The 121,896-nt window shown below is 43.3% G+C and overlaps 1 protein-coding gene across 1 annotated transcript; it reads right to left on the minus strand.

Annotated features, from left to right (window-relative positions):
- Positions 1-60,051: 60,051 nt before the first annotated feature.
- On the minus strand, positions 60,052-120,213 carry esyt3 (extended synaptotagmin-like protein 3). The gene is made up of 23 exons (XM_041863424.2): positions 119,642-120,213; positions 115,086-115,127; positions 114,639-114,773; positions 110,547-110,623; positions 110,224-110,293; positions 109,762-109,851; positions 109,395-109,450; positions 109,115-109,235; positions 108,565-108,741; positions 108,291-108,373; positions 107,932-107,980; positions 107,283-107,372; positions 107,028-107,090; positions 103,235-103,294; positions 87,891-87,962; positions 85,891-85,977; positions 73,714-73,863; positions 72,578-72,915; positions 68,827-68,925; positions 67,476-67,607; positions 67,116-67,221; positions 64,458-64,507; positions 60,052-60,589 (listed from the first exon to the last, which is right to left on the minus strand). Exons 1-23 carry the CDS (start codon positions 120,038-120,040, stop codon positions 60,550-60,552), a joined length of 2,586 nt encoding a protein of 861 aa, XP_041719358.2. The 5' UTR covers positions 120,041-120,213; the 3' UTR covers positions 60,052-60,549.
- Between the last annotated feature and the right edge of the window lie 1,683 nt (positions 120,214-121,896).

The following is a 121,896-nucleotide window of genomic DNA, read 5'->3' on the forward strand; positions in this document are numbered from 1 at the left end:
GCACCACAGGCTTGGTGCGAGGGGCAGGAACAGGCCGGGCCAGGCTGGCGACGCGCACCACTGGCTTGGTGCGAGGGGCAGGAACGGATCAGGCCGGACTGGGAACACGCACCACTAACTTAGTACGGGGAACAGGAACGGGTTGGGCCGTACTGGGAACACGCACCACTAACTTAGTGCGGGGAGCAGGAACGGGTCGGGCCGTACTGGGAACACGCACCACTAACTTAGTGCGGGGAGCAGGAACGGGTCGGGCCGGACTGGGAACACGCACCACTAACTTAGTGCGGGGAGCAGGAACGGGTCGGACCGGACTGGTGACACACACCACTTGCTTAGTGCGAGGAGCGGGACTGGGTTTCCTCATAAACCTCCGCTCCCTCTGCTGCCTAACCAGTTCCTCTCGCCGTGCCTCTACACTCTCCTTCTCCCTTATCGCCTCCAGTAGCTCCTCCCTCTGACCAACTAACTCCTGCTCCCTCATGACCAATAGCCCCCGTAACCTGGTGGCCTCCTCTCCTATTCTACCGATACGTCCTGTAGCTGCCTCCAGCATCCCCGTCGTCCATGCCGTGTGCCCCCCCAACATTTTTTATTGGGGTTGCCTCTCGTCTGTCCGACGACGACCCGGTTGGCGCCACTTCTCCTCTCCTGCCTGGACATCCTCCCTCATCGCCCTCCGGTAGCGGACGGCCTCCTCCTCTGTGATCTTCCCCCAACCGAGGAGGACATCCACTAGCGTTACCTCCGGCGTTTGCTCCTGGACACGCTGCTTGGTCCTTAATTGGTGGAATCTTCTGTCACGATCGTCGTAAGAACCGGACCAAGGCGCAGCGTGATAGGCGTACATCTTTTAATGAGTACTTTAATATACTACAACAAAAACAACAAAACGATACGTGACGTCAAAAGGTTCACCAACACAAACCTATACAGATCAAGATCCCACAAATGACAAGTGCAAAACAGGCCACAACAAGCCACAGCTGCCTCTGATTGGGAACCACCCCGGCCAACATAGAAACACATGAACTAGAACATGAACATAGAACACTAAACATAGAAACTAACACCCTGGCTCAACATATAATAGTCCCCAGAGCCAGGGCGTGACACTGACTGCGATATCGCAGTCATTCCTATTCTACTAGCCACACCTCTGCTGTATCATATTCACTTAGGGATGAATTGTTACTTGTGATATGCTTGCGAAATTCAAACTTTAGTGCAAATTTAGCATTGACATTGCATGACATACACAAAAGTCCCAGTGTGTCTCAAGTTGGTATTCTGCAAATCCTCTCCATCCATATTTACAGCATCCATGTACCAAAACTCCATGTACCAAAACTCCAATATCCTCATTCAAGCCTCTAACCAAATCTAAAACTAGGATAAAAAAGGCTTGTCCTGAGGCCTACTATACTGTACAATTCAGGTCTGACTAATTTAGCATGTTGGCTCTAGACTTCCCTGGAAGGCCTAATCTTCCAAGGTTAGATGGGGAATGCATGAGCACGGCTCTGAGGGATACTATCATGCTGATATAATACGAGGAGCACTGAGATATAATGAGAGATAATACATGGAGAAACATAACTCATGGAATTAACCATTTCCTTGTAGAATATATCAATTTTACTGACAAGAAACTAAACCAATTTGTTGCAATCAACTGTGTGTGCTCTACCTTTCAGCAAAACATGTTGAGAAAAGATCTAAGCGATCGTGTAATACCAAAATAAATCTCAATCTCTATATCTCTGGGTATATTCAATTACAAATAAAGCAGACCAAACTACACTCAGTCTGCCCTACATCACACAATGAGAGAGCAAAAATAGTACAGTACAAGGAATCATATTGGAGCGTGAAATCGACATCATTCACATTGTAGACTGAAGGCTATAGAGATGACTCTAGTCTAGCCTTTTTGTAATCTATACATTAGTTGTACAGTACAGACCAATTCCAACAGAGATCATATTAATTGAGCTCTATACAGTGTTCTAGACAGTATGTAAAACTGTGGTGAAAAAAGGGCACAGAAGAGTGTGTTGTATTTGATCTAGTATCACATATTGTTCTAAGGGTTGTACTGGAGAAGTCTAAGTTCTTGAAGTAGGGAGGGGAGTTATCCTCTCTTTCTGTCCTCCCACAAGGTATAGAACCCACACAGCATCTAGAAAGAGATAATAATTGCATTTTTCCTCTTCCCCTGATTGCTATTGATTTCCTATTATCTGTGGTGACTGAAGTTGAGGCAGTGGCTGGAAATTGAACTTTAACAATGTCTTTCATACCAAAATAACATTTTTCTGAAAACGGACTCTAAAAACACGTAATAAAGAAGTGGTAATAAGCACCCCATCTCACTAAGCCTTCTATAAATCACCTTTTGTAACCATGAAAATGTGTCATTTGATTATCCTAATGGAAGAAAGGGGGGCTCCATTTTCTAAGATTAAATCCCTTTTTTTATTGGATTTTATGGGTGATAGTCTCCTTTCACAAGATGACATTATTAGCGACATTCCGGTTACTGTAACCAACTCACAATAAAGGCTAAATCAAATCATCAACCTCATTTGACGAGCAAAAATAAATTAACAGATAAGCTGATTTGATCAGTTTGAATGGGGTGATTGTGCTAACTTTTTCATTCCTTTTTCAGGCCAGATGACTTAGCCATTGTGTCATTCAGAAAAATGGCAGCTCTCACAATCAGACTCAGTTTTCTCGCATATCTTTTGGTATAATACAAGACTATAAAGGGGACGTTTCCATTCAGTCTGTGAACAGAAAGGCTTTGTGAGGTCGCTGAATGGTTGACATTGCCATAATGTATGTTTAACATGTCATTGTGGTCTTTAATGGCCAAACAGATGAAATCCTTCAACATGGGAGTTGAATTGACAAGGTCTGTTCACTACCAAGAGTTGTAGTACAGTAAGAGTATGTGGTACTGCTGACCTGAAACACTAAAAACATTGTATTGAATAACCTTGTCCCCCCCAACACACCACACACACACACAAACCCTCACCCGCACGTGTCTACACTCTCACTCTCTTATGCACGCACACAGTCCCACCCCTCACCTCCTTCTCAACATCCCCCATCTACACCTCCATTCCTCCATGTGTGACAGGTTAAAGGACATATTCATAGCCTGTTATACACTAAAAAGTATTAGTAAGTTCATGGTATGTAAGGATCTTAAAATATCTAAGGTTAAAAAAGATAATGCATCCAGTACTAGTTCATAGAGATTGATAAAATGCATAAATGTGTTTAAAATCCGTCAAGAGTCAAAGGGTTAATATTGTAAGAGGAATGTGTAAATGTTATATTGACTACTTTAGTTTGTGGTGCCTAATTTAAGGGTAAAAGTGTTCATCTGTGATCTACTTAATGCTCTTAATCTATGAGCCTGAGATCGATTGCTCTGGTCTCCACCCAACTTCCTGGGGGAATCGCGGTCTTTTTCTCATTACACTAAATTTGTCAGTGAGGAAACATAACTGCGTCACGTTCGTGATTATTTCTCCCCTTTTTCAGGTACGTTATTGATATGAAACGAGTTAATTTGAATGTAATAACTTGCTAACCTGTGAAGAGAGTTTAAGGTATGTGTTAGTAACATCTTGAGGAAGTTAGAGTTAAGTTGAAGAGAGTTATTAGGTGCGTGTGTGACTGTAATCTGCTTGGTTGCAGCGATAGCTTCTGTACTGAGAGTAGCTGCCATTTTATGCTAATTGTGAATGAATATGTGCGTTGTTAATATAATATTTGGGGTTATTTGTATAATGTGTTTCGAATACTTTGTTGACATGGTTGATAAATGTAGTTATGGGTTACTGAGCTAAAGCTACTTTGTGTTTGACAGTTATATTGAAACATTTGTATATGTTTTAGTGAATTACAGTTTATGCTGTTGTGACTTGAATAAGCTTTGTACCCTACAAAACTCTGGTTCCTGTAGATCTGTTGTTCTGTAAAATGTGGTATTTTTGTAAAATCATTACACTAAATTTGTCAGTGAGGAAACATAACTGCGTCACGTTCGTGATTATTTCTCCCCCTTTTTCAGGGGTGTAACATTTTGGAGGCTCCGCTGAGATTGCTGCTCAGATGTCCGGCTTCCACATCCTGGTCGCTGAATTCCGAGCCAGCTAAATCCCTACATAACAACCCAGGCAGGCTGCAGTGAGGAAAGTGTTGCTGTTCGAGGGGAGCTGGAAGTTGGGGGGTTAAGTACGTGTCAACTGAGGCCGTTGAGAGACCATCAGAGACAGTAAGGACCATCTAATTCAGAGTCAACTCCTGCACAGTAAAGGTTCCTCCTGTCCTGTCAACATGACAACCGCCTTGGAAGAACTACAGGAAGAGGTAGTAGGAGAATTGCACACCCTGACTAAAGACAAGTTACTAGACGTATGTGATTTCCTTGACATATCAGGCGAACAGAGAAGAGATGTTCAAGACAAATCCCGCATATCACTGATGACTCACATTATGATGTTCCTTGAAAGAGAGGAAGTTGCAGAGTTAGAAGATGGCGGCATGTCGGAATTATTGTTACTTAAAGACAAAATGACAGAGATGATCAGTGGCATAGATAGCAAGACAGGGCAAACTGACCATGATATTGAAACAGCCAGAACACATCACAGAATAGAGGGACTGAGAACTGTAACCCCACAACAAGGGGTGGGAACTGAGCAGAGTACTGCAGACCAAGCCAGTGATTCTCTGCGCCAGCCCCAACCCCTGCCCATCTTCAGAGGAGCATGCAGCTCTCACCCAGTGCACAGCCCGGCTCATACTGGCGCAAAGAGTTAAAAATTTCTGGTCAGATAGGTGAACCGGGCCAGAAAGATAAACTGACTTTTTCCAGCCTTGCCCATCAGATTGAGAATGGACTTAACAGAGGCTATCCTGAGGTAGAAATAGTAGACGCAGTAATCAGGGCTATTTCTCCAGGCTCACAGCTACGCAGCTACTTGGAAGGTAAACCCCAGCTAACTCTTCCCACACTTAGATGCATCCTGCGTTCCCACTTCCAAGAGAAGAGTGCAACAGAGCTTTACAAACAGCTAGCTTCAGAAGCACAGCATAGCAAGGAGACCCCTCAAAGCTTCCTGATGCGCGTCTTAGATTTGAGGCAGAAAGTACTATTTGCGTCCCAGGAGTCAGAATCAGGGCTTAAGTATGACCCTGCTCTAGTCCAGCGCATGTGTTTACACACAGTCCTTACAGGTCTCCAGAGTGACAGTATCAGGATAGACATGCAGCCTCTCCTGCTTGATAGCGAAACATCAGATGAGGTTTTGCTAGAGAAGCTTAACATTGCTTGTGCTAATGAGATAGAAAGACGAAACAAAAAGCGTTTTAATGCCCCACAGCCTGCTACAACTGTAAGTGTAGTTCAGTTAGAAGATACGCCATCTGCAAAGTGTCCTGTGAAGGAAGCCAAAGCTAAGATACCCGCAGAACTGTTAACAGAGTTAGCTGAACTTAAGACAGGTGTAGCTTCCTAAAAGGTCTCAGTGCAGAGATTGCTCAGATTAAGGAGACATTACAGCAGCCTATGTTTCAGTCATCGCCTTATGCCCATGCCCCACTTCCAGTTAGGAGGCCAGATAGGGACCCCCAGCCACCTGTTTCCCAGCAGCAGTATTACAGCAACTACAGTCAGCCCCAAGCACCTGACCCTGCGCAGTATCAATATGCACCTAACCTGTATACCAACCGCTCTGCTCAAGCTCCAAGGAGGTGTTTTGTCTGCCAGCAGGCCAGAACAGATGCACGCTGCACACACTGCTTCCGATGTGGGAGTGGGGAACATTTTCAAGCTGGATGTAAAATCCGGGGAGTCAGACCATCCAAAGAGGCCCCTTTAAACGGGGAAGGGTTACCGCTGAGGGACAAGTGTTAACCGTAGCTACCAAAAGTCCCAGAAATGTGCAAATTGTGCCAGAGAAGATTCATTTGAGAACCTGAAACAATGTTCATCATGTAAAGAGACACTGTACTGTTCCAAAGGATGTCAAAACCAACATTGGACTAAACATAAGGAAAAATGCACTCACCTGAAAATGGACTCTACCTGTGAAAAGCTTTCCTGTACAGAAGAAAATGCCCACTCTTTACCATCCCTAGCTCAAGGTTGCCACCCCCATAAGGTCACCTCGCTAGTCGGTAGACAGTGCCTTGTTGAGTGTCACCTGAATCGCCACCACCTCCAAGCTCTATGGGACACAGGCTCTCAGGTATCGGTCATTGATGAACGATGGAAAGCGGAATCTCTCCCAAACGCAAGGCTGAGGGATGTTTCAGAAATTCTGGACTCACCTGATGATCTAAGATTGACGGCAGCAAATGGGACTGAAATGCCGTACCTGGGATGGATTGAAACAACTTTTCGGTTAGCCTCTGAAACTGACCAAACGAAGGAACTGATCATCCCAGTGCTGGTAATGAAAGGCTGTCACCTATCTCATCCCATCATAGGTTTCAATGTTATTGAGCACATCCTGACAATGACCGAAAAGACTAAACGGTACAGTACAGTAAAAAAAGCTTTCCCAAGCCTCAAAAGAAATAAGGTGAGGGCTTTTATACAGGCTGTTAGCGCAGAACAGACAGATGAATACGCAGTGAAGACCAAGAAAGAGAAGGTTGCTGTACCAAAACACAGTAGCATTCAGATTGAGTGCCGGGTAGCTTCCCAGCCTTTCAAAGATGACATGACAATGCTTTTCCAGCCAGACCTGAACCCGCAGTGGCCAGATGAACTTGAGTTCTTTGACACACTAGTCAGAGTTAAGAAAGGTGTTTTTCCAGTTGTCATGCTTGATGTCTCTAACCCCACTGACCACGACATTGCCCTGCTAGGGACGCACCATAATCGGTACAGTACAAACCATTATGACTGTGTTACCTGCCCAAGTCTTTGAAAAAGCTGTCACCCCAGCCACAGTGAATCACACTAGTGTTCAAACTCCATGTACTGCTACTGAACAGTGGGATCCACCAGTAGGTTTAAGTCACCTAACCGAAGAACAGAGAGAGGTTGTTAGGAAAATGCTTAGAGAAGAGTGTCACTCCTTCTCCAGATCAGACAATGACATTGGCTGCATTGAACGATTGAAAATGACTATTTCTCTAAAGGACTCTGAACCAGTCAAGCGCACATACATGTCAGTGCCCAGGCCACTGTATCAGGAGATGAAGGGTTACCTTCATGACCTCATAGCCCAGGGTTGGGTTAGGAAGTCAAACTCTTCATATTCTTCACCTGTCGTGTGCGTTAGGAAGAAGGACGGGACCCTCCGGTTGTGTATAGATTACAGAGACCTGAACAGAAAGACACATCCCGACCGCCAGCCCATCCCTCGGGTCCAGGACATCATGGACAGTTTAGGTGGTAATTCCTGGTTCTCCCTTTTAGATCAGGGAAAAGCATATCACCAAGGGTTCATCTCGGAAGAAAGCAGATCACTGACAGCATTTGTGACCCCATGGGGACTCTATGAGTGGATACGTATGCCATTCGGCCTCATGAACGCTCCTGCAGCTTTTCAGCGTTGTATGGAGGAATGTTTGGAAGGGCTCCGGGACAACATCTGCATTCCTTATCTGGACGACACGCTAGTTTTCAGTAAAACTTTCGACAGCCATGTGAATGATGTGCAAAAGGTTTTGCAGCGTCTCAGAGAGTATGGCATCAAACTCAAGCCAAGTAAGTGTGATCTCTTTAAACCCCAGGTCCGTTATTTGGGCAGAATAGTGTCTGCAGACGGCAGCAAAGTTGACCCAGCCGATTTTGAAGCAGTAAGAGCATTGAAAGAGATCAGACCACAGACTGTGGGCCAGCTCAGAAAAATGCTTGGTTTACTCACTTACTACAGACAGTACATCAAAGACTTTTCTAGGAGGGCCAGCTGTCTGTATGACCTCCTGAAAGCAGATTCAGAGAAAATACCTGACCACCCACGGAAAGCAAAAACAAAGAAAGTAAGTCATGTGGTGCCCTCAAACAAGCCAATCCTGTGGACTGACCAGCATCAACAGGCACTTGAACAGCTGATTGAGTGTCTGCTTCACCCACCAGTCTTAGGTTTCCCTGACTTCACTCAGCCATTTGTTGTACACACTGATGCGTCACACCAAGGCTTGGGAGCAGTTCTTTATCAAGAGCAAGATGGGAAGCTTAGGGTCATTGCTTATGGCTCTCGAACCTTAACAGCAGCTGAGAAGAACTATCACTACCACTCTGGCAAGCTAGAATTTCTAGCTCTAAAATGGGCAATCACTGATAAGTTCCATGATTATTTGTACTATGCTCCGACCTTCACTGTATACAGTGATAACAACCCGCTCAGCTACATTCTGTCTACTGCAAACTGAACGCAACCACTTCCAGGTGGGTTGCAGAATTGGCTGATTTCCACTTTACAACAAAGTACAGGCCAGGCAGAGAGAACGGTGATGCAGATGCTTTGTCGAGGATGCCACTGGATGTAGAGTCACTGATGAGAGAATGTTCTGAGGAGCTTCCACCAGACACCATTGCCGCCACTATACAAGCAGTAGAGGTACAGAAAGAGCCTTTTGTGCCTTGGTCAATTTCAGCTGCATCTATGTCAGTATCAGCTGAAGGTGAGACAACTACAGCAACAATCAGCTCGATCCCAAAAGAGGGGATAAGAGAGGCACAAGAGTCTGATCCGGTCATCCGTCCTGTGCTCGATTTCAAGCTGTCTGGTTCCAAACCGCCAGTTAAAGAGCAAAAGGAATTCAGTCCAAAGACAAAATGCCTATTCAGAGAATGGGACAAATTGACAATCGACAGTGATGGTATTCTGTACAGAATCACTACAGCCCGCAAGCAGTTAGTTCTACCAGAGCAGTACAAAGGTAAAGTGATGGAAGAGTTGCACAATAACATGGGACACCAAGGTACTGACCGCACTGTATCACTAGTACGTGACCGCTTCTTCTGGCCTTATATGCAATCTGACATTGAGCACTATGTGACTAAAACTTGTAGCTGTGTCAAGCAGAAAAAGCCAGGCCATGAAACAAGAGCTCCTCTGACAAACATTGTGACAACACAGCCATTTGAACTGGTATGTATAGATTTCCTCCATCTCGACAGATGCAAAGGGGGGATATGAGTACATCCTCGTGATTGTTGATCATTTTACACGTTACACTCAAGCCTACGCCACCACATCAAAGTCAGGAAAAACTGCTGCAAATCTCATCTTCAATGACTTTGCCCTGAAGTTTGGGTTCCCCTCCCGCATCCACCATGACCAAGGGGGAGAATTCGAAAATCAGTTGTTCCATCAGTTAAAGAAACTCAGTGGCATGGCGGGGTCCAGAACAACACCCTACCACCCGATGGGGAACGGTCAAGTGGAACGAATGAACAGAACATTGTTGCAAATGCTAAAGACACTAACTGAGACACAAAAGTCAAACTGGAAGGAGTCTCTAAACAAACTGGTTTATGCCTATAACTGCACCCGTTGCGAAGTGACTGGCTATTCACCATTTTATCTTCTGTTTGGGAGATCACCCAGGCTTCCAGTTGATATGTTCTTTGGATTGTGCACAGAGGCAGGTTCCAGTAACCAGCGAGACTACGTGGAGAACTGGAAACGAGGAATGGAAGAAGCATACGCCATTGCAAATGAAAATGCTCAGAAAGCTGCTGAAAGAAGTAAAAGTACTATGACACTAAAGTTAGGAGTTCAGTGCTACAGCCTGGCGAGCGAGTTCTGATTAAAAACCTGACACCAAGAGGAGGACCAGGCAAACTCCGTAACTATTGGGAAGATCAAATTCACACAGTAGTGAGACAAATGGGTTCAGACCTGCCGATTTATGAGTTGAGACCAGAAAAGGGTAGGGGACGCTCCCGGGTCCTGCACAGAAACCTGCTCATGTCCTGTGACCACTTACCTTTTGAGAGACAACCAGAAATGACTAAAGATGACAAAAGTAAGAAAAAGAGACATCAGCCTGGATCACAGCCTCTAGATTCTGATGAAGACAGCGGGGATGAATATGACCTTCATCATGAGCCGCTACAGGTCCCCACATTTCCTACAGTACCTGAGAGGTATGCTGAACCAGCGAGAGAGTCGGAAAACAGGCCCCCACCAGTGAAACAAACAGTTGCGGTGCCAGTTCCTGATATGCTACCAGCACAGCCGCTTGTTGAAAATCAACTGGAGGAGAAAACAACAGTTAAAGAACTGCCTGCTGAGGAGATGAACTTGCCTGCTGAAAATGTGCCTGATGATCGTCCACTAAGTGCCTTTCCTTCATTAACTGCTGCTGCTGAACCTGAGGAACCAGCTTACCAGCTGCCACAAAGAGAGAGACACCCTCCAAGACGTATCACCTATGATCAGCTTGGTATCCCTTCCTGCTACAGTATACAGCCACAGCCACAGTTGTTCCCTGTCTACCCTGCACCAGGACTGGTTCCATGGCTGCCATCACTACAGCGATATTACCTTCAGCCACCCTACATGTATGGACTTCAGCAAACTTGAGGCCACAGACAGAGTTGACATGTTTGACCATGGACTACTGACTGATTTCACAGACTTTCACAAGACAATTAGCAGACTATGCATATAGATCATTAAAACTGATGGACTGTTGACAATAGTATGAGAAAAGACTGCTTATGGACTGTTTATACAGCTGGTCAACAGATATGGACTGTGAATATAACTTCTTGGTTCTATTTGAACTGTGAACTTTGACCTCTGCTCAAGGACTAGCTTACAGAAGAGGATTTTCTACGTCCAGTGCTTATAGACTGTTTAAGAAGATAATGTTGGTAATGTTGGGACAACATTTATTTTGTCGGGGAGAGTGTGACAGGTTAAAGGACATATTCATAGCCTGTTATACACTAAAAAGTATTAGTAAGTTCATGGTATGTAAGGATCTTAAAATATCTAAGGTTAAAAAGATAATGCATCCAGTACTAGTTCATAGAGATTGATAAAATGCATAAATGTGTTTAAAATCCGTCAAGAGTCAAAGGGTTAATATTGTAAGAGGAATGTGTAAATGTTATATTGACTACTTTAGTTTGTGGTGCCTAATTTAAGGGTAAAAGTGTTCATCTGTGATCTACTTAATGCTCTTAATCTATGAGCCTGAGATCGATTGCTCTGGTCTCCACCCAACTTCCTGGGGGAATCGCGGTCTTTTTCTCATTACACTAAATTTGTCAGTGAGGAAACATAACTGCGTCACGTTCGTGATTATTTCTCCCCTTTTTCAGGTACGTTATTGATATGAAACGAGTTAATTTGAATGTAATAACTTGCTAACCTGTGAAGAGAGTTTAAGGTATGTGTTAGTAACATCTTGAGGAAGTTAGAGTTAAGTTGAAGAGAGTTATTAGGTGCGTGTGTGACTGTAATCTGCTTGGTTGCAGCGATAGCTTCGTACTGAGAGTAGCTGCCATTTTATGCTAATTGTGAATGAATATGTGCGTTGTTAATATAATATTTGGGGTTATTTGTATAATGTGTTTCGAATACTTTGTTGACATGGTTGATAAATGTAGTTATGGGTTACTGAGCTAAAGCTACTTTGTGTTTGACAGTTATATTGAAACATTTGTATATGTTTTAGTGAATTACAGTTTATGCTGTTGTGACTTGAATAAGCTTTGTACCCTACAAAACTCTGGTTCCTGTAGATCTGTTGTTCTGTAAAATGTGGTATTTTTGTAAAATCATTACACTAAATTTGTCAGTGAGGAAACATAACTGCGTCACGTTCGTGATTATTTCTCCCCTTTTTCAGGGGTGTAACACATGCACATCTCCATTGTGCTGCTCTAATTAAAAACGTGTAGAGTCAAAGCATTTTACCTTGAGAAGGAAGGAAGGAGAGACAGGGGGGTGGAAGGAGGGGAGGAGGCTTCACAGACAGACACACTTTCTCTCTCTGCTCAGCATACCTGATAGCTCAATCATTATTTATTTTAGTACTGCACCCCGTCCCACCCCTAACTGGGAGAAACACTGACTGTGAAAACACACATGAAAGAAAAAATGAAAGATTTCCACTCCCATCTGCATCTGAGGGCAAGCTGGGCGTTTCTGAGGGTGAGGAGTGCAAGTGTAATTAAAAGGAAGCAGGTCCACAGAAGCATGTCTTTTCAATTAATTTGCAGAGGTGTCTATCTGTGATTTTGTTGACAGGAGAGGATAATTGACACATTAAAGTGGAGTGTAAATAATAACTGGGACACCTGAGATGTGCTGAGCAGGCTGTTGTAAGGTTTGTGGATCTTGAGCGCACTCCTGTGGTTGACTTTGGTTTCACGTCTTTGAAACATTGATTTGACCTCTGTCTACAGAAGTTTATACTCTAGTGTACTACCTTGTACAGTGACACAATCTTCTGGTATGATATAGGAATGGTAGAATGACAAACAGCACTTTCATGCACAGTGGGTTAACTCTGTTTATCAGGTATTAGTCAAATCTTGATTGAGACCTATGCACATAATCACAATACATTTTTTTTCTATACTTTTTTTAACCAGGGTCCATATATCAAGGGAGACACCAAAGGAGTGTGAAGCAAAAACATGTTTGCTGAGTAAACTGGCACAAACCAGAACATGTCATATTAATGTTGTTGACGCGTGATGCTGTCAGCCATTTATTTTATAAACGCACCTCCCTCATAAGTTGTTTGATTGCGCTCTTATGAGGTAAAACTTATATAGATGCTGGTATGATTGCTATTTTGACAAATTGCTCCTCTCTACTCTCCTGAGTGTAAGCAAATAGGCCTTGTTTCATCAACGGTCGTTTCTCTGAAAATCCCCCTTCCCTCTGTACACATGCAGTAACATCACACCACACAGTCCCACACATGTCACAAAGACATTGAGACAGTAGGCTCTCCCTTTGCAACCTCATTTTCTTTGTGACTCCACCCGGCCTGCTCCTTCCAGACAGAATCCATCATTTCTATTTGATGGTGCAGTCAGCCGGGTTTCTGGAGGACGTTGGGCTGATATTGATGCGTCTCATTTCAGGTCTACTGAGGACACCAATTACCCTTTGGAGAGTCTCTAGGGTAGGGCTACTGTTGTGACTGTGTGTGTGTGTGTGTGTGTGTGTGTGTGTGTGTGTGTGTGTGTGTGTGTGTGTGTGTGTGTGTGTGTGTGTGTGTGTGTGTGTGTGTGTGCGCGTGTGTCTCAGGGCAATAACAGGGGCCGGTGCTTATTATAACATAATAACCAGACTAGCCTCTCATCCATCACATAGCTCTAGGGTCGTCCACCTCAAAAAGCAAAAGAAAGAGGATTTTGACACCCCACCATCTCACATTGTTCTGACACTGTATAGCCTTAAAACATGGCTAAAACTATCATTTTTATATCATGGATGGTCAGTCCTTGCATCCATAGCTCTGTCTAGAAGTTTGACTGGTTACATTTCTCAAATCAAATCAAATCAAATTGTATTTGTCACATGCGCCGAATACAACAGGTGTAGACCTTACCGTGAAATGCTTACTTACAAGCCCTTAACCAACAATGCAGTTTTAAGAAAAATAGAGTTAAGAAAATATTTACCAAATAAGTAAAAAAAGTAACACAATAAAATAACAATAATGAGGCTATATACAGGGGGTACCGGAACCGAGTCAATGTGCGGGGGTACAGGTTAGTCGAGATAATTGAGGTAATATGTACATGTAGATAGGGTTAAAGTGACTATGTACCCCGTGTAGCTCAGTTGGTAGAGCATGGCGCTTGCAACGCCAGGGTTGTGGGTTCGATTCCCACGGGGGACCAGTATGAAAATGTATGAACTCACTAACTGTAAGTCGCTCTGGATAAGAGCATCTGCTAAATGACTAAAATGTAAATGTAAATAATAAACAGCAAGTAGCAGCAGTGTAAATAAAAGGGGAGGGGGGGTCAATGCAAATAGTCAGGGTAGCCATTTGATTCATTGTTCAGCAGTCTTATGGCTTGGGGGAAGAAGCTGTTAAGGAGCCTTTTGTACCTAGACCTGGTACTCCGGTACTGCTTGCCGTGCGGTAGCAGAGAGAACAGTCTATGACTTGGGTGACTGGAGTCTTTGACAATTGTTTGGGCCTTCTTCCAGGCCCATCCCTCAGCTTTGTTATTGTTTCAACTAAGGATTCTAGCTTTACTAACTGATGTATCAGTGTGTGTTTGCTTCATGGTTTGCCTCCAGGTCTTGTCTACGGCAGTGAAGCATCGTCCTTCCTCTGGCATTTGGGCCAGGATGTCTGGGAAGCTGAAGACGGGCTGCAGGTAGAGCAAGGTGGAGTGCACATTCAGCCAATCGTCCAGGATCTCCTGCAACAGCAGAAGCTTGCCTTCCCTGTCCCTGGGGATGGTCAGATGAATGGATGAACACATCAGGGTCATATCCATTTGTTTTTTCAACAGAAAACAAAAACAAGCAGTTCTTATTGGAGGTAGTCCCTCCATGTTTCAGTCCATTTTCTTCCATTGGGTGCCTAATGAATATGGTTAAAATGGCAATACATAAAGTACTGTGTAAGCCTATGTGTACAATTCAATTGGACAGTACTTTTTAACTGTAATTGGGCAAAATAAGATACTGTAGTTGTAGGGATAGAGTTGCAGTCAGCTGTACTCCTATGGATTCCAAACCAACACACAGATGAGAAAACATGAGTACACACACACAGCAATATAACATTTTACATTTACATTTTAGTCATTTAGCAGACGCTCTTATCCAGAGCGACTTACAGTTAGTGAACAATTTTTTTTTTTAATACTGGCCCCCCGTGGGAAACGAACCCACAACCCTGGCGTTGCAAACGCCATGCTCTATCAACTGAGCTACATCCCTGCCGGCCATTCCCTCCCCTACCCTGGACGACGCTGGGCCAATTGTGCGCCGCCCCATGGGTCTCCCGGTCGCGGCCGGCTGCGACAGAGCCTGGATTCGAACCAGGATCTCTAGTGGCACAGTTTGCACTGCGATGCAGTGCCTTAGACCACTGCGCCACTCAGGAGTTTATAAAATAACTGCGTGTGTGCAATGCAGAGCAAACTCCATGTCGCACCCGCCGAGTCCCAGTGGAGGTCACGCAGCCTCGGGTTACACAGCACCTTAGGTGGAGGGGATTGGCTTATTGTGTCATATACTGTGTTGCTGTTGTGTCATGAACTGTGCCTGCATCCCAAATCGGCAGGGCCCAAAGATAGTAGTGCTCTATATAGGGAATATGATGCCATTTGGGATGCTTCCATATGCAGTGTCTTGGCTAACTGTGGGGTCACTGAGACTTGGGTTACACAATACCTACGTAGAGGGATAGGTTTATTATCAGGCTGCTGTTGAGTCATATGCTGTATCCTCATTATAGTACTGGGAAATGCATTATGCTATTGTTAAACTGTTGCGCACTAGCTGTAAAGGATTAGTGTTGGGTGACATGAGTTATGACAAAATAATAAATAATTGCATAAATCATGAGGGTCTGTGCTGTGAAAGGGACTGGTCATTAGATAGCAATGTAGCTACAAGATAGCAACAAGACCCCGTTAGAAACAAGCAAAACAAAAATACTGGAAAAAATAAAGACTAATATCCTTTACAGACCGACTATACTCTACAGTGCATTCGGAAAGTATTTAGACCCCTTAACTTTTTCCACATTTTGTTGCGTTATAGCCTTATTCTAAAATTTATTCAATTGTTTTTTCCCCCTCATCAATCTACACACACTACCCCATAATGACAAAGCAAAAACAGGTTTTTTAAAATGTTGGCAAATTTATAAAAAATTTAATAACTGAAATATCACATTTACATAAGTATTCAGACCCTTTACTCAGTACTTTGTTGAAGCACCTTTGGCAGCGATTACAGCCTCGAGTCTTCTTAGGTATGACACTACAAGCTTGGCACATCTGTATTTGGGGAGCTTCTCCCATTCTTCTCTGCAGATCCTCTCAAGCTCTGTCAGGTTGGATGGGGAGCGTCACTGCACAGCTATTTTCAGGTCTCTCCAGAGATGTTAGATCGGGTTCAAGTCCAGGCTCTGGCTGGGCCACTCAAGGACATTCAGAGACTTGTCCCGAAGCCACTCCTGCGTTGTCTTGGCTGTGTGCTTAGGGTCGTTGTCCTGTTGGAAGGTGAACCTTCACCCTAGTCAGAGGTCCTGAGCGCTCTGGAGCAGGTTTTCATTAATGATCTCTCTGTACGTTCATCTTTCCCTCGATACTGACTAGTCTCCCAGTCCCTGCCACTGAAAAAGATCCCCACAGGATGATGCTGCCACCACCATGCTTCACCGTAGGGATGGTGCCAGGTTCCCTCAAAAGTTCAATCTTGGTTTCATCAGACCAGAGAATCTTGTTTCTCGTGGTCTGAGAGTCCTTTAGGTGCCTTTTGGCAAACTCCAAGCGGGCTGTCATGTGCCTTTTACTGAGGAGTGGCTTCCGCCTGGCCACTCTACCATAAAGACCTGATTGGTTGAGTGCTGCAAAGATGGTTGTCCTTCTGGAAGGTTCTCCCATCTCCACAGAGGAACTCTGGAGCTCTGTCAGAGTGACCATCGGGTTCTTGGCCACCTCCCTGAATTTTTCATTCGTAGTCCGACTTGTTTTAATCAATCCCAAGGAAACTGACTGAAGAACAGACTCAAAATAGAAAATGTAGGACTGTTGTATAAAACTCACTGAGCCGTAGGGAAAGCTGTGTCAGAAAGACAACCTCTCATGGAACTCATAATAACCATAGAGGAAATAGAATTCAACTCACACACACAGGACTCATAAAAATAAAGTAAAAACTTAATTTCATGACAAGGTTTGAAGAGGGACAGATTAGTCATGATACACACTGCAGAAGCTGCACCAGCGACTGTGATGGGGGACCCTACATTGAGCTCCACCAGTTCCTATGTGTTGGGAGGGGTGCTAAGTGCCTTCTCAGCGGTCTTCTCAAATTCATCACAGAGCCTGCACTCTCTCTCTCACACACACACACACACACACACACACACACACACACACACACACACACACACACACGGGATCTGTCAATTCATCACAGGAGCCTGCATTCAGAGCATATTAGAGCTAACTTAGTGTCGTCGGTGCACAGCCAAGGCAGAGAACAAAAGCCTGACGTGTTAATGAAAGCACTCTACAATGACCAATAAAGGGTATTGGGATTTCAAAGGTCAATAATGTAGTGCTCTATAAAAAAGTTAAATAAATATAAATTAAAATATTAAAATAAATAAATACATAGAGTGCATTCTTTCCACGGATCATTGAAGTTCTAAGGTCTTGCGCTCTATTTGGTATTGGTCTGCCATGCCTTCTCCCGCTCCGGAGCTCGACATAGCCGGTCTACTAACCACCGGCCCTGGCAACCCATATTACGCACACCTGCTTCATGACTCCCTGCGTATACGTTACAGAATACTGCCTCTAAAGATATGGAAGCAGCAGAAGTTAAGGATATCTCCCAGATGGTCGATGAACAGGAAAACCTACTCCGTCAACACCATGACCAGCTGGCTCAACTGGGTACGGTAATGGGAAAGTTCTCCGCATTTTCCACCACCTCGACAACACCCGAGAGGATTCATCTCCAATTAGCGGAGGATCCTCTACCGCAAGTCGTCCCAGTGAGCCAGTCCCCCAGCCCATCCCGCAGTCCGCCCAGGTCAGCAATGCCCTATTGTCCCTCCCAGACAAATATGACAGGACTCTATATCGCCCATCAGACAGTAGCCCCCACCACCGAGAGGTCCAAGGTTGCCACGGTCATTTCCCTGCTGACCGGACGGGCTTTGGTGTGGGCTACGGCCGTCTGGGAGAGAGGAGAGGAGGAGCTGGGTTCCAATGAGAGGTTCGTGGCTCTGTTCAGGGTTGTCTTCGATCATCCACCTGAGGGCAGAGAGGGAGGTGAGCGACTACTCCAATCCCGGCAGGGTGCCCAGACCACTGCGGAGTATGCCCTCAACCTTCCAGACTGTGGCAGCCTCCAGCGGATGGAATGAGCTGGCGCTCCGCACCTTATTCCGAAGAGGCCTGCACGAAGAGGTCCAGATGGAGTTGAAGTGTCGGGACGACAACCTTTCCTTGGACGTGCTCATAGCGATGGCCATTCGTCTGGATGCGCCGGCACCCCCCTCGTCTCTCACCTTCCTCCTTTGGCCGTCCTGAAACAGAGCCAGAACCCATGGAGGTAGGGGCCACACACCTCAGAGTGGCGTCGCCAGAGACAGCTCTGTTCCTATTGTGGTCAGGAGGGGCATCAGCTTCAGCGGTGTCCGGTGCAATCCAACCCGGAGTCCACGAGGGCAGAGGGGCGGCCCCGTGATTAACCATCTCCCGGGGTAGACGTAAGTATTCCCTCATAATCACTTTTCACTGGCTGGCTGTCCCTCATGTGTTTTCTCTACAGCTCTAGTGGACTCCGGCGCCGCTGGGAATTTCATCGGCCTCCTCCCTGAACATCACCTCATACCCGCTCTCCTCTCCTTTACCTGTCCAAGCACTGAATAGTCAACCATTGGGATTCGGCACAATAACGCACATCACAGCACCACTCACCCTCACAGTGGAACCCATGCATCAAGAAAGCCTTCCCTTCCTCATCCTCAATGCACCCGTACACAGAGTCAGGCCTCCTGTGGCTCCAACGTCATGAAAATCACCGACTGGGCACCCGAATGCAGGAGGACCTGCTTTCCCTTCCCCTGTGGTTCCACGTAGATGTGGCTGCGCGGATCTACCCTCTGTCGGTGGTTGAAACCAAGGCTATGGAGGAGTACATCCAGGAGGCTCTCCAACAGGGTTTCATCCACACGTCCACTCTCCTGCATCGGCAGGCTTCTTCTTCGTGGCCAAGAGGGATGGAGGTCTACGCCCGTGCATCGATTACACAGGGCCCGTCTTTTTACCAAATTGGACCTGCAGAGTGCCTACAATCTGATCCGCATCCGGGAGGGGGATGAATGGAAAATGGCATTCAGCATGGTGTCTGGCCACTATGAGTACTTGGTGATACCTTAGGGATTAGCCAATGCTCCGTTGGTGTCCAGGCATTCGTTAACGAGGTGTTCCGGGATATGCTCGGGTGCCAGGTAGTCATGTATATTGATGATATCCTGGTCTACTCGGCCACCTTGGAGGATCACATCCCCAACGTCAGAGTAGTCCTGGAACGCCTCCTGGAGAATCACCTGTATGTGAAAGTGCAGAAGTGCCAGTTCCATCAGTTCGCTGTCTCCTTCTTAGGATACCAGATCAGTCCACAGGGAGTGATGATGGAGCAGAGGAAGGTCAATGCAGTCAGGTCATGGCCATTCCCAAACACCATAAAGGGGCTACAACCATTTTGGGGGTTTGCCAACTTCTACTGCCGCTTCATTAGGAACTTCAGCTCCATCGCTTCTCCTCTCACCTCTCATCTCAAGAGTGGTCCCCGTAAATTGGTGTGGAGTCTTGCAGCTGATGAGGCCTTCCGTATATTTACAGTGAGGGAAAAAAGTATTTGATCCCCTGCTGATTTTGTATGTTTGCCCACTGACAAAGACATGATCAGTCTATAATTTTAATGGTAGGTTTATTTGAACAGTGAGAGACAGAATGACAACAACAAAATCCAGAAAAACTCATGTCAAAAATGTTATGAATTGATTTGCATTTTAATGAGGGAAATAAGTATTTGACCCCTCTGCAAAACATGACTTAGTACTTGGTGGGAAAACCCTTGTTGGCAATCACAGAGGTCAGACGTTTCTTGTAGTTGGCCACCAGGTTTGCACACATCTCAGGAGGGATTTTGTTACACTCCTCTTTGCAGATCTTCTCCAAGTCATTAAGGTTTCGAGGCTGACGTTTGGCAACTCGAACCTTCAGCTCCCTCCACAGATTTTCTATGGGATTAAGGTCTGGAGACTGGCTAGGCCACTCCAGGACCTTAATTTGCTTCTTCTTGAGCCTTCTTTTTTGCCTTGGCCGTGTGTTTAGGGTCATTGTCATACTGGAATACCCATCCACGACCCATTTTCAATGCCCTGGCTGAGGGAAGGTTCTCACCCATGTACCATCCATCGTCACTTTGATGTGGTGAAGTTGTCCTGTCCCCTTAGCAGAAAAACACCCCCAAAGCATAATGTTTCCACCTCCATGTTTGATGGTGGGGATGGTGTTCTTGGGGTCATAGGCAGCATTCCTCCTCCTCCAAACACGGCAAGTTGAGTTGATGCCAAAGAGCTCGATTTTGGTCTCATCTGACCACAACACTTTCACCCAGTTCTCCTCTGAATCATTCAGATGTTCATTGGCAAACTTCAGACGGCCCTGTATATGTGCTTACTTGAGCAGGGGGACCTTGCGAGCGCTGCAGGATTTCAGTCCTTCACAGAGTAGTGTGTTACCAATTGTTTTCTTGGTGACTATGGTCCCAGCCGCCTTGAGATCATTGACAAGATCCTCCCGTGTAGTTCTGGGCTGATTCCTCACCATTCTCATGATAATTGCAACTCCACGAGGTGAGATCTTGCATGGAGCCCCAGGCCGAGGGAGATTTTGTTTCTCTTCCATTTGCAAATAATTGCACCAACTGTTGTCACCTTCTCACCAAGCTGCTTGGCGATGGTCTTGTAGCCCATTCCAGCCATCTGTAGGTCTACAATCTTGTCCATGACATCCTTGGAGAGCTCTTTGGTCTTGGCCATGGTAGAGAGTTTGGAATCTGATTGATTGATTGCTTCTGTGGACAGGTCTCTTTTATATAGGTAACAAACTGAGATTAGGAGCAATCCCTTTAAGAGTGTGCTCCTAATCTCAGCTCGTTACCTGTATAAAAGACACCTGGGAGCCAGAAATCTTTCTGATTGAGAGGGGGTCAAATACTTATTTCCCTCATTAAAATGCAAATCAATTTATAACATTTTTGACAAGCGTTTTTTCTGGATTTTTTTGTTGTTATTCTGTCTCTCAGTGTTTAAATAAACCTACCAATAAAATTATAGACTGATCATTTCTTTGTCAGTGGGCAAACGTACAAAATCAGCAGGGGATCAAATACTTTTTTCGCTCACTGTAAGGGGTGTTTCACCTCCGCCCCGTTGCTGAAACACCCAGATCCTACGCTGCCCTTTGTGGTGGAGGTGGATGTTTTAGAAGTGGGTCTGGGGGCCGTCCTGTCCCAATGTCAAGGTAACCCACAGAAATTGTATCCATGTGCATACTATTCAAAAAAACTGTCTCTCGCAGAGAGGAACTATGACGTCGGCGACCGGGAGCTCTTGGTGGTAAAGTTGGAATTAGAGGAGAGGAGACACAGGCTGGAGGACGCCAAGGACCCATTTCTCATCCTCACCGACCATCTGAACCTGGAGTACAGATGGACAGCGAGGTGGCTGAACCTGCGTCAAGCAAGGTGGGCCCTTTTCTTCACTAGATTCGACTTCACCTTGTCATATCGCCCAGGTTCAAAGAACATCAAAGACGATGCCCTGTCCCATCTCTACGATTTGGGAAAGGTTCCTGTCCTGAATGCACCCATCATTCCGACCCCCCGAGTCGTTGCCCCCGTGCTTTGTGACGCAGATGTAGACAATCGCCAGGCTCTGGAGAGGGAACCCGTGCCTGCTACCTGTCCTCCAGAATGCGCCTATGTTCCCACGGGGATCGGCTGTTAACCTGGGCGCACATATCTTTCGTCGCTGGACACCCAGGTGTCACCCGCACTATCTCCGGAAAGTACTGGTGGCCCACCTTGGCGCAGGACGTCGCTCGCTGTCAACTCCTGCTCCGTATGTGCCTAAACTAAATCTCCACAGCACGCTCCAGCAGGGAAACTCCTTCCCCTTCCCGTGCCTCAGCAGCCTTGGTCTCATCTGTCCATTGATTTCCTCACTGATCTCCCCTCTTCTGATGGTTTCACTACTATTATGGTTGTTGTGGACAGATTCTCTAAATCCTGCCGTTTTATCCCTCGCTCTGGTCTCCCTACCGCTCTCCAGGTCGCTGAGACACTGTTCCAGCAGGTCTTCCGGCACTATGGCCTTCTGGAGGACATTGTCTCCGTGACCCCCAGCTTCATAGAGAAGCTGGGGGTCACGGTCAGCCTCACTTCCGGGTACCGGCCACAGTCCAATAGGCAAGTGGAGAGGATGAACCAGGAGCTGGGGAGGTTCCTTAGGAGTCACTGCCAGGCAGGGGGAGTTGGCCCGGTTCCTTCCCTGGGCGGAGTACACTCAGAATTCAATGTGTTACACCTCCACCGGGCTGACCCCCTTCCAGTGTGTCCTGGGGTATCAGCCAGCCCTGGCTCCATGGACCCCAAGCCAGACCGAAGCTCCTGCGGTCGACTAGTGGTTCAGGCCGACCACCACCGCAGTGAAGCTCCCGTGTTCCATCCTGGTGATCACGTCTGGCTCTCCACCAGGAACCTTCTGCTCCGCCTGCCCTGTAAGAAGCTGAGCCCCCGGTTTGTGGGGCCGTTCAAGGCCCCCTGGAGGGTCAACGAGGTAAACTATAGATTTCAGCTCCCCACTAACTACCGGATCTCACCCTCTTTTCATGTTTCCCTCCTCAGGCTGGTGGTTCCTTGTCCACTGGCTGGTGTCATCCCCCACGACACCCCTCCGCCTCCCCTGGACATCGATGGGAGCCCTGCCTATGCCGTCAGATCTGTCCTGGACTCCCTACGTCGTGGGGGTCGGCTCCAGTACCTGGTGGAGACTGGGAGGGGTACGGTCCAGAGGAGCGCTGTAGGGTCCCAGTGCATGACATCCTGGATCCCAACATCATCCAGGATTTACACCTCCGCCGTCTGGACCGGCCCGCTCCTCGCCCTCGGGCCGTCCACCTGTACGCCGTCGTCCTGCAGCTGGAGCTGCACGTCAGGAGGGAGTACTGTCACGCTTACTCCCGCTTCTCCCGCTCCAGCGCTCGACGTCGCCGGTCTACTAACCACCGGTCTTGTCAACTCACATTACGCACACCTGGCAACCATAATTACGCACACCTACTCCCCATCGTTATGCACACCTGGACTTCATCATTACCTTGATTACTTCCCCTTTATTTAGCCCTCAGTAGCCTCAGTCTTCAGGCAGTATTGGTTTTGTTTACGTTCAGTACACTACTGTTTTGATTATGTTCATGTTTCTTATTATTCAACTTACCTTCTGCACCTGCTTCCTGCCACCCTGTGTATACAGTACCAGTCAAAAGTTTTGACACACCTACTCATTCAAGGGTTTTCCTTTATTTTTACTTTGCAGAATAATAGTGAAGACATCAACACTATGAAATAACACATATGGAATCATGTAAAACCCCAAAAAGTGTATTTGAGATTCTTCAAATAGCCACCCTTTGCCTTGATGACAGCTTTGCACACTATTGGCATTCTCTCAACCAGCTTCACCGGGAATGCTTTTCCAACAGTCTTAAAGAAGTTCCAGTCCCTCTCTCTCTCTTTCTCTCCCTCCCTCGCCCTCTCTACCGCACCTGTTGTCTCGACCTCTGAATGCTTGGCTATAAAAAGCCAACTGACATTTACTCCTGAGGTGCTGACCTGTTGCACCCTCTAAAACCACTGCGATTATTATTTGACCCTGCTGGTCATCTATGAACGTTTGAAAATCTTGAAGAACGATCTGGCCTTAGTGGCCATTATGGTTATGTGGTATTAACATCATTACACATACCACCAGGTGCTGTAGCAATTGAGTACCTATTGGTATCATTATTAGAGTATTGGAATGCACCCCAATACACACATTGAGTGCAGCAGTGACTGCCTGCCTGTAACATCATGCTCCGGGTTAGTAATACAGTAATCAGTTTATAAAGAGCTACTCCCTCACTCCTTCCAAGGCATAAAGAGTTCCATGGGTTATTACAAGTGGCGCCGAGGTAAAAGGATGGCTGCCACGGGTAGGATCGGTATTTCCCTTTGATCATCAGACGAATACTGTGAAGTACTTGGTCATTTTTTAGAGGCAAACAAAATAGAAGATGATAAGAAAAGAGCCATTCTGTTGAGTTCAGGGGGAAGCCAAACCTACAGTCTTATGAGGATTCTGCTTAGTCCTGGTAAGCCTGGAGTTACTAAAAGCACATTTCAACCCGAAGCGGAGTGAGATTGTGCAACGGTTTACGTTTAATTCAAGGAAGAGAAATGCAGAGGAGAGTGTTCTGGACGTTGTAGCTGTGTTGCGTAAACTGGCACAAGATTGCAATTATGGGGACAATCTGAAGAGAATGCTGAGAGGTAGGCTAGTTTGCGGCATAAATAATGACCGTATCCAACTTCAATTATTTTCAGAGACTGGACTTACTTTTTTATAGAGCATTGGTCCTTGCTCAAGCAATTGAGACTGCCAACAAGGATGTAAATGAAATCCAGGGAAAATGTGTGGACAGTGCTAATGTGACTTGGAAACAAGGGACAGGCCAGGGAAGTGTGCACAAGCTAAGCATGCGTCAGAGAAAGAAACCAGCACGAGGTGAGCACGTGAAAGCATGTTACAGATGTAAAGGTGATCACATGGCAAGTGAGTGCCATTTTCAGGATGAAAAGTGCCAAAAGTGTGGCAAACAAATACACATAAAACGAGCATGTAGGGCTAAATCCCCTGCAGAGAGTTCCAATCCAAAAGGGGGAGGAAAGCAAAAGCAAGAAAAAGTTATAAAAAAGTATGGGACACATTACATCAGTGGGGAAGCTGAACAAAACAAAGAGGAAGAAGAAGATATGTTTACAATGTACAGCACATCAGAGAACATTCCAAAAGTGGCTCCTATCACATTGAAAGTCAGTTAATTAGATGTGAAGTTTGGAGTGGATACAGGGTGCAGTGTAACCATAATGAACAGATCCGAGTACTCAAAGTTGTGGGACAGTGCACAAGTTCCAGACTTAAAGACTTGTTCTCTGCATCTCAAAATGTACACAGGTGAGAGAGTAGACACATTAGGTGCAGCTAATGTAACTGTGCAGCACAGAGACACAGTGACTCAGCTACATGTGGTAGTCATATCAGGCACTGGACCAAACCTGCTAGGTCGGGGCTGGATAAAATAACTGAAATTAGACTGGGGAACAGTAAATCAGATTGATGAGGGTCAACAGTGGACATTGGAAGAGGTGTTGACAAAGCATGAGAATGTGTTCAAAGAGGAACAAGGAGGAGACACCAAGGTTTTACAAACCAAGAACTGTACCTTATGCCATGAAGTCAAAGGTTGAGGCAGAGATTGACCATATCTTGAAAGAGGACATTAAGGAACCAGTCAAATTCTCAGAATGGGCAGTTCCCACAGTGCCTGTTCTGAAAAGTGACAATCCTGTGAGAATCTATGGGGATTGCAAACTGACTGTTAACAGAGTATCCAAGTTAGAGCAGTATCCTATTCCAAAAACAGAAGATCTATTTGCAAATCTGGCACAGAATTTCACAAAGTAAGATATGAGCCATGGATATCAACAGATCACTCTGGATGAGGAATCTAAGAAGTATTGTACAGTAAACACACACAAGGGGTTGTTTATGTATAAACGTTTACCTTTTGATGTCTCCAGCAATCTTGCTATTTTTCAGAGGACCATCGAGGGCATACTTTAAGGGATTCCATATGTTGCCATTTACTTGGATGACATCTTGGTGACGGGGAGGAGTGCCCAGGAGCATCTGAGCACGCTGACTGAGGTACTACAGAGATTGGAGAGTGCAGGCTTACGTCTCAAGCAGAGTAAGTGTACCTTCATGGGGAACGAGGCAGTGTTCGTAGGACACAGAGTGGACGCCATGCATATCTATCTGCTCAATAACAAGGTACAAGGTACAATCCAGAACGCACCTGCTCCTACAAATGTGACTGAGTTTAAAGCTTACATGGGACTGATAAACTATTATAACAGGTTTTTGCAAAACTTGTCAACAGTGTTAGCGCCTCCTCACACACTACTGCGTAAAGAGACAAAGTGGCAGTGGGGGAAAGAGCAGGGGGCTTCGTTTGTAGAATCAAAGAAACTGATGCAGTCATCGGATGTGTTGGTTCACTACGATGGAGAGAATGACCTCATTCTCTCGTGTGATGCTTCAACCTATGGGATAGGGGCAGTTCTGTCACATCGTATGCAGGACGGAACTGAGAGACCAATAGGGTTTATGTCGAGAACTCTTAACCCAGCAGAAAATTACTATTCCAAATTAGACAAATAGGGGTTAGCAGTAATGTTTGGGGTTCAGAGATTCCACAAATACATATATGGCAGGAAGTTTACCATATGTACGGATCATAAACCTTTACTGTGTCTTTTCAATGAAATGAAGGCAGTTCCACGGATGTGCTCTCCAAGAATCCAGAGGTGGGCAGTGAAGTTAAGGGCAAATTAATATGTCATCATTTTTCAAGGCAGGAAAGTACGATGGGAATGTAGATGCCTTGAGCCGTCTTCCGCTGCCGTACACGCCCATCATAACAACTCAAGAGGACAGAGTGCTGATGTTTGTGGACACAGCACTCGTGACTGCAGAGCAAATGAGATCCTGGACAGGTAAAGATACAGTACTGCCTAGAGTTAGAGAATATGTGGTAAGGGGATAGCCACAACAAACAGAAGGGACTGAATTCACACCATACAGTGTCAGGAAAACAAAGTTGAGCATACAGGATGGTTGCGTTTTGTGGGGAGCACGAGTGATTATTCCACAGCCAGCATGCCAGGCTATCCTAGAGCAGCTACATCAGATCACCTGGGGTCTTGCGTATGAAAGTGTTGGCTTGGAGTTACTTATGGTGGCCAAAACTAGATCAGGAGATAGAGAATCTAGTCAAAACATGTAACACGTGTCAGTAACACAGAAAGGCACCAGCAGCAGCTCCACTCCACCATTGAGAGTTTCCAGAGAAACCTTGGAGAAGTTTGCACATAGATTACGCAGTGCCATTCATGGGGGAAATTTTCCTGATAATCACTGATGCACATTCAAAATGGATGGATGTGTATCTGGTTAGTTCTGCTTCATCCACCACTACTATAGATGGCCTACGACAGAGGTTTAGTATCCAAGGGAAACCTGAGATGGTGGTCAGCGACAATGCGACCTTTTTCGTGAGTACAGAAACACAAGAATTATTCAGAAACAATAGTATTGTGCATGTGACATCTGCTCCATATCATCCATCTTCAAATGGACTGGCGGAACGCAAAGTACATACATTAAAATAAATTATGAAGAAAAGTGCAGAAGGGAGCATAGCAGCAAAAGTGTCACGTGTTCTGTTCAGCTACAGAATAACAACTGAGTCCTTTCTCCTGCTGAGATGTTATTAGGTCATAGACTACGCTCCACACTGGGCAGTCTATCCAGACCTGAAAAGGAAAGTTGAACGCAAACAAAACAGACAGAAAGAGAACCATGACAAACGTACCAAGGGCCGAGGTTTTGGAGAGGGGGACTCTGTCCTTACCAGAAATGTCAGTCATGGGCCAAAATGGATTCATAGACATAGTGACTGGTCCTGTCTCCTACAAGGTAATGTTGGGAGATGGTAAAGTGGTTTGCAGACATGTTGATCAGATTCTTCCCAGACGGGACGGAACAAAAAGTGAGTTACCAGTTGTGATGGCAGAGGACAGGCTGTTCTCTAGCTATCCAAGTGCTTCTGTGGTGCACGTTCCACAGACAGAGACTGTAACAGAGGAAACAGTTCACCAAGAGGAGAACCCAGTTTCAGAGTCAGATACTCTAAACCCACCTCAGAAACAGCTGTTGGCTCTTCCACCGTTGAGAATGAACACTACCTCTAGTGTTCGTCGTTCACAGAGGCATGCAAAGCTTCCAAGCCACTTAAAAGACTTTGAACTCTGAACAAGAAAAAAAAAGAACTGTGACATACATTGTTTTTAAAAGACTAAAAGACTCACAGTAAAAGAGACTCAAGAGATAAGTACTTACAGTTACCCAAGCATGTGAAAATAAAATTATTGTGAACATGTGAAATGTCATGTTTTTTGTTTACATTGATTTGTTTAGATCAGTAGAGTACATAACAAGTTTTAAAAAATGATTTCAGAATTAGTTCATTAACACAATAGAAGAGCATAGGGAATGTCTTATGTTGTATATCCTAAACGATGCAACGTGGAGTGCCTGGATACAGCCCTTAGCCGTGGTATATTGGCAATATACCACAAACACCTGAGGTGCCTTATTGCTATATACTGGTTAACAACGTAACTAGAGCAGTAAAAATAAATGTTTTGTCATACCCATGGTACTCGGTCTGATATACCACGCCTTTCAGCCAATCACCATTCAGGGCTCGAACCACCCAGTTTATAATGTGGTATTAACGTCATTACACATACACACCACCAGGTGGTGTAGCACTTGAATACCTATTGGTATCATTGTTAGAGTATCGGAATGCACCCCAATACACATGTTGAGTGCAGCTGCGACTGCCTGCCTGTTACGCCATGCTCCGGGTTAGTAATAAAGTAATCAGTTTTGGAGAGATCACCTGACGTCATCAGAGTGTGCTGCTGAACACTGTATGCTGGAAACACTCGGTTTGTTATTTTAACTAAAACATAACCAATGTTAAACATAAATACCGAACATGTTTTTGCATGGATTCCGCATCTCTTGTCCCGGAATCTTGCTTAACTGAAGTTGATACCTGATGAGTTTTGCAATGGAGCCCTCTTTGTCTGGAGAACTAAATGAACGGTTCCAGCACTGTAGGAGCTGTATCTATTACGCTTTGTTTTGGGACAAACAGGATCACTCGGAGTTCCAATGCAGCAATTGTTTACTTGCCGAGGATTATAGGTTGAGGTGGCTTCCTTGATCACGCAGGTCGCCAGCCTACGTAAGAAACTGGGGAAAACGCAGAGTGGAATGTTTACATTTCCTACGCCGGTGGCTGGACGGCGTTTGCGCTTGTTGAATACATCTCCTCCTTGTCGTTTGTCATTATCCGACTGGCTGGTGTTGCCCGGAGCTCCACCATCTGATAGCGCCGTCGAAGGAGCACAGCATGAGGAGAAAGGCAATCAACAATGGTCGCATGTCACGAGCTGTGGAAGCCGAAGACAGTGACCTCCCGCAAAGCAGTCTACACTCCCAAAGAGAGGCCTGGAGCGGATACAAACAAGCAATAGTTTCACCGTACTGGAACCTGATCTTCCTGCACATTCGTCGCTGGGGGTGCCTGTATCTGCGGCCGCAGTGCCTACTACTACGATTTCGAAGTCGCTTCTCTATCTGTCGGAGGCCTGCATCCTGTGAAGCGTGGGAGTGGGCGTATTTCCTCGTCCTTCTCACAGCCGTGATTTTGGGCAGCTCCATGGTAAGAAATGTGACTGTTCCTGGTGCAAAAACAATGTCCTATCCCGGAGCTAGAGTAAATGACATTACTAAGCTGCTCCCGAATGTACTATGTCAGGACATGGAAATCGATTATATCGTAGTCCATGTGGGTTTTAATGACATTATGAAGGGCAGCTCTGAACAGTTGAAACTGGATTTTAAAGAGCTGATTGACTCTCTGCTAGACACTAACAAAAACAAACATAATATCTGGCCCTGTGCTCTTTCTGAATTGTGGCATTGAAAGCTTTAGCAGGATTCTTGCTCTTCACAACTGGCTACGTGATTATTGCAGCTCAATGGGTGTAACTTTTGTTGACAATTTCGATACCTTTTGGAAACAAAACACGATTTTTAAGGAGGATGGGATCCACCCAAATCATTTGGGTTCCTGGATCCTTTCACAGCATTATAAGGCTACGTTGAGAAGACCCTTAGCAATGACCCAAGCCCAGCTCAGCTAATCCCTACCATTGTGACGCAGAGTTGTCAAAATTCTTCAGCAAATGTACATTACATCAAGGGCGTCGGTAGTCACAATATAAGTAACCTAATTTCTGTCCCTCTAACTGCCCTGAATGCCACCGCTGATCCTATAGCTATTGTATGCAGTAATCATGTGCCTAAGAACCAGATTTATACTGTTAGCACTGAGCCGGTGTACCCGAGGAGGCAGTCCACTGTGTGCAGCTCACCATGCACTAACATAAATAACATGAGCACATCTACTGCTGCTAAGCTTCCCGGTAAAGCAATAAAAACAAGTAAGCATTCCAGAAGAAAAGTGCTCAAAATAGCCCACGTTAACATATGTAGCTTAAGAAACAAGGTTCATGAAATCAATAATTTGCAAGTAACAGATGACATTCATATTCTAACTATCTCAGAAACTCACTTATATAATACCTTTGATGATACAGTGGTAGCAATACAAGGTTATACCATTTATAGAAAATATAGAAATGCCAATGGTGGAGGTGTTGCTGTTTATATACAAAACCACATTCCTGTGAAGATTAGAGAGGATCTCATGTTAAATACTATTGAAGTAATATGGCTACAGGTTCATCTGCCTCACCTAAAGCCAATTCTGGTGGGAAGCTGCTATAGACCACGAAGTGCTAACAGTCAGTATCTGCATAACATGTGTGAAATGCTTGATAATGTCTGTGATATCAATAGAGGGTATACTTTCTGGGTGATTTAAATATTGACCGGCTGTCATCAGGCTGCCCACTCAAGAGAAAGCTTCAAACTGTAACTAGTGCCTGCAACCTGATTCAGGTTATCAGTCAACCTACCAGGGTGGTTACAAACAGTACAGGAATTAAATCATCAACATGTATTGATCATATCACTTTACTAATGCTGCAGAGATTTGTTTGAAAGCAGTATCCAAATCCATTGGATGTAGTGATCACAATATAGTAGGCATATCTAGGAAAACCAAAGTTCCAAAGGCTGGGCCTAATATTGTGTATAAGAGGTCATACAATAAGTTTTGTAGTGATTCCTATGTTGTTGATGTAAAGAATATATGTTGGTCCGTGTGTAATGAGGAGCAAACAGACACTGCACTTGACACATTTATGAAATTTCTGATTCCAGTTACTAACAAGCATGCACCCATTAAGAAAATGACTGTAAAAACTGTTAAATCCCCATGGATTGATGAGGAATTGAAAAATTGTATGGTTGAGAGGGATGAGGCAAAAGGAATGGGAAATAAGTATGACTGCACAACCGATTGGCAAACTTATTGCAAATTGAGAAATCATGTGACTAAACTTAATAAAAAGAAGAAGAAACAACAGTATGAAACAAGGATAAATGACATAAAGAATGATAGTAAAAAGCTTTGGAGCACCTCAGCTCCATCATTCATTGAATCAGATGGCTCATTCATTACAAAACCAACTGATATTGCCAACTACTTTAATACTTTTTTTCATTGGCAAGATTAGTAAACTTAGGCATGACATGCCAGCAACAATTGCTGACACTACATATCCAAGTATATCTGACCAAATTTGAAAGACAAGCATTGTAATTTTGAATTCCGTAAAGAGAGTGTGGAAGAGGTGAACAAATTATTGTTGACTATTAACAATGACAAGCCACCGGGATCTGACAACTTGGATGGAAAATTGCTGAGGATAATAGCGGACGATATTGCCACTCCTATTTGACATATTTTCAATTTAAGCCTACTAGAATGTGTGTGCCCCCAGGCTTGGAGGGAAGCAAAAGTCATTCCGCTACCTAAGAATAGTAAAGCCCCCTTTACTGGCTCAAACTGCCGACCAATTAGCCTGTTACCAACCCTTAGTAAACTATTGGAAAAAATTGACAAACTTTCAGCATGCTTATAGATAAGGACATTCAACAAGCCCAGCACTTACACAAATGACTGATGATTGGCTGAGAGAAATTAATGATAAAAAGATTGCGGGGCTGTTTTGTAAGACTTCAGTGCGGCTTTTGACATTATCGATCATAGTCTGCTGCTGTAAAAACGTATGTGTTATGGCTTTACACCCCCTGCTATAATGTGGATAAAGAGTTACTTGTCTAACAGAACACAGAGGGTGTTCTTTAATGGAAGCCTCTCAAACATAATCCAGGTAGAATCAGTAATTCCCCAGGGCAGCTGTCTAGGCCCCTTGCTTTTGTCCATCTTTACTAACAACATGCCACTGGTTTTGAGTAAAGCCAGTGTGTCTATGTATGCAGATGACTCAACACTATACACGTCAGCTACTACAGCAACTGAAATAACTGCAACACTTAACAAAGAGTTGCAATTCATTTCAGAATGGGTGGCAAGGAATAAGTTAGTCCAGAATATTTCCAAAACTAAATGCATTGTATTTGGGACAAATCATTCACTAAACCCTAAACCTCAACTACATCTCGTAATGAATAATGTGGAAATTGAGCAAGTTGAGGTAACTAAACTGCATGGAGTAACCCTGGATTGTAGACTGTCATGGTCAAAGCATATTGATGCAACAGTAACTAAGATGGGGAGAAGTATGTCCTTAAGTAAGCGCTGCTCTGCCTTCTTAACAACACTATCAACAAGGCAGGACCTACAGGCCCTAGTTTTGTCACTACTAGACTACTGGTCAGTAGTGTGGTCAGGTGCCACAAAGAGGGACTTGGGAAAATTGCAGTTGACTCAGAACAGGGCAGCACGGCTGGCCCTTAAAAGTACACAGAGAGCTAACATTGATGACATGCATGTCAGTCTCTCCTGGCTCAGAGTGGAGGTGATATTGACTTCATCACTGCTTGTTTTTGTGAGAGGTGTCGACAAGGTGAATGTACCGAGCTCTCTGTTTGGAGTACTAGCACACAGCTCGGACACCCATGCATACCCCAGAAGACATGCCACCAGAGGTCTCTTCACAGTCCCCAAGTCATGAACGGACTATGGGAGGCGCACAGTACTACATAGAGCCATAACTAGATGGAACTCTATTCCACATCAGGTAACTGATGCAAGCAATAGAATCAGATTTAAAAAAACAGGTAAAAATACACCTTGTGGAACAGCAGGGACTGTGAAGAGACACACACTCACAGGTACATACACACATACATATAAACACTCACTCTACACACACGCACACATGGATGTTGTATTGTAAATATGTGATAGTGGGGTAGTGGCCTGAGGGAACACACTAAATGTAATGGGTAAAGTGTGATGAAATATAATGTAATGTAATATTTTAAATTGTATATAACTGCCTTAATGTTGCAGGACCCCAGGAAGAGTAGCTGTTGCCTTGGCAGCAGCTAATGGGGATCCTTAATAAATTAAAAAATACAAATACTCCCTCACTCCTTCCAAGGCATAAAGAGTTCCATGGGTTATTACAGCCATGTACTCTTATACGCTCCCCCCGGCACAGGCAGAAGAGGACTGGCCACCCCTCAGAGCCTGGTTCCTCTCTAGGTTTCTTCCGAGGTTCCTGCCTTTCTAGGGAGTTTTTCTAGCCACCGTGCTTCTACATCTGCATTGTTTGCGCTTTGGGGTTTTAGGCTGGGTTCTGTATAAGCACTTTGTGATATCCACTGATATAAAAAGGGCTTTATAAATACATTTGATTTATTTGATTACCTTGTAAATAATAATGTTGTTGTGGGTTATTTTCCTGTAATATTTTTTAAAAAAGTAGCTAAAGTTAAGACGTTGTCAGATATATAATGGTCATTATCTGAACTGGCTAGCCAACGAACCAAAATTGCTTTTAGTTGCCTGGCTTACTAGGTTGACATTTACTGAATTAAGTTTTAAACAGATGGGTTTATTGGTGTTAAAATAGAGAAAGTATGCTATTTGGAGTACCGGCCTGCTGATGTCATGCAGAGACTGTCGTTTATACTTTGTCAGACAATAATAGAATGTTCATGATGTCGCTACGACAATTGTCTACAGACATGTCGACAGACGGACTGTAAACCAGCCTATAGAGATAGACAGAAACAGGAACTGTACCTACAGTATCTATGGTTACTGTGGTTCCCCATGTTGTCCATCATCATTCATTGTAGCCTGGTCCCAGATCTGTTTGTGTTGTCTTGCCAACTCCAATGTTCGTTGTCATGCCAACTCATATGGCAACGCCTATGATTGTTGTCCTGTCAACTCTTATGCTAACTCCTATGGTCAGTCATTGGCATGCCAACTCCCATGGCTACTCTTATGGTCATTGTCATGCCAACTCCTAGGGACTCCATCAAATAGGCCTAGACCTTTATGTGCAACTCTTTGTGCAAGTCCAACTCTTATAATGAAGGAGCCCTTCTACTGACACTGCAGTACAATATTTAAACAGTGAGTCTTCAAGCTGTAAAGTGTTGGTTCAAATCCACTCCCAAAACCAACAGCACACAATTGTGTCTCTTTCAGGGTCGGATGTGAAGCTCTCTTTCCCTGCTGGAGGATGATGTAGTAAGCTATGACGGTCACTCTGAGACAATGAAGAGGTAACCTTGAAGAGTCTCGTCTGAATTAGACTACCACTCAGTCAATATATCTTCTCTCAGTCCATCTAGCCAAAAAGTGGGAGAAAAGTGGGATTTGTCTGGTAGGACATTATATTATCTTGAAAATGTTGATTTGCTATGATGTGTAATATAGGCCTTACTACACATTCCAAGTCTTACTATGTCGTCTCAGTAGCGCTGACTACTGCTTTCATTGTGTGAACTTGTGAACTCTTCATTGTTCTCTGTCCAAGAAACCCAAGCACCCGCAGAAGACAGTCCATCTGACACACCAGCACACCAGAATCCCATTACAGCCAGAAATCTAAGCTACAAAATGCATGAGAAGTATTTGAAATTACACACTATGTAACATATTTCCCTCCCCCACCCCTTGTATTTTATATACATTTATTATGACAGTCTGTAAAGCTAGATGGCAGATATTTCCAATAAGTATTTACATTTAAGTTGGTAACAGTTATGTTCTTACCTTCATGTCTGTGGCCCAACTTTGGCACCATTGGCCTGTTGTAGTGTCTCACTCCTGGCCCTGTTTGAAACAATAACGTTACATTGAAATGAAGTAAATACTGTGCAAGAAAGAACAGATAGGCAAAGTCTCATCTGGGCTAAGTGCATGTAATGTTGTATACCTCCATGGCTAGCATATCTACATGGTGATGTGGTGAATACAATGCTAGGGCTGGCCATTGCCCTAATTGAAAGACACACCAGATTAGCTACATGAATAAAAGGGGCATTTTTCTCCTCTGAATATAGCTACATATGATGTTAGTCAATGTTGTTAGCTAGCAAACCATCTAACATTAGCAAGCTCGCTAAGTAACCCGTCTGCCAAGGACACAATCAGATAGCAAACTAGTCAACTTAAGAGCATTACCATCATTTAGTTAGCTAGCAATGGCTAAATTCATGTTTCTAGCTAGCTAACGTTAGCAAGCCATCTAATGTTAGCAAGATAGCTAGCCAAGTAACGTTAACTAGCTAGCAAGTTAATTAGCTAACTTTCTTTATTGTCCTCGTTGATGTTAACATTACACAAGTAAAACTACTATTAATTAAGGAAAGCAGTAATGTTACCTACTTGAGCAAACAAACTTTGCATTCCAATCTGGTGCATGAACAGATGAGAAAACAAAAGAGTTGTTGGTTAGATTTTTTTAAAATAACTAGATATCTAGCTAAGCTAACCAGCTAACAATGTATATTGTATCCTGCAAATGATCCACTGGCACAGTCTTGTCTCTCCATGCATGATTCAAAATCCAGGCTAGTGAATTGGTGCTCTAACTAAATCGACTGAATGGGTGCCGCTAGTGTATTATTGTTTGGCATTTCAAAATGTTCTGTGGTGATAAATACAAACAATTAAACTGTTCTTTAGTTCCAAAAGGCTGTGGAATTTTCTTCCACGGTATGTTGGCGATCGCACAATTTTATGTGCATCCCACCACCTACTGTCACACCCTGGCTCTGGGACTCTATATGTTGAGCCAGGGTGTGTTCATTCTATGTGTTATATTTCTATGTTGGGGGTTCTAGTTCTTCTGTTTCTTTGTTGGCCTGAGTGACTCCCAATCAGAGGCAACGAGTGTCAGCTGTGGCTGGTTGTCTCTGATTGGGAGCCATATTTAAACTGTCTGTTTTTCCCTTGGTGTTTGTGGGTTTTTGTTCCTGTTGGTTTGTTCCGTTTTGGTTGTGCTAAACCTAGGACTTCACGTGTCGTGTTCGTTTGTTGTTTTGTTATTGTTATCACTGAAGATAATAAATATGTTCGCTCAACACGCTGCGCCTTGGTCTATTCCCTACGACGATCGTGACAGAAAAACCCACCATACCAGGACCAAGCAGCGTGTCCAGGAGCAGGCAGCCTGGACGTGGGAGCAGATTTTGGACGGGCAGGGGTCCTGGACCTGGGAGGAAATCCTGGCCGGGATGGATCGCCGGCCATGGAGTGAGACAGTAGAGAGGCGACGGAGAGAGGAGCAACGGCGTGATCAGGGTCGTCGTCGGACGGTCGAGAGGCAACCCCAAAACATTTTTAGGGGGGGGCACAGGGCATGGACGACGGGGCTGACGGATGCAGAAAAGGGGCTTATTCAGAAGGCCACCAGGTTACGGGGGCCACTGGTCAAAGTAGGGAAGGAAGGTTTAGAGGTACGGCGAGAGGTACTGGGGTGTGTTACCAGTCCGGTCCGGCCCGTTCCAGATCCCGGGGTAGAGCCAGTGGTGTGTGTCCCCAGTACGGTCCGGCCTGTTACGGCCCCTCGCACCAAATGGACGGTGCGCGTCGCCAGCCCGGACCGGCCTGTTCCTGCCTCTCGCACCAAGCCTACGGTGTGCGTCGCCAGCCCGGTCCGGCCTGTTCCTGCCCCTCGCACCAAGCCTACGGTGTGCGTCGCCAGCCCGGCCCGGCCTGTTCCTGCCACTCGCACCAAATCTACGGTGCGCGTCGCCAGCCCGGCCCGGCCTGTTCCTGCCACTCGCACCAAGCCTACGGTGCGCGTCGCCAGCCCGGCCCGGCCTGTTCCTGCTCCTCGCACCAAACCTACGATGTGCGTCGCCAGCCCGGCCCGGCCTGTTCCTGCCACTCGCACCAAGCCTACGGTGCGAGTCGTCAGCCTGGTCCAGCCTGTTCCTGCCACTCGCACCAAGCCAGGGGTGCGAGTCGTCAGCCTGGTCCAGCCCGTTCCTGCTACTCGCACCAAGCCAGGGGTGCGAGTCGTCAGCCTGGTAAAGCCCGTTGCTTCTCCACGCACCAAGCCAGGGGTGCGAGTCGTCAGCCCGGTAAGGCCCGTTCCTACTCCACGCACCAAGCCAGGGGTGCGCATCGTCAGCCCGGTTCGGCCCGTTCCTACTCCACGCACGCAAGCCAGGGGTGCGAGTCGCCAGCCCGGTCCGGCCCGTTCGGCTCCACGCACCAAGCCAGGGGTGCGCGTCGTCAGTCCAGCACAACCCGTGCCTGGGTCACCGGTGCCTGGTAAGGTACCGGTCAACTGCTCCACTACGGAGCTGGAGCTAACCGCTCCTGCTACGTCCAGTTCAGCTCCAGCCAGCGGGGCCAGACCGGACCAGGGGCGCTATGGGGGGTTTATTGGAGGGTGGTGGGCAAGCCCGGAGCCAGAACCGCCGCCGAGGAGGAATGCCCACCCAGCCCTCCCCTGTTTTGCTCTGGTTGAGGCGCGGTCGCAGTCCACGCCTTTAGGGGGGGGTACTGTCACACCCTGGCTCTGGGACTCTATATGTTGAGCCATTCTATGTGTTATATTTCTATGTTGGGGGTTCTAGTTCTTTTGTTTCTTTGTTGGCCTGAGTGACTCCCAATCAGAGGCAACGAGTGTCAGCTGTGGCTGGTTGTCTCTGATTGGGAGCCATATTTAAACTGTCTGTTTTTCCCTTGGTGTTTGTGGGTTTTTGTTCCTGTTGGTTTGTTCCGTTTTGGTTGTGCTAAACCTAGGACTTCACGTGTCGTGTTCGTTTGTTGTTTTGTTATTGTTATCACTGAAGATAATAAATATGTTCGCTCAACACGCTGCGCCTTGGTCTATTCCCTACGACGATCGTGACACCTACTATGCAGGAGTGGAAACAGGATTCCCAAAAAGGGAACAAACTCCCCAAAAACTACCAAACTACCAATAAATAAATAAAATAAAATAAATCAAACAACTTCTCTGTTAAAAAAATAAAACAGATCTGATCCCTACACAGGCTAAAGGGGAACATGGGAGGACGGGTCTTCCGGTGCCAGTACCCATTGAATGTCTTCAGATGTAAAATCCTTAAGTCCCAAAAATGTTTCTGCCGCAGCCACAATAATGTCCAGTTTCTTAGACTTCTTTGAGACTTGTGCCATACAGTTTATAACTGTGGCAATGAATCCCACAAAATCCAACTGTTTAACACACAGGGTATCTTTTGACTGGCAGAAAACATTTACTACAGGCTGTGGTGCATCCACTACGATATCTTCACTAGCATCACTTGTTTTCTCAATTCTTTTAATCACCTCTGCATAGGAGATTCGATTGACCGCTCTAACTTTTGCCACCTCAATCTCCTCCACTCCTTCAGTATACTCTGTCCCAGTGGCATATATTCATTGATGCCAAGGGAAGCCAGGCTTCCCAAAATAATGGCACAAAAAAACCTAAAACCTTATTGATCTTTTGTCTCTCTACATTTCATACTTTTCTTTCAATTCACAAGAGGCTGAATGTATCTCACAGGAGAAAGCATCCGAGCAAGCGAAACAGCGCCCCTTTGTCTCTCTACATGTAGGCCATCTATCTGATTATGTCTGGTCCAAATGAATATGACATTGTTGCCGCCCGTAGCAATACTTATTTTCCACCATAATTTGCAAATAAATTCATAAAAAATCCTACAATGTGATTTTCTGGATTTTTTTTCCTCATTTTGTCTGTCATAGTTGACGTGTACCTATGATGAAAATTACAGGCCTCTCTCATCTTTTTAAGTGGGAGAACTTGCACAATTGGTGGCTGACTAAATACTTTTTTTCCCGTCTGTATGGGTGGTCCCGGGGATCGAACCCACTACCCTGGCGTTACAAGCGCCATGCTCTACCAATTGGCTTAACGCCAGAGATGCAAAAGTGGCCTGCCAAGGGCTTATATTATAGCGGTCCTATGACTGGGGGCTACCCGCCATAGATGCAAATCACATCTTGAAGGGCAAACACCACTCGCCTGCTGGCGGTAGGAATTTATAACCTTGGGCGTAGGGAAAGCAAACATTTTTTGCTATCTGGGAAGCAAGAATAACTTCCCACTGGGCACAGATGTCAATTCAATGTCTATTCCATATTGGTTCAATGTAGTTTCATTGACATGACGTGAAAACAACGTTGATTCAACCAGTGTGTGCCCAGTGGGTGGTTGACAAAACAGAAATTGAAGTACCTCTGTCCAAAAACCTAGTTTTGATCCTTTATGGTCTGTTTATCAGTGAAGGAGATTGGTGCAGCGGTCTAAGGCACTACATCTCAGTGCTTGAGGTGTCACTACAGACCCCCTGGTTCAATTCCAGGCTGTATCACAACCGGCCGTGATTGGGAGTCCCATAGGGCGGCGCACAATTGGCCCAGCATCATCCGGGTTTGGCCGGTGTAGGCCGTCATTGTAAATAAGAATTTGTTCTTAACTAACTTGCCTAGTTAAATAAAGGTAAAATGAAATATAGATGTCTCATCGATACACCAATAATGTGCATGATGGTGGTATGGAGGCCCTTAAATTCTTCCTCTCCAACCGTGAAAGCCATGTGCCTACACATTTTGAGCTTGAGCAAATAGTGCTCACAAAAAACTATTTTCTACATGACAAACATTTCTACCTACAGACCAGTGGAGGCCGCTGAGGGGAGAACGGCTCATAATAATGGCCGGAACGGCGCAATTGGAATGGCATCAAAAACCTGGAAACCATGTATTTGATACCATTCCACTGATTCCATTCCAGTCATTACCACGAGCCTGTTCTCTCCAATTAAGGTGCCACCAACCTCCTGTGCTACAGACCTTTGGAACAGTGATGGGAACCCCATTAGCCCCGAATTTGGCAAAACTCTTTATGGGGAAATTCGAATAGGATTTAATTCATGAAATAATCCTTATACAAATCATGTCAAATATTGCTATATAAACGATTGCTTCCTGATCTGGACGGGTTCTGAAACTTAACTAAATGAATTTCTTATCTACATTAACTCTAGAGTACAATCGAAATCCTTCACTATGGAAAATAAAATAAAACCTATATATTTTTGGACGTACAAAATGTCACGATCGTCGGGAACAGATGAGGACCAAGGCGCAGCGTTGCAGACGAACATACTCTTTATTAGAGAACACGACCAAAACAACAAAACGATAACGTGACAGCCAACGGTCAAACACAAACCAAACTAGAACAAGATCCCACAAAACACAAAGGGCAAATAGACAGTTTAAATATGGCTCCCAATCAGAGACAACCAGCCACAGCTGACACTCGTTGCCTCTGATTGGGAGTCACTCTGGCCAACATAGAAACAACACAACTAGAACTCCCGACATAGAAACACAACACATAGATTAACACACCCTGGCTCAACATAACAGTGTCCCCAGAGCCAGGGCGTGACACAAAAAAGGGTGGTTGTCCCACTGGCTATCCTAAGTTGAATGTACCAATTTGTAAGTCGCTCTGGATAAGAGCGTCTGCTAAATGACTTAAATGTAAATGTAAATGTTTTACTGTGGATATAGATACTTTTGTACCTGTTTCCTCCAGCATCTTCACAAGATCCTTTGCTGTTGTTCTTGGATTGATTTGCACTTTTCGCACCAAAGTACGTTCATCTCTAGGAGACAGAACGCGTCTCCTTCCTGAGCGGTAGGACGGCTGCGTGGTCCAATGGTGTTTATACTTGCATACTATTGTTTGTACAGATGAACGTGGTACCTTCAGGCGTTTGGAAATTCCTCCCAAGGATGAACCAGACTTGTGGTGGTCTACAATTTCTTTTCTGAGGTCTTGGCTGATTTCTTTTGATTTTCCCATGATGTCAAGCAAAGAGGCACTGAGTTTGAAGGTAGGCCTTGAAATACATCCACAGGTACACCTCCAATTGACTCAAATTATGTCAACTTCACAAAATAGATGGCATCATGAGGAAGGAAAATTATGTGGATATATTGAAGCAACATCTCAAGACATCAGTCAAGAAGTTAAAGCTTGGTCGCAAATGGGTCTTCCAAATGGACAATGACCCCAAGCATACTTCCAAAGTTGTGGCAAAATGGCTTAAGGACAACAAAGTCAAGGTATTGGAGTGATATAGAGGCAAAATAAATGCACACCTATTTAGGCGAGGTGCTGGCTAACGGAGTAGAACACTTGAAAAAGAAAAGGAGAGCCGCACACTCTAGGAACTCAGATGCAATAATTTAATAACCTAATAACCAATGTTTCGACAGACAAGCTGTCTTCATCAGGGTATAATGACAAACACTGTGGGTCACTAGTTTATATAGTGTCAAAGGACACACGCAGGTGTCTGTAATCATGGCCGGGTGTGGCCTGATAACATTGGTTAATTCACAGATATACAGAACATACAAAAAACATGGACTGTATTCGATCATAGATACAACTTGGCTACATAGGCCCACAAACATTTACAATGAATAGCAAAATCACAATAATGGCTTCAAATCAAAGTCTACGTTGAGACCGAAGGGAGCAAGGGTCTTTAAATTAAAGATCCAGGCAGCCTCTCGTTTTAACAATAAGTTGTCGAGGTCACCCCCTCTCCTAGGGAGGGTGACATGTTCGATGCCGATATAACTTAGGGACGAAATCGAGTGGTTCGCTTCCAAAAAGTGGGCAGCGTCTGGGTATGTCGAGTTTTTGCACCTAATGGTGCTATGATGCTCCGAGATTCATACTTTTAATTTGCGCTTTGTTTTACCCACATCATTTTTACCACAAGGACAATTTATAAGACAAATAACTGCCTTAGTGGAGGACGTTTCCCTGTTTGGGGGTGCTTGAAGGATCTACATTTGTAAGTGCCATTGCATTGAGCGCAGCCATTACACTTGTAGTTTCCATCCGGTAGAGGTGCAAATAGACGTTGTGCAGGGATATTTAGGGGTGGTAAATCAGAGTTTACCAATTGATCTCTGAGATTTCTGCCCCACGAGAATACAACCAAGGGAGGGTCCGAAAACACATTACCAATACTGTCATTGGATCTTAGAATGTGCCAATGTTTGTGAACAATTCCCTTAATTTGTTCAGAGCACTTTGAATAGCGTGTAGTTAGAACACAAGAATGCTTCTTTTTGCGAGACTGTCCCTGAAAGAGATCAGGTCTCGATTTGTTTTGAATTTTCTCAATGGCAGTATTAATCTGACCATTTTTGTACCCCCTCTCCTTGAATTTTCTTTGCGTCTCAGCCATATTTAGGTCGAAATCTGATCGTTTAAAAAAAATTATTTTGATTCGACAGAATTGGCTGTAGGGCAAACTGTTTTTCAAGGGAAGCGGGTGACAACTATCAGCCCTCAACAAACTGTTACGATCAGTAGGTTTCCTGTAAAGATCAGTGTATAGAACATTATCCTCACACAAAATCAGAAGATCAAGGAAACTGATTTGAAACTGTGTGTCAGATTGCATAGTAAATCTCAGGTGCTCAGAACAAGAGTTAAGAAAAGCATGGAATGCCTGGAGCTGTTTTAAATCACCCATCCATAGAAAAAAAATATAATCAATGTACCGTTTCCAAATAATAATGTTAGGCAAGAAAACATTTTTGAGAGGATTGAAAAATGAACGGTTTCTCAATGTACAACTTAGCATAGTCAGGAGCCATAGGGGATCCCATAGCAGTACCCTTCGTCTGAATAAAGAAATAATTTAGAAACATGAAGTAGTTGTGTGTGAGTACTATTTCAGCCAATGTTATAATGCATGCACTGGAAGGTAGTTATTTTGGGTCACGTTGCAGAAGAAAATGTTCCATGGCTTCAATACCGTCCTCGTGTGGAATATTTGTGTATAATGACTAAACATCAAAAGTAACTAACAAGGTATTATCAAGGAGAGGATCAAGATATTCAATAATAGAGATCATACTGCTGGTGTCCTTTACAAAGGAGGGGAGCTGTTCTGCGAGAGGTCTAATAAAAAAGTCAACAAAGGTCGATAAAGGGGCTGTTACTGCATCAATGCTCGCTACAATAGGGCACCCTGGAGGTTTTGTAACATTATTGTGTAATTTCGGCAAAGTATAGAAAGTGGCAATTTTAGGGTGTTGAGTAGCCAAAACATTGTGTTATTTTTTGGTGATTTGACCAGAACTTAAATACCCATCTAGGGACTTAAATACCCATCTTGGAAAAGGTGTTGTCAAGCAGTTGTCTGTGACACTCAATTACATAAACTGTCCTATCCATTAGTACAACCGACCCACCCTTCTCAGCAGGGCGGGTAAGGACTGACGTATCGGATTGTAAATCAAGCAAAGCTTGCTTTTCATCCTTGGGTACATTTTGGAAAGATATGTACTCCTGTTTGTTCTTAAGGAGATTACCAACATATTTTTCAACGAGTCTGCAATATGTCTCAATAGAGTGATTGCGATTGGCTGGAGGTACAAAATAACTCTTACTTCTGAAAGGAGTCGGAGTATGTGCAGGTGAGCCACCTACATGTTCAGTTGAAATATCACGATTAGGGGAGCTAAAGTATTCCCTTAAATGGATGTTTCTAAAAACCTTAAACATGTCTACCTTAACATCGAAATCGTTGCACTGAGTTGTAGGCACAAAATATATCCCTTTATTAAGCAAGGACACATGGGCAGGACTCAATATCTTGCTTGATAAATTGAAGACACTCAGTCCCGTGGGTTCTGGGACCGTGTGAACGGTCCCCTCTGCATCTGGTAGTCGTTTCTTCTTACCCCGTCGTGTACGGCATCTCGTCCGTACGCGTGACCGCGGCCACCTCCGCGCTTCCGTCGGCCCAGTCTCTCGTTGGATAAAAAACTGGCACTGGAAGCGGATGAGGCGCTGGTTGTAGAGTGTTGGTCAGACGGGAGTGGATAGAAGTTAGCGGCCTCCCTCCTGCGTCTGTCATGGAGAGGAGGAGCAGGACTTCTTTTGTCAGGGTTTCTCCAGAGGTAGACTTTGTCCTCTGCCTTATCTTTTTTGTCTTGGTTGAATATCTTGATTTTAAGCTCCTTTATTTCTGTAGACATCTTGTCCTGGAGCGCTTGGTTAGTTTTCATCAGTTCATTGAATATGCCATCATCATTAACAGCTCTTTATATCGGCATCGATCATGTCACCCTCCCTAGGAGAGAGGGTGACCTCGACAACTTATTTTTAAAACGAGAGGCTGACTGGATCTTTAATTTAAAGACCCTTGCTCCCTTCGGTCTCAATGTAGACTTTGATTTGAAGCCATTCTTGTGATTCTTGTGATTTTGCTATTCATTGTAAATGTTTGTGGGCCTATGTAGCCAAGTTGTATCTATGATCGTATGCTATCCATGTCTTTTGTATGTTCTGTTTATCTGTGAATTAACCAATGTTATCAGGCCACACCTGGCCATGATTACAGACACCTGCGTGTGTCCTTTGACACTATATAAACTAGTGACCCGCAGTGTTTGTCATTATACCCTGATGAAGACAGCTTGTCTGTCGAAACGTTGATTATTAGGTTATTAAATTATTGCATCTGAGCTCCTAGAGTGTGCGGCTCTCCTTTTCTTTTTCAAGGTATTGGAGTGGCCATCACAAAGCCCTGACCTCAATCCTATAGAAGATTTGTGGGCAGAACTGAAAAAGCGTGTGCGAGCAAGGAGGCCTACAATCCTGACTCAGTTACACCAGCTCTGTCAGGAGGAATGGGCCAAAATTCACCCAACTTATTGTGGGAAGCTTGTGGAAGGCTACCCGAAACGTTTGACCCAAGTTAAACAATTTAATGGGAATGCTACCAAATACTAATTGAGTGTATGTAAACTTCCGACTTCAACTGTAAATACCGTTAAATATATGAGTTACACAAAAAGGGGACATTTATTTTCAGAGGGGATGGATGTGACTGTTTATAGTGAGAGATGAAGGAACATAGTGTTACTTTATATAATGTTAATGAACAAAGCATAAGAATGATTAGGGTTAATATTATAACTTCCAATAGCACAAGATAAATAATTGCATAAACTACTTAACGTTAGTAAATTACTGTATAAAGCAACAATATTAATATAAAAATAAATATAACAACTAACAACAGTTGTAACACCAACTCACCTCTGTCCTCACTCCATCATATACACTGAGAGTACAAAAAGTTACGAATACCTGCTCTTTCCATGACATATGCAATAACGTTATGTTGGAATACATGGAAATGATATCCAAATTAGTGAGTCCATTTCCTTGGAACTATCTTAATAAATGATGTTGCAAGAACACAAAAAAAAAACGTATTTCATTTTGACAGGAAATGTCTGGAAAGGGAAAAGCCCAACAAGAGCCCAAGAAAAGGTGCCGCTACACCCCCAACCAGCTACAGGCTGCTGTCGAGGAGGTGAAGGGAGGGAGGAGCCTGAGGGAGGTGGCTCATGCCTCCTGTCAGTACCTGTTTACAAGGAAGCCAATGGTCCAAAAACATTCCACATAGTTCATAACTACTGCAGTTTGGTGACATGCAGTAAAAGGTCAACAAACTGGCTGTGCACTTTGGTCTTTTTAGGGAGTCCCGTTCATTTTATTCACCTGTTCACAATCAAGAGCAGAAAGAGAGGCACACAGGAATGTCACGTCTCAATTTGGGTTAGAGCATGTCATTTGCAAACGAGTTTAATAGGTGGCACACGTGAGAATTTAGGACATGCATTATTGACATGCGTTATTGCATACATGAGATTTCACTCTTCAATTATTGAACACAAAGCACTTGTGAATAGGTTGGCACAGCAAAGGTATTTCAAAACGTAAACACAGCAAACGTGAGAGCAAAAAAACAAAAGCTGTGGTTTGCTTGTGTAAATGCAGATCAGAGGTTGGCAAAGTGGTATTTTATATAAAAAGATTCTGCACATCAAAGTCGTATGCAATTGATTATTGATTGATTGATTCAGTGTTTGTGTTATTGATGACCACTTAGCTATTAGCACCCTACTCATGAAAAATTAGTTTAATATTAGCCATAATAATATTAATACTAATGCTCATTTAAATTAGAATCATGAATAATGACAACTTACAATCATGAATAATATTTCTTACAACTGTATATGGTTAATCATGAGAAGCGCTACCCCTGGTGGAAAGACGATGTACGGCACACAAGGAGTTACATAGTGTGTGCCGTACATTGCGTCGTGACACGTCACAATGTAACTTACAGCGACAGAGGGGTCCGTTTAAAAAATATATTTTCTCGAATACTATTGATCCTGTAGTATCTTAGAATGCTTCTTAGATTGATGACACCGGACACGTAAGTACATTTTAGTATTTCATTGTAACTTAGAATAACATTACCGGAACGCACATGGCGTAAGCTACCTGAGGCTTTTCCGAGCACGGTTATATGGCGGACATTTAAACAGCTACGGATAGCGGAAAGCAATTCCCCGTATTGAGTCAATACTGCCATCTATTGGTAAACATAATACTTAAAGGATTCAGACCCCTTGACTATTTCAACATTTTGTTACGTTACAGCCTTATTCTTTCCTCATCAATCTGCACACAATACCCCATAATGTCAAAGTGAAAACAGATTTTTTTGCAAATTTATAAAAAATAAAAAACAGAAATACCTTATTTACAGAAGTATTCAGACCCTTTGCTATGAGACTCGAAATTCAGCTCAGGTGCATCCTGTTTCCATTGATCATCCTTGAGATATTTCTACAACTCTATTGTAGTCCACCTGTGGTAAATTCAATTGATTGGACATGATTTGGAAAGGCACACACCTGTCTATATAAGGTCCCACAGTTGACAGTACATGTCAGAGCAAAAACCAAGCCATGAGGTCGAAGGAATTGTCCGTAGAGCTCAGAGACAGGATTGTGTCGAGGCACAGATCTGGGAAAGGCTACCAAAACATTTCTGCAGCATTGAAAGTCTGCAAGAACACAGTGGCCTCCGTCATTCTTCAATGGACAATGGAAGAAGTTTGGAACCACCAAGAGTCTTCTTGGAGCTGTCTGCCCGGCCAAACTGAGCAATTGGGGGAGAAGGGCCTTAGTCAGGGAGGTGACCAATGGTCACTTTGACAGAGCTCCAGAGTTACTCTGTGAGCAAAGTACAGAGAGATCCTTCATGCAAACCTGCTCCAGAGCACTTAGGACCTCAGACTTGGGCGAAGGTTCACCTTCCAACAGGACAACGACCCTAAACACACAACCAAGACAACGCAGGAGTGACTTCGGGACAAGTCTCTGAATGTCCTTGAGTGGCCCAGCCAGAGCCCGGACTTGTACCCAATCGAACATCTCTGGAGAGACCTGAAAATAGCTGTGCAGCGACACTCCCCATCCAACCTGACAGAGCTTGAGAGGATCTGCAGAGAAGAATGGGAGAAACTCCCCAAATACAGGTGTGCCAAGCTTGTAGTGTCATCCCCAAGAAGACTCAAGGCTGTAATCGCTGCCAAACAAAGTACTGAGTAAAGGGTCTGAATACTTATGTAAATGTAATATTTCTAAACCTGTTTTTGCCTTGTCATTATGGGGTATTGTGTATAGTTTGATAAGGAAAAACAACAACAATTTAATCCATTTTAGAATACGGCTGTAACGTAACAAAATGTGGAAAAAGTCAAGGGGTCTGAATACTTTCCGAATGCACTGTAAATATACCAGGTTACTACATTCCCCCCTTTAAGGCTAATAACCCAACTTAATTCCTTTCTGAGTTAGGCTGCCAACTAAACATTTATGATTTTCTCATAACAGTCACGTCATTTTTAGTTATTTATTATCTGTTTAATTTTTTTTCGGGACCTCTAGGAACGTGATCTCCCTTAGGATCTGAAATAGTCTGGCGGACGTCTCTCTCAAATAGAGTGTCTCAGAGGTGGTGTAGCTGGTGCCACCAGCACTACACTACTTGATGGTGAAACAAATTGCTTTTGTGGAGACTTCACAGGAGGTGGTCATCCCAGACTGGTGGTCTCAGGAGGTTGAGTCTTGTTGGACTCAGGTTGCTTGTCCAACTGCAACTCTAAGGAACGTTCCAATGTCCTGTTCTGCTCATTAAGCATTGAGCCAAGTCCACGGATGGAACTGGAATTCGAGCTCGGATCTGATCCATGTGCCTCCTTAGTCTTTGTCCACTTCTGATGATCACAGTATATGATACTGGTCCTGAGCAATCCTCAATTGTAGCTGGAATCTATTTGGGACCAAACCCATAGTTTCTTGTGTAGACATCATCTCCAGGTGAGAACGTTCCGAGTCTAGCTCTGTTGTCATGATTCCGTTTTTGATTCCATTTATTTTGTTATATTTTCACTTTCAGGTCTTGCCTGATGAGAACCAAGGTTGACCTTACCCTACTAGACATCAGCATTTCTGCAGGTGACAACCCAGTTGTAGCTTGAGGAGTGATCCTGTAGCTAACCAAGAATCTTGACACATTTGTTTCAATGCTGTTCCCTCCGCATTCTGCAGGGCCCTGGGGAGACCGGAAAGAGGAAGGAGGCGGCAGGCTTTCGAAAAGCGGTCCACAACGATCAAGATGGTGTTACCCTGAGAGAGGGAAAGATCAGTGAGAAAGACAATACACAGGTGGGACCATGGCCGTTGTGGAACTGGTAAGGGCTTTAACTTACCCACTGGGAGGTGACAAGGTGCCTTACTCTGGGCGCACAACGAGCAGGAGGAGACATACACCCTCACGTCCTTAGCCAAGGTAGGCCACCAGTACTTTCCGGTCAGGCAGCGCACTCTAAGGCCGATACCTGGGTGACCAGAGGAGGGGGACATGTGCCAAATAGATCAGACGGTCACGGACAAGAGACGGCACAGTGCCTTGCAAAAGTTTCACAAAAACAAAATATTTTGCATCTTCAAAGTGGTAGGCATGTTGTGTAAATCAAATGATACAAACCCCCCAAAAAATATATTTTAATTTCAGGTTGTAAGGCAACAAAATAGGAAAAATGCCAAGGGGTGTGAATAATTTTGCAAGCCACTGTACCGCAACCCCGCTGGACACTGAGGTGGAGATGGCTCTGTGAGTAACGCCCGCTCTATGTCCGCATCCATCGCCCACACTACCGGCGCCACAATGAAGGAGGCCGGGAGTATGGGGGTGTGGTCTATGGGCCTCTCCTCTGTGTCGAACATCCGTGACAGTGCGTCTACCTTCACGGTCTTAGTACCCGGTATGTAGGATAGTGTAAATTCAAACCGGGTGAAGAACAGGGCCCACCTGGCCTGGCGAGGGTTCAGCCTCCTCGCTGCCCGGATGTACTCCAGCTTACGGTGGTCAGTCCAGACGAGGAAAGGGTGTTTCGCCCCCTCGAGCCAGTGCCTCCACACAGTCAGGGCTCTGACAACAGCCAACAGCTCCCGATCACCAAAGTCGTAGTTCTGCTCCGTGGGCTGAGCTTCTTGGAGAAGAAGGCACAGGGGCGGAGCTTGGGTGGCGTGCCCGAGCGTTGAGGTAGGACAGCGCCTATCTCTACCTTGGACGTATCCACCTCCACTGCTGAATGCTGTCTTCCACTCGTCCCCCTCTCGGACACGCACCAGGTTGTACGCACTCCGGAGATCTAATTTTGTGAAGAAGAGTGCCCCATGCATTGACTAGATCACAGATTGGATGATGGGTAGAGGATAACTATAACAAATAGTCCCCTTGTTCAGTGCTCAGTAATCAATGCAAGGTCGCAGACCTCCGTCCTTCTTCTTCACAAAAAATAAACTTGAGGAGGCGGGTGAAGTGGAGGGACATATAAACCCCTGGCCCAGGGACTCGGAGACATATGTCTCCATCGCCTCCGTTTCAGCCTGCGACAGGGGATATACATGACTCCTGGGAAACACAGCGTCTACCTGGAGGTTTATCGCGCAATCCCCCGGCCGGCGAGGTGGTAATTTGGTCACCTGCGTTTTGGAAAATTTCGGGGGGAATGCGCACAGTGGGGGTAGTGTCTGGACTTTCCACCGTGGTTGCACCAACAGAAACTGCCAGACACCTACTCTGACACTCTCACGACCACCCTGTGAGAACCCTCTGCGGCCATGAAAAGGTGGGGTTGTGTAGTGCTAACCAGGGAAGACCCAAAACAACAGGGAAATCAGGAGACTCAATAATAATAATAAAAAAAGTGACTTGCTCTCTATGGGTCTCGTGAAACCATCTTGACTGGTGCTGTAACCTCCCTAACGAACCCTGACCCTAATGGTCGACTGTCAAGTGCTTGGATGGCCAGTGGAATGGATAGGGGAACCAATGTAATACCTAGACTATGTGCTAACGACCTGTCCATAAAGGTCCCAGCTGCACCTGAATCGACCAGCGCCTTACACTGGGGATATACCGTGTAATTATGGAAGTGGATGTGTAGGGTACATTGTGCAGCAGAGGGCTCTAAACGAGTGTGGGTTTGCGCTACCGGTGGTGACGCGAGAGTGCCCTGCCTGCTGCCTCCAGACCCAAAAGAACGCAGACGACAGCATGCAGTATAATGTCCTCTCGTGCCACAAGAGTGACACTGGTGCTGTCGTCCTCCGCTCTCCTGGATCGCCCCACCACCCAGCTCCATCATCTCGTGATCCGAGATGGGGGGGGGGGGATGGAATGGGCAAGCCCCTTCCAGGACGTCCTCTAGAAGCCAGCAGGTTGTTCCACCCGGACCCAGCCGCTAGAGTCCTGAACACCAGGGCATAGTCTTGCGCGGTCCTCGTCCCCTGCCTCAAATAGACCAGCAGCTCGCCCGCCTCTCTCCCTTCGGGAGGGTGATCGAAGACGGCCCAGAAGAGGCGAGCGAACTCCCCGTAGTTGTCTAACACGGCTCCTCCTTCACTCCAGACCGCATTGCCCACTCCAGGGCTTTGCCTGAGAGGCAGGAGACGAGGGCGGACACCTTCTCCCGCTCCGAGGGAACCGGGCTGATGGTGGTGAAATAGAGGTCCAGCTGCAGGAGGAAACCCTGGCAGCGGGCCGCTGTCCCATTGTACTCCCTCAGTCGGGACAGGTGTATCCCTCTGGGTGCTGGGGTGTGGTTGGCTGGATCCGGTAGCGCAGCTGGTCCCAAAGGATCAGATCCTCTCCCCTCCAGGCGTTGGACACCCTGGAGAACCCGATCCATCGCTTCGCCCAAGCTGGCTAGCATATTCGAATGCTCCCGGACCCGGTCCACGACTGCAGACATATTTCCGGTTCCTGCTGACTCCATGTATTCGTGTGTGTGATTCTGTAGCGGGTGATGTTGGATGGAGTCAAACGCAGGAGAGGAAATCACGGAATAAATGGTTTAATCAATACACAGAGGTACACAGCAATGTATAATACACACCAGTGGGACAAACGGCGCACTGGGGAAATAAAGGCACACGGGTGAATAACCCAGCGATACACAATAGAATTGAGCTGCACCGAGCTATAATCTCCTCTACAATAAACAATCACACACAAAGACAAGGGGGCAGAGGGAACACTTATACAGGTACTGATGAGGGGATATGAACCAGGTGTGTGTAATAAACAAGACAAAACAAGACAAAACAACAATAAAAATATGAGGAGCGGCAGTGGCTATGAGAAACAAGATTCTCTGGTCTGATCAGGGGCGGTGTGTTCAATAGGGCGATATGGGCGACGCACTGCCAAACGGGAAAAGGAAGGGATTTTTTTTCTAATCAATTATATCACGGCAACAGTAGTTATCAGTGTTGTAATCTAGACGTGTCTGGTCTGATCTGCCACTAAATGTCCAATCAGGCTAAAGTCGTGCTTCAAATGGCCACCCCCCCTTTTTGGGCGATTTCAGTCAGGTTGAAAATCGCCCAGAAGTCTGTCATAGACTCCCATGTAAAATCTATTTTTTTCAAATTTCAGAGCTTTCAATACAATCTCTATGGGTGTCTGAGGGCTTGCACTTACGCGCTGTCGACATACGTAACGTAACCATGAACGTAACTAAGAAAAGACCGGGTAGCAGCCTCAATCAATTCACTACTACTGTAAAAATGGCTAGCCTTCAGTGCAACTCGATTGTGTCTTTGAAAGAAGTTCCTTTTTGTCGGCGAACAAATCAAGATAAATTGGCAACGAAACAATTAGGACCTCCCAGACCAAATTTAATAATTCAACAGGTTTCTACTAAAGGCGGAAAGTCCTACACCCGAGGATTTTCCAAAAATTGGTACTAACGAAAAAAGAACATTGCCACTCAACTGGATGAGGGATACAGGCTAGCTGTCCGCCGCCACAACGATGAGGTTAGTGTTGATAATCACAAGTTTACTGGAGAACTGAGACCAAGTAGAGACTTTGGACAGGGTGGATATGGTATAATAAAGGCAGTTTATTCAGAGGTAAAGATATCTGGAATCGCGTGCACGGACCCGTTCGTCAAACTCTTAGGGAGCTATACATTAAGCCCCATTACTTACCATATCAGATAAGAGAAATTGCTGCAGCTACATATATTTTACATCCTGGCCCTACATAGTTCACTATTTGCATCACTTACCAAAATATTACATGTGGTCATATATGCTTGGAAAGTGGAGATGCCATAGAACGTCAAAAAAGTAAACATTGCTGGAGACACATTGCCGTTTTGGAGAAGACATCGCGTTTGCTAAGCGAAGAGATTTGTTGTGGCAAATGAACTTGGGCTGGGAATTGCCAGGAACCTCACGATAAGATATATGCATTGCGAGTCTCATGATTCTATACGTATTGCGATTCGATACTGTGATTTTATTGCGCACCATATGTCTGTTGCAGAGGGATCAGAAAGCCATGAGAACGAGTTTTGATCAGTCATGGAAATAAAAGTGCTGAAAACAAATTGGCTCCCAATGTGAAAAGATTGAGAACAAGCTATGAAGGAACAATAATGGTGTTTTGGTGCAGGTACAGCCAACTAGCGCTAAAATATTGCGATATTGTCAATACAGTATATCGTAAAGTATCACTATGTAACTCGATTTCTTTCACCCCAATCCCTCAAATTAACGGTAAATAACTGAATTGTTTGCCCCACATTTAGCTAAGATGATTAGCTAGCCAGCTAAAATGTTTTATTTAGTTAGCAGTCGCATCTACAATAGTTTACTGTCAATAACATGTCTCCAAAAATGACGTGGTGTCTCCAATTGTGTTGACATTTGACAATTGCGATGCGCATCCATGAGTATCCACTTTCTGTAGCTCAGCTGGTAGAGCACGGCGCTTGTAACGCCAAGGTAGTGGGTTCGATCCCCGGGACCACCCATACACAAAAATGTATGCACGCATGACTGTAAGTCGCTTTGGATAAAAGCGTCTGCTAAATGGCATATTATTATTATTATTATTATCTGAAGAGAGCCCCGAAACATTGTGTGCAGACATTTTATGCAATAAATGAAGTAGGTTGAATCTAGTAGTTCTGATCTTCTGATTGGTCCTGATGAGTTGGGCGAGGTCCCCTCCAGGCTACTGTCACTGTTGCATTGGCTCTGAGTCGGGTTCTCTGTCTTCAAATGTTCAGCCTAAGAGAGGGGATTTTTGTGTGTGTGTGTGTGTGTGTGTGTGTTTAACAGTGATGATGTGTGTGTGTGTGTGTGTGTGTGTGTGTGTGTGTGTTTAACAGTGATGATGTGTGTGTGTGTGTGTTTGTGTGTGTGTGTGTGTGTGTCCTCAGAGCAAGAACTCGTGAGTTGGAAGAACTGAGAGGCCTATGGCGTGGGTGTTGTCCTTGGCTGACAAGATAGGACCCTTTTGTCCATTGTTATTGGATAGGAACAGAACTTATAACCAGCTCCTGACCTAAATAGATCTTAGCACAACATTTTACTCAACATATCATATTCCATATTCACTATAACAAATATATTTACTACGACATTAGCAAGAACCGCCACATCCTCAGCCGGCTAATCCAGTGTGTGAAGTTTTGCGGAGTGTTTGAGTTAGCTTTGCGAGGCAAAGATGAAACTGAGGGCTCCACCAACCCTGGTAAGCCAACACTTTTGAGATCAGTCAATAAATGCTTCTGGTATTGACTTATATGCTGCCCCTGTCTTCATGTTGTTGCTGGACATATCTTTTTTTAAATGTGTGTAGGTCACCTAAATCATCAGAAAAATTGCCCCCCCTGAGAATTTTTTCAGGAGCCGCCACTGGGTCTGATGAAACCAAGATTGAACTCTTTAGCCTGAATGCCAAGCGTCACGTCTGGAGGAAACCTGGCACCATCCCTACAGTGAAGCTTGGTGGTGGCAGCATAATGCTGTGGGGATGTTTTTCAGCGGCAGGGACTGGGAGACTAGTCAGGATCAAGGGAAAGATGAACGGAGCAAAGTACAGAGAGATCCTTGTTGAAAATCTGCTCCAGTGCGCTCAGGACCTCAGACTAGGGCGAAGGTTTACCTTCCAACCGGACAACGATTCTAAGCACACAGGCAAAACAACTCAGGAGTGGCTTCGTGACAAGTCTCTGAATGTCCTTGAGTGGCCCAGCCAGAGCCCGGACTTGAACCCGACTGAACAGAGACTTGAAAATAGCTGTACCAGATCTGTGCCTCGACACAATCCTGTGTCGGAGCTCTACGGACAATTCCTTCGACCACATGGCTTGGTTTTTGCTCTGACATGCATTGTCAACTGTGGGACCTTATATAGACAGGTGTGTGCCTTTCCAAATCATGTCCACTCAATTGAATTTACCCCAGGTGGACTTCAATCAAGTTGTAGAAACATCTCAAGGATGATCAATGGAAACAGGATGCACCTGAGCTCAATTTCGAGTCTCATAGCAAAGGGTCTGAATACTTATGTAAATAAGATATGTTTTTTATTTGTAATACATTTGCAAAAATTTCTAAAAACATTTTTTCGCTTTGTTATTATGGAGTGTTTTAATCAATTTTTGTATAATGCTTTAACATAACAAAGTGGAAAAAGTCAAGTCCCGTGACACTTCTGAGGGTCATCGAGCAAAACCATCGTGTTCGTGAGAATCTCCCCTTTCCACAGTGGGGCGACATTAGTTTGTAGGTCAAACCGTTCAGACACTATAGAGGTTTTCGTGAGAAGACCAATTTTCGGGATATCTCATGGTCTGACAAACACCACTCTAGGTGTGCTACCTTTCATCGCAGATGCAGAAGTGCGACATAGGTGGATGCGGTGGATTGATATGCATCCAATGCAATAATATATCTCTAGCTTAAACTGACATATTTTGATGGGGATTTCTTTATGTTCCTTAGATTGACGCACCGGTCTGTCAATTGACTCAAGGGGGTTAATCTGAATCTAGAGGAAGGCGTTTGTCCTCAGGCCTGGAGAGAAGCCAAAGTCATTCCGCTACCCAAGAGTGGCCTTTACTGGTTCTAACAGCGTACCTATCAGTTTGTTGCCAGCTCTTAGCAAACTGTTGGAAAAAATTGTTTTTGACAAAATACAGTACAATGCTATTTCTCTGTAAACAAATTAACAGACTTTCAGCATGGTTATAGAGATGGGCACTCAACATGTACTGCACTGACACAAATGACTGATGATTGGTTGAAAGACATTTGTGGGAACTGTACTGTTAGATCTCAGTGCAGCCTTTGATATTATTGACCATAACCTGTTGCTGAAAAAACAAATGTTTTATGGCTTTTCAACTTCTGCCATATCGTGGATTCAGAGCTATCTAATAGAACAGAGGGTTTTCTTTAATGGAAGCCTCTCTAATGTCAAAATTGTAAGGTGTAGTGTACCACAGGGCAGCTCTCTAGGCCCTTTACTATTTCTTTTTTTTTTAAATGATTTTACCAATGACCTGCCACTGGCATTAAACAAAGCCTGTGTGTCCATGTATGCTGATGATTCAACCATATGCATGTCAACAACCACAGCTAATGAAGTCACTGAAATCCTTACAAAGGATCTGCAGTCAGTTTTGGAATGGGTGGCCAGTAATAAATCATTCCCTAAGCTCTAGACCTCAGCTGAATATGTAATTAATGGTGTGGCTGACGAATAAGTTGAGGAGACTAAATTACTTGGTGTTACCTTAATAGTAAACTGTCATGGTCAAAACATAGAGATTCAATGGTTGTAAAGATGGGGAGAGGTCTATCCATAATAAAGAGATTCTCTGCTTTTTTGACACCACACTCCAAAAAGCAAGTCCTGCAGGCTCTAGTTTTGTCTTATCTTGATTATTGTCCAGTCATGTGGTCAAGTGCTGCAAAGAAAGACCTAGTTAAGCTGCAGCTGGCCCAAAACAGAGTGGCACGTCTTGCTCTTCATTGTAATCAGAGGACTAACATAAATAATATGCATGCCAGTCTCTTTTTGCTAAGAGTTGTTGAGACTTACTGCATCACTTTTTATAAGAAACTTTAATGTGTTCAATTCCAAAATGTTTGCATAGTCAACTTACACATAGCTCTTTCACAGTCCCCAAATCCAGAACAAATTCAAGAAAGTGTACAGTATTATATAGAGACATTATTGCATGGAACTCCCTTCCATATCATATTGCTCAAATGAACAGCACACCTGGTTTCAAGAAACAGATAAAGCAACACTTCACGGCACAACGCCTATCCCCTATGATATGTAGGCTATGTGTGCCGTTTTTTTATTGATGTAGTTCTGTCCTTGAGCTGTTCTTGTCTATTAATGTTCTGTATTATGTCATGTTTCATGTTTTGTGTGGACCCCAGGAAGAGTAGCTGCTGCTTTCGCAACAGCTAATTGGGATCCTAATAAAATACAGAAATACCAAAACAGGGAGGAAGGAGGATGCTCGCCCAGTGAACAAGGAGGACGTGCCAGCAGGAACGAGCAACATCTTGGAGACTTTCCCTGTGTTGATGTGTGGTGAGCTACTTGCAACCCGAGTGGCTGCATTAGCTTCACTCAGGTCACACAGGGAGAAAGAAGGTACGCGCTCAGGGAGGAAGGAGCAGCCTTTTGGATTCTTCCTTGCCTGTGTTGATGTGTGGTGAGCTACTTGCACCCTTAGCGGCTGCATTGGCTTCACTCAGGTCACAGGGAGGAAGGAAGACGTGCGCCCAGGGAGGAAAAAGGACGTCAGCGCACGGAGGAAGCAGCAGCATCTTGGATCTTGGAGCCTTCCTTGCCTGTGTTGATTGTGCATTCTAATTATTTATTTAAAGTTGTTTTAAAGTATGCAAGTTACACATTTCAAGTTGCTTCTATGTGTCTTATCTTAGGCCAGGATTAATTATATTAAGTGCTGCTGTACTGAACTATGGACCATGAGCCTTTCAAAAGGGAATTTTTCCCTCTGAAAAACAACATTGGGGGAGGAAACAGCTCCTCCTGAGATTCAGGGGGAGACAGTTTGTGTGAGTGCACCAACGGACAAAGAAGAACAAGGATCCACCTCAGCCTTGTTGGAGAACATTCAGGAATATGGAAATACAGTTCTTGGAAATGCTGGCATGGTGGATATCATTGTAAAAGACTCTCCTACTTTGTTAGAAGGTGGTTCGCCCTATATTCTCTCAGCCCAATGTCCCATCGACCCCATGTTCCCTCGACCCTCATAACATGTCCTGCCACCACAATATTGGAACTTTATTGTCCAGATGTTACAACATAAATTCAATTTATGAACACCCCCCCATATGTGACCGACCGCCTTGATTCGGTCTTATGTAGCAACATTTGAAATTGTGTTTTTTACATTGGATAAAAGCAGAGACACAGAGCTAGAAAATGGTATATCATAGACTGCATTTAAGGAAACAATGGGAAAGTAATTCTGCTTTGAAAGTTTATAAAATTGTATTCTCACTTTTGAGAAAATGGCCTTTGGTGTTTTGGTACCTACTGAAGAGCTCTTCTTTGTCTACACCCATTCAGCATTGTTCACACCCTCTTAAGCTTTAGCCCCACCCATCTCGTTTCGCTCTCGGAGCGTTCAGAACGCACACTTGATGCTCTGGCCGATGAGTAGGGTTGATCCAAGCGTTCTGACCTCACAACGGCAGTCAAGCACCCAAGCTAACTGGCTAACATTGGCTAGCTTGCTAGCTACTTCCAGACACAACATTGAGATTATGGTTCATTGTTTACCTCTGGATAACATGAAAACAGCCTAACCAGCTCGCCTAGCAGAGCTGGTTAGGCTGTTTTTATGTTATCCAGAGCGTTGGGGCTGTAACTGTATGCTTTTTTGCTGACATTTACTGACACCGGCCATATTCAACGGGTGTTGTGCGTTCGTAAATTCATCAGTTATTCTGTGCTCTGGCATACTCAGACAGAAATGGTTACTAGCATAGTAGAGTCATTTGTTAAGACATGTAGCTAGCTAGCTAGGTAAACAATGAACCATAATCCCAACTCATGACGTTACTACCCTGCATGAATCTGCAGGTAGCTAACCATAAGGTTCAATGTTAGCTAGCTAACATTAGGCTATAACTAGCCAAGCAAATGGCTCTGAGATACAAATAATAAGATCATACACGTAATGTTAGCTAGCGAGCCAGCCAGCTAAAATTAGCTGGCTAGCTAAACAATGAAACATAATCCCAACTCTTGATGTACCCTGCATTAATCTGCAGGTAGCTAACCAACCAGGTTAAATGTTAGCTAGCTAACATTAGGCTATAATTAGCCAAGCAAATGGCTCTGAGATACGAATAATAAGATTATACACGTAACGTTAGTTAGCTAGTTAAACAATGAACCATAATTCCAACTCATGACTTTACTACCCTGCATGAATCTGCAGGTAGCTAACCAACCAGGGTCAATGTTAGCAAGCAAATGGCTCTGAGATACGAATAAGATCATACACGTAACGTTAGCTAGCTAGCGAGCCAGCCAGCTAACGTTAGCTAGCTAGCTAACAGTACACTAACTTGAAATGAAACCACTTTCTGTCAAAATTAGAAACGTGTAATATCTGAAAATGTAGCTAGCTAGACTATCGTACCCGTATACATTATGGATGGACGCATCTCCCTGTCATGGATGCCATGGTTGCCCTTAGTTTGAAGATGTAATCCGGAGACAGGTGTTTTCTCCATCTCTTTAGCTATCATACTCTAATTCCACTGATTTCAAAACTCAATCCTCCAGAAAGTGGAGAGCAACACTTATGCAACTCCAATACACAATACATGTTTTAAAAAGCTGCGTTAGACAGGATTACCAACACATACTGACCAGCTCAAATAGACAGAAGCGTGCTATATGGAAGACCAATCCGAACTCCTCTCTCGGCATGTCCAGCCCACACATTATCTCAGCCAATCATGGCTAGTGGGAAGGTTGCTGTCTTTTTCTGTGGCTTAACCAACTAGGCTCGTAATTTAACAATTGTATTCTTTTTTTACAGATGGCATACAAGTTTGTTATTAAGGCACATGAACGCTCACATGTTCCAGAAGGCATTTCTGCCAAAAAACGCATTTTGATTTTTAAAAGAACGCTTACGTTCAAATGGCTCTCCTGTGAAGTACTGACCCGCGACATAAGCCTAGTTTCCTGAAACCAGTCACATATGTTAATGTTGGTGCTGGAGATTATGAATATGAAGTAGAACAATTTGGGAATTTCCCTTTAAGGGTCCAACGGATTGGTTTATTTTGTTTTGTTGCTTTTTGTGCTATTGCTCTGTATGTGTGCTACGTGTTGCTTGTCATATGTTGCTCTGCATGTGCTCACTGCTCATTGTTTGTCTGTATTGTTATTGTAATTGTTTTTAATAACCTGCCCAGGGACTGCGGTTGAAAATTTGCCGGCTGGCTAAAACCGGCACTTTTACTGAAACGTTGATTAATGTGCACTGTCCCTGTAAAAAATTAACTCAAACTCAATACTAATGCAATCAAGACATCTTCAGTTTTTTATTTGGAAATGTGAAAACTGGGCAAGGGTAGTGAATAATTTCACAAAGCACAATAAAAAAGTTGATTATATTGCTTTGGTTTTTTATGGTAACAAACAAGATTAAAACCCCAAGCCTGTCTTTAAAAAATAACATTGACGTCTACATTTATATAAAGAGCACCCATATCGTATTGAAATTCAAACATAGTATGTGCAAGTTGGGCATTTCGACTTCCAATAAGTAAAAGTAACTATTTTAAGAGCAAATTAATTGTGCCTTTGACCTTTGGTGTGAATTACAGTACAATTCAGACCCTGAGAGGAATGAGTACAGAAATTGATACTGTAGAAAGACAATGGTTTTGATTCCTTACAGTCTATATGAGGTGGCTATATCCACTGCAGTTATTTTTTATTGAGAACCACACACACACACACACACCAATGGTGCACACATTGCTGTGACTGAGGAGTAAAGGTCTTCCTTCTAGATGGTTTTCTTCAGTCTGGGTAGAGTGAGTTCATACCTGTTGGAGAATATAATGGGGAAATTTCAGATCAGGAAGGTCCATATTTAGAGTTAGTGTGATTGACATACACTGAGTATACAAAACATTAAGATTGCCTGGTCTTTCCATGACATAGACTGACCAGGTGAATCAAGGTGAAAGCTATGATCCCTTATTGGCCTCCCGAGTGGCGCAGTGGTCTAAGGTCTAAGGCTGTGCCACTAGAGATCCTGGTTCGAATCCAGGCTCTGCTGTAGCCGGCCGCAACCGGGAGACCAATGGGGCGGCGCACAATTGGCCCAGGGTAGGGGAGGGAATGGCCGGCAGGGAGGTAGCTCAGTTGGTAGAGCATGGCGTTTGCAACGCCAGGGTTGTGGGTTCAATTCCCACGGGGGGCCAGTATTAAAAAATAAAGTAATTAAAACTAAAATCAAAAAGAATAATGTATGCACTAACTGTAAGTCGCTCTGGATAAGAGCGTCTGCTAAATGACGTAAATGTAAATGTTATTGATGTCACTTGTTAAATCCACTTCAATCAGTGTAGATGAAGGGTAGGAGACAGGTTAAATAAGTATTTTTAAGCCTTGAGACATGGATTGTGTATGTGTGCCATTCAGAGGGTGAATGGGCAAGACAAAATATTTAAGTGCCATCTTAGTAGATGCTAGGTGTACCGGTTTGTGTCAAGAACTGCACCGCTGCTGGGTTTTTCATGCTCAACAGTTTACTGTGTGTATCAATAATGGCCCACCACCCAAAGGACCTCCAGCCAACTTGACACAACTGTGGGAAGCATTGCAGTCAACATGGGCCAGAATCCCTGGGGAACGCTTTCAACACATTGTAGAGTCCATGCTGCGACGAATTGAGGCTGTTCAAATGTTTGGTATACTCAGCGTATGTCTAGCATATTGTCGCATATTGTTTTTAAAAATAAATTTATTGAATGCACTAACTCCCCTCAATGTACTCTAGGACCAATAACATTTATTAAAAATAGCTTCTGAAGGGAAAATATGGAGAGAAAAAAATCATTTCCTGGAAAGTTTCTGTTTTGGAGATCAGAGGTTTTCATCAGACAGCGATGATATTTATTCTCTGTAAATGATTAACATATTTGTTTTCATATCTGTTGATAGTGATTGACACCAGAGCTAGTTACTGAAGGTTCAAGTGCAGGGACCGAGGACACACTAATGAGAAAGAGAGAAAGAGAGATCCCAGAGAGAATGAGGCAGGTAGCTTAGTAGAACTAGAATGAGTATGTATAGTATTACATCATTGTAAAATATGACTCCCATATGCAAAATGTATCTCTGCACATTGATTGTCAATGTTTCGGTTAGTAACCATCAAGATAAGAAAGTCAACAGAAATGTTGACAAACATCAGCAAAGAATGTGTATAGGTCCTGTGGGCATGAGTAATCTTTTATGAACTGAACTGTTATGGGGCTGTTATTCCCAGAACCACAAGCAAGAGACTGGGTGGTAATGTGCATGTTAATGTTCACATTTACCGACTATGTTCTGCATTCTTTAGCCAGCATATTTCATTATCTTTTTTTGTACGTTCATTTTATTTTATTTCTTAACGATACAAAACATCCACATACAAACAACATCCAGACGCACACAAACATCCACAACATCAACCCTGCCCAGACCCACCTATCATCACTCTCCGCCACATGGCCTCAAACTGCACAATTTTGTTTCTCTCCGTCGCATTTGACCTTTCCATTGTGTTAACGATAGAGGATTGGTTGATTTCCAGTTTAAGTATACTTTTTTACAAAATGATTGATGAGAAAAGTATCATCCAACCCATCGGGTATCTTAATGTACCCTGATATGCCATGTCTTGAAATATACAGACAGACAGATTAAAAGTACATTTACATTGTAATCCTTCTGACAGCCAAATTTCTAACTCCAAACATAACTTTTGGACTTCATAGCGTTCCCAGAAGGCATTTTCTACGCCGCACACACATTCATTTATTCACAGTTTTAGAAAAAGTATTACATTGCCATGAATGTTGGACCACCTGTTCCTCTCCAAGATTTATTTTCTCCACTTTAATGCTGACCTATAAGGTTACTGGACATACAGTTGAAGTCGGAAGTTTACATACACTTAGGTTGGAGTCATTAAAACTCGTTTTTCAACCACTCCACCAAAGTCTTGTTAACAAACTATACTTTTGGCAAGTCTGTTAGGACATCAACTTTGTGCATGACACAAGTAATTTTTCCAACAATTGTTTACAGACAGATTACTTCTCTTATAATTCACTGTATCACAATTACAGTGGGTCAGAAGTTTACATACACTAAGTTGACTATGCCTTTAAACAGCTTGAAAAATTCCAGAAAATGATGTAATGGCTTTAGAAGCTTCTGATAGGCTAATTGACATCACTTGAGTCAATTGGAGGTGTGCCTGTGGATATATTTCAAGGCCTAAATTCAAACTCAGTGCCTCTTTGCTTGACATCATGGGAAAATCAAAAGAAATCAGCCAAGATCTCATAAAAAATAAAATAAAAAATGTAGACCTCCACAAGTCTGGTTCATCCTTGGGAGCAATTTCAAAACGCCTGAAGGTACCACGTTCATCTGTACAAACAATAGTACGCAAGTATAAACACCATGGGACCACGCAGCCGTCATACTGCTCCAGAAGGAGACGCGTTCTGTCTCCTAGAGATGAATGTACTTTGGTGTGAAAAGTGCAAATCAATCCCAGAACAACAGCAAAGGACCTTGTGAAGATGCTGGAGAAAACAGGTACAAAAGTATCTATATCCACAGTAAAACGAGTTCTATATCGACATAACCTGAAACGCCGCTCAGCAAGCTAGAAGCCACTGCTCCAAAACCGCCATAAAAAAGCCAGACTATGGTTTGCAACTGCACATGGGTACAAAGATCTTACTTGTCCTCTGGTCTGATGAAACAAAAATAGAACTGTTTGAACATAATGCCGAAGAACACCATCCCAACCGTGAAGAACGGGGTGGCAGCATCATGCTGTGTGGGTGCTTTGCTGCAGGAGGGACTGGTGCACTTCACAAAATAGATTGAATCATGAGGAAGGAAAATTATGTGGATATATTGAATCTCAAGACATCAGTCAGGAAGTTAAAGCTTGGTCGCAAATGGGTCTTCCAAATGGACAATGACCCCAAGCATACTTCCAAAGTTGTGGCAAAATGGCTTAAGGACAACAAAGTCAAGGTATTGGAGTGGCCATCACAAAGCCCTGACCTCAATCCTATAGAAAATGTGTGGGCAGAACTGAAAAAGCGTGTGCGAGCAAGGAGGCCTGCAAACCTGACTCAGTTACACCAGCTCTGTCAGGAGGAATGGGCCAAAATTCACCCAACTTATTGTGGGAAACTTGTGGAAGGCTACCCGAGACTTTTGACCCAAGTTAAACAATTTAAAGGCAATGCTACCAAATACTAATTGAGTGTATGTAAACTTCTGACCCACTGGGAATGTGATGAAATAAATCAAAGCTTAAATAAATCACTCTACTATTATTCTGACATTTCACATTCTTAAAATAAAGTGGTGATCCTAACTGACCTAAGACAGGGAGTTTTTACTAGGATTAAAAGTCAGGAATTGTGAAAAACTGAGTTTAAATGTATTTGGCTAAGGTGTATATGTAAACTTCCGACTTCAACTGTACCTCAAGTCTCCAGGTGCTACCCTTTGACTCCTTTAGAAGAGAAGAAGCACTCAATTGCAGAGCTAAGGCACCAGTCCCTTTATAGCACAGAAAATGCTGACTACACCATTAGATTAATAGAGAAGGAGGAAATGGAGACCACTCCAATTATAGAAAAGAAGAGGATGAAGTGCCCTGCTTACCATTCTGTGAAGCCTTTTACCAGGTCCATCTGAGAAAGATCTATTAGTACCTGTGGACAAAATTAACAGCAGATCTGTTAATAAGCTCAACAATATTTGTCTAGATTTATAAAACACAAGATATCACAATTTTAAAACACGCTATATGCATAAGGGGCTTTCCTTGAAGGCACTTTAACTGGGAAACCGAATTATCATTGTACTCAAATTACATACATGAGCCGACTTCTTGACATTCAGGAAAGCACGTAATCCCACTTTTCTCAATTATCATCATACATGTATATAAAATGGAAAAACGTTCCTAAGGTAGGTAATGATGATGATGGTGTTGGCTGTCACCTCTGCTTTTGCTAGGCAGGACAAACATATTTTCACGATTTAACTTATACGTCATCCAAATCAATACATTATAGCACGTTTTTGGCTCATTCAGTAGTTTTTACCTGAATAAGAAGAATCCTGTTGGAAAATAATGTTAACAGTACCATTTATATTCCTAAAACATAAGTTGAATATGATACTGTTGCTGCTTCCTGTTGTCATTATTTTTTTAAAAAAATTTATAGCCGAGTGTCAAACACTGGTTTTAAATGTCCAAATGCATAATCAATATGCTGAAGACCAAGACATACAAATTGCTCCCTACACACACACATGGCACTTGTGTTCAGATAAATTGTATTTTGCTAAACCAGTACCTTTTAAAACTGCTCGCACGCCAATATTTACCAGGCGGTCACTCTAGACTGGAAATGATTAGCTTGTTCTACTGTAAACGATAGTGCGCGCAAATTAATCACGCACATCGATATTTGTATTGAATTCAATGGAACTGGAACCAGGTGACAATAATAAAAAATTGTACTCTTCCTACAAAAACACATGGATTTGAGGGTCAAATTATCACTCAAATGAAAGCCAACCCCTGTCGCTATTTTGAAATCCATGTGAGAATATGATTCGCCAAAGTAGTAGAAAGTCTTATAATAGGAAATACAACACTTTTCCTTCTGTAAGACTTTTTCTACTTAATTAACTTTGCCGAATTATATTCTCACATCGACTTCTAAATAGAGTGGTGAGGAGGAGGAGCTCCATGGACCCTTTGTATCCAGAACTAATTTAGCCATTCACTGTAACCATTGGCACTCTGTAGAGTTGCTATTTTCTTGAGTTTTCTCGTGTCAATTAACTTGTGACATTGGATTAGTCATTATACTAATTAAGTCAAATTGAATCAACAAATATGATAGTCAGTTTAAAAAGGTTAAGGGTACTAGACTGTGTACACATCTGGCTGTGTTGGCAAAATCACTATATATCCGATCGAGCCAAGCGGAGAGAGGCTGCCCGTTGTCACTGTTCGAAGACCAGTCAGAAACGTCCAGCTGACCCTATGCCAATGATGCCGGTAGAGCTCAAAACTGAACTTGGATCAGCGTTAAGTAGCAATAGTATCCTTCGCCATCCTTGCCTTACTACACCACAGATAGCTCAAACCAGTCATGATTATGCAACAAAACAATACATAATTTTGATGTTGAGGGGGCAGTATTTATGAAGTTGGGCAATGAGGATGAAAACTAGCATAGTTCAGCTAGCCAGCTAGATTAGCCAGGGAAAACAAGCTCAGGACAGGATATTGCTGGACGCACATGCGCACTAGGGTAATTCAGGACACAGATTGTCGTTTTTATGCCCTGATATCAGGAGCTGGCAGCGAAAAGTTTGATTAGACAATTCAGAGACTGAAACGAATACATCAGATTACAAATATTTAAGGAGAGCAAATCGATATACAATCCCGAAATCAGCTGTAACTGTCAATAGTAAAACGAAGCATAAAACAATGTTTGAGTGAACCTGAATCCTGAAAATGTATGGTGAATTCGCTTCTGGACACAGTAGACTCCTCCTCCTCACCACTCTATAGTGACAGGGGTTGGCTCTAATATGAGTGATAGTTTGATCCTCAAATCCATGTGTGGTATTGAGGCCAGAGACGTTGATATTTTGTCTTGCTACCGTGGTCTGGAAAATGACAGCAGAGTTTGAAGTTCTGCCACCGACAAGTGCATATAACACTGGTATTAAACCAAAGATAATGATCTGTTTTAAGCAATCGATTTTGTGTAATTGTGATGACTATAAACTTTTATACTATCATCATCAATCTGAGGTAAAAAGGATGTGTATTTCCTGTAAATAGTGTGTGGTGAAAATGTTAGTCTGTGTAATGTAGTAGTCCCCTGTAGCTCAGTTGGTAGTGCATGGCGCTTGCAACGCCAGGGTTGTGGGTTCGTTTCCCACGGGGGGCCAGTATGAAAATGTATGCACTCACTAACTGTAAGTTGCTCTGGATAAGAGCGTCTGCTAAATGACGTAAATGTAAAATGTAAATGTAGTAAAACATTCTGTCCAGCATAGGGGAATTAGCGTAATATTATATAATGACATGTCAAAATAATTCAATATTTCCATTTAGGATGATAGTGAATGAAGCACACTCACAATTACATATATTTATTACTACTTTAATTATGGAGAAAGTAAAAAAATGCTTCTAAACACAGACTAGACTAAACTCTAGACTAGAGCGTCCATCGTGACTGTGCATCAGCCTGAACCTTTGACGTCCCTACTATTGCTACCTACCATTCCAATTTCCTTCCTCTCCCGCGTGTGGAACATCCGGTTGTTTTTGACCGCCACGTCCAGCTTCCTGGTCCCCGCTTCCTCTAGGGACATGTCAAACTCAAACCTGGGAGATGTAGAAACAACATGTTTGTCAGAGACTCTTAATCAGAAGGATGCCCTGAATGCATTTCTTAAATTGACAGAGTTTAGATGGAATTGGACTTATGGACTAGCCTGGAATCCAAACTCATATGCTGTGTTTCACTAATGCTGTTTCACTATGCTCTGAGTATGAGCTTGGATTCCAGGCTACCTATGGACACTAAATAAAAACGAAAACGAATGCCCTCTGATGGTCAAAGGAGGTAAGGCCCTTACTTCTCATTGAAGACAGGAGTCACTGTCTTCCTCTTCACCTGTGTTCTCATGCGATGCTTCCAGGACTGGTCAGGGAGGAGGTAAAGGCGGACGTAAGCATCGGAGCCGTCCTTGCTGCAGGCGAACAGGTTCCTGTGGAGTAAAGAGCAAAGAGGGTAAGGCTTGGGTGAGGAGGACCTAGCAGAGTCTGGCTTATTATGAAGAAACCAAGTGAAGAGAAGGACGTAGGGCAGAGAACATGTTCTATTCTGAATGTCTGATCATCCTCAGGAGTGCCATTCCAAACAATGTTAAGAGTTATCAATTGTATTACAGAGTAAAGAACATAACACGTTTACACAATGGACTGGGTGCTAACAGTGATTTGGCAATACGTGTCCATATGACTGTACAGCATGTCAGTATGTTTGTATCCATCAAGATGTGAGATGAATGAATAAGTAAACTCTTCGATTGTGTGTGTGTGTGTGTGTGTGTGTGTGTGTGTGTGTGTGTGTGTGTGTGTGTGTGTGTGTGTGTGTATATGTGTGTAGGGCCATGTACAGACCTTTGGAATGGCAGGTGCTCAAAGTGAAAAAAAGTTTGTTTTGCTGCCAACATCTGCATTGTAGGCCTACTTAAAAACACTCAAATTGAATCCTTCCTGTCCCTGACCGTGAAAGACGACATACGATTAAAAAAGTACCCAGTGTGCCACTACTTATACTACCGCTAGGTGCCGGCAGCTTCTGCTTGTGCAGCAGCAGGAGGACGAGTGCAGTGGCGCAGTGGTCTAAGGCACTGCATAGCAGTGCTAACTGTGCCACTAGAGATCCTGGTTCGAATCCAGGCTCTGTCGCAGCCGGCCGCGACCGGGAGACTCATGGGCGGCGCACAATTGGCCCAGCGTTGTCCAGGGTAGGGGAGGGAATGGCCGGCAGGGATGTAGCTCAGTTGATAGAGCATGGCGTTTGCAACGCCAGGGTTGTGGGTTCGATTCCCACGGGGGGCCAGTATAAAAAAATATGTATTCACTAACTGTAAGTCGCTCTGGATAAGAGCGTCTGCTAAATGACTAAAATGTAAATGTAAGGGGGAGGGGGAATTTTCCAAGATTCAAACATTTGAAATTAGCTAGTTTGATGGGCAATTCATGACAGAACAGGAGAGAAGAGACTAAAATAAAAATGTATTAATAAAAAAATGCTACCAATCTAAAAGGGCACTTTCCTCATAGGAGGTCAGATGATCAGATGCTCAGACTCCCCTAGAGCCTAATCTGTGCACGTGCCTGTGTGTGTAATGTGATAAAGACAGCACATAGAGAGAGTGAGGATGTGTGGTGTGATAGCAGGTTTCCCTGGCCCAGTACCTGCAGGAGTTGACCAGGATGATGAGGCGGCTCCTCAGGGTGACATAACGCACTGTCAGCTGGATCTCCCCAAAGGTCCCCTGGTGGTTCATGATGTAGCTGGAGTCAGAGTGTTAAAGGGATATTACACATCAAAATAAAATTTTGTCAGGTGTTTTCAGACCTCAAAAGTAGTCTTATGTCAAGATCCCAGGCCATCTGTTTTGTAGCTACAGCAATATGCCACATTCTAAAATGAATGGAAAATATAAGCACCATGTAATTTCCAGTGCTCATCTTTTCCATTAATTTGGACTTCTTCTGTAAAAAAGTTAGGACCCAATAAGACTCAATACTACGTTTTTGAGTTACAGTGCCTTGCAAAAGTATTCACCCCCCTTGGCGTTTTTCCAATTTTGTTGCATTACAACCTGTAATTTAAATTGATATTTACTTGGATTTCATTTAAATGACATACACAAAATAGTCCAAATTGGTGAAGTGAAATGAAAATAATAACTTGTTTAAAAAAACTCTAAAAAATTAATAACGGAAAAGTGGTGCGTGCATATGTATTCACTCCCTTTGCTATGAAGCCCCCAAATAAGATCTGGTGCAACCAATTACCTTCAGAAGTCACATAATTAGTTAAATAAAGTCCACCTGTGTGCAATCTAAGTGTCACATGATCTGTCACATGATCTCAGTATATATACACCTGTTCTGAAAGGCCCCAGAGTCTGCAGCACCACTAAACAAGGGGCACCACCAAGCAAGCCGCACCATGAAGAACAAGGAGCTCTCCAAACAGGTCAGGGACAAAGTTGTGGAGAAGTACAGATCAGGGTTTGGTTATAAAAAAATATCAGAAACTTTGAACATCCCACGGAGCACGATTAAATCCATTATTAAAACATTGAAAGAATATGACACCACAACAAACCTGCCAAGATTGGGCCGCTCACCAAAACTCATGGACCAGGCAAGGACAGCATTAATCAGAGAGGCAACAAAGAGACCAAAGATAACCCTGAAGGAGCTGCAAAGCACCACAGCGGAGATTGGAGTATCTGTCCATAGATACACTTTAAGCCGTACACTCCACAGAACTGGGCTTTACTGAAGAGTGGCCAGAAAAGCCATTGCTTAAAGAAAAAAATAAGCAAACACGTTTGGTGTTCGCCAAAAGGCATGTGGGAGACTCCCCAAACATATGGAAGAAGGTACTCTAGTCAGATGAGACTAAATTCATCACCCCGAGAACACTATGTTTTTCATCGGCAGGAATTGGGAAACTGGTCAGAATTGAAGGAATGATGGATGGCCCTAAATACAGGGAGATTCTTGAGGGAAACCTGTTTCAGTCTTCCAGAGACTTGAGACTGGGATGGAGGTTCATCATCCAGCAGGACAATGACCCTAAGCATACTACTAAAGCAACACTAGACATTTAAATGTCTTGGAATGGCCTAGTCAAAGCCCAGACTTCAATCCAACTGAGAATTTGTGGTATGACTTAAAGATTGCTATACACCAGCGGAACCCATCCAACTTGAAGGAGCTGGAGCAGTTTTGCCTTGAAGAATGGGCAAAGATCCCAGTGGCTAGATGTGCCAAGCTTATTGAGACATACCCCAAGAGACTTGCAGCTGTAGTTGCTGCAAAAGGTGGCTCTACAAAGTATTGACTTTGTAGAGCCACCAATATGTTTTATTGCTTCACAATAAAACATATTTTGCATCTTCAAAGTGGTGGGCATGTTATGTAAATCAAATGGTACAAACCCCCAAAAAATCCATTTTAATTCCAGGTTGTAAGGCAACAAAATAGGAAAAATGCCAAGGTGGGTGAATACTTTCGCAAGCCACTGTAATCTACACCAGAATCGAACAAGCACAGATGAGGTGTGACTCTAAAATGCCAAAGCTTTATTTTTAGTGTACAAAGTCAGGAGTCATCACCTAGCTGGTAAATTTCGTAAGAAATAAGAAGTCACAGCACTGACTATAAAGACAATATACAGTCGTGGTCAAAAGTTTTGAGAATGACACAAATACTAATTTTCACAAAGTCTGCTGCCTCAGTTTTGATGATGGCAATTTGCATATACTCCAGAATGTCATGAAGAGTGATCAGATGAATTGCAATTAATTGCAAAGTCCCTCTTTACCATGAAAATGAACTTAATCCCCCAAAAACATTTCCACTGCATTTCAGCCCTGCCACAAAAGAACCAGCTGCCATCATGTCAGTGATTCTCTCGTTAACACAGGTGAGAGTGTTGACGAGGACAAGGCTGGAGATCACTCTGTCATGCTGATTGAGTTAGAATAACAGACTGGAAGCTTTAAAAAGGAGGGTGGTGCTTGAAATCATTGTTCTTCCTCTGTTAACCATGGTTACCTGCAAGGAAACATGTGCCGTCATCATTGCTTTGCACAAAAAGGGCTTCACAGGTAAGGATATTTCTGCTAGTAAGATTGCACCTAAATCAACCATTTATCGGGTCATCAATAACTTCGAGGAGAGAGGTTCAATTGTTGTGAAGAAGGTGTCAGGGCGCCCAAGAAAGTCCAGCAAGAGCAAGGACTGTCTCCTAAAGTTGATTCAGCTGCGGTATCGGGGCACCACCAGTGCAGAGCTTGCTCAGGAATGGCAGCAGGCAGGTGTGAGTGCATCTGCACGCACAGTGAGGCAAATACTTTTGGAGGATGGCCTGGTATCAAGAAGGGCAGCAAAGAAGCCACTTCTCTCCAGGAAAAAACATCAGGGACAGACTGATATTCTGCAAAAGGTACAGGGATTGGACTGCTGAGGACTGGGGTAAAGTCATTTTCTCTGATGAAACCCCTTTCCGATTGTTCGGGGCATCCGGAAAACACCTTGTCTGGAGAAGACAAGGTGAGCGCTACCATCAGTCCTGTGCCATGTCAACAGTAAAGCATCCTGAGACCATTCATGTGTGGGGCTGCTTCTCAGCCAAGGGAGTGGGCTCACTCACATTTTTGCCAAAGAACACAGCCATGAATAAAGAATGGTACCAACACATCCTCCGAGAGCAACTTCTCCCAACCATCCAAGAACAGGCAAAAGTGATAACTAAGTGGCTCGGGGAACAAAACATCAACATTTTGGGTCCATGGCCAGGAAACTCCCCAGACCTTAATCCCATTGAAAACGTTTGGTCGATCCTTAATATGCGGGTGGACAAACAAAAACCCACAAATTCTGACAAACTCCAAGCATTGATTATGCAAGAATGGGCTGCCATCATTCAGGATGTGGCCCAGAAGTGAATTGACAGCAGGCCAGGGCGGATTGCAGAGGTCTTGAAAAAGAAGGGTCAACACTACAAATATTGACTCTTTGCATAAACTTAATGTAATTGTCAATAAAAGCCTTTGACACTTATGGAATGCGTGTAATTATACTTCAGTATACCATAGTAACATCTGACAGAAATATCTCATAACACTGAAGCAGCGAACTTTGTGAAGACCAATACTTGTGTCATTCTCAAATCTTTTGACCACGACTGTACACAAATAGGACTTCATGTTTGAATTTCGAGCCATTTATTGCAATATTATACGTAACTACCAACCAATGACCTCAACTGTGGTGAATTCATTAGTGCACACCATAGCAAAACATTTTGCAACGATAACCAATACTTTTTAATTGGAAATGTTCAGGTTAGTCCCTTTCCGTTTCGGCCCATTTGGTTCTGTTTGGTTCCTATGGAACTGTTGATAGTAAGTTAGTGACTCACTCAGGATAGGGGGCTCCTTCCGTCAGGTCAAAACGGGATGAGGCAATGGAGTTCTCCGACAGGAGGCTGTGGGAGTCAAAGCGCCGCATGTGTGCTGGGGTGGAAGGGGCTGTCCTCCGGCCGTCAGCGGCCAGGAAAGACCCGTGGCGGTCACGCACGTAATCTCCATGGAACCCATTGGTGGAACTGTCCAGAGCTGCAGCAGTAGGGGTGGCGTAAGAGGAGGGGGACGGGGAGGGAGTAGGAGCGGGGGTGGGTGGGTTTTGTAAGGGCTGGGGCTGGGGATGAGGTGGAGGATTGAGACTGATCTTTGGTTCTGGTTTTGTAAGGGTCAGGATCTGTGTTTGAATAGAGGGTAGGGACAATGTCAAGGACACAAAAATGCAGACACAGTAAAAATATGGCCATTCACCACTTACAGCTAGCTGGTGTACAGCTGACAATAGCCCTATGTCACATTAGCATTTCTCACATCAACCACTTAAAGCTGAAATCCGCATAAGGTGAAACAGCACCACTGTTCACCGCAGCACATTATTTGTAAAAAATGTTTTATTGATGAAACAGAAGAGAGGAGCATCCAGCATAGTAGTAAAAAATTTATAAATGCAGTACATACTCGGCTTTTCTAGCGCGCATGCAATGATGTCCCACATTTTTTTTAACAGTGCTCATTTTTTGAAGTAACTTCTTTGTTGTAATATCACAAACGGACGTGGCAGTTTCACCAAGTACAGATTCCATCTTTAAGAGCACACAAAAATGACTCAAACCCTGTTTGCCATGTCAAATCTAGCCCAATACTTATAACTCGAACCAAAGAAAAAAAAAGTCAACCTGCAAGAGAAAAAGTAACTGTTCTAGCTCAAACAAGTCCAAACAGTAATTGTAGACCACAACATCTAGAATAAATTGATCATCCTCCCACCTGATGCCCAACCCAACTTGACACAAATCAAAGACACTGGTCTGAGAACAGCTTTCCATACAGCACATCCAACCATTCCATGTGAGACTATACGGCACCAATCCAGTCTAAGCCTGCAACACTGATCCAGTGTCACCTCACATCCCCTTTCGCCCCATTTACCCAACCCCTGAAGCAAAACACTGATCTGTGAGCAGTTCTCCCTCACCCTGAGAGTGACCTTCATCTTGATCTGGCTGTTGGCCCCGGAGCGCTCTAGCAGGAAGCGCTGGTCCAGGGTCATATCTGACGTGTTGAGGAGCCGGCTGAGGGGCACATTGAGCGTGCCTAGTAACGTCTTCTTATCGCACTCCTTGACCTGCATAGATATATAATTATACTTTTGTCATTGGCACTCTCACACACAGAAACAGAGGATCAAATCGAGCATATTATTATTATTACCTTAGTAGCCTACATGTGATAGTGTGGCATGGAAAAATATCAAACATTTAGTATGGATCTAAACATTTGACTCATCCAGAATTATTTTAGTTTTTAAAAACAATCCATCATTGATTACAATGGTAATTGTGTTCTTTATTTCTGTTTCTACAGTGCCTTCAGAAAGTATTCACACCCCTTGACTTTTCCCACATTTTTGGTGTGTTAAATTGAGATTTGTCGTCACTGGCCTATACACAATACCCCATAATGTCAAAGTGGAATTGTTTTTCGAAATGTTTGAGTTTGAGTCAATAGGTATTCAACCCCTTTGTTACAGCAAGCCTAAATAAGTTCAGGAGTAAAGATTTGCTTAACAATCACATAATAAGTTGTATGGACTCACTCTGTGTGCAATAATCGTGCTTAACATGATTTTTTTTAAATTACTACCTCATCTCTTTACCCGACACATACAATTATCTGTAAGGTCCCTCAGTCCAGCAGTGAATTTCAAACACAGATTCAACCACAAAGACCAGGGATGTTTTCCAATGCCACGCAAAAAAGGGCACCTATTGGTAGATGGGAAAAAAAAAAAAGACATTGAATATCCTTTTGAGCATGGTGAAGTTATTACGCTTTGGATGGTGTATCAATACATCCAGTCACTACAAAGATACAGGCGTCCTTCCTAACTGAGTTGCCGTAGAGGAAAGAAACCACTCAAAGATTTCAACATGAGGCCAATAGTGACTTTAAAACAGTTACAGAGTTAAATGTGTCGTCATTACCAGCTGTTGTCTTAGCTCTCTGAAATTACACCTGTGATTGCTTTATGCCTCTCTCCCATGTCAATATGTTTAGCTTATTGTTGTTTCGGTTATTTGTAATTGTACTATTTCACTGTAGATCCCCCAGCCCAGCTAAACCTGCCTTAGATAGCTCCTTTGTCCCACCCCCCATACACGCGGAGACCGACTCAATTGGTGCCTCCAGTGATGCTATCTCTTTCATTGTTACCCAACGCTTAGGTTTACCTCCACTTTACTCATATCCTTCCATATCCTTGTCTGTACATAATGCCCTGAATCTTTTCTACAACGCCCGGAAATCTGCCCCCTTTATTCTATGTACCCCACGCACTAAAAGACCAGTTCTTAAAGCCTTTAGCCATATCCTTATTCTAGTCCTCCTCTGTTCCTCTGGTGAAGTAGAGGTTAACCCAGGCCCTACAGCCCCCAGTATCACTCCTACTCCCCAGGCGCTATCATTTGTTGACTTCTGTAATTGCAAAAGCTTTGGTTTCTCGCATGTTAATATCAGAAGTCTACTTCCTAAGTTTGAGTTATTCACTGCGTTAGCACACTTCACCAACCTTGATGTTCTAGCAGTGTCTGAATCCTGGTTTAGGAAGGCCACCAAAAATTGTGAAATTTCCATCCCCAACTATAACATTTTCCGTCTAGATAGAACTGCCAAAGGGGGTGGAGTTGCAATCTACTGTAGAGAGAGCCTGCAGAGCTCTATCATACTATCCAGGTCTGTGCCCAAACAGTTTGAGCTTCTACTTCTAAAAATCCACCTTTCCAGAAATAAGTCTCTCACTGTTGCCGCTTGTTACAGACCCCCTCAGCCCCCCAGCTGTGCCCTGGACACCATTTGTGAATTGATTGCCCCCATTTATCCTCAGAGTTCGTACTGCCTGGTGACCTAAATTGGGATATGCTTAACACCCGGCCATCCTACAATCCAAACTAGATGCCCTCAATCTCACACAAATTATCAACGAACCTACCAGGTACAACCCTAAATCCGTAAACATGGGTACCCTCATAGATATCATCCTGACTAACTTACCCTCTAAATACACCTCCGCTGTCTTCAACCAGGATCTCAGCGATCACTGCCTTATTGCCTGCGTCCGTAACGGGTCTGCGGTCAAACGACCACCCCTCATCACTGTCAAACGCTCCCTAAAACACTTTAGCGAGCAGGCCTTCCTAATTGACCTGGCCCAGGTATCCTGGATGGATATAAATCTCATTCCGTCAGTAGAGGATGCCTGGTTGTTCTTTAAAAGTAATTTCCTCTCAATCTTAAATAAACATGCACCATTCAAAAAATACAGAACTAAGAACAGATACAGCCCCTGGTTCTCCTCAGACTTGACTGCCCTTGACCAGCACAAAAACATCCTGTGGCGTACTGCATTAGCATCAAATAGCCCCCACGATATGCAACTTTTCAGGGAAGTTAGGAACCAATACACACAAGCAGTCAGGAAAGCAAAGGCTAACTTTTTCAAACAGAAATTTGCATCCTGTAGCACTAACTCCAAAAAGTTTTGGGACACTGTAAAGTCCATGGAGAATAAGAGCACTTCCTCCTAGCTGCCCACTGCACTGAGGCTAGGAAACACTATCACCACCGATAAATCTACAATAATCGAGAATTTCAACAAGCATTTTGCTATGGCTGGCCATGCTTTCCACCTGGCTACCACTACCCCGGCCACCAACTCTGCACCCTCCGCTCCAACTTGCCCATGCTCCCCCGCTTCTCCTTCACACAAATTCAGACAGCTGATGTTCTGAAAGAGCTGCAAAATCTGGACCCCTACAAATCAGCTGGGCTAGACAATCTGGACCCTTTATTTCTAAAACTAGCCGCCCAAAATTGTCTCAACCCCTGTTACTAGCCTGTTCAACCTCTCTTTCGTAACGTCTGAGATCCCCAGAAATTGGGGGTCACACTCTAGATCCAAACTGTTACAGACCTATATCCATCCTGCCCTGCCTTTCGAAAGTATTTGAAAGCCAAGTTAACAAACAGATCACCGACCATTTCGAATCCCACCGTACCTTCTCCGCTATGCAATCCGGTTTCCGAGCTGGTCATGGGTGCACTTCAGCAACGCTCAAGGTCCTAAACAATATTATAACCGCGATCGATAATAGACAGTACTGTGCAGCCGTCTTCATCGACCTGGCCAAGGCTTTCGACTCTGTCAACCACCGCATTCTTATTGGCAGACTAAATAGCCTTGGTTTCTCAAATGACTACCTCGCCTGGTTCACCAACTACTTCTCAGATAGAGTTCAATGTGTCAAATCGGAGGGCCTGTTGCCTGGACCTATGGCAGTCTCTATGGGGGTGCCACAGGGTTCAATTCTTGGGCCGACTCTTTTCTCTGTGTATATCAATGATGTCGCTCTTGCTGCTGGTGACTCTCAGATCCACCTCTACGCAGACGACACCATTTTGTATACATCTGGCCCTTCATTGGACACTGTGTTAACAAACCTCCAAATGAGCTTCAATGCCATACAACACTCCTTCAGTAGCCTCCAACTGCTCTTAAACACTAGTAAAACTAAATGCATGCTCTTCAATCGAATGCTGCTGGCACCCGCCCACCCGACTAGAATCACTACTCTCGACGGGTCTGACCTAGAGTATGTGGATAACTACAAATACCTAGGTGTCTGGTTAGACTGTAAACTCTCCTTCCAGACTCACATTAAGAATCTCCAATCCAAAGTTAAATCTAGAATCGGCTTCCTATTTCGCAACAAAGCCTCCTTCACTCATGCTGCCAAACATGCCCTCATAAAACTGACTATCCTACCGATCCTTGACTTTGGCGATGTCATTTACAAAATAGCCTCCAACACTCTACTCAGCAAATTGGATGTAGTCTATCACAGTGCCATCCGTTTTGTCTCCAAAGCCCCATACACTACCCACCACTGTGACCTGTACGCTCTTGTTGGTTGGTCCTCACTACATGTTCGTCGTCAAACCCACTGGCTCCAGGCTATCTATAAATCACTGCTAGGCAAATCCCCGCCTTATCTTAGCTCATTGGTCACCATAGCAGCACCCACCCGTAGTCTGCGCTCCAGCAGGTATATCTCACTGGTCATCCCCAAAACCAACACCTCCTTTGGCCGCCATTCCTTCCAGTTCTCTGCTGCCATTGACTGGAACGATTTGCAAAAATCTCTGAAGCTGGAGACTCTTATCTCCCTCACTAACTTTAAGCATCAGTTGTCAGAGCACCTTACCGATCACTGCACCTTTACACAGCTCATCTGAAATTAGCCCACCCAACTACCTCATCCCCTTATTTTGCTCTTTTGCACCCCAGTATCTCTATTTGCACATAATCTCTTGCACATCTAGCATTCCAGTGTTAATACTAATTGTAATTATTTTGCATTATAGCCTATTTATTGCCTTACCTCCATAACTTGCTACATTTGCACACACTGTATATATATTTTCTGTTGTATTTTTTTGACTTTGTTTTTTTACCCCATATGTAACTCTGTGTTGTTGTTTTTATCGCACTGCTTTGCTTTATCTTGGCCAGGTCGCAGTTGTAAATGAGAACTTGTTCTCAACTGGCTTACCTGGTTAAATAAAGGTGAAATAAATAAATAAATTAAAAATAATGGCTGTTGTGATGTCACGAGAGGCTACACAGCTTTCAGCGGGATTGCTCAAGTAGTGCAAGGAGACCAGGTTCAACCAAAACAAGGATTTTATTAAAGGTCTTGGGAAACTAACGAAAGTATAACACAATACTGTTCTCTGGTGGCTCTTAAGGGTTAACAGTTCAGGGATGTCTCTTCCACATCCAAAATCATAACTCTCCCTCGCTCAAATAACTTTTCCCCAGTCTTACTGTCTTCCACGTTGCAGCTAGTGGCCAACCCAGCAAAACGTCCTTCCAAATGTCCCACACGTATTTCCACAGGTGCATATATCCAAAGGTGAGTATTTCCCAAAGGTAAGTATCTCCAAATCCTTATATTCCTCATGGAAGTGGACGTGCCGCACTCTTGTCCTCCAGAGAGCCCAGCTTGGAGACCGTGTCTCTTCCCTTCAACAAACCTTCAGCTCATCAGCTCCTGATTGGTTTCAGCTGCGCGGGAAGATTGGCCATAGAGGGTTGGAGTTCCCGACCATACCAGCAGATGGAGCCATAGCTGTCTGGGTTTGCAGCCATCTCAGGGGGATGTAACGTCCCTCCAGGACACAGCCTCTCGTGACATCACACATCCCCCTCCCTCGGGACCGACGTCCTCGTCGGGGTAAAGGCAGCGAAGAAGGCATCACGCCGGGAGAGGGCGTCCGCATTGCCGTGGTGCTTGCCAGCCCTCGGCTGTTTCCACTCCATCCGGTGAGTTGGTGCTGTGTTGTACAGTGCCGGTCTCTGGGGTCTCTCCTTGAGTTTCTTACTGAACGCATCAGCCTTGGTTTTAGCAGAGTTTAGCTTCTGTTGAGCAGCTTTCAGTTCCTTCTCTCTCTCTGCCTCCGCATTCTTCATCTTGTTCTCCAACACCTTGTACTTCTCCTCTGCCTTCTTCTGGACCTCCTTACTACTGCGCAGGGTCTCCTCACACTCCTCGATGGTCCTGCGCAGCATCTCCAGCTCCTCCTGTTGCTTAGGGAAGGAGCTCTGTTGGAGTTTAGCCTGGAGGATATCTAACTCTTCTGTCTTCATGTCTAACTGTTGCTTTAACAAACGATACCTCTCAGCGGTCCCCTTCAGACCAGACAGTTCTTTGTCCAGATTCTGTAGCTCCGTCTCTGTGTCGGTCTGGGCACCTGCCATCCCTATCAGAGCCCGGGCGGGAGTGAGTAATTCGGAGGATTGCACCGGAGCCTTCCCAGGATGAGTCTTGCCTCTCCGTTTCCGAGGTACTCGGGTTATCCTCTCCTGAGACTCTCTCCAGAGTGGGTAAAGGCTGGGCAGTCTCGTCCAATTAGGACAGGGACGGGGAGGGAATCAACCACCCCCGCCGTCGTGTGTATGGTTCCCCGTGTGCTGGTCATTGTAAGTTCAGTAATGGGGTATTCTCTGGTGTCCCCATGGACACAGGAAACTGGGAGGACTTTCCCCGGGGTCAGACACGTTGGGCCCACCAAATCCTTACGCACCAGGGTGGCCCGGCTACCAGAATCCAGTAAGGCCTCCACATCATGGTGATTCACAGTTACCGGGCAGGTGGGGGTCGATCTGGGCCGCCATCTACGACTCCCAAGAGCGAGGCAAAACGGTGTGTGGGTGCTGAGCTGGAGGACTCCGCAGTGGGCATAGGTTCATCGGCTGGTTTCCCACACTGCCAGGAGATATGTCCCATCTCCCCACACCGGTAACACTGTCGAGTTTCCCCCTCCTGGTGTACTCTTCTTGGACCCGCCTGGTTTCTGGCTCCCCCTGGAGCCGGGATAAGTCCTGACGTGGCTGGGTTCGAGACCTTGGGGTCCTTTGGACGGGTTCTTCCCATTTGTGGTGGGGCCGCACTCCTGGGGTCTTTTCGGGAAGCATTCAGCATCTCCGCTGTGGCCTGGTACTTTTCCACAGCTTCCACGGTCAGATCAGCCGTGGTCAAGGCCTGTTGACTGATGAACCGTTTTGCCTCATAAGGCAGGGGCGCGTAGGTAACGATCCACCACAACGGCCTCCACCACCGCCGCTGCTGTATTCCTCTGCGGATCCAGCCATTTCCTTGCGATTCGGACAAGTTCATGCATCTGCGCCCGAGGAGGTTGGTCTGGTTGGAAGGTCCAACTGTGAAAGCGCTTGGGCCATACCAAACTTTGTGAGTCCATATCTGCTGAGGATCTCAGACTTCAGGGCATCATAGTCAGTAACCTGGTCAGGGCCCAGGTCCCGGACAGCATTCAGCGATTCCCCGGTTAGGAAGGGGGGCTAACAGACCAACCCACTGTTGCTTGGGCCAGGCTTCCCTAGTGGCCGTGGCCTCAAATGCATGCAGGTATGCCTCAATGTCATCGGTAGCTCCCATCTTAGATATAAAGTCACTTGCCTTTATTGGGCGGGTATTTTGGACCACCCTCTGTCTGTGCAACTGCAATTCCTCTGCCTTCAGAAGGTTGGCTTTCTTTTGCTCCTCCAAGAGAGCCACGTTTGCTTGCATCTGGGCTTGCTGGCCAGCAACAAGGGCTTTCAATATGTCCTCCATTTCAGTCGGCGGGGAGCCTACGGCCAACTTGGAAAACTGGGTGATCAAACCTTCAGTATCCTCCTCTGACATGCACTATTAACGCTTGAGCGTGCCTGTATTCTCCACCATCTGTGATGTCACGAGAGGCTACACAGCTTTCAGCGGGATTGCTCAAGTAGTGCAAGGAGACCAGGTTCAACCAAAACAAGGATTTTATTAAAGGTCTTGGGAAACTAACGAAAGTATAACACAATACTGTTCTCTGGTGGCTCTTAAGGGTTAACAGTTCAGGGATGTCTCTTCCACATCCAAAATCATAACTCTCCCTCGCTCAAATAACTTTTCCCCAGTCTTACTGTCTTCCACGTTGCAGCTAGTGGCCAACCCAGCAAAACGTCCTTCCAAATGTCCCACACGTATTTCCACAGGTGCATATATCCAAAGGTGAGTATTTCCCAAAGGTAAGTATCTCCAAATCCTTATATTCCTCATGGAAGTGGACGTGCCGCACTCTTGTCCTCCAGAGAGCCCAGCTTGGAGACCGTGTCTCTTCCCTTCAACAAACCTTCAGCTCATCAGCTCCTGATTGGTTTCAGCTGCGCGGGAAGATTGGCCATAGAGGGTTGGAGTTCCCGACCATACCAGCAGATGGAGCCATAGCTGTCTGGGTTTGCAGCCATCTCAGGGGGATGTAACGTCCCTCCAGGACACAGCCTCTCGTGACATCACACTGTGATAAAAGAAAACTGAGGATGGATCAGCAACATTGTTCACTGAACAAAAATATAAATGCAACAAGCAACAATTTCAAAGATTTTACTGAGTTACAGTTCATACAGTGGAGAAAAAAAGTATTTAGTCAGCCACCAATTATGCAAGTTCTCTCACTTAAAAAGATGAGAGAGGCCTGTAATTTTCATCATAGGTACACGTCAACTATGACAGACAAATTGAGGAAAAAAAATTCCAGATATTCACATTGTAGGATTTTTAATGAATTTATTTGCAAATTATGGTGGAAAATAAGTATTTGGTCACCTACAAACAAGCAAGATTTCTGGCTCTCACAGACCTGTAACTTATTCTTTAAGAGGCTCCTCTGTCCTCCACTTGTTACCTGTATTAATGGCACCTGTTTGAACTTGTTATCAGTATAAAAGACACCTGTCCACAACCTCAAACAGTCACACTCCAAACTCCACTATGACCAAGTCCAAAGAGCTGTCAAAGGACACCAGAAACAAAATTGTAGACCTGCACCAGGCTGGGAAGACTGAGTCTGCAATAGGTAAGCAGCTTGGTTTGAAGAAATCAACTGTGGGAGCAATTATTAGGAAATGGAAGACATACAAGACCACTGATAATCTCCCTCGATCTGGGGCTCTACGCAAGATCTCACCCCGTAGGGTCAAAATGATCACAAGAACGGTGAGCAAAAATCCCAGAACCACACGGGGGGACCTAGTGAATGACCTGCAGAGAGCTGGGACCAAAGTAACAAAGCCTACCATCAGTAACACACTACGCCGCCAGGGACTCAAATCCTGCAGTGCTAGACGTGTCCCCCTGCTTAAGCCAGTACATGTCCAGGCCCGTCTGAAGTTTGCTAGTGCATTTGGATGATCCAGAAGAGGATTGGGAGAATGTCATATGGTCAGATGAAACCAAAATATAACTTTTTGGTAAAAACTCAACTCGTCGTGTTTGGAGGACAAAGAATGCTGAGTTGCATCCAAAGAACACCATACCTACTGTGAAGCATGGGGGTGGAAACATCATGCTTTGGGGCTGTTTTTCTACAAAGGGACCAGGACGACTGATCCGTGTAAAGGAAAGAATGAATGGGGCCATGTATCATGAGATTTTGAGTGAAAACCTCCTTCCCTCAGCAAGGGCATTGAAGATGAAACGTGGCTGGGTCTTTCAGCATGACAATGATCCAAAACACACCGCCGGGCAACGAAGGAGTGGCTTCGTAAGAAGCATTTCAATGTCCTGGAGTGGCCTAGCCAGTCTCCAGATCTCAACCCCATAGAAAATATTTGGGGGGAGTTGAAAGTCCGTGTTGCCCAGCGACAGCCCCAAAACATCACTGCTCTAGAGGAGATCTGCATGGAGGAATGGGCCAAAATACCAGCAACAGTGTGTGAAAACCTTGTGAAGACTTACAGAAAACGTTTGACCCGTGTCATTTCCAACAAAGGGTATATAACAAAGTATTGAGAAACTTTTGTTATTGACCAAATACTTATTTTCCACCATAATTTGCAAATAAATTCATAAAAAATCCTACAATGTGATTTTCTGGAGAAAAAAAATCTCATTTTGTCTGTCATAGTTGACGTGTACCTATGATGAAAATTACAGGCCTCTCATCTTTTTAAGTGGGAGAACTTGCACAATTGGTGGCTGACTAAATACTTTTTTCCCCCACAGTATAAAGAAATCAGTCAATTGAAATACATTTGTTAGGCCCTAATCTATGGATTTCACATGACTGGGAATACAGATATGCATCTGTTGGTTACAGACACCTTAACAAAAAAAGGTAAGGGCGTGGATCAGAAAACCAGTCAGTATCTGGTGTGACCACCATTTGCCTCATGCAGCGCAACATCTCCTTCGCATAGAATTGATCAGGCTGTTGATTGTGGCCTGTGGAATGTTGTCCAACACCTCTTCAATGGCTGTGCGAAGTTGCTGGATTTTGGCGGGAACTGGAACACACCATCGTACATGTCAATCCAGAGCATCCCAAACATGCTCAATGGGTGAAATGTCTGGTGAGTATGCAGGCCTTGGAAAACTGGGACATTCTCAGCTTCAAGGAATTGAGTACAGATCCTCGCGACATGGGACTGTGCATTATCATGCTGAAACATGAGGTGATAGTGGTGGATGAATGGCACGACAATTGGCCTCAGGATCTCATCGCGGTATTTCTGTGCATTCAAATTGCATCATGTTATGGGTATGCTTGTAATCATTAAGGACTGGGGAGTTTTTTTTGGGGGGGATAAAAAATAAACGGACTGGATGTAAGCACAGGCAAAGGAGGAAAACCTTGTTCAGTCTGCTTTCCACCAGACACTGGTAGAGGAATTCACCTTTCAGCAGGACAATAACTTAAAACACCATGCCAAATCTACATTGGAGTTGCTTAGCCCCGTGTAGCTCAGTTGGTAGAGCATGGCGTTTGCAACGCCAGGGTTGTGGGTTCTTTTCCCACGGGGGGCCAGTATGAAAATGTATGCACTCACTAACTGCAAGTCGCTCTGGATAAGAGCGTCTGCTAAATGACTAAAATGTAAATGTCTTACCAAAACAGTGAATGTTCCGGAGTGGCCGAGTTACAGTTTTGACTTAAATCTGCTTGAAAATCTATGGCAAGACCTGAAAATAGTTGTTTAGCAATGATCAACAACCAATTTGAAAGAGCTTGACAAATTTAGAAAATAATAAAATTGGCAAATGTTGCATAATCCAGGTGTGCAAAGCTCTTAGAGATTTACCCAGAGACTCACAGCCGTAATCGCTGCCAAAAAGTGATTCCAACATGTATTGACTCAGGGGGTTGAATACTTATCTAATAAAGATATTAGCATTTTATTTTTCATTAATGTTTTACAAATGTTAGAATTTTTTCAGAGTATTTTGTGTAGATCATTGACAAAAAAAATTACAAATCCATTTTAATCCCACGTTGTAACAACAAAATGTGGAAAAAGTCAAGGGGTGTGAATACTTTCTGAAGGCACTGTCTGTCTACCCAGACCTTGGCCAAAAATAGTTGTTTTGTAGTTTATTTGAAAGCAGTCAAATGTAAGATGGTCAACTACAGCCAATTATTTCCTTGATATTAAATAACTAATTGTATTTTAATATAGGAAAATTATTTGAAAACATAAAACAAATATTTTACAAAATTCTACCTTAAACATTTGATGAAGAACCAAAACTAAACCAGTGAGTTTAATTAGACAAAAAAATATATGATAATTAAGCCATGGTTTAGAGGGCTTTCAGATCTTAGTAAATAAAAGATTGTCTGGAACCACTTTTGCAGTTTCAAAACATCTAACAAATTCATTTTCAGAATGAATTAAACCAATTTCTAAAGTTAACAGTAACACTTTACATTAAATACACACTATGGAAGTTTAGTTGCTTATCGTTTTAGTTGATGAATAGTATTGTTTAGTGGAACAAGACAGTTACTATTCCTCGTTTAATAAAAACAATTATGCTCAACTCCATTGCTATGGAATTAAAATAAACAAATTATATAACAATGTTAATAAAATGTTAATCAAGTTATTACATTGTCATTAGAGAGGCATAGGTGAAAATTGTAAACAAAATATGAATATTAAGTATCAAAGTAAGGGAATATCCAAACCTGCCTTGTTGAAATTGACGACAACCAAGGTACGGGTATAGGTGGGAAATAATGTTATTTTGTATTCTGATTAAACTATCCCTTTAAAGTTGGTATGGTTTGTGTTTGAAACGAGACAACACTTCATTTGTACGTATGTGTAGTTCAAGGAGTAAATCTCATTGGTTGGTTTGATAATCTACTAGTTAATCTAATATTAGTTGAAGGTGGCCAATCTAAATGTTTTTGAAAAGTAGTCACTTTGTGCAATCTCTATTCAAATATTTGTAGTCACCTCTAAATGGTAAACTTTTTTCAAAAACATATGTTACTTTTACAAAGCATATTTGACACAGTTATCCCAGGTCTGCTGTTTACAGTAGTAAAACAGAGAAAAGTAGTAACAACTAAAAAGTAGTAGTAGTAGAAAAACAATAGAGTAGACTTGAAATCATCAGTAAAAAATTAATAATACCTTTTTTTTTTTTATACTACAGATCTTCACTTTTCCCCATTATATGACTTATGATCAGGTCTATGTGCGCACCGACTACTACCAGTGTGCAGGTTTCTTCCTTATTTTATCATGAGGGTTGTATACCTGAACATTCAGTCGCTGATTTGTTATGCTGTGCACAAAGAAGGTAAAGCACTCCTCCCACACAGGGTCTTTGGATGCAAACACCACCTATAGGAGGGACAGGGGAATGACAATAAACAGGGTGCAGAATAGAATGTCCTCGACTCATCATGTCCTCTCCTCCCCGTCCTCCCCTCGCCTCCTTTTGAAAACGTCAGAGGGAAGCGAGGAGAGGAAATGTGGAAACAAATGCGCTTGTAAGAAATTACTCTCCTTCTCCACTAGTGCGTCATCAGGCAAATTACGTTTACAGGAGTGGAATCCCAAAATACACTGAGTGTACAAAACCTGTTCTTTCCATGACATAGCTTTCACCTGGATTCACCTGGTCCGTCTATGATCCCTTATTGATGTCACCTGTTAAAATCCACTTTAAATCAGTGTAGATGAAGGGGAGGAGACAGGTTAAAGAAGGTTTTTAAGCCTTGAGACAATTAAGACATGGATTGTCTATGTATGCCATTCAGAGGGTGAATGGCAAGACAAAATATTTAAGTGCCTTTGAACGGGGTATGGTAGTAGGAGCCAGGCGCACTGGTTTGAGTGTCAAGAACTGCAACACTGCTGGGTTTTTCATGCTCAACAGTTTCCTCTGTGTATCAAGAATGTTCCACCACGCAAAAGACATCCAGGAAACTTGATACAACTGTGGGAAGCATTGGAGTAAACATGGGCCAGCCCTGATGAATTGAGGCTGTTCTGAGGGCAAAAAGGGGTGCAACTCAATATTAGGAAGGTGTTCCTAATGTTTTGTACACTCATTGTACATGTGTAAAGTGGTACAAATAAATGTAGCTAGCTGCGCTATACATTTTATAGATAAAATAATAAGTAATGCACTGTTTTTTAAGATGTGCAAGGTTTTCTCCTCTGAGAAAACAGCTGTTTCAAAGGGGATGTGGCTGATTTCAAAACTCTTCCGTGGTAGGCCACACCTTAGCATCCTCTGCCGGAGGAGGCAATCAAGGAGAAGAGGAAACTCCTCTGTTCACCTACTAATGATTTGACACTCCTACATATGGTGACCACTTATCGGTTTCCGGGTCACGGAGGAGAGGAGGAGTCGAGGAGAGAACGGATTGTTACCCATTGAGAAAAGGCCAAAGAAAACACCTGTGAATGGAGTTGCAAAATCCCAGTAAGTTTCCCAAAATTCCAAGTTTTCCCAGAAAACCCAGGTCTGAAGATTCCTGGAATCAGGATAGGAGAAGCAAGAGATTCTGAGTCCTTCAATCAGGATTTCTGGAATACTTGGGAAGTTTAGGAACTTAACCGGGTATTTTAGGGGCCCTACCTGTAAGATACAAGTAACTGCCAAAATAAACAAAACACCAACATAAATTGTCTTAATAGGGCGTTGGACCACCATGAGCCAGAACTGCTTCAATGCACCTTGGCATTCAATTCTACAAGTGTCTGGAACTCTATTGGAGGGATGAAACACCATTCTTCCTTGAGAAATTCCATAATTGTGTTAATGGTGGTGGAAACGCTGTCTCAGGCACCGCTCCAGAATCTCCCATAAGTGTTCAATTGGGTTGAGATCTGGGGACTGAGACGGCCATGACATATGGTTTACATCGTTTTCATGCTCATCAAACCATTCAGTGACCACTCGTGCCATGTGGATTGTCATCCAATGGGGACATAGGCATGGTAGTCCAGCATTTTTATATATGACCCTAAGCATGATGGGATGTTAATTGCTTAATTAACTCAGGAACCACACCTGTGTGGAAGCACCTGCTTTCAATATACTTTGTATCCCTAATTTATTAAAGTATTTCCATTATTTTGGCAGTTACCTGTATATAGAATGGTTAACGGCAGATACAGTATGTTGAATGATGCAATGGATATAAACTTAGATCAGTGGGGGATATACTATATTTAATTAATAAAAGTCACATCCACCTTGCATGACTGTCCCTACAATGAAGTAGCATACAGTATTAACATACCTTGCTTTTCTGATTCTGTTCATCAATGGAGAACTCCACATAAGAGTTTGGATTGTTGTGTCTTCTTGTGAACTATAGATTAAAAGAACATTAACATTTATACAAAAGAGGTTCAGAGATGACTGTTAGAGTGAGTGAGTCCGTGCATGAGTGTGTGTGTGTGTGTATACAGTGAGCTCCAAAACTATTTATTGTTTTGGCTCTGTACTCCAGCACTTTGGAATCGAAATGATACAAATGATTCCGCTCCAGCCATGACCACGAGCCCGTCCTCCCAAATTAAGGTGCCACCAACCTCCTGTGTTCTAAACACTGCTACCATGATTACAGATAATCCTGAGTGAATCATGAATAAATTATGAGTGAGAAACTTAGACGCACAAATCTCATACCACGAAGACATGCTAACCTCTCACTATTACGATTACATTTTTTTGGGGGGAATGATATTTGTGCATCTCTAACTTTCATAATCATTCACGATTAATTCAGGATTATCTGTAATCATGGTAGCATCCACATGAATGTAGAAGTGTTTAGAAACATATTCGATTCTTATTTACAACACAAGTGACTCCAAAATGACACAATATATTATTTACCATTAATTTCTATTGGGCACAAAATAATAACTTTTGACTACTTTAATATGCATACTGTACAGTATACAGTGGGGGGAAAAAGTATTTAGTCAGCCACCAATTGTGCAAGTTCTCCCACTTAAAAATATGAGAGAGGCCTGTAATTTTCATCATAGGCACACGTCAACTATGACAGACAAAATGAGATTTTTTTCCAGAAAATCACATTGTAGGATTTTTAATGAATTTATTTGCAAATTATGGTGGAAAATAAGTATTTGGTCAATAACAAAAGTTTCTCAATACTTTGTTATATACTCTTTGTTGGCAATGACACAGGTCAAACGTTTTCTGTAAGTCTTCACAAGGTTTTCACACACTGTTGCTGGTATTTTGGCCCATTCCTCCATGCAGATCTCCTCTAGAGCAGTGATGTTTTGGGGCTGTCGCTGGGCAACACAGACTTTCAACTCCCTCCAAATGTTTTCTATGGGGTTGAGATCTGGAGACTGGCTAGGCCACTCCAGGACCTTGAAATGCTTCTTACGAAGCCACTCCTTCATTGCCCGGGCGGTGTGTTTGGGATCATTGTCCTGCTGAAAGACCCAGCCACGTTTCATCTTCAATGCCCTTGCTGATGGAAGGAGGTTTTCACTCAAAATCTCACGATACATGGCCCCATTCATTCTTTCCTTTACACGGATCAGTCGTCCTGGTCCCTTTGCAGAAAAACAGCCCCAAAGCATGATGTTTCCACCCCCATGCTTCACAGTAGGTATGGTGTTCTTTGGATGCAACTCAGCATTCTTTGTCCTCCAAACACGACAAGTTGAGTTTTTACCAAAAAGTTATATTTTGATTTCATCTGACCATATGACATTCTCCCAATCCTCTTCTGGATCATCCAAATGCACTCTAGCAAACTTCAGACGGGCCTGGACATGTACTGGCTTAAGCAGGGGGACACGTCTTGCACTGCAGGATTTGAGTCCCTGGCGTCGTAGTGTGTTACTGATGGTAGGCTTTGTTACTTTGGTCCCAGCTCTCTGCAGGTCATTCACTAGGTCCCCCCGTGTGGTTCTGGGATTTTTGCTCACCGTTCTTGTGATCATTTTGACCCCACGGGGTGAGATCTTGCGTGGAGCCCCAGATCGAGGGAGATTATCAGTGGTCTTGTATGTCTTCCATTTCCTAATAATTGCTCCCACAGTTGATTTCTTCAAACCAAGCTGCTTACCTATTGCAGATTCAGTCTTCCCAGCCTGATGCAGGTCTACAATGTTGTTTCTGGTGTCCTTTGACAGCTCTTTGGTCTTGGTCATAGTGGAGTTTGGAGTGTGACTGTTTGAGGTTGTGGACAGGTGTATTTTATACTGATAACAAGTTCAAACAGGTGCCATTAATACAGGTAACGAGTGGAGGACAGAGGAGCCTCTTAAATAAGAAGTTACAGGTCTGTGAGAGCCAGAAATCTTGCTTGTTTGTAGGTGACCAAATACTTATTTTCCACCATAATTTGCAAAGAAATTCATTACAAATCCTACAATGGGATTTTCTGGATTTTTTCCCCATTTTGTCTGTCATAGTTGACGTGTACCTATGATGGAAATTACAGGCCTCTCTCATCTTTTTAAGTGGGAGAACTTGCACAATTGGTGGCTGACTAAATACTTTTTTTCCCCACTGTAAGTATAATATAAGTATAAGGTCCCGTGTAGCTCAGTTGGTAGAGCATGGCATTTGCAACACCAGGGTTGTGGTTTCGATTCCCACGGTGGGCCAGTATGAAAAATGTATGCACTCACTAACTGTAAGTCGCTCTGGATAAAAGTGTCTGCTAAATGACTAAAATGTAAAATAAGTGAATTTGTCCCAATACTTTTGGTCCCCTATAATGGTGGGACTATGTACAAAAAGTGCAGTTCACCGGATTTGAATGAAAATAGCCTCAAATTAAAGCTGACAGTCTGCACTTTAACCTCAATCATTGTATCATTTCAAATCCAAAGTGCTGGAGTACAGAACCAAAACACTGTCCCAATAATTTCAGAGCTCACTGTATATTTCAATTAACCTGAATAATATTCACTTCATTACTTAGAACCTGTACTTGTCCAACTCCAAATCAGAGATTTGAATGTCAGGAACACTCAGCGGAAAAACAAGAGATTTCACAAAAGTTAGGTAAACAAGGTAAACAAGCTTCAGCCAGGTCTGACAAGTCTGGTTTATGAGTGGCGGAGAACTCTGGAATGTTCTAGTTTGCCTTCAGGCAGCTCCCGTATAGGCTGCCTTGAGTCGGCATTCCACTCAAATAAGAATAATATGAGTAAGGCTCACCTGAGTAAACAGAGGAATGCATCAGCTCATACTAGAAAGAGAGATGCCATCTGCACTTCAGAGAAGGGGTGCTCTATGTGCATATACACATACAGTGGGGAAAAAAAGTATTTAGTCAGCCAACAATTGTGCAAGTTCTCCCACTTAAAAAGATGAGAGAGGCCTGTAATTTTCATCATAGGTACACGTCAACTATGACAGACAAATTGAGGAAAAAAAATCCAGAAAATCACATTGTAGGATTTTTTATGAATTTATTTGCAAATTATGGTGGAAAATAAGTATTTGGTCACCTACAAACAAGCAAGATTTCTGGCTCTCACAGACCTGTAACTTCTTCTTTAAGAGGCTCCCCTGTCCTCCACTCATTACCTGTATTAATGGCACCTGTTTGAACTTGTTATCAGTATAAAAGACACCTGTCCACAACCTCAAACAGTCACACTCCAAACTCCACTATGGCCAAGTTCAAAGAGCTGTCAAAGGACACCAGAAACAAAATTGTAGACCTGCACCAGGCTGGGAAGACTGAATCTGCAATAGGTAAGCAGCTTGGTTTGAAGAAATCAACTGTGGGAGCAATTATTAGGAAATGGAAGACATACAAGACCACTGATAATCTCCCTCGATCTGGGGCTCCACGCAAGATCTCACCCCGTGGGGTCAAAATGATCACAAGAACAGTGACAAAAATCCCAGAACCACACGGGGGGACCTAGTGAATGACCTGCAGAGAGCTGGGACCAAAGTAACAAAGCCTACCATCAGTAACACACTACGCCGCCAGGGACTCAAATCCTGCAGTGGGAGACGTGTCCCCCTGCTTAAGCCAGTACATGTCCAGGCCCGTCTGAAGTTTGCTAGAGTGGATTTGGATGATCCAGAAGAGGATTGGGAGAATGTCATATGGTCAGATGAAACCAAAATATAAATTTTTGGTAAAAACTCAACTTGTCGTGTTTGGAGGACAAAGAATGCTGAGTTGCATCCAAAGAACATCATAACTACTGTGAAGCATGGGGGTGGAAACATCATGCTTTGGGGCTGTTTTTCTGCAAAGGGACCAGGACGACTGATCCGTGTAAAGGAAAGAATGAATGGGGCCATGTATCGTGAGATTTTGAGTGAAAACCTCCTTCCATCAGCAAGGGCATTGAAGATGAACTTCTTTCAGCATGACAATGATCCCAAACACACCGCCCGGGCAACGAAGGAGTGGCTTCGTAAGAAGCATTTCAAGGTCCTGGAGTGGCCTAGCCAGTCTCCAGATCTCAACCCCATAGAAAATCTTTGGAGGGAGTTGAAAGTCCGTGTTGCCCAGCGACAGCCCCAAAACATCACTGCTCTAGAGGAGATCTGCATGGAGGAATGGGCCAAAATACCAGCAACAGTGTGTGAAAACCTTGTGAAGACTTACAGAAAACATTTGACCTGTGTCATTGCCAACAAAGGGTATATAACAAAGTATTGAGAAACTTTTGTTATTGACCAAATACTTATTTTCCACCATAATTTGCAAATAAATTCATTAAAAATCCTACAATGTGATTTTCTGGATTTTTTTTCTCATTTTGTCTGTCATAGTTGACGTGTACCTATGATGAAAATTACAGGCCTCTCTAATCTATTTAAGTGGGAGAACTTGCACAATTGGTGGCTGACTAAATACTTTTTTTCCCCACTGTACACTAGCTGCTAGCCATATCTCAGACTGGCCAATAAAAAGAAAAGATTAAGATGGGCAGTCTGAGATATGGCTTTTTCTTTGCAACTCTGCCTAGAAGGTCAGCATCCCGGAGTCGCCTCTTCACTGTTGACGTTGAGACTGGTGTTTTGCGGGTACTATTTAATGAAGCTGCCAGTTGAGGACCTGTGAGGCGCCTGTTTCTCAAACTAGACACTCTAATGTATTTGTCCTCTTGCTCAATTGTGCACCGGGGCCTCCCACTCCTCTTTCTATTCTGGTTAGAGCCCGTTTGCGCTGTTCTGTGAAGGGAGCAGTACAAAGCATTGTACGAGATATTCAGTTTCTTGGCAATTTCTCGCATAGAATAGCCTTCATTTCTCAGAACAAGAATAGACTGACGAGTTTCAGAAGAAAGTTATTTGTTTCTGGCCATTTTGAGTCTGTAATCGAACCCACAAATGCTGATAATCCAGATACTCAACTAGTCTCAAGAAGGCCAAATGTATTGCTTCTTTAATCAGCACAACAGTTTTCAGCTGTGCCAACATAATTGTAAAAGGGTTTTCTAATGATCAATTAGCCTTTTAAAATGATAAACTTGGATTAGCAAACACAACGTGACATTGGAACACAGGACTGATGGTTGCTGATAATGGGCCTCTGTATGCCTATGTAGATATTCCATTAAAAATCAGCCATTTCCAGCTACAATAGCAATTTACAACATTAACAATGTCTACACTGTATTTCTGATCAATTTGATGTTATTTTAAATGGACAAAAAACAAGGATATACTTTCGAAAACAAGGATATTTCTTTTGAACGGTAGTGTATGTTATATATATATACACACACAGTTGAAGTTGGAAGGTTACATACACCTTAGCCAAATACATTTAAACTCAGTTTTTCACAATTCCTGACATTTAATCCTAGTAAAAATTCCCTGTCTTAGGTCAGTTAGGATCACCACTTTATTTTAAGAATATAGAGAGACTGATTTCTTTCAGCTTTTATTTCTTTCATCACATTCCCAGTGGGTCAGAAGTGTACATACTCTCAATTAGTATTTGGTAGCATAGCCTTTAAATTGTTTAACTTGGGTCAAACATTTCGGGTAGCCTTCCACAAGCTTCCCACAATAAGTTGGGTGAATTTTGGCCCATTCCTCCTGACAAAGCTGGTGTAACTGAGTCAGGTTTGTAGGCCATCTTGCTCGCACACGTTTTTTCAGTTCTGCTTGGGGTCATTATCCATTTGGAAGACCCATTTGCGACCAAGCTTTAACTTCCTGACTGATGTCTTGAGATGTTGCTTCAATATATCCACATAATTTTCCTTCCTCATGATGCCATCTATTTTGTGAAGTGCACCAGTCCCTCCTGCAGCAAAGCACCCCCACAGCATGATGCTGCCACCCCCGTGCTTCACGGTTGGGATGGTGTTCTTCGGCTTACAAGCACCCCTTTTTCCTCCAAACATAACCATGGTAATTATGGCCAAACAGTTATATTTTTGTTTCATCAGACCAGAGGACATTTCTCCAAAAAGTACGATCTTTGTCCCCATGTGCAGTTGCAAACTGTAGTCTGGCTTTTTTATGGCTGTTTTGGAGCAGTGGCTTCTTCCTTGCTGAGCGGCCTTTCAGGTTATGTCGATATAGGTCTAGTTTTACTGTGGATATAGATACTTTTGTACCGGTTTCCTCCAGCATCTTCACAAGGTCCTTTGCTGTTGTTCTGGGATTGATTTGCACCAAAGTACGTTCATCTCTAGGAGACAGAACACGTCTCCTTCCTGAGCAGGATGATGGCTGTGTGGTCCCATGGTGTTTATACTTGCGTACTATTGTTTGTACAGATGAACGTGGTACCTTCAGGCATTTGGAAATTGCTACCAAGGATGAACCAGACTTGTGGAGGTCTACAATTTTTAATTCTGAGGTCTTGGCTGATTTCTTTAGATTTTCCCAAGCAGAGAGGCACTGAGTTGGAAGGTAGGCCTTGAAATACATCCACAGGTACACCTCCAATTGACTCAAATGATGTCAATTAGCCTATCAGAAGCTTCTAAAGCCATGACATCATTTTCTGGAATTTTCCAAGCTGTTTAAAGGCACAGTCAACTTAGTGTATGTAAACTTCTGACCCACTGGAATTGTGATGCAGTGAATTATAAGTTAAATAATCTGTCTGTAAACAATTGTTGGAAAACTTACTTGTGTCATGCACAAAGTAGATGTCCTAACCGACTTGCCAAAACTATAGTTTGTTAACAAGACATTTGTGGAGTGGTTGAAAAACAAGTTTTAATGACTCCAACCTAACTGTATGTAAACTTCCGACTTCAACTGTATAGACACACACACACACACACACACACACACACACACACACACACACAGGGTTTGGACAGAACTACTCATTCAAGGGTTCATCTTTATTTTTACTATTTTTTACATTGTAGTGAAGACATCAAAACTATGAAATAACACATATGGAATCATGTAGTAACCAAAAAAGTGTTAAACAAATCAAAATATATTTGAGATGAGATTCTTCAAATAGCCACCGTTTGTCTTGATGACAGCTTTGCACACTCTTGGCATTCTCTCAACCAGCTTCATGAGGTAGTCACCTGGAATGCATTTCAATTAACATGTGTGCCTTCTTAAAAGTTAATTTGTGGAATTTATTTCCTTCTTAAATGTGTTTGAGCAAATCAGTTGTGTTGTGACAAGGTAGGTGGGGTATACAGAAGATAGCCCTATTTGGTAAAAGACCAAGTCCATATTATGGCAAGAACAGCTCAAATAAGCAAAGAGAAACGACAGTCCATCATTACTTTGAGACAAGAAGGTCAATCAACACGGAAAATTTGAAGAACTTTGAAAGTGCAGTCGCAAAAACCATCAAGCGCTATGATGAAACTGGCTCTCATGAGGACCACCACAGGAAAGGAAGACCCAGAGTTACCTCTGCTGCAGAGGATACGTTCATTAGTTACCAGCCTCAGAAATTGCAGCCCAAATAAATCATTCAGAGAGTTCAAGTCAAAAACACCTCTCAACATCAACTGTTCAGAGGGGAATGTGTAAATCAGGCCTTCATGGTCGAATTGCTACAAACAAACCACAACTAAAGGTCACCAATAAGAAGAAGAGACTTGCTTGGGCCAACAAACACGAGCAATGGACATTAGACCGGTGGAAATTTGTCCAAATTGGAGATTTTTGGTTCCAACCACCGTGTCTTTGTGAGACGCCGTGTGGGTGAACGGATTATCTCTGCATGTGTAGTTCCCACCGTAAAGCATGGAGGAGGAGGTGTTGTGGTGTGGGGGTGCTTTGCTGGTGACACTGTCTGTGATTTATTTAGAATTCAAGGCACACTTAACCAGCATGGCTATCACAGCATTCTGCAGCAATATGCCACCCCATCTGGTTTGGGCTTAGTGGGACTATCATTTGTTTTTCAACAGTACAATGACACAACACACCTCCAGGCTGTGTAAGGGCTATTTTACCAAGACGGAGAGTGATGGAGTGCTGCATCAGATGACCTGGCCTCCACAATCCCCCGACCTCAACCCAATTGAGATGGTTTGGGATGAGTCGGACGGCAGAGTGAAGGAAAAGCAGCCAACAAGTGCTAAGCATTCGTGGGAACTCCTTCAAGACTGTTGGAAAAGCATTCCAGGTGAAGCTGGCTGAGAGAATGCAAAGAGTGTGCAAAGCTGTCATCAAGGCAAAGGGTGGCCATTTGAAGAACCTCAAATATAAACAATATTTTCATTTTGGTTACTACATGATTACATATGTGTTATTTCATAGTTTTGATGCCTTCACTATCATTCTACAATGTAAAAAATAGTAAAGATAAAGAAAACCCTTTAATGAGTAGGTGTGTCCAAACTTTTGACTTATACTATATATATATATATATATATATATATATATATATATATATATATATATATATATATATACACACATATATATATATACACACACACACACACACACATACGTACATATACACTGCTCAAAAAATAAAGGGAACACTAAAATAACACATCCTAGATCTGAATGAATGAAATAATCTTATTAAATACTTTTTTCTTTACATAGTTGAATGTGCTGACAACAAAATCACACAATTATCAATGGAAATCAAATTAATCAACCCATGGAGGTCTGGATTTGGAGTCACACTCAAAATTAAAGTGGAAAACCACACTACAGGCTGATCCAACTTTGATGTAATGTCCTTAAAACAAGTCAAAATGAGGCTCAGTAGTGTGTGTGGCCTCCACGTGCCTGTATGACCTCCCTACAACGCCTGGGCATGCTCCTGATGAGGTGGCGGATGGTCTCCTGAGGGATCTCCTCCCAGACCTGGACTAAAGCATCCGCCAACTCCTGGACAGTCTGTGGTGCAACATGGCGTTGGTGGATGGAGCGAGACAAGATGTCCCAGATGTGCTCAATTGGCTTCAGGTCTGGGGAACGGGCGGGCCAGTCCATAGCATCAATGCCTTCCTCTTGCAGGAACTGCTGACACACTCCAGCCACATGAGGTCTAGCATTGTCTTGCATTAGGAGGAACCCAGGGCCAACCGCACCAGCATATGGTCTCACAAGGGGTCTGAGGATCTCATCTCGGTACATAATGGCAGTCAGGCTACCTCTGGCGAGCACATGGAGGGCTGTGCGGCCCCCCAAAGAAATGCCACCCCACACCATGACTGACCAACCGCCAAACCGGTCATGCTGGAGGATGTTGCAGGCAGCAGAACGTTCTCCACGGCGTCTCCAGACTCTGTCACGTCTGTCACATGTGCTCAGTGTGAACCTGCTTTCATCTGTGAAGAGCACAGGGCGCCAGTGGTGAATTTGCCAATATTGGTGTTCTCTGGCAAATGCCAAACGTCTTGCACGGTGTTGGGCTGTAAGCACAACCCCCACCTGTGGACGTCGGGCCCTCATGGAGTCTGTTTCTGAACGTTTGAGCAGACACATGCACATTTGTGGCCTGCTGGAGGTCATTTTGCAGGGCTCTGGCAGTGCTCCTCCTGCTCCTCCTTGCACAAAGGCGGAGGTAGCGGTCCTGCTGCTGGGTTGTTGCCCACCTACGGCCTCCTCCACGTCTCCTGATGTACTGGCCTGTCTCCTGGTAGTGCCTCCATGCTCTGGACACTACGCTGACAGACACAGCAAACCTTCTTGCCACAGCTCGCATTGATGTGCCATTCTGGATGAGCTGCACTACCTGAGCCACTTGTGTGGGTTGTAGACTCCGTCTCATGCTACCACTAGAGTGAAAGCACCGCCAGCATTCAAAAGTGACCAAAACATCAGCCAGGAAGCATAGGAACTGAGAAGTAGTCTGTGGTCACCACCTGCAGAACCACTCCTTTATTGGGGGTGTCTTGCTAATTGCCTATAATTTCCACCTGTTGTCTATTCCATTTGCACAACAGCATGTGACATTTATCGTCAATCAGTGTTGCTTCCTAAGTGGACAGTTTGATTTCACAGAAGTGTGATTGACTTGGAGTTACATTGTGTTGTTTAAGTGTACCCTTTATTTTTTTGAGCAGTGTACATACAGTTGAAGTCGGAAGTTTACATACACTTAGGTTGGAGTCATTAAAACTCGTTTTTCAACCACTCCACAAATGTCTTGTTAACAAACTATAGTTTTGGCAAGTTGGTTAGGACATCTACTTTGTGCATGACACAAGTCATTTTCCCAACAATTGTTTACAGACAGATTATTTCACTTATAATTCACTGTATCACAATTCCAGTGGGTCAGAAGTTTACATAAACTAAGTTGACTGTGCCTTTAAACAGCTTGGAAATTTCCAGAAAATGATGTCATTGCTTTAGAAAATTCTGATAAGCTAATTGACATAATTTGAGTCAATTGGAGGTGTACCTGTGGATGTATTTCAAGGCCTACCTTCAAACTCAGTGCCTCTTTGCTTGACATCATGGGAAAATTAAAAGAAATCAGCCAAGACCTCAGAAAAAAAATGGTAGACATCCACAAGTCTGGTTCATCCTTGGGAGCAATTTCCAAATGCCTGAAGGTACCATGTTCATCTGTACAAACAATAGTACGCAAGTATTAACACCATGGGACCACGCAGCCGTCATACCGCTCAGGAAGGAGACGCGTTCTGTCTCCTAGAGAAGAACTTACTTTGGTGCGAAAAGTGCAAATCAATCCCAGGACAACAGCAAAGGACCTTGTGAATTAGCAGGAGGAAACAGGTACAAAAATATCTATATCTACAGTAAAACGAGTCCTATATCGACATAACCTGAAAGGCCGCTCAGCAAGGAAGAAGCCACTGCTCAAAAACAACCATAAAAAAACCAGACTACGGTTTGCAACTGCACATGGGGACAAAGATAGTACTTATTAGAAAAATGTCCTCTGGTCTGATGAAACAAAAATATAACTGTTTGCCAATAATTACCATGGTTATGTTTGGAGGAAAAAGGGGGGCGCTTGCAAGCCGAAGAACACCATCCCAACCGTGAAGCACGGGGGTGGCAGCATCATGTTGTGGGGGTGCTTTGCTGCAGGAGGGACTGATGCACTTTTCAAAATAGATGGCATCATGAGGAAGGAAAATTATGTGGATATAATTAAACAACATCTCAAGACATCAGTCAGGAAGTTAAAGCTTGGTCGCAAATGGGTCTTCCAAATGGACAATGACCCCAACCATACTTCCAAAGTTGTGGCAAAATGGCTTAAGGACAACAAAGTCAAGGCATTGGAGCAGCCATCACAAAGCCCTGACCTCAATCCTATAGAAAATGTGTGGGCAGAACTGAAAAGCGTGTGCAAGCAAGGAGGCCTACAAACCTGATTCAGTTAAACCAGCTCTGTCAGGAAGAATGGGCCAAAATTCACCCAACTTATTGTGGGAAGCTTGTGAAAGGCTACCCGAAACGTTTGACCCAAGTTAAACAATTTAAAGGCAATGCTACCAAATACTAATTGATCCACTGGGAATGTGATGAAAGAAATACAAGCTGAAAGAAATCATTCTCTCTACTATTATTCTGACATTTCACATTCTTAAAATAAAGTGGTGATCCTAACTGACCCAAGACAGGGTATTTTTACTAGGATTAAATGTCAGGAATTATGAAAAACTGAGTTTAAATGTATTTAGCTATAAAACCAATCCTCAGAGTTGGGGAACAATGTCAGAGCAAAAAGAAGCACGTTTTCTTCCAGGACAACCTTGTACGTGGCTTGATTCATGCGTCCTTCACAAAGACAAATCTGCCCGATTCCAGCATTGCTGAAGCACCCCCATATCATCACCGATCCTCCACCAAATTTCAGTGGGTGCGAGACACTGTGGCTTGTAGGCCTCTCCAGTTCTCCGTCTAACCATTAGACGACCAGGTGTTGGACAAAGCTTAAAATTTGACTCATCAGAGAAGATTACCTTACTCCAGTCCTCTATGGCCCAATCCTAATGGTCTTTTGCAAACCTCAGCCTGGCTCTTCTTTGCTTCTCATTGATGAAGGGCTTTTTTTCTAGCTTTGCATGACTTCAGCCCTGCCCCTAGGAGCCTGTTTCGAACCGTCCTCGCCGTGCACTTCACCCCACCTGCCGTTTGCCATTATTTTTGTAGGTCACTTGATGTCATCCTACGGTTGTTGAGTGACATTCGAATGAGTTGGCGGTCATCCCGGTCAGTAGAGACTCGTTTTCGCCCTCTGCCGGTCTGTAGCTTTGTTGTCCCCAATGTCTGCTGCTTGACCTTGTTCTTATGAACCGCCGTCTTTGGAATTTTAAGGATGGAAGCAACCTGACGCTCACTGTATCCCTCTGCCAGTAAAGCCAGAATTGAACCCTTATTTTCCTCACTCAAAACTTTCCTTTTCAACTCTTTTGGCATGGTCAATAGTTATTTTTTTATTAATATTACTTTTGAGGTACTATTAGCACTGTTTTTGCCATCCAGCTGGTCCTATTGCAAGAGGATAGTGATGACCCCAGCAGTGGATTTTAAAATGTTCCTCATTAAATAAGATTTGGTTCATGTGATCACCTAATCAGTACCTAATTCAGTAGAATGAGGTGTGCCTGTGTTGGAATTCAACAGACACTGGAATGGAATGGCTGTCATACATGTAGAGATGCTGATTTAAGAAAAAATTTGCAATGATCTCTTATTTTTTTCCAGAGCTGTATATATATATATATATATATATACACACACACATACAGTGGGGAGAACAAGTATTTGATACACTGCCGATTTTGCAGGTTTTCCTACTTACAAAGCATGTAGAGGTCTGTAATTTTTATTATAGGTACACTTCAACTGTGAGAGACGGAATCTAAAACAAAAATCCAGAAAATCACATTGTATGATTTTTAAGTAATTAATTTGCATTTTATTGCATGACATAAGTATTTGATATATCAGAAAAGCAGAACTTAATATTTGGTACATAAACCTTTGTTTGCAATTACAGAGATCATACGTTTCCTGTAGGTCTTGACCAGGTTTGCACACACTGCAGCAGGGATTTTGGCCCACTCCTCCATACAGACCTTCTCCAGATCCTTCATGTTTCGGGGCTGTCGCTGGGCAATACGGACTTTCAGCTCCCTCCAAAGATTTTCTATTGGGTTCAGGTCTGGAGACTGGCTAGGCCACTCCAAGACCTTGAGATGCTTCTTACGGAGCCACTCCTTAGTTGCCCTGGCTGTGTGTTTTGGGTCGTTGTCATGCTGGAAGACCCAGCCACGACCCATCTTCAATGCTCTTACTGAGGGAAGGAGGTTGTTGGCCAAGATCTCGCGATACATAGCCCCATCCATCCTCCCCTCAATACGGTGCAGTCGTCCTGTCCCCTTTGCAGAAAAGCATCCCCAAAGAATGATGTTTCCACCTCCATGCTTCACGGTTGGGATGGTGTTCTTGGGGTTGTACTCATCCTTCTTCTTCCTCCAAACACGGCGAGTGGAGTTAGACCAAAAAGCTCTATTTTTGTCTCTTCAGACCACATGACCTTCTCCCATTCCTCCTCTGGATCATCCAGATGGTCATTGGCAAACTTCAGACGGGCCTGGACATGCGCTGGCTTGAGCAGGGGGAACTTGCGTGCGCTGCAGGATTTTAATCCATGACGGCGTAGTGTGTTACTAATGGTTTTCTTTGAGACTGTGGTCCCAGCTCTCTTCAGGTCATTGACCAGGTCCTGCCATGTAGTTCTGGGCTGATCCCTCACCTTCCTCATGATCATTGATGCCCCACGAGGTGAGATCTTGCATGGAGCCCCAGACCGAGGGTGATTGACCGTCATCTTGAACTTCTTCCATTTTCTAATAATTGCACCAACAGTTGTTGCCTTCTCACCAAGCTGCTTGCCTACTGTCCTGTAGCCCATCCCAGCCTTGTGCAGGTCTACAATTTTATCGCTGATGTCCTTACACAGCTCTCTGGTCTTGGCCATTGTGGAGAGGTTGGAGTCTGTTTGATTGAGTGTGTGGACAGGTGTCTTTTATACAGGTAACGAGTTCAAACAGGTGCAGTTAATACAGGTAATGAGTGGATAACAGGAGGGCTTCTTAAAGAAAAACTAACAGGTCTGTGAGAGCCGGAATTCTTACTGGTTGGTAGGTGATCAAATACTTATGTCATGCAATAAAATCAAATTAATTACTTAAAAATCATACAATGTGATTTTCTGGATTTTTATTTTAGATTCCGTCTCTCACAGTTGAAGTGTACCTATGATAAAAATTACAGACCTCTACATGCTTTGTAAGTAGGAAAACCTGCAAAATCGGCAGTGTATCAAATACTTGTTCTCCCCAATGTGTGTGTGTATATATATATATATATATATGTGTGACAGAGAGGGGAGCCTATATCGTTAGCAGACTTCAGAGAGGGAAATGTCAAGGGGGATCTACACTATACTGTATAAAAGGAGTCTAAAGATTAAATAATAGGAACTGTGCTACACCTGGCAGCTTGTTAATGTTTTCATGCTTTAGAGAGCAGCTCTAGACTAATCATCACAACATACAGACAGTGGAGATTGTCCTCTGACTAACCAACCTTAAGAGAGATAGTTCTGCATTACCACAGGTCAAAGATAGAACTCACTACCTACGGCCCAGAAAAGGACCTTACTTATGCAAAAGGCGTTTTCCACTACAGTGTTTAACACATTTTATACATTCCCCGAAGAGCGACATCAGCAAAACCGAAGTGTGATTCTTACAGAGTGACCAGGAGGGGGAGCAGAGGAGGGGAAGCGGAATCAAAAGATCAAGTCAGGGCAGACAAAGCAGGTATGGGAATGAATCCAACAGGTCACACCCAAATGACCTGCCATCACCAGAAAAACAGGAAATACCAGTGTTGTACCAGGTACTGTACACAATGGAAACCGTTCATTCCAAACAGAAAGTCGTTTGTTGGACAAATTCAGGTAGGTCCCTCCCTGTTTCGCTGCGTTTGCTGCTGTTGGCTTCCATTTGGTTTCTAGTGAAAATACCCCTGGAGTGCCAGTAGCAGGTCATTCGATTTTGCCATATTCATTAGGCACCAAATGGAAAACAGACTGAAACAGGGAGGGACGACTTGTCCAATAAGAAACTAACATTTTCGTTTCCATTGCAAAATGATTCAAAATGTTGTCCTTTATGTGCCCTACTAAATATGATCTAGACTTACCCTGGCCTCTTTGGTGTGCTTCCCATCCTTTTTAAAGTGGCTGAACTCACTGTGGTCTTTCTGTGGTAGACAAATAAATGGATATTAATAATATACAATAGATATTTCAGATAGCAAAACAAATAATGGCATATTTCTGCAATAAAGTAGAATAAAGAGCATGTATAGAGCAAAACAAGTAATGTAGTTCATGTATCAAAATAACACATTAAAAGGCTCTATTTTCGGCTGGCGTTATGCCAGCGCAGTTGTCAAACGCATGCTTGTTTGCAATTTCGACCTGTTAAAGCCGGCACTCTTCTGTTTTCAAATCCTCGAGCCAGGATTGGTAATTTACCTCTTATATGAGGTCGCTTGTGCTGAGGTGGGAGAAGTGGTAATATTTGAGTGCAGCCTATCCAGTCGTGACGCACAGTGCCCATATGCAAATGACACAAGAGAGATGTGCTTTTTGTGCCTGTAAACCTTGTATTTAGAAACTTAAATTTTTTCCATTTCGTTTCATTATAACCAAGTATATCCTGCCCTTCTCTCTGTTTTTTTTTTTATACATTCGCCAAGTAGTCAAGATTACCAAAATATCAAGTTTGGGGGCATCCCCTTTTTATCTATGTAGGCTTTGAACATGATTTGAGCCAGCTCCTGTTGTTATTTTGGATGTGCGTCAAAACCCCTCCATGTAGACTATATGCCCATCATGTAACGAGAGATGACATGATCCGGTGACACTCGTATTTAGAAACATTTAAGTTATTTTCCTGTAACAATTGCTTGTTTTCCCATTTAGTTTGATAAAGCAAACAAGCCCTTATAGACTACCCTTACCCTACTATAATGAAAGCTGGTTCAACAGCAATTAATCTGGTGTCTATTCTTATCCTGGCAATGCATTAGCCAAGTAGCATATCCATAAAAGGTTTCTAAATGGCCTACTCGTGAGGCTTTTGCATTATTCACAATTCACATAGGCCTACCTGCAGTGCATAGGCTACTCCATTCGGCTTGTATCCATCCCCATTTCCAAAGAGTGCCTCTTGTATTCAAATTATTCAGTCCTATATCTTGCTTATTGAGAACATGCCTCACACATATATTTACATATTACAAATGACGGGAGAGTAGTATTTTTTGTGCGATGCATAAAGACCTATACTCGTTGAAGCCAATTACAACAATGTTGACTGTCAACACTCCAAACAGATTGGGAAAATACTGGATGTTTTTGTTATGTTGCTATTACTTGTTACTGTAGCCTATGCTATTTAATAAACTCATAATTACTGCAGTAAAAATAGCAAAAATATTTCTGACACACCCCCAGCCTGCGCTAATATTTACCATTGCGTTAGGTTTGATAAAATAGAGAACCTAAAATGTTCAATGCAGCAGGCCATGTTTTGTAACAGAAAACTTGAGCACAATTGACCCTTTGCTAAGCCCTGCCCCTTTTGGTACTGTTGCAACCTCGGACAACATCTGCAAAATTTTTGACCCGACCACCTCGATTCGGTCTTATGTTGCAAAAATAATTTGTATTTTTTTTTTTTTTTGGCATTGGATAAAAGTAGAGACTCAGAGCTACAAAATGTTATATCATACACTGCAGTTAAGGAACAATGGGAAAGTAATTCTGCTTGAAAGTTGATAAACCCCACTTTTTAGAAAATGGCCCTTGAATGTTTTGGTACACCTACTGGAGAACTCTTCTTTGTCTACACTTATTCAGCATCGTTCACACCCTCTTAAGCCTTAGCCCCACCCATCTCTTTAAGGATTCACGTGAGGCCATGTGCTAAACAGAGTGAGTAAGGTAGAGTAGTGAACGACCAAAGATTTCAAGACTAAAAGTGGAGAAATAAGTAACCTACAATAAGGCATAACTCCAGGTACAAATACACTTTATCTAGTCCTTGGCCTATATCCTATTCTGATTTTGGTGCAGTTCATGTTGTTCTTCACATTACCATCTCTGGTAAACACACACTATATCAAATAAAATGAAAATGTATTTGTCACATGCACAGGATACAGAAGGTGTAAACGGTACAGTGAAATGGTAATTTGCATAGCAATATCAAAAATAGAAAGGGTCCAGATAAAAAATATGTTATAATTATTAGATGATTCTTACCCAGACACACTTGTCTAAATTGATGGGTCATGTGAAAGAAATGCTATAACAACCCCCCAGCCACATCTAGCTAAGTGGATGGGTCACTATTGTCTAGACATGTACACATGTTCATGAAATACAATAGATGGCCGTAATCACCCCCAGACACACAAGGCTAACTTGATGGGTCATGTAATCATCTGGCGAAGTGGAGTCTTTTGTTCAGACATGTAGTGCTAGCTAAACAATTAACCATAATCCCAACCCATACAGTACAAACTGATTGTCATAGCTAGCCACCATGCATGACATGCTGTAGTATGAATCTGCAGGTAGCTAAAGCTAACCAACTAGGTTCAATGTTAGCTAGCTAACATTAGGCTATAACTAGCGATGCAAATGGATTTCTGAGATACAAATAACATTACTACACAGATCATACATGTAACGTTATCTAGCGAGCCAGCCAGAAAACTAACGTTCACTAGCTAGTGAACAGTATGCTTTAACTTGCAAGGAAAACGATATTCTGACAAAATTAGAAATGTATAATATCTGAAAATGTAGCTAGACTCTTACCCGTATACATGGATGAACTTTTCACGGCAGACTGGAACCACTTTAACTAATTAGGACATCCTGTGTCATCATAAAAAATAAAAAAAATAAAAAGAGGGACATACGCCTAGCTTCCTGAAATGGGTCACATTTTTCCGGTAAGCCTAATTCCCCATTCAATCACTTGGGAAATCCCTTCACAATGATTTCAAATTGTGTTTCTAACAAACAATGAAATTAAACACAGACACCCCCTGCTAATCAGGAAACTATTGGGTATGTTGTGGTGGACTGTCATTACAATTGCTTCACAGGAACCTGGTAAAGTTCTGTTTGTAGTGTAGCTAGCCACTGAATGGCTCTTAATTCACTGGCAGCATGCAGTCAAAGTTATAACCACTATTAGAGATAACTAGTGCTCTCAAATCGTATCCTGATGTTCGACAGCAGATGGGAGTTGTATTCATAACATTGCTAACTTAGGTAGCTTACATCCATTTTGAGAAACTGAGAGCTAGTTAACCAGCTGAGCTAGCAAACAATATAACAAAAGTATAATTTCGGATTTGAAAAATACTCCATCAACAAGCTCTGCATTTCAGGAATCACATTAGCAAATACTCATGGTGCACGGTTCAATTATTTAGCCATTTAAACATGTATTTTTTGAAGAAAATTCTCAGTATTTGCCATAGCCATGTCCGCGATTGTCCGAGGTGTCGGACTCGACGACAGTTGTTATCCATTGGAGGGCTGCGAATGATTGCCCAAAATTCTGGGGCAGATCTTAGCGAAGGGTCAATTGTGATGAGTTACGAATGATGGTACTGGTGATGATGATGATTATCTTCAATAAGGGGATGACATTGTAACATGTATATTTCATTGTCCTCGGCCTATCATATTATGTGTATGCAAAATTGCTAACTCTTTGTTATAAGCAGGTAAAACCTGGGGCATCAGATTGAGTGGAGAGTGTCTTGTTGGTGCTCTGAGAATGTGTACTAATGTTTTCATAACCGAATAAACTTGGTTATCACATCTTATATTCACATCGCGGACTGTTTGTGCTTGTTAACATGTGAGTCTCCGTAGCTGTACAGGCTTGACAGAGGTACTTACTGGTAGATTTGAGGCATTGTCTAGGTACACAGCAAGCATAGCACAAGCACTGCCATCAGATGTCTGCAACAGAAAAATACAAGAAATACACAATATTCGTCAAACGCTGTATACGGTTAATAAGCACATTTGTTGTTTTCCTTTAGCGACCCGGGCTGTGCAGTATGAAAAGACATATCAGAGCTTCCTCATCACGGTTTGGGTGAGTCGGCTCAACTGCTTAAGAGTGCTTATAAACTGCTTAAGAGCGCTTACCTCCACTAGGAGTCCCGGGTCAGTTTGTAGAGAGAGCCATTGCAGTTTGAGATGAACCTCTCCACTCGTCACGTCCTCCAGGGGGAACCACTATGACAACAAAATGTGAATAGTTTATTCATCTGAACCGAGATGTTATCACCCTCAGAACCACTCAAAACAAGGCTATTCAACTCCAGGTATGGCCAAAAGTTCTGCTAATTTTCTTTTCTACCTGATAGTTGATGTATTGATATGTATAATTGATTGGCCAGAGAGTCCTCTCATTCCATTCTTTAGATACCAAAAGGTAGAAAACACACTGAAACAGGTAGAGACTACCGGAACTAATAACACTCATTTCATTTTTATCCACATTTTAAAATGTTTTCCGTTGTGCGCAGGGCCATAACCAGGGTTTGAGTTATAGTGAGGTCTCCCCTGGACATTTTTTTAGTTGAAGCGCATTTACTGCATTTCTATACAATTAAAAACGTTTAAATGCTATTTGGAGAACAGCAAAAATGACCCCAGCCATTATCACATTGGCTGCTGTAGGTTAATTCACCTCAGTTGATTAGAGGTAGAGAATGAAAACCAGAGGTATTTCGGCATTGCAGGACCTGAGTTGCCTATCCCACAGCTAAAACATTCAATGTGACCTTCTCACCTTATCCATCTCTTTTTCCTTCTTCACTTCTCCAAAGTCCAGGCAAAACCTACGACGGATAAATAAGCCCTCAATTGGTCAAAGTATCTAACCAGGGCCATTTTCAATAGGCCTTGTCACACAAATGTTGTGGAACATTGCAGATAGATAACGTCATGAATAGAGCCGGCATGATTCCTTACTCTACATGTCAGAGGCATATGTTCTACATGACATATTTCTATCTGAACATTCCACAACGCACTTGTACACTACTGAATGTTTGAAATGGGTCAGCTGTCTGAGTGACTAGCGGGCATAACAAATCAGAATGGGGAGGATGTGTCTATTCTCGTGCACATAGTAAGTGGTTTCCTCACTTTCCCAGGATGTCATCCTTGTCAGTGTCCTTGTCAAACACATCCACCTCTAACTCCTGCCCAGGGGCCTCGTGTACCACAAACTGCAGTTGAAAAATCAAAAAGGTGATAAAAGCAGTAAGAAATCACATATTCAAACATATTTTCCATGGTAATAAATAAAAACAGAGTTTGTATAGACAAAGGGGAGAGAGAGTGGGTTGACTGCGCGATTTGTGAGTGTGTGTGAGTGTTACTCTACATGTACAGTAGGAGGATTTTCAGGAGTCCATACCTCGTAAACCTCGTTCCAGCGTGGGTGCAGGTTCTCCTTGATGGTCTTGCTTTGGAAGTGGATGTTGCCGACCCTAAGCACCGCATAGGGGTCAGACATGCCCTTCACCAATCCCATCATATAAGTGTCCTTCGCAATCAGATCCCGGGCCTCCAGCAAGTGTACCCTCACAACCCCCTAAAACATCAAAAAATACTGTACAGTTTTAGTACTAAACACAACAAGATCTTTCTGCACACACCCACTAAAATACACATTTAACAGAACTAGCATATTTTTAGACCCCCAAAATATGAACACAAGTTAGCCAGCAACACAGGAACCATATTTGAAGATTCCATTAAACCAATATTTGGTGTCAAATCTTGTTTTATGACATTTCATGGAAACTCCCAATTTAATGGAACCACTTCCAATCATTGGAACTGTGTCAGAGATGTGCCATACACTCAACTTGTGTCTATCAATCCTCCTGTGTTGTCTGATCAGAACACCTACTGTACTGGGCCCTTGGCACTGACACAGTGGAGTGTCAGTGTACTGTACTCACTTGAGGCATGGGGAACCTCATCTGGTCCACTTTGACCTGGTCTATGAAGGGGATACACATGCGGTTGGGCAGGACCATAAGGGAAGCGATGATGTCCATGATGGCTGGCTCAGACAGGTGACTGTGGAGGTGAAGGGTTAGGGCAGAAGTCACTTCAGTCTGAAATAGTGACTTTGGAACAGATACATTCTGACCAAAAAAATCTGAATTTTTAGAGCTCTTTTTCTAGAATACACCCAAAATATATTTTGTACTTGTATGTAAAAAACAACATCATTACCTTAGACCTGGAGTGTCTAAGAGGTTGGTCAACCCTGTCCAGTTGATTTGTAGGGTCTGAAAATTAAACAATTTAGAATTTGGTAACTTTAAATTAAATGTTTCATTACTCTTAGCATCCTACCACAAGGATGCCGATGTCCTGACGGGGCACAACAGGTCCCATACTCATTAGTGACCTGGTAGGGTTTAAAAAGTAATAGCCTATGCAACTAGCCTTGGACCTCCTTAAAACAAAAAACATATAACATTTACTTATATAACGGTAATAAACAGAGGGTGAACGAAGGTAGCTAAAGCAAAACAAAACAAAAGTCTCTGGGTGTCATAGGTTTAAATAGCAAACAGAGCCATCTTTCAGAACCCACCGGCCGACGAATGAAGAACATAGTGACTCCTCCCACCAACGGGGCATTTCCAATCAGAGGTTCCAGAATGACACGCAAGATGCCTTGAAGCTGAAAAATAAAACATTCTGTTTTATTAGCAAAGGGCTGATATAGATCAATTTAAAGATCAAAACCAGTTTTAATACAGCTCCTCAATTTCCTCAAGAGGGGCAATTTCACTGCAAAACAAAAAAGCTAATTACACACAATGTAAATTGAACACACGTGCACATGGGACCCATAGTTTTACCCATGATGCCTGACTATGTCAAACCTCAAGTCACGGCTTGATGTAGGAGGAATAATGTGACACGACCTGTTTGCCATGATAACTATGTTCCATTTTGAACCACAGTCATCCTAGGCTAGCATAGGGTGGTTATATGTGCCAGAAGGGCATGGAGCCAAGCTAGATGCCACACAAGAACATCTGATGCCTACCCGAATACTTTTGACCCCAGCAGTGATGGGCGGCTTCACCTCTGTGTCGATGTCCACATCCCCATCGTAACTGTGAAGCAAAAAGCACTGTCGAGAGCACAAACATATCTGGGACCAGGCTAAATCCAAGGCCCTAATAGTTTACAGGGAGTCATAGAACTGACCAATACCTTGTTATGGATTTTCTGGGACAATAAAACTACTACTTCTGCTGTACTACTAACTACAGTACTACTAGCCAATGTAGGCCTATTGTGTCTTTATTATGTGCTGTAGTATGTGTTATTGATTTGATTTTGACTACCTACTACTACTACTACTACCTTATGTGCAGGTCCATAACCACCTGCCTCTTGTCCACTTCATGGGTGTACACTTTAAGTCCAGTGATTCGGAGGGGCTGAAATTAGGAGAATATATGTATATATATATATATATATATATACAGTGCTATGAAAAAGTATTTGCCCCCTTTCTAATTTTCTCTACTTTTGCATATTTGTGATACTGAATGTTATCAGATCTTCAACCAAAACCTAATATTAGATAAAGGGACCATAAGTGAACAAATAACACAACAATTACATATTTATTTCATAAACAAAGTTATGCAACACCCAATTCCCCTGTGTGAAAAAGTAATTGCCCCCTTACACTCAATAACTGGATGTGCCACCTTTAGCTGCAATGACTCCAACCAAATGCTTCCTGTAGTTGTTGATCAGTCTCTCACGTCGCTGGGGAGGAATTTTGGGCCACTCTTCCATGCAGAACTGCTTTAACTCATTGACGTGTGGGTTTTCAAGCATGAACTGCTTGTTTCAAGTCCTGCCACAACATCTCAATTGGGATTAGGTCTGGACTTTGACTAGGCCATTCCAAAACTTGGACGATATGGTTCCAGTAATGCCTGGCGAAAACCAAACACTGCATTCCACATTAAGAACATCATACCAAAGGTCAAGCATGGTGGTGGTGGTGTGATGGTTTGGGGATGCTTTGCTGCCTCAGGACCTGGATGACTTGCCTTAATAGAAGGAACCATGAATTCTGCTCTGCATCAGAGAATTCTACAGGAGAATGTCAGACCATCCGTCTGTGAGCTGAAGCTGAAGCGTAGCTGGGTCATGCAGCAAGACAATGATCCAAAACACAATCAAGTCTACATGAAAATAGCTAAAAAGCAACAAATTGGAAGTTTTGGAATGGCCTAGTCAAAGTCCAGACCTAATCCCAATTGAGATGTTGTGGCAGGACTTGAAACAAGCAGGTAGGGCGGCAGGTAGCTTAGTGGTTAAGAGCGTTGTGCCAGTAACCGAAAGGTCGCTGATTCTAATCCCCGAGCCGACTAGGTGAAAAATCTGTCGATGTGCCCTTGAGCAAGGCACTTAACCCAAATTGCTCCTTTAAGTCGCTCTGGATAAGAGCGTCTGCTAAATGACTAAAATGTTAAACCCACAAGTCACTGAGTTAAAGCAGTTCTGCATGGAAGAGTGGGCCAAAATTCCTCCACAGCGATGTGAGAGACTGATCAACAACTACAGGAAGCATTTGGTTGGAGTCATTGCAGCTAAATGTGGCACAACCAGTTATTGAGGGTAAGGGGGCAATTACTTTTTCACACAGGGGAATTGGGTGTTGCATAACTTTGTTTATGAAATAAATATGTAATTGTTGTGTTATTTGTTCACTTATGTTCCCTTTATCTAATATTAGGTTTTGGTTGAAGATCTGATAACATTCAGTATCACAAATATGCAAAAGTAGAGAAAATTAGAAAGGGGGCAAATACTTTTTCATAGCACTGTATGTTATCACCAGGGGCCTCATTTATCAAAGGTGCGTACGCACCAAAATATATATGCTGGCTGTGTTCGAATACTCATACTTGCGTTCTAAATTGTAGCGAAAATAACATGTTTTATAGTATGGGAATTTGAAGAATTGCATTGCATGCAGATATTGTTTTTTGGGGGAAATGGAGGTGTTTGTTGACATGCACATAATTCATTATAATGGTAAAAAAAAATATGCAAACAATTATTTGAAAAATATGCATTTGCCGTTAACAAGGATATTGCACGAACGAATCGATGCGATTTGGTGCAATACGATGCACTAACATGTTGCATAAACACATTCATTTTCCATTCTAAATTTAAATCTGCTGCTGATGGAGGTCATGAGCTGGGCCTTTCTGAGCTGGACCTGTCTGAGCTGACTTCTCTTTCTCTCTGTGTGTGTGTGTGTGTGTGTGTGTGTGTGTGTGTGTGTGTGTGAGAGAATGATGTACTGTATGTCTATGGTGTATGTACTGTGTGTGTGTGTGTGTGTGTGTGTGTGTGTGTTTGTGTAAAGTAAGTATGTCTATGGTGTATACTATGTAGTCACCTGATCTGAGCCATCAGGGAGACTAGGTATCTACCACCCCACTACCACTATCAGATTAGGGTGGGCCCTAATATTTATCGCTTACAAATTAGCCATGACACAGCCAATGAATATATAGCACAACTTTGGATTTCACCCCAATCCCAAAATCGAATGGTTTTGAAGTTTAGCAGAGAGGAAGAGGCAAAGCGAGAGGGATAACTGGGCACAAAATCTGACGTTATATCGGAGTTGTGCCTGGTCGTCACTAGTTACCACAGCCACAAAGTCATAAACCCAGCCTATTTCTACTATTTATCTTCTTAAAATGTGATTTTAAAACTAGCCTTAACCACACTGCTAACCTTAAATTAATCATGAATTTCTATCATAGCCAATTTTGACTTTGTGGCTGTGGTAACTAGTGGAGACCGTTGTTCACAAGTGTATCTGCCCTCTCATTGGCTAGAATGGTCCCACCTGATCTTGCCTCCTCCCGACTGCCTTCCATTTTTTAAGACATTTATTTTCATTGTTACTGAGTATCTGGTCAATATTATGGATAATCTGTGAGTATAGTGAGCTTCTTTTCTCCTTGTGCTTTAGCCATGCAGTGCACCTCGCAAAAGTGATTAGTCGCTATGAAATTATCAACTTTACGCTGTATATCTAAAAATGACCATATACACTGATTGTTTAAAACTATAGCTGATGGTGAACCTGAACAACCGTAATAAAATATATTGTAAACCCCATTCAGCAGGTATATAGCCAGATGAGAGTTGTGTCTCCGGTAGATTACTTTTATTGTGGTAAAACACAATTTTCAACAGCGCACTGATAACAATAACCTAGCAAATTACATAGGTTGTCACTCAACTAATAAAGCCTAATATCGCGAAAGCCATTTTTGCATTTGAACGCAGATGCGTACCTAGCATTGGTCACTGTGCGAAGCTGGGCACCGTGCGCATTTTGACTCGGCTACTGATATTCCCTAGAGTTGTTAGGCATGCAAAATGCCTTGTAGATCAACGACCATCAACACAGTTATATGCTTTTAGTTCGACACTGAAGGAGAGGATGCATCAGTTGTCACAAAATATGAGGTATTTTCCGAAGGTAGAAAGAAAGTAATATGAGAAAAAAAGTGAATATGCGATTTCTAACGTTTTAATCCATTTTCTGACCGATGCATGCTACATTTGGAACGGTTTGGGGTCCACATACTGATTTTAAATCAGGACCGATTCACTGAATCTTTACATCCCTACCATTCATTCATTCCTCATTCATGCATGCTTGAAAGTAAATAAACCAGTAGTATTACATTTTGTTTTACAATAGGTAGGCTACAGTATTTCTGTGTTACAGGAGCACAACATCATAGCCTATTTAAATGCAGAGCCTGTACCAAGGCAGGAGAAAGAAACACAATCATCTATCATTAAACAAAATATTGAACAACAGTTTGTCTTGCGCATAGAAGTGTGGGCTGTTGCATTTAAGTTACTTTTAAATTGCTCAAAGACAATCTTGCAGAATGCACAGCCGGTGTTTGGCAGTCGCTATAGGAGGCATGCATGTTTAGTTTGAAAAAGTCACTGTAAAAGATTAACACATTCTGCCCACACCTCTACAGAAATGTGATCAAATCTGCCATTACTCTTTCTTTTAGAAAATGTCATCATGGCCGAGTTCCAACATTTCCAAATCATAAAGCAAATTAGAGTGTTTTTGTCACTATAAAAAGGTGAATATAGGGTGTTTTCCAAGCGGGGTTTTAACGGTCGTTCACGTGCGCAGAAATATAGTATGGCTATAGGATGTATCAATGAAAACATGCATACAAGTTGCATACGAGTGACAGTATGATAAATCCCAATAATGTGTTGCGAATACAAATCCTAGAATCTCCACATGCGCCAACATTTTGTGAGGAATTAAGCACGGTTGATAAATGAGGCCGTAGGGTACTGAAATTGATACAAACCTAGAACCACAAGGTGAAACCTGATATGCTAACATAACAAAAGCTCTCTCACTGTATGACCAAAGTGGACTTTTGTGAAAGTGAATGTTTTGAGGTATGGGCTGGACAATCTGATGGATGGCTGGATCTTCTCTTTGAGGAGCTTCTCCATGAACATGCCAAAGAACGGCCATGCCTGCAGCAAGATCTAAAGACATACAGATAGACATATGACCAAAGTACAACAGGAGAACTAGTTGCGATCATTGTGTGGATAAACAAATGTAGAGCAGAACTTTGAGCGGTTCTGTATGTGATATGTCATTGAAAACAATGTTGTTTTGAAAGCTTTGTCGGCAACATGTCAATGTGAAAGCAGTTCATGACGGACCCTCCCCAAGACTACACTAAACAGATCTGTTTGTGCTGTCTGGCCAACTCCATTGCTGAGGTGACAACAGCACAACAGACAAAGAGTGACCATAATATCAGCCTAATGAAAAAAACTACATTATCTTACCTTGTTGAGCCAGTCAACCTTCTCAACTTCAGGAAAGTGTACCTTTGGGAAAAGAAGAGACAACATTACAAGAGAGTTTGGTTGACACACACCCTTGTGGTTCTGTGAGTTGGCAGGAGTCCAGATAATGAAGAGGACCCATCCTCACTTAATAAGACTTACTTTTGAACTTTTAATTAGGTCTACATTGTATGCAGGGAGATGGGCATATTAGACAAAGAAACCAATCAGAGGCACATTTGACATATACAGTGCCTTCAGGAAGTATTAATACACTTTGACTTATTCCACATTTTGTTGTGTTAAAGCCTGAATTCAAAAAGGATTAATTATATGTTTTGTCTCACCGATCTACACACAATACCCCATAATGACAGAGTCTAAGAGCTTTGTACACCTGGATTGAACAATATTTCCATATTATTCAAGCTCTGTCAAATTGGTTGTTCATCATTGCTAGACAACCATTTTCAAGCAGATTTAAGTCAAAACTGTAACTCAGCCACTCAGGAATATTCTCTGTCTTCTTGTTAAGCAACTCCAGTGTAGATTTGACCTTGTGTTTTAGGTTATTGTCCTGCTGAAAGTATGGAGAGTGGTACTCAGTAATGTGTTGTATTGGATTTGCCCCAAACATAACACTTTGTATTCAGGACAAAAAGTTAATTGCTTTGCCACGTTTTCTTCAGTATTACTTTAGTGCCTTGTTGCAAACAGGATGCATGTTTTGGAATATTTGTATTCTGTACAGGCTTCCTTATTTTCACTCTTTCAATTAGGTTATTATTGTGGAGTAACTACAATGTTGTTGATCCATCTTCAGTTTTCTCCTATCACAGCCATTAAACTCTGTAACTGATTTAAAGTCACCATTGGCCTCATGGTGAAATCACTGAGAGGTTTCCTTCCTCTCCGGCAACTGAGTTAGAAAACACGCTTGTATCTTTGTAGTGACTGGGTGTATTGATACATCATCCAAAGTGTAATAACGTCACCATGCTCAAAGGGATATTCAATCTCAAGTTTCTTTTTTCTCTTCTTTTTTTCCATCTACCAATAGGTGCCCTTCTTTGCGAGGCATTGGAAAACCTCCTTGGTCTTTGTGGTTGAATCTGTGTTTGAAATTCACTGATCGACTGAGGGACATTACAAATAGTTTCCTTCCTCTCCGACATTGGGGTACATACTGTGTGGAGAACAAGTATTTGATACACTGCCGATTTTGCAGGTTTTCCTACTTACAAAGCATGTAGAGGTCTGTACTTTTTTATCATAGGTACACTTCAACTGTGAGAGACAGAATCTAAAACAAAAATCCAGAAAATCACATTGTATGACTTTTAAGTAATTCATTTGCATTTTATTGCATGACATAAGTATTTGATACATCAGAAAAGCAGAACTTAATATTTGGTACAGAAACCTTTGTTTGCAATTACAGAGATCATACGTTTCCTGTAGGTCTTGACCAGGTTTGCACACACTGCAGCAGGGATTTTGGCCCACTCCTCCAAACAGACCTTCTCCAGATCCTTCAGGTTTCGGGGCTGTCACTGGGCAATACAGACTTTCAGCTCCCTCCAAAGATTTTCTATTGGGTTCAGGTCTGGAGACTGGCTAGACCACTCCAGGACCTTGAGATGCTTCTTACGGAGCCACTCCTTAGTTGCGCTGGCTGTGTGTTTCGGGTCGTTGTCATGCTGGAAGACCCAGCCACGACCCATCTTCAATGCTCTTACTGAGGGAAGGAGGTTGTTGGCCAAGATCTCGCGATACATGGCCCCATCCATCCTCCTCTCAATACGGTGCAGTCGTCCTGTCCCCTTTGTAGAAAAGCATCCCCAAAGAATGATGTTTCCACCTCCATGCTTCACGGTTAGGATGGTGTTCTTGGGGTTGTACTCATCCTTCTTCTTCCTCCAAACACGGCGAGTGGAGTTTAGACCAAAAAGCTCTATTTTTGTCTCATCAGACCACATGACCTTCTCCCATTCCTCCTCTGGATCATCCAGATGGTCGTTGTCAAACTCCAGACGAGCCTGGACATGCGCTGGCTTGAGCAGGGGGACCTTGCGTGCGCTGTAGGATTTTAATCCATGACGGCGTAGTGTGTTACTAATGGTTTTCTTTGAGACTGTGGTCCAAGCTCTCTTCAGGTAATTGACCAGGTCCTGCCGTGTAGTTCTGGGCTGATCCCTCACCTTCCTCATGATTATTGATGCCGCACGAGGTGAGATCTTGCATGGAGCCCCAGACCGAGGGTGATTGACCGTCATCTTGAACTTCTTCCATTTTCTAATAATTGCGCCAACAGTTGTTGCCTTCTCACAAAGCTGCTTGCCTATTGTCCTGTAGCCCATCCCAGCCTTGTGCAGGTCTACAATTTTATCCCTGATGTTCTTACACAGCTCTCTGGTCTTGGCCATTGTGGAGAGGTTGGAGTCTGTTTGATTGAGTGTGTGGACAGGTGTCTTTTATACAGGTAACGAGTTCAAACAGGTGCAGTTAATACAGGTAATGAGTGGAGAACAGGAGGGCTTCTTAAAAGAAAAACGAACAGGTCTGTGAGAGCCGGAATTCTTACTGGTTGGTAGGTGATCAAATACTTATGTCATGCAATAAAATGCAAATGAATTACTTAAAAATCATACAATGTGATTTTCTGGATTTTTATTTTAGATTCAGTCTCTCACAGTTGAAATGTACCTATGATAAAAATTACAGACCTCTACATGCTTTGTAAGTAGGAAAACCTGCAAAATCGGCAGTGTATCAAATACTTGTTCTCCCCACTGTAGATGAGGTAGTAATTAGAAAATCATGTTAAACACTATTATTGCACACAGAGTGAGTCCATGCAACTTATTATGTGATTTGTTAAGCAATTTTTTACTCCTGAACTTATTTAGGCTTGCCGTAACAAAGGGGTAGAATACTTATTGACTCAAGACATTTCAGCTTTTCATTTTTTATTAATTTGTAAACATTTCCAAATACATACTTCCACTTTGACATTATAGGGTATTGTTTGTAGGCCAACAGAAAAAATGTCAATTTAATCCATTTTTATTTCAGGCTATAACATAACAAAATGTGGAAAAAGTAAACAGGTGTGAATAATTTCTGAAGGCACTGTGACGTTCCCGTTTTAATATATTTGTTACTTTCTATTGCCTTTTTTTGTGTCTGAGTAGCCTGGTCCCAAATCTGTTTGTGCCGTCTTGCCAACTCTTATGGCCATTGTAATGCCAAACCATGAATATGAGTTGGCAAGACTGCACAAACAGATCTGGGACAAGGCTAGTGTCCGAGTGGTTGAATATAGAACTGTGTCGTCTTACTCTACCACAGTGTGGGGTTTTGATATCGAAAGGAAAAATACTGGTTAGGCAGGACCTGGTGACTAATCAAGGGATTGTAATTCCAAACTTTTGTGGGAGAGCAGGAGATGAAGGGCACACACCCTAAAAAATGTTTTACCAGCAAAACAACAAAACCGGAACATTGTGAAATACAAAAGATCCACTATATTGTTTTAACAATGATAACTACTGCTTCAACTTTCCTCAACATGTTCACAAAATACTCTTCTAAATGTACAACAGCCTCAGCAGTGGCACTTTATTGTCTTTGTCAATGTTTCCTATTAGTCATGGGTATGGGTGTGGTAAGGAATGGATGAGTGAAACCTCCTGCAACATAATCACACAACTATGGTGTCAACACTTCAATCACCAAAAATATTCCCATGATGTCTCTAAATATTAATAAGTCCACTGGAATGAATTAAGAACACTGCTCTATAGCCTACAGTTATTTGGGGACACAGTAGTCAATATGGCACTGAAGACTGCCTTTGGCAAAACACAGGGGTCCAACATTCACTGCAATTTGACAATAAACCACAGCTTGATTCAAATGCAAGAAAGAATACAAGAGGGGGTTTAAAGCTTCTGCACTGCCTATTGCACTCCCAAACAATACAGCCACACCTTTGTTATTTCCCAATAATGGAATGCAATGTTAGGTCTTACTATTATTGAGGCAGAAAGTGGCTGGAAGATGATGACAAATGACACTTCCACATGTTTGACCATAACACTATATAGCTATAACGATCATCCAAGTAGGCTTGTGCTGAGCATCTGGTCTTAGTTGGTAATTTGTATGCTCATTATACACAAGTTTAAATAGACCTATGTAGGCTCTATTCTTAAGAGTGCTTTGATTTAGGTGTGTTTGCTTTAAGTCACAAAACCTTCCAGACATGAACTCCCCCAATGACATGAACAGACATAACCTAGATGAGTTCATTCATTATGTAAAATGTGATTAGTGTAGAATCTACTTTTATTAAACAATTTTAAGAAAGGGGTGGGGTTGGGAAAAAAGGCCTACTGATAGAGCAGGCCTAATTTAATTTTGTTCGAATTTTGTATGTGACAGCGTGTTTGTGTATATCTCCTCTTATGTCAACCAGAGTACCACCTAACAAAACTTTATTTACACAGATGGGGAACAACCTCTGCCTACATCAACATCATACCAATACATACCCATGTTGTCATATTCAAGGTTTTCAACTCGTTGTGGATCAGTTGTGTTTCATTATCCAGAAAGTTTATAGCCGTACCAATTCGGATATCTTTCCACTTGCGGTTTTTCTTCCACCAAGTGATCATCATAATGCACAAGAGGATCCAGATGACGCTGAGTCCGAGGTACCCTGTCAAATAAACAGGATAAAAGACCAATAGCGCTCTCCCGAAGTACATCAGAAATTCCATCATGAGTTGGTTGACCACGCTCGGGCTTAACGTCCCGGTGTTGCCCGGGACAGAGCACTCGCCGAATCCTCCTCCCTGGACGGATCCTTTGGAATCGCCTGGATACATTTTGTCAGTGGATGAAGCTCTGGGTGTAGTAGTAGTCGGTACGGATAAAAGTTCGGCCATTTGGGCCCTACTGAAGTCCTTGGCGCTCCTACAAATATGTGTTACGCTGCATTGCAATGTCCTCGCCCTGACTGTTGAAGTCAAATCAAATCTATTGATTTGGTGGCACTGGCTGTTGACTGATTTCTGAATCAAATCTAGGAGTTGGAAACTTCCGTATTTGTACCTGCACAGGTGACTACGCCCAAAAATCTCTCCTAACCTGACACCCCTTGAGGCATCCTATGGTACGTTCAGTTCGCTTGAACGTTTACTATGTTGCAGAACGGTTTGTACTGAACGACACGTTTCCCAAAAACGTTATTGAACAGACTTTGAAATATGTTTGATCCGGTTTGGTGGGGGGTGGCGAGGTGTGGCTTGAAGCAATGAGTGACGTATTTAAAGGGCAGTGGCCATGCTGACAGCGTCCCCCAACCCCTCCCCGTTTTTAAACTGGTCGATCAGTACAGCACCGTTTCCGTTAAATTGAACGTTCCAAAACGTAAAAACGTACTGAATGCAACCCAGCTGATGCCACAGAGACCAGCCAGTCATTAAAACTGACCTCTGACAAAAAAATATAGCTCTTAGTTTTCACTTGACAAAGAATGTTGTAAAACTGGTTTTCCATTTCAAGACCTCTCTTTTCTGCAATGTGTAATCTAGGTAACTAGGCCTTGGCAACATGTCATGCAAGGGCTGTGCACAGACCTTTTGGGGGGTATGTGCTCAAACCCAACTCCATATTGGATTTATCAAACGTATGCATCACACTGTATGCGTTTACGGCTTGACAGAAATGGTAGCAGAAGGTGAATGTTGAATTTTTGTTGCACACATATCCAGATGATTCTGCATACTATTTTGCGCAATGATGCTATCGGTGTGATCAAGGCATTACCCCTCGATCTCACCTACAGCCTTATTGCATTTTGGTACACCAGAAGTACATTAATTTCCAATGGAACGCTGCGTTTGCCTTGCAGCATTGCGTTGCAGAGGCAGTTGCAGTGCGTTCTGTGTGATGCATATGTTGGATTTATCAAAAGAATGCATCAAACTGTATGCGTAGACAGCATAGACAGAAATGGTAGCAGAAGGTGAATGTTGAACTTTTGTTGCACATATATCCAGATGATTCTGCATACTATTTTGCGCAATGATGCTATCGGTGTGATCAAGGCATTACACCTCGATCTCAAATACAGCCTTATTGCATTTTGGTACACCAGAAGTACATTCATTTCCAATGGAACGCTGCGTTTGCCTTGCAGCATTGTGTTGCAGAGGCAGTTGCAGTGCGTTCTGTGTGGTGCATATGTTGGATTTATCAAAGTATGCATCAAACTGAATGTGTAGACAGCTTGACAGAAATGGTAGCAGAAGGTGAATGTTGAACTTTTGTTGCACACATATCCAGATGATGCTACCTTCCATTTTGCGCAATGACGCTGTTGGTGTGATCGAGGCTTAACGCCTTGTTGGTGTGTACTAGCTAGCTAGAGTTGTACTAGCTAGATAGGGTGTACTAACTAGCTAGCTAGTGTGTACAAGCTAGATAACTAGTTTGTAATAGCCATAGAGAATGATAGAGGCCTCTAGTGGCCAAAATGACATTTTAGCATAGGCACCATTGAGCGTACAACATGCTTCTGCTATTTTAATGTCACAGCCAACATTCTAACCATTTGTATTCCTATCTCAAAATAATCCCACGTGCTGTGTAGTGAAAGAGTACACAGTTTTTTTATAAAATTGTAAATACAACAATGAATTCATAGTTAGAGCACAGATTCATTGTAAAAGCATTACTGACAGAGCTGACAGACATGAATTTAACATTAAATATTACAATTGTTTGCGTGTTCATTTCT

The sequence above is a fragment of the Coregonus clupeaformis genome, chromosome 40 (genome assembly GCF_020615455.1).
Source record: "Coregonus clupeaformis isolate EN_2021a chromosome 40, ASM2061545v1, whole genome shotgun sequence".
Lineage (NCBI taxonomy): Eukaryota > Metazoa > Chordata > Actinopteri > Salmoniformes > Salmonidae > Coregonus > Coregonus clupeaformis.

Excerpts from the sequence above, each read along its gene's own strand:
- esyt3 (XM_041863424.2), bottom strand. The coding sequence starts at position 120,040 with ATGGCCGAACTTTTATCCGTACCGACTACTACTACACCCAGAGCTTCA. Across the intron at positions 68,926-72,577 it reads GAAGGAGCCCCCTATCCTGA|CTACATCATGAACCACCAGG; the intron begins GTGAGTCACTAA and ends CTCTGACTCCAG. Across the intron at positions 67,608-68,826 it reads ATCCTGGTCAACTCCTGCAG|GAACCTGTTCGCCTGCAGCA; the intron begins GTACTGGGCCAG and ends TTTACTCCACAG.